A 144,179-nucleotide genomic window follows, 5' to 3' on the forward strand; every position below is an offset into this window, starting at 1 on the left:
AGTGGTAGATCACTATTATCAGCAGTGCTGACTGTACAATAGGGAAACACAGTGGTAGATCACTATTATCAGCGGTGCTGACTGTACAATAGGGAAACACAGTGGTAGATCACCATTATCAGCGGTGCTGACTGTACAATAGGGAAACACAGTGGTAGATCACTATTATCAGCAGTGCTGACTGTACAATAGGGAAACACAGTGGTAGATCACTATTATCAGCGGTGCTGACTGTACAATAGGGAAACACAGTGGTAGATCACCATTATCAGCAGTGCTGACTGTACAATAGGGAAACACAGTGGTAGATCACTATTATCAGCGGTGCTGACTGTACAATAGGGAAACACAGTGGTAGATCACTATTATCAGCAGTGCTGACTGTACAATAGGGAAACACAGTGGTAGATCACTATTATCAGCAGTGCTGACTGTACAATAGGGAAACACAGTGGTAGATCACTATTATCAGCAGTGCTGACTGTACAATAGGGAAACACAGTGGTAGATCACTATTATCAGCGGTGCTGACTGTACAATAGGGAAACACAGTGGTAGATCACCATTATCAGCGGTGCTGACTGTACAATAGGGAAACACAGTGGTAGATCACCATTATCAGCGGTGCTGACTGCACAATAGGGAAACACAGTGGTAGATCACTATTATCAGCGGTGCTGACTGTACAATAGGGAAACACAGTGGTAGATCACCATTATCAGCGGTGCTGACTGTACAATAGGGAAACACAGTGGTAGATCACCATTATCAGCGGTGCTGACTGCACAATAGGGAAACACAGTGGTAGATCACTATTATCAGCGGTGCTGACTGCACAATAGGGAAACACAGTGGTAGATCACTATAATCAGCGGTGCTGACTGTACAATAGGGAAACACAGTGGTAGATCACCATTATCAGCGGTGCTGACTGCACAATAGGGAAACACAGTGGTAGATCACTGTTATCCCCTTGTGGTCTGAACTGGATATTTGTGTCTTTTCGCACAGTGCAGGAGTTGGCGGGGGGGGGGGGGGGGGGGGGGGGGTGGAGGGGGGGGGAGGGGGGGCAAGTGCAGAGGTAAGCGAGGAGGGTCAGCTTTTGGTGTTAGACACGCTATCTGGTAAAACATTTTGAACAGTGCGTGACGTTTCCTTTTTAATTGCATTTTTATCCTCCCTGTGAGATCACAGAGATAAAATGGCATTGAATTACATAGAGCTGCATCACAAAAACTGGCCCTTTGATCCAAAATGTCCTATGATGGCATTCTCAAAAGCAAATGCAGAGATTCTACTGACATGAGCCGTCCATCGTTTGGGGGAAAGAGGCAAAGCAAATGGAAATCTTACCCAGAAATAAGCAGACGGACTCGGACATGCTGCAGAGGAGCATGCTGGGAGCAACGTCCCCCAACACACGGCCAATCTGCTCTTCCCTTTGTTCGCCCGCTTTCCTCTCGTCCCTCTGTGAATTGAAAGGCAGAGTGAGAGTCCTGGAGTGTTCTGTTGGTCAAAACCTGACCGAGGAGTCTTGCTCCAAATTGCTAAGGAGCCACATCTCTGCTTTGGCCATCTCTCGTTTGGCCACACCAGCTGACAGTTAACCCCCTGGCAAGCGTAACCTCTGACCTGTGTCGCAAACCTCTCCATTCTCTCGATTTCATTGATCAGACAGTACTTTGGAACATTCCTCTACTGTTCTGCCTGATGGACTAAACGTTATTCTGCATACCCTGAATGCTCCCTCACTGATTGAACTCAAATCTTAATCTCCATCGAACTTCATTCTTCGATTGGACCTGAAAATTGTCAACTGCTTAATTCCCTTGACACTCCCTTTCTCATACAATCCCCAGGAATTTAAAACTTGATGCCGAAAGGCATTTTGACTGGAGACAGCACTGCTGAGGCTCATAATGGACTTTGTCAAAATGAAGACAGTTTGAAAAAGGACACACACATGCAAAGAAATGAGTCAGGACACGTCACTGAGGTGCTACCCCCCCCCCCCCCCCCCCCCCCCCCCAGACTATTACAACATCAGACACTCTACTTCGACTTTCATGGACACGGGCCTCTTGGAATCACAGAATTATACAGTGCAGAAGAGGCCCTTCGGCCCACCGAGTCTGCACCGATACATGAAAACACCTGACCTGTCTACCTAATCCCATTTGCCAGCACTTAGCCTTGAATGTTATGACGTGTCAAGGGCCAAGTGCTCATCCAGGTACTTTTTAAAGGATGTGAGGCAACCTGCCTCTACCACTCTCCCAGGCAGGGCAATCCAGACCGTCACCACCCTCTGGGTAAAAAAGTTCTTCCTCAAATCCCCTTAAACCTCCCGCCCCTCACCTTCAACTTGTGTCCCCTCGTAACTGACCCTTCAACTAAGGGGAACAGCTGCTCCCTATCCACCCTGTCCATGACCCTCATAATCTTGTACACCTTGATCAGGTCACCCTCAGTCTTCTCTGTTCCAGCGAAAACAACCCAAGCCTATACAGTCTCTCTTCATAGCTTAAATGTTCCATCCCATGGTGCATCCTGGTGAATCGCCTCTGCACCCCCTCCAGTGCAATCACATCCTTCCTATAATGTGGCGACCAGAATTGCACACAGTACTCCAGCTGTGGCCTTACCAAAGTTCTGTACAACTCCAACATGACCTCCCTGCTTTTGTAATCTATGCCTCGATTGATAAAGGTAAGTGTCCCATATGCCTTTTTCACCATCCTATTAACCTGCCCTTCTGTCTTCAGAGATCTATGGACAAACACGCCAAGGTCCTTTTGTTCCTCGGAACTTCCCAGTGTCAGGCCATTCATTTGAAGGAGTAATGTGACACGGAAGTATTCAAAGTGTATCACCTCACACTTTCCAGGGTTAAATTCCATGTGTGTGAATAATTTCTTTCCTGCCTTACCAAGATGCAGATATCACTTCCATTGCTGATATCCTGCTCTCAGCAGAGGGCGGGGCCTTAGGTGCATATGACCATATGCAGGTGGTCTTGCATGGCCAGGGTGGGATTGATAAGGCACTGAAACACAATCAGATGACTCAATCAGAGACTGAATAACCCTTTCTGACCCAGGACCCTTAACATATTAGGTAAAGCCGCGGCCCACAAGGACATTGACCAAGTCCAACTTCCCCGGCTGCTGCAACAGTCACAGGAAGTCATGTAGAAGAATTCGTTCAGGAGACTGACCACCCAGGAACAAGCTCCTGTTGGTAGTTCTGACTAACACCAGCTGCTTATAAGTATATACCATTGCTTAGTGGGTTAATAGAGGTTTTCCACATTGGATTCAATTTCCACTCCGAGTTCATTTCATACCCCCCCTGTTTAAGTATCAAGGATGTCACTTTCCTCTCAGGACTAGAGCTGTACTAAGAGTCTTACAATCTTGTCATGAGCTAACGAATACTTCCCGATTTACAAATAGTCACTCGGTACTATAGAACTTGAGTATTGTTGAAAAAATAAAGTCATTGCAAGCCCGACTGATAATCTTACAACCACTATAATTCTGAGCACACTTGGGAATGTTCAGTAACTGTAAGTGCTGCCCAATCGTGAAATCACATCCAATGTTACGCATTGTGTTCGGAGTTTTGCAACTACCACCCTGGTTGAGTAGAGTCAGTATTCTACCCAGTGCAAACAGCCGAAGGGACGTGCCGTTTGATACGATCCGCCAGTCGTTGCGACGTACACCCTACGTGCCTGACGCTGCACTGCCACTGGAATTCATATTTGTGTGGTAGGCAGAATAAGTAACGTGGTTTGATGGCAGCGTCCTGTTTGTGGAAAATATCACTCGTGTTGCCACTGCACTGTAGCAGTGTGAAACGGCTAGCTTCAACTGTGTCTCACATTTTTGAGATCCCCTACCCTTCCAAGGTAATTTGAGGTAGACTGCAACGTGACTCACTTACACTTGCTAGAAGCTACATATATTCATACACAGGGACCTACCCTCTGCAGGCAAAAGGAAGATGCCCAGACGTTGCGCCTTTTTGGAATTAAGCAAAGCGTGGGGGACAACAGTTTCCTGATGCATTCTCCACGGTGACGCCTGGACCGATCAGAGTTGACTTGCCAACCAATCAGCACCCTTTTATCGTGCAGTATAAATTGTTACTCCCTTTGAAACTTGGCATTCTTGCGTCTGTCCTGATGAGTGCAAGACAAAAAGCTTCGACAGCAGGTCTCTCTTTTCAGCAAGACCTCCTGATTCATTTTGTCTTCCATTTCATTTTTAATTTTGGCCCTGTCTTGTCTGTCGGCTTGCACTTTTTTTTTTAAAGGAAAACACGGTCTGTAAACGCACTTCGTAAATGCAAGTCAGGTCCTGTTTGGCGACATCCTGAGATTGTGAAAGTGTTTTAAGGGTGGTGACTAATGTAATGTAGGAAACGCAGCGACCAGTTTGCTCTCAGCAAGCTCCCCCACAAACAGCAATGTATAATGACCAGATCAGCTGCTTTGGTGATGTCGCTTGAAGGCTAAATATTGGCCGGGACGCCAGGCTCTCCCTTGACATAATGCTACGGGAACTCCATTCGCCGTCTCATCCCAAAGATAGCACCTCCGACAGTGCAGCATTCCCTCATTCCTGCACCGGGGAGCGTCAGCCTCCATTTTGGGTTCAAGTCCCACTCCAGAGGTAAGACTGGTACCCAATGAGACACAGCGGCACTGATCCTGTTGGCTTCTCTGGGCAAAACTGTTTGCATTTTCAGTGAGGTTAATGTATAAGTTACCAAAAGAAAAGACAAACTTATAGAAGTCTGCAGCATCGGTTTGAACCCTGGATCCTTTAACTGACCTGATATTGAAGAACAAGGATGAAGATGTTGTCTGCGCCAATAGCGAGCACCAGGAAGGGAACCACCTCTAGAATGACGAGCGAAGCTGGGACTCCGACATAACAATAGAATCCCATAGCTGAAAGAACAGCGCCCAACACCACTAGAATTCCACCCAGTCCCAGCGTAATCTTTGATTCGATCTGCAGTTCAAAATAGACCAGAAATACACAAGTAACCAAGGCAGGAAAGCCGAGTTGAGGCTACAATCAGATCAGCCACCATCTCATCGAACGGCACAGCAGACTCCAGGGGGCCGAATGACCTACTCCTATTTTGCGACTTATGGTGACAGGGCTGCTTCGTTTTAATTCACTTACAGGATGTTGTCATCAGCAGCAAGGTTATTGCCCATGCAAAGGTAACAGTGAGCTGGCTCAGTGCCTTGCTAAGCCATTTCAGTTTCAGCTGTGGGGTTAGAGTCACATATAGGACCTCGAGCAGATAACAGCAGATTCCCTTCCCTGAAGGACACAGTCATGGAGTCATACAGCACAGAAACTGGCCCTTCGGCCCATCGTGTCTGTGCCGGCCATCAAGCACCGAACTGTTCTAATCCCATTTCCCAGCACTGTAAAAATCAGCCAACCAATCTGCTTTGCTCAATGGTCCAGTATCTTCAAGGCCATCACTACTGATGTTACCTTTTTAACTCCAGATTTATTTTATTCACAATCTGCTTGTAGTGGGATTTGAACTCATGTCACCACATCACAGTGGTCATGTTAGTGGATCAGTCATTTAATGGCCTGGTCTAATGTTACCATACCTGCACTATATGTCAAAAAGGGACAGACTTACACAGTAACTAATGACCGTTTCTCTATCCCTGAACAACAGGCACAAAATAAACCCAAATTATTTTTGAGTGAAAATTGCCCTGTGTTTTTGTTAAACCTGCATTATAGACCTGATTCTTCACCGATTCTATACCTGAATAATTTCATAACTAAGCATGGTCTTAAATGTTGTAATGTCAAAATCACAAGAGACAGTATTTCCTGTGAGCAGCAGGATGAGACTAAGACTGGAACTAATCTCTCGCTCAAGGAATGACAGAAAATAAATGAAACGAAATTAACAGAGAGATGCTCACCATGAAAGTTCTCCAACTTGTATATTCCCCAAGCGCTAAGGCAATGTAGACAAATATAACCAAATAACTGATGGCAAAAATTGGAAGATCTTCTAATGTGGTTCTGCTAATCTCATCTTCAAGAGACCGCTGTGGACACAATTCAAAACAGAATGTTTTACGCTGCACTTATCAATGTACAAACTACAGGCAGAGACTGAGAGCAGGGAAATCAGCTGGGAATAACCGAGTCATACTCCTGCTCGTGAGGCAGAAGGTTTTATGCACAAACACTTAGCCTTCAGCACCAACATATAATCGAGGATGATCTCCCTTTGCAACCCCTCAGATGAGGCAGGAAACCTGGGGGCTCGTTGGGGTGAACCCTCGAGGGACCCTTGCCGCGAGTCAACAACACAGGCACGACGGGCTGAATGGACGTGCTCTGTGCCAGACAATTCTGTGCTGAGCGAAAGCTGCCAGTTCCCCTGCTCCCTGGTCAACCTTCCTCCCTGAGCAGAAGCCAGCGGGATTTGGATGGTCTGCTTCCTTGTGGAGGGCTGTCGGGGGTAGTGAGAAACATGGTCAAACAGCATACCTCAGACATATAGACAAAGCTGAAACTGAAAGAGTTGTTCTCTTTAAACTCCCGCAGCATCTTTAAGTATTCTCGCTCCCACAGCATCACGTATTCATATTTGGGGTCGTCGGTTTCGTAGTTGTTTAAAGAGAATGTCATAATGAAGGCCTCTGATAGAGTGAAATCCTCATCTGCCAGAAAATAAAGAGGTTAAAGTGAAGAGGCAAGTATGGAGTCAAATGCTCGGAGTGAAAGTCATCGACCTCAATCAGTCCTGTCCCAATAAGGAAGCTGCGTTTCCTATATTCCAACAGTGACTACACTACTGCCAATGAAACTCTTTGACAAGTCCTTCGGGACGTATGGAGCTCAGGGAACACGATATAGAGGTGCAAGTCTTTTCCATCAATGTAGTCAATGGGGTGGATTCATTGTAATGAGAAGTTATTGCAATAATCATTGACCGAGACAAAAATCTTCAGCCATCGTTTAGATCAGCTCCCACCTTCTCCTTGCATTCCTTAGCATTTTATCTCTTAAAGCTACGTGTTTCTTGACCATTTTTAATACTCCCTGCTTCAGTGACCACTCGTGGTATTTTTTGCCCACACCTCGATTACCCTTTCAACAGACCGCAGATCTAAACCTCAGTTTCCTACTTGTTAATGTGTTAACCGGTACTAGATTCCTTCAACGCAGTCAACATTGGTGTGCAATCTCCACTTACAAATAAGGAAATGCTGTTTTTCCACCTGGGACGGTGCCTCTCTCTGTCTACCATTGAATTCTCCCAGTCCGGGTGCTTTTCCCATTCTCTGCTATCTCGTTCTGCGACTGCACTTCAGTTCAAAGCTCTCATGCATTGCCAGGCAATCTCTCCAGTGCATCTATGATCAGCCAGTTCAAAGAAAATCCAGGCCTTTACTTCACAAGAACCAATATCTTCAACGGTTTTGATCTGGACTGTATCTGAACTAGATTGGGCCAATACTCAAGAATTGCCTAAGGATTAAGTCCCATGGAAAGATCCAATGAAAATGAGGAGACCGGTAGAGCAAGTAACATCCTTCCTCTATCCACCAGCAAGAAAATGTAATCAATTGTGGAACAGGCTCAAAGAGCCATATGGCTGATCTTCGACATCGACTCCACTTTCACGGCCACCTCCGATATCCCTCAACTCCCTTAGAGTCCAAAAATCTGTCCACTCAGAGGGTTCTGAATCTTGGGCTATTTTCAAAGCTGGTATTGAGGATCACAATGACTGAGCATCCTCGACCCTCAAGGGTTAAAACACTTCTCCTTATTTCAGGTCCAAATGGCCGACCCTTTATCTTGACACCATGCCTGCTCGTTCTAGACTTTCCGACCGAGGATAACAGCCTCTCTGAAACATATTACATCTACCAGGTCAAGCTCTCTCAGAATCCTATGAGGTCACCTCTCGTTCTTCTAAACTCCAAAGAATAGAGTCCATTGTGCTCAATCTTTCCTCATAGGACAAACCTGTGTGCCAATTGGCTGATACTGTTAAAGTTCACACTAATGTATTCCTCTCTGATCTTGCTATTCTTTGCTCATGTAAACTAACCAATTACAACTGCCCATCGGCACAAGTAACCTTTCTAATAGGGTAGTCTGCTTCCTTTGATAACTCGGATTAAATGCCTTACCTGTATATCCGCCGACAGCCAGATATGGAAAGACAGGGGCTCCATAATCTGCCATACAGCTCATTCCCAATTCCGTATTGTCTTTGAAAGACAGAGGAGAGCTGCAGACGGAAACGTATTTTTACTTACTGAATGGCACTTGCAGCCCAATAAGCCACGTGCTAGAGTTAGGAGGACAGAAGATGCACGGACAGTCAGGAAATGAGAAATAGGAGGCCTTCAAAAGAGAAGATAGTTTGGGTGCTGTCTGCACACATCCCCACGAGGAGGAAAGGGAAGAACACACAAAGCGAGAATTCCCAGACTGACTAAAGATAGAGATATTATAAGAAGACTAAATGGAGGCTTATGATAAATGCCAGGGGCTGAATACAGCAGAGAACCGAGCTGAATATCAAAACTCAGGGGTAACACAAACGGGAGGCCAAAAGTATTCTGTGAACATAAATTATACAAGGCTGGTCAAAGGAAAGGTGCGGTTGATTCGGGGCCAAAATGAGACCTTCTTGTGGGTCATGGCTGAGGGGATAAATGAGTATTTGCATCTGTCTTCACTACAGAAGAGGATGCTGCTAATGTAACAGTAAAGGAGGAGATAGGTGGTGTTATTGTATCAATAAAGAGGATGTATGTAAAAGGTTGGCAGTCCACAAAGTCCTCCTTGGATATAGGACTGGAGGATTGCAAATGTTACACTCTTTCTTCGAAAAGACGAGGAATCCGGATACAATTTATTCTCAAGTCAGTACGGATCTGGCAGCGTCTGTGGCGAGAGAAGCAGAGTTAACGTTTCGGGTCAGTGACCCTTCTTCAGACTGGAGGTAATTATACGGCGCTGTGCCCCAGGGGTCAGAATTAGGAGCACTGCTCTTTTGGATATATCCTGGAATTTGGTGTCACCTGAAAACTTTGAACTTGTGGTCTGTGTACTAAACTCGGAAACGTGGTCGATAATGAGGTGGGAAGTAACAGATTTTGGGAGGACAGTGGCAGATTGCTGAACTGGGCAGATGCATGGCAGATGGAATGTAACGCAGAGAAGTGTGATACATTTCTGTAGGAAGAATGAAGAGAGACGTCATAAATTAAATAGTACCATTTCCAAGTGGATGCAGGAACAGAGAGATGTCGGGGTGTATGTTCATCAAACTTTGAAAGTGGCAGGACAAGTTGAGAAGGCGTGCATGATCCTTGGATTTCTGAACAGAGAAGGTTTACCATAACCTCCTTGTTTTTGTACTTCATCAATCGCTGGTTAGGCGATTCTGTTCAATTCAGGGCATCACACAGTTATGTGGAGAGACTGGGAGAATGTGGGGTTGTTCTCCTGAGAGCAGCGAAGGTTAAGGGGACATTTAATCGAGGTGTTCCAAATTATGAGGGTCGATAGGGAGAAGCCGTTTCCAGTGGGAGACGGTTGGCAAACCGAAGAACGCAAAATTAACATGATCGGCAAAAGGACCAAAAGGTCATGTGAGGGGGAAAATAACTCACTGTATAAATTGTTGTGATCTGGAACGCGTTGCCTGAAAGGGATTCAATACCCAATTCCCGTTTGAAAGTGACTAAATACTTGAAGGGAGAAAATGTGCAGGGCTGGGAGGAAAAAGTAAGAAGGTGGGACTAATGGGATAGTTCTTTCAAAGAGCTGGTACTGACACGATGGACCAAATGGCCTTCTGTGCTGTATCATTCTATGACTGTGGGACAACGTGTAGGAGTTACGAAGGCTGACAACATGCAGAGTTCGTGCCCAGTTCTCCAACACTGCCACACACATGCTCTCTCTCTCACACACACACACACGCACACTTACAGTAAAAGCTTTGTTACCTGGCACGTCAAACAATTCTGCTTAATGTACGTGAAACTCCGCAGTGAAACACATCTGACCGCAGAGACTAAGAATCCCATGCTAGCCCAAGGGCAACCGTCACCCGGGCAAGTTCGCTAGCAAGCAAAGTGCCAGATAACAAAGCTTTGAGTGAAATCAAGCTGATCAAAATGAGAAGCACCTACTTGATACAGTAGAGAAAGTGGTCTCTCCAGTCAACGACGCCGGTTTCTCCAGCCACTGTCTGGATGGCAGTCTCCTCAATGTTGTTCCTGTCATTTTGGAAGTATTGGAGCACGCTGTTGACAGCACAGTCTGTGCTGCGGGGATTCTCCGGGTTCAGCGGAGCATAGCAGATGTCTGCAATGGTGATGTTCCTCTGCACGGTTTCCGACCAGACGCTGATATTTTGGAGCCTGCTCTGAAAATCCAGAAGCTCCAGGATGATGTCTTTGGCGAAGATGCCACTGAACGTGTTTGGCCCAAACAGGACGGAGTCGTAGGTGTAATTGGTGCGGTTCGGCACGGTGATTATGATTTGGTTGGTGCGAAAGAAAGGGCCAAAATTGGCATCGTGGAAAGCTTTCTCTTGACGGGCTCGGCTATTGGGGGCGGACCAGAGTTCGACAGGGCTGGTGGTGAGAGTGATGAAGGTCATCCCAGCTGACAGACCGCTCACCACAGCGAAAGAGATGCAGATGACGGTGACTGGGTAACGCGCCACCATGGTGCCCCATCTCCTGAACATCCAGCCCAGGGACTGCTGGGTGGCCCCGCTCAGTTTATGAGACCACTTGACGTCCTCCGGCCTGAGCTGCGGAACGTTCAGGCTGGTGCGGTCTGCTTTCTCGGCACGGCCTGAACAATGGTAACGAACGAGAAAAGCGACAAACAGGACGACCAGAATACAGAACACCACAATACAAATGACAAGGATCCCATCCAATTGACCGATCATCCAGGTCCCAGCTGGGGGGACTGGAGAGGGTATGACGGGGCACGACTCCTCACAGTCCAGGCAGGAGCAAGCCTCTCCATTGGAAACCATGGACTCGTTGCACATCCAGTACTTCCCGTCGTAAGGAACGATCCCATCGCTGACGTTGGTGGCTTTGTCGAGCAGGACAAAGTCAATGTCTAAAGGTGCCAAGCCATTGCTGCTGTCGCCTTGGAAAGCGAGCCAGCGTTCGGTGTTGCAGAGCTGGGAGCCGTACTTGCCACACATGGGGGAGATGGCGAAGCCTCCCGTCGCCGGGATGCGCACGTTCTTGCAGGAATCGTATGTCCCGTCCGCAAACACTTTGTCATAGTAGCACTGGTACTCCAACACGGCCTCGGTGATGGTGCCGGAGAGATTTGCAGGGAAGGTCCTAGTGATATTGATGTGGAGGCTCTGATTCGGGCTGCAGGTGTTTTGACAGTAGAGGTTGACAAAGTTCTCAAGGCAAGAGGGACAGCGGCTCAAGAGGGGTTTGGACATGGACAGGCTGTTGTCCAGCAGCGTCAGCTGCTTCATTGAACAGCAGGCATAGGTATTTTGGTCGCCATTGTAGATCATTGGACAGATGGACTTCAGCAGGGCCAAGTGTTTGCCGTACAGTTTGATGGCAGGTCCATTGTACACGCAAGGAATTCGGGCTGGCAGAAAGCTTCCCGTCACCTCAGGGTTTTTCCCACAGTCTCGATAATAGGAACATACTCCGCTCTGATGAATCCACCGACAGGTCACCTGTCGAGGAGAAAAGTTAAGGCAGCAAATCCTCATCGGAACAAGGCAATTCTGTCTCCCCAAAGCCTGTCCACCATCTACAAGGCACAAGTCAGGAGTGTGATGGAATACTCTCCACTTGCCCTGGATGGGTGCAGCTCCAACAACACTCAAGGAGCTCGACACCCTCCAGGACAAAGCAGTCCACTTGATCGACACCCCATCTACAAACATTCACTCCCTCCACCACCGACGCACAGTGACAGCAGTGTGTACCATCTACAAGATGCACTGCAGCAATGCACCAAGACTCCTTAGACAGCACCTTCCGAACCCACGACCTCTACCACCTAGAAGGGCAAGGACGACAGACGCATCAGAACACCACCACCTGCACAGTCCTCTCCGTCCCACCCACTATCCTGACTTGGGAATATTTTACGGTTCTTTCACTGTCAAAAAACTGAAACTCTCTCCCTAACGGCACTCTGGGTTTACCGACACCACATGGACTGCAGCGGTTCAAGAAGGCAGCTCACCACCACCTTCTCAAGGGCAATTAGGGATGGACAATTAACACTGGCGATGCCCACATCCCATGAACCAATTGAAAATAAAAGAAAAATTCCCAGACGAGAGAAGTTGACTGTTGACGTAGTTCACCCACGACAATCCTGCTCGTGACATGACGCAACGACAATGGAGTTGTTGACCAATCTTAGTGATCGGTCTCACTCAACTAGTCTACAAGAGACCCAGCTTTGAGGTGGGGGGGAATAGCCAGGCGGTGGAGAGTGAAGGGAACCACAGATCCAAATTTACCTGTTCCTCCCAAGCAAGGGTAAAAGAGAGAACCTTGATGAAGAGAATTGGTTGGCTTCTGGTGTTAAAGTGAGGCCTACACACACACACACACACACACACACGCTGATCTCACCATCTTCCATTCCCCTCTTTGGCCAGAATGCTCGCCCTGACAATGGGATGGTCTGGGCACCTTCTCAGGTGCTGCACTTCTCCGAGGACGCTGCTCCTCCTAAACTCCCGCTCATCAGCAACGATGGGGCCTAGTTGAGAAGCTGACGTGAGTATGAAAGCCAACATCGCTGCCTCGCGTTCCATTATCCTCGATTTCTGCCCAGTCAATTTCTGCCCACTCCAAACGCCAACTGCTTTGCCCAGGAAGTTAGAATTAAACAATAAACCTCGGAAATGGGCTTTTCCTGACAATTCAGGAATTATTTAGGTCTATTGGGCTTCAAAGACCATGGGCTGAACCTCAGTACCCACGAACAGACGTCAACCAGGCCTTCTGTGGGCGAGAAGCCCACAATAAAGCAGCCCTGCGGTTAGTTTCTGCAGGGCATTCGGGAAACCCATTCCTTGGGGTTTCCCCAACGCCCGCCATACCCCTTCAAACCGCCAGAAGCCCATTAGTTTGTATCTTCTCCTCCAGAAAGGGGAACTCCTGTCAGATGGGAAGATGGGGTTTGCTCACCAGGCTACACAGTTTGGATGAACTCACTAATGAGATTATCGATAGGGTCTCTCTTTATCCCACGACTTAGATCGAAATTGAAACAAAACAATGGGAGGAACCTCTTTTTCCTTACCAATTCAGTCTCTGGCGTGCATCAGAGTCAAGAAAAACTGTCGGAAGAGCCCAGCCAGTTACAAAAGACTGGAGCTGCCAATGGTGGTGGCACAAGTATGTGAGCTCCAAGAGTTTGATGGGTGCACAACAACAACAAGTTGCACTTCTACTAGCGCCCTCAATGTAGTAACATATCTTGAGATGCTTCCTGTCAAATGAAGTTTCATAACTGTCGCTCCGAAAGGAAATATTAGGACAGGTGACCAAATGCTTGGTCAAAGAGGGTAGTCAGTGAAAAGTGTTGGGAAAGGTCATCAATGACCTCACTGCACTGGAAAATTCTATTTATAATAATACCGCTGAAGGTCAATGTCAGATGACTGCTCATTTAAAGGAGCAAGGACTGGACATTTGCTACATCTTTACATGGAACATCCTCCATTTTATAATATGCCCTGAATATTCCATCACCGTTTTAACCTTTTTCCTCCCAATTTGCCAAAAAAAAGACCTTCGGCCTAAACCTCTCAGCCTTTCTGCCTCTCCCCGTCTCGCCATCTGTCTGCCTCTCTGACTCTCCATCCCTTCGTCTCTCCACCCCTCCTTATTTAATATACTCCTGGAAAGCTCGGAGTAAGACCTGTCCTAATATTTCTTTGTGCGGGAGTATGATCAGATGAAAAATTGACTCGGAGTTGCACAAAGTGCCTTAGGGCATTTCACCATCCTGACTTGGAACTATATCGCCGTTCCTTCACTGTCGCCGGGTCAAAATCCTGGAACTCCCTTCCAAACAGCACTGTGGGGTGTACCGACACCCCAAGGACTGCAGCGGTTCAAGAAGGCAGCTCACCACCACCTTCTCAAGGGCAGTTAGGGATGGACAATAAATGCTGGCCAGGCTAGTGACACCCACATCCCATGAAACGAATTAAAAAACAAAAATAAAGGCACTAAACGAATGCAAGATGTGCAGCCTTCAGTCTGAGCGATTCCATGGAAAGTAATCAGCTCAGTGTGGAACACACAAAATGAGTGTCACGGAGATCACAGCGGTTAACACAAAATTATCTCACAGTTGAAAACGAGTAATGAGTAGTTGACTCTTACCATGGACGAGAGATGATCGAGAAGTAATAGAACAGTGAACACTTTTGACAACATTTTAAATCCTTCCACCAGTGTTTAAGATGGTTAATTCAAATTAACTGGATCAAAATTACTAACAGTTTTCATGGATTTCACAGTAGATCGGAGTGACAGCAGAGAAATGCATCCATGGGTTTCTGAAGCAGCCAATGGGATTTTAATAGACAATCATGTCCTACGTCAACTCTCTTATCATTTATATAGCATGATGAAGGACAGCCAATCTGCGGCTGCAGATACTTATAATTCCCAGGTTATTATTAACTGAGCCTAAAATGAGTAATCACTGCCCAGCCACCAGTCAATTGTTAAAGGGCAAAGGTTCACTGACTCATTTACTTGTGTGTTTCAACAGCTCACTTGTTATCACTCTTGCCTTGAAAGCAATCCAGGACTTGAACACAAAGAATTGAGGCTGACACTCCAGTGCGGCACTGAGGGAGTGTTGCACTGTTGGAGGTGCCATCTTTTGGATGAGCCATTAAACTGAGGCCCCGTCCACCTTCTCCGGTAGATGCAAAAGATCCTGCACTGTCCACCGAACCACACTCAAATGTTAAGCAAGAGCAGGATCGGGGCGCAGCAGTGCTGGCTTCTGTAGTTGAACAGCCTGCCGCCATTTATAGTCTAGGGTCATATATAGAGAACTCCCGCATGGAACAGTGCCAATGCAGTTCTGAGGGAGTGCTGCACTGTTGGGAGGTGTCGTCTTTGGGATGAGCCATAGATCCCGTGGTACTATTTCGACAAAGAGCAAGGGAGTTCTCCCCTGTGTTCTGGCCAATATTTTTTCCCTCAATCAACATCACAAAAATAGATGATCTGGTCAAAGTCTTTAAAGAATTGGAGAAAACTGGATGTAAAGAAAACAATGACAAATAAATAAACACTCTTTTGGCCAAAATAAATAAAGGCATCTGTCTCGCGACAAGGAGGCCAAAGAAGAAGAAGAAGAAGATCTGTTAATCATTTACTTTGCACTGTAATATCACTGAACTTCCAGCAGATTTCATCAGTAAAACAACACACAGTGTGTGTGTGTGTGTGTGTGTGTGTGTGTGTGTGAGCCAGTATCTGAGTGTGAGTGCAAGTGGGTGGGGAGGTGTGTGTGTGCACGAGTGTGTATAAGTATGCGTGTGTGAGTTGTGCTCCAGAACGAGCCGCACCCCTAGCCAAGCTATCCCAGTACAGCTACAAAACTGGCATCTACCAAACAGTGTGGAACATTGCCCAGGTATGGCCTGTCCACACAAAGCAGGACAAATCCGATCCGGCCGATTACCGCCAGGCAATCACCAGCGAACTGATGGATGATGTCGTCGACGGTACCATCAAGTAGCACTTACTCACCAATAACCTGCTCACTGATGCTCAGCTTTGACTGAATTTTTCTGGGTTCTGCCGGGGCATTCAGCTCGAGAGAGGTGATGAGGAACATAGGAAACAGGAGCAGGAGTAGGCCATTCGGCCCATCGAGCCTGCTCCGCCATTCAATCAGATAATAGCTGACTATCTACCTCTACACCACTTTCCCGCACTATCCCCATATCCCTTGATGTCATTCATATCCAGATATCTATCGATTTCTGTCTTGAGCGTGCTCAGTGACTGAGCTTCCACAGCCCTCTGGGGTAGAGAATTCCACAGATTCACCACCCTCTGAGTGAAGAAATTCCTCCTCATCTCAGTCTTAAACGGCCTGCCCCTTATTCTGAGACTGTTGTTCCCTTGTTCTTGAGACACCAGCCAGGGGAAACATCCTGTCTACATCCACCCTGTCACGCCCTGTAGGAATTTTGTAAGTTTCAATGAGTCACCTCTCATTCTTCGAAACTCTAGAGAATACAGACCCAGTTTCTGCAATCTCTCCCTGTAAGACAATCCCCCCATCCCAGGGATTAGTCTGGTGAACCTCCATTGCACTCCCTCTGTGGCAAGTATACCCTTCCTTTGATAAGGAGACAAGAACTGTACACAATACTCCCGGCGCGGTCTCACCAATGCTTTATACAATTGCAGCAACACATCTTTACTCCGGTACTCAAAACCCCTTGCAATGAAGGTCAACATACCATTTGCCTTCTTAATTGGTTGCTGCACCTGCTTATTAGCTTTCAGTGACTCATGAACAAGGACACCCAGGTCCCTTTGGGAAGAGTTGATGTCCAACCTCTCACCATTTAAGAAATACTCCAACTTTCCATTTTTTTTCCCGACCAAAGTAGATCACTTCACACTTATTCACATTATATTCCATCTGCCATCTTCTTGCCCATTCACTTAGCCTGTCCAGGTCCCCTTCAAGCCTCCTTGCATCCTCCTCACAACTTAAAATTAAGTGGCAATGTGTGTCATCTGCAAATCTGGAAATAGGACAATTCGTCCCCAATCAATATCCAAATCATTGATATAGATTGTAAACAGCTATTTCCCAAGCACTGATCCTTGTGGTACCCCACTAATAACACCCTGCCATACTGAGAATGACCCATTTATTCCTACTCTCTGCTTTCTGTCTGTTAATCAATTCTCAATCCATTACAGTACATTATCCCCAATCCCATGTGCTCTAATTTTGTTTACAAGGTCCCTCATGGCAGACTGATACAAAAGGTGAAGTCACACGGGATCAGAGGTGAGCTGGCAAGATGGGTACAGAACTGGCTCTGTCATAGAAGACAGAGGGTATCAGTGGAAGGGTGCTTTTCCGAATGGAGGAATGTGACTAGTGGTGTTCCGCAGGGATCAGTGCTGAGACCTTTGCTGTTTGTAGTATATATAAATGATTTGGAGGAAAATGTAGCTGGTCTGATTAGTAAGTTTGCGGACGACACAGAGGTTGGTGGAGTTGCGGATAGTGATGAGAATTGTCAAAGGATACAGCAGGATATAGATCGGTTGGAGACTAGGGCGGAGAAATGGCAGATGGAGTTTAATTCGGACAAATGTGAGGTCATGCATTTTGGAAGGTCTAATGCAGGTGGGAAGTATACAGTAAATGGCAGAACCCTTAGGAGTATTGACAGGCAGAGAGATCTGGGCGTACAGGTCCACAGGTCACTGAAAGTGGCAACGCAGGTGGATAAGGTAGTCAAGAAGGCATACGGCATGCTTGCCTTCATCGGTCGGGGCATAGAGTATAAAAATAGGCAAGTCATGCTGCAGCTGTACAGAACTTTAGTTAGGCCACACTTAGAATATTGCGTACAATTCTGGTCGCCACACTACCAGAAGGACGTGGAGGCTTTGGAGAGGGTACAGAGGAGGTTTACCAGGATGTTGCCTGGTCTGGAGGGCATTAGCTATGAGGAGAGGTTGGAAAAACACGGATTGTTTTCACTGGAACGACGGAGGTGGAGGGGCGACATGATTGAGGTTTAGAAAGTTATAAGTGGCATGGACAGAGTGGATAGTCAGAAGCTTTTTCCTAGGGTGGAAGAGTCAGTTACTGGGGGATATAAGTTTAAGGTGCGAGGGGCAAAGTTTAGAGGGGATGCGCGAGGCAAGTTTTTTTACACAGAGGGTGGTGAGTGCCTGAACTTGTTACCGGGGGAGGTGGTGGAAGCAGGTACGATAATGATGTTTAAGAGGCATCTTGACAAATATATGAATAGGATGGGAACAGAGGGATACGGTCCCCGGAAGTGCAGAAGGTTTTAGTTTAGGCAGGCATCGAGATCGGCGCAGGCTTGGAGGGCCGAATGGCCTGTTCCTGTGCTGTACTGTTATTTGTTCTTCAACCTCCTGTGTGGGACCTTATCAAAAGCCTTCTGAAAATCCAAATACACCGCCTCCACTGGTTCTCCTTTACCTATGCTACAAGTAACATCCTCAAAAAATTCCTACAGGTTTGTCAAACATGATTGCCCTTTCATAAATCCATGTTGACAGGAGATTATAAAGGATAAGTATCCACAGAGATAACTTCCCAATCATATCATTATTTTCCAACATTTTCCCGACTACTGACGTCAAACTAACAGGTCTGTCGTCCTCCGATTTCTCTCCTGCTCCCTTCTTAAATAGTGGGGTTACATTTGCTACTTTCCAGTCTGCAGGTACTCTTCCAGAATCTATAGAATTTTGAAAGATAACCACCAATGCATCTACTATCTCTACAGACACCTCCTTCAACACTCTGGGATGCAGTTCATCTGGTCCAGGGGATTTATCAACTTTCAATCCAATTAATTTTTCGAGTGCTACCTCTTTATTTCTACTAATTTCTTTCATTTCCTCATTTTGACAAGTCTTTTGGTTCCCGAGTAATTCTGGGAGATTTTCTGTGTCTTCCTCCGCGACGACAGACACAAAGTAATTGTTTAGTCTCTCTGCCATTTCCTCAATCTCCAACACAAACTCTCCTGTCTCCGCCCGCAAAGGTTCTACATTCATCCTTGCTCATCATTTCCTTTTCAAATAACTAACAAAGTTCTTAAATTCCGCCTTTATGTTTCGAGCTGACTTGCATTCATAAACTCTTTTCCCTTGTTTGATCAGTTTCTTGGTCCTCCTTTATTGGATTCTAAATTGCTGCCAGTCTTTGGGTTTTTGTGTCTTCGAGGAATGTATACTGTTTGTAAACTTTTTTGTAAATACTGGCCATTGAGGTGATGCATTTGGGGAGGTCAAGCAAGGCAAAGGAATACACAATAAATGGGAGGATACTGAGAGGTACAGATGAAGTGAATGCCCACAGATCCCTGAATCTAGCAGGATAGGTCGAAAAGATGGTTCAGAAGGTCTATGGAATCCTTTCCTTTATTAGCCCAGGTGTAGAATATAAGAGCAGGGAAGTTATGCTGAAACTATATAAAACATTAGTTAAGCCACAACTTGAGTACTGGGCTGGACTCTGTGCTCGGTTTGAAGGCGGGTTCCATGGCGGGGGTGGGGAAGGGGGTGGGGCCAGAGAATCGGGGCACAGTGGTCGTCCAAGGAACCCGACGCCGGAATGCCAGTCTCCGGTTTTCTCTGAAGTGCAAGCCATGATGGTGATCAGAATACCATTTAAAAGTTGGTATGGCTTGATGTTGCCCTCATCGGGCTCGTGCTGAAGCAGAAATTAACACTAATCTCTGCCCAGACAGGTGACCTTGACCTTTGGAAGGAATCCAAAATTACCAGGAGAATAATGATGAGTATGGTTTACCCTGTTTTCCTGCATCCCCTTGCTGTGATGAGGCATCACTGCCGGAGGTGGCCCAAAGAGACAGGTGCAGCTGAAGAGGAAGCTCTTCGATACCAAACAGCAACAGCCACCAAGGCACAGAGTAGCCCAGATAACACCAGTGAGTCTATAGCACGGATGACGTACCTGCAGATGTCTGAGAGTCAGTGGCAGAGATAACTGTAGATGTCCAGAGAGACTTTTGCACACCTCTACGCACTGAATTTGCGACCAGCGGGTTTTGGTGGTCACCCCTGCACCTGTGGCCCTCAAAATTACCGTGGCTCAAAACTTTTATGCCTCTGGATCATTTCGGGGATCCACCCAGGGACATGTGCTGGAGTCTTGCAATCCACAGTGCGCCACTGGATCAAGGAGCTTACTGATGCTCTGTTCAGGAGGGCCTGTGACTATGTCCACTACAGGTCAGACCCTAAGAGTCAGGGTGCAGAGGAGATTTATGAGGATGTTGTCGGGACTGGAAAAATGCAGCTAGGAGCAAAGATTGGATAGGCTGGGCTTGCTCTCCTTGGAACAGGGAAGGCTGAGAGGAGATCTGTGCAAAATTGTGAGGCGGGGCCTGGATAGAGTAGAGGTGAAGGGTCTGTTTAACTGTATGCCCCCTAATCACCAACCTCTCTGCTAGTGTCAAATGATTGGGTGAAAAAATCTTTCCTCATCTCTCCTCTGGAGAGGGGGTCTGGAACTCACTGCCTGAAAGGGTAGTAGAGGCAGAAAACCTCATCACATTTAAAAGGTGTCTGGATATGCACCTCAAGTGTCCTAACCTGCAGGGCGATGGACAAAGTGCTGACAAGTGGGATTAAGATAGGTGGCTCTTTTCTTTTTCGGCTGGCGCAGACAAGATGGGTCAAGTGCCTCCTTCTGTGCCATAAACTTTCCATGATTCTTGCTCATTACAGACTTGTTCCAAACATGGACAAAAGAGTTGAATACCAGAGGTGAGAGTGACTGTCCTTGACATCATGACAGCACGTGACCGAGTATGGCATCAAGGAGCCCTAGCAAAACTGAGGACAATGGGAATCAGGGGGAAAACCCTCCGCGGGCTAGAGTCATACCTCGCACAAAGGAAGATGGTTGTGGTTGTTGGAGGTCAATCATCTCAGCCCCGGGACATCACAGCAGGAGTTCCTCAGGGCAGTGTCTGACACCCAACCATCTTATGCCCGAGGCAAGTTCATTGGTGAAGCAGCTGAAGGTCAGAAGTGGGGATGTTCGCTGATGATTGCACACGTTTCAGTTCTGTTCGCAACTTCTCAGATAATGAAGCAGTCCGTGCCTGCATGCAGCAAGACCTGGACAGTATTCAGGCTTGAACTGCTAAGCGGCAAGTAACACTCACGCCACACAAGTGCCGGGCAATGACCATCTCCAACGAGAGAGAATCTAACCATCTCCCCATGATATCGCCATCACCTTCGGTGGGCCGAAGGGCCTGTTTCTATGCTGTACGGCTCTATGACTCTATGACATTCAATGGCATTACCATTGCTGAATTCCCCCACCATAAACATCCTGGGGGTTACCATTGACCAGAAACTGAACTGGACCAGCCATATAAATACTGTGGGTATCTGCAGGTCAGAGGCTTGGAATTCTGCAGTGAGTAACTCACCTCCTGACTCCCCAAAGCCTCTCCACCATCTACAAGGCACAAGTCAGGAGTGTGATGGAATACTCTCCACTTGCCTGGATGGGTGCAGCTCCAACAACACTCAAGAAGCTTGATACCATCCAGGACAAAGCAGTCCGCTTGATTGGCAGCCCATCCACCACCTTCAACATTCACTCCCTCCGTCACCAGTGTTCTGTGGCAGCAGTGTGTACCATCTACAAGATGCACTGCGGCAACTCAATGATCCTTCGACAGCACCTTCCAAACCCTTGTGTTGCTTCTCTCACCACTTACCACAGGGTCAGTCTGTGTGACCTTCAGAACACTGACAATAATGGGTGCAACTGAGCCACTCTTGGCGATGCACATCGAAGTCCTCCACCCGGAGCCATTCCGTGCCCTTGCTACCCTCAGGTGTTACTTCGAAGTGGTATTCACCATTTCAGAGTACTGATTCATCAGCTGAGGGAGGGGAGCAGTAGGTGGTAATCGGCAGGAGATTTCCTTGTCCGATGCATGAAGACTTCATGGGGTCTGGAGTCAACGTTAAGGACTTCAAGGGCCTCTCCCTCCCAACTGTACACCACTGTGCCGCCAGCTGTGGTCTGTCTGACCTGCTGGATCTATTGGAGTGCCTAATATATACTGGTTCCTTCTATTTCGGGGTCGCTGTCTTGTGCTTCTCTTGATCATTTGGCAGCTTGGCAGTTAATTATTGTGGCACACACTTACAAAAGTCAGTATGCGAACTCACTGAAGTGAAAGATGTGTTTCCAATATTGAAATGTGCACCAATGTGCTTCGCCAATGTTAGCTGGTATTAATGCTCAGTGTTTTCCAGTCAAATGTTTATCAGTGGACTAATGAATGCTTCAGATTGCCTCACTGACTTTTGCACGAACATAAGTGGCATAGATCCACTGTAGAATGGAAATTTGGTTTTCAAGGGAATCGAGAATCGAGAAGGGAATCTGCTGCCCTTGAAATAAAGAAATAAATAAATAAAAAGAGGGACCTTTAAACACTGATAAGAAAAATAACAAAGCCCCATCACTTTCTGTAATCAGGGAGGTCCTGCTGTTCAAGGCCAAGAAATGGCCCCACATGGATTCAAAGTCCGCTACAAGAGTTCTCGAAATCAGATAGCTCCTTTATCTGCTTCGATGAACAGACGATGGCCTTGGAGTGTACCATGTAACTGAGCATGTCATGTAGGTGTCAATACAACAGACCATAAATCTATTCAACGTACTGTAAACTAGGTGCAGGAGTTAAGTTCTGATAGATGATGGGGTGAGAGAGTTCTGAGGCATGAGTTCATGGAGGGGGTTGTGAGGGGGAGGGGTTTAACTCACCTGGGTTTGGCTGCTGGTGGGGCACAGGGGCTTTAACCTGGGCTTCCTGGAACTCATCACTGGAAGCAAGGCAAGAACACAGCAGCAACTGAGGGCGATAAAGGCAGGAGAGGGAAATGCACCAACAGGTATGGGCAACTCACAGCAACCTTCTTGGCAGCTTGCGTGAAAGGGTGTGCTCACATTATGAGTGGCGAGGGGTATCTCCACACACATTGCAGGTGTCATCTACACTTGGGAGGTCAGTAGTCTGATCCGTACTTTGGAGCTGGATCGATCAGCACGGATGCTGCTCACAGCTGCATGACTTTGGACTTCAGATGCTGCTCACAGACCTGCTGTTCCACAACAGGAGGGATGAGCAGAGAGGCACGGTTAGCAGGAGGCCATACCTGCGACACAGGGTGTACACGTAGACAATAACCTTCCTCAGCCTGTTGGAACGTCAGCGTGTCAATGGCCTCTGTCGGGCTGTCACGCTGTCACTGCCACTGTCACCACTACCCGCAGCCTTTTTTTGTCCTCTGGATCCTTCAAATGCTGTGTGCGAGATCTCCGTGCGCAACTGCGTAAGACAAGAAACTGTTGGCTCGTCTACCCAATTACGCCAACTGCGCCTGTGATAACGCCAGCCAGTATGAGAGGGCGCTCGGGTTTAAAGAGGGAATTCCAGAGCTTAAAGTTGCGACAAACTTCCGGTGCCGCTGTCGGGGAATGCCGGGGCAACGAGGGGGAGGATGGTGTGATCAACCGTGTCAAAGGGTGCAGACAGGGTGGGGAGGACGAGGAGGAGGGATATAAAACAGAAACACAACATTCCAACAATGTGCAACTCACCAATATGCAGCTCCAAATCTTTTACCCTTCCTTTCGTTAGCACTTCAACATGGAGCTACCGCTGTGGTTTCAGCAGAAGTCGAAGCAGGCTGCTAAGATACCTGGGCCATGTGTCACAGAGTTATACAGCACGGAAACAGGCCCTTCGTCCCATCGTGTCCGTGCCGGCCATCAAGCACCTATCTATTCTAATCCCATTTTCTCGCACTTGGCCTGTAGCCTTGTATGCTATGGCGTTTCAAGTGCTCATCTAAATACTTCTTAAATATTGTGAGGGTTCCTGCCTCTACCATCTCTTCAGGCAGTGCGTTCCAGATTCCAACCACCCTCTGGGTGAAATTTTTTTTCCCCTCAAATCACCTCACCTTTAATCTATGCCCCCTGGTTATGTACACCTCCGCTAAGGGAAAAAGTTTCTTCCTATCTAACTTATCAATGCCCCTCATAATTTTGTATACCTCAATCAGGTCACCCCTCAGCCTCCTCTGCTCTAAGGAAAACAACCCTAGCCTATACAGTCTCTCTTCATAGCTGAAATGTTCCAGCCCAGGAAACATCCTGGTGAATCTCCTCTGCACCCTCTCCAATGCAATCACATCCTTCCTATAGTGTGGTGACCAGAACTGTACACAGTACTCCAGCTGTGGCCTAACTAGCGTTTTATACAGCTCCATCATAACCTCCCTACTCTTATATTCTATACCTCGGCTAATAAAGGCAAGTATCCCATATGCCTTCCTAACCACCTTATCTACCTGTTCTGCTGCCTTCAGTGATCTATGGACAAGTACACCAAGGTCCCTCCATACTCCCTAGGGTCCTACCATCCATTGTATATTCCCTTGCCTGGTTAGTCCTCCCAAAATGCATCACCTCACACTTCTCAGGATTAAATTCCATTTGCCACTGCTCCGCCCATCTTACCAGCCCATTTATATCGTCCTGTAATCTAAGGCTTTCCTCCTCACTATTACGACAACACCAATATTTGTGTCAAGTGCGAACTTAGTGATGATACCTCCTATATTCACGTTTAAATCATTAATGTACACAACAAACAGCATGGGTCGCAGTACCGATCCCTGTGGTACACCACTGGTCACAGGCAAAAACAACCCTCGACCATCACCCTCTGCCTCCTGCCACAAAGCCAATTTTGGATCTATTGTGCCAAATTGCCCTGGATCCCTTCTTAACCAATCTCCCATGCGGGATCTTATCAAGAGCCTTACTGAAGTCCATGTAAACTACATCAACTGCTTTACCCTCATCTACACATCTCGTCACCTCCTCAAAAAATTCAATCAAGTTAGTGAGACATGATCTCCCCCTGACAGAGCTATGCTGACTATCCCTGATTAATCCCTCCCTCTGCAAGTGGAGATTAATCCTGTCCCTCAGAGTTTTCTCCAATAGTTTCCCGACCACTGATGTTAGACTCACCGGTCTGTAATTACCTGGTTTATCCCTGCTACCCTTCTTGAATAATGGTACCACATTTGCTGTTCCCCAGTCCTCTGGTACCTCTCCTGTGGCCAGAGAAGATTTGAAAATTTGTGTCAGAGCCCCTGCAATCTTCTCTCTTGCCTCACATAGCAGCCTGGGATACAGCTCATCTGGGCCTGGGGATTTATCCACTTTTAAGCCTGCTAAAATCGCTAATACCTCCTCCCTTTCAATGCTAATTTGTTTGAGTATATCACAATCCCCCTCCTTGATCTCTTACATCTACATCGTCTTTCTCCATAGTGAACACGGATGAAAAGTAATCATGATGTGGTTGTCTGATATTCAAATCTGCCATCAGGTAGCTGGGAGGTCACCGTTTGCCCATCTCTGATGCCCAGACTCTGCCGATTTCCAGTCCCTCCTCCTCTATACTTGTTAGTTATGAGATTTGTGGAAGGCTGCGTCAGGTTCTTCACCTTTCCCTCGTGTTCTGTGCTCTCTTCTGCAAGGAGAGGGACAAAAAAAGTCCTAGTAGCGAGAGTGAGCGTATTAGCATGAACGCTAATGGAGAGCATTTGTTGAGGGTGATTATGAGGGAGAGGCAATGACATTGCGTAAAGGTGAGGGTGGGCATAGAGAGAGAGGGGGATGGTGCACCTCCAAGGTAAGTTGTTGTGAGGAGTGATGCGCAGGAGCAGCCTTGAGAAGGCAGAGTGAGCGAGTTGGGCGTGATATGGTGAACTGCTCTCACCTTTCATGCCCTGCTTAAGACCTTAAACCGTTTCAGCATTGTATTGGCAAACGTGGCACCATCTCCTGCTCCGAATCTGCCAGGACCACTCAGCTCCAGACCTCATTACAGCTTTGCTCCAAACATGGACGAAAGAGCTGAACTCCAGAGGTGAGGTGAGAGTGACTGCCCTTGACATCAAGGCAGCATTAGACCGAGTATGGCATCAAGGAGCCCGAGCAAAATTTTAGTCAATGGGAATCGGGGGGGAAACTCTCCGCTGGTTGGAGTCATACCTAACACAAAGGAAGGTGGCTGTTGGAGGTCAATCATCTCAGTCCCAGGACATCACTGCAGGAGTTCATCAGAGTAGTGTTCTTGGTCCAACCATCTTCAGCTGCTTCATCACTGACTTTCTCTCCATCATAAGGTCCGAAGTCTTCAGTACCATTTGCAACTCCTCAGATACTGAATCAATCTGTGCCTGCATGCATGCATCAAGACCTGGATAACATTCAGACTTGGGCTGATAAGTGGCAAGTAACATTAGCGTCACACAAGTGCCAGGCAATGACTATGTCCAAGAAGAGAGAATCTAACCATCTCCCCTTGACATTCAATGGCATTACCATTGCTGAATCACCCACCATCAACATCCTGGAGGCGACCATTGACCAGAAACTGAACTGGACTAGGCATATAAATACTGTGCCTACAAGAGCAGGTCAGAGGCTGGGAGTCCTGCGGTGAGTAACTCACCTCCTGTCTCCCCAAAGCCTGTTCACCATCTACAAAGCACAAGTCATGAGTGTGATGGAATACTCTCCACTTGCCTGGATGGGTGCGGCTCCAATAACACTGAAAAAGTAGCCCACTTGATTGGCACCCCATCCACCACCTTAAACATTCACTCGTTTCACCACTGACTTACAAACCTGCAACCTCTACCACCAAGAAGGACAAGGGCAGCAGATACATGGGAATGTGGCCACCTGAAAGTTCCCCTCCAAGTCACACACCATCCTGACTTGGAACTATATCGCCGATCCTTCACTGTCACTGGGTCAAAATCCTGCAACTCCCTTCCTAACAGCACTGTGGGTGTACCTACCCCACATGGACAGCAGTTCAAGAAGGCAGCTCACCACCACCTTCTCAAGGACAATTAGGGATGGGCAACAAATGCTGGTTTTGCCAGCGATGCACACAAGTCACGAAACGAATAAATAAAAATTCAAGCACACAAGGCGGCTATTCGGCCCATCGGTTCCAAGTCGGCTCTCTGTTGAGCAACTCAGTCAGTCCCATTCCCCTTCTCGATGCCCGCAGCTTACTTCCCTCGCCATGGCCAGTCATCGGATTGTGGAACGATCTGCCAGAGGGAATTGTTGATGCAGAGAAAATGCCTTTTTTAAGGGAAAAGTGGATAAATATTTTAACACTGGAGTCCGGGAAGAGAGCAGGGCAATGGGCTTAGTTTTGGCTGACTTTAGCAGAGAGGTGGCACAGATGCGATGGGCAAATGATCTGTCCCTGTGCTCTTAGCGTGTATGCACCCAGCACCAGAACACTGAGGAAGATCGGCCTTCTAATTTATTTGAAAGCTGATTTCAAGTCCAAGGGCTAATTTTTGCAGAGTCACAGTAGTTTTTTAAAAAAAATATTATCAATTACACTTATATAGTCTGACAGAACCTTGGCCTTTGGCACAGCCACAACAGCAATTTTAATAGTTATCTGTTCCTGGTTTGGTTTGTGTTGCTTTAAAAATGTATTATCAATTCAGATTTATTGAACAGAATCTAATATCTTGACCAATTTATTGATCAACTGTCTCATTTGGCAGTGCTTGGAACCTTCTCGCCTACGCTTATTTATCACAGCGCCTTTGCACTATCGTCCAACAGTGCTGTTTATTTAGAAGTTGCAAAACAAAGATGCTCCTGTGGTTACGGTTTTTGCACACATTCTGCAAGTGGACTGGTAATCCAGAGACTGCTCAAATCCCACCTTGACACTTTCGGAATATGAATCGAGTTCAAAGATACTCTTGTGCTGAAGCTGATCATAAGGGATGGGGAATAAATGCCAATCTCTCCTGATTTACAAGTTGCAGATGGCATAAGCAGCCACTTCTTGCTTTTCTCCCCCTCCTCTCACCACAACCTTTGTGTTTCTCCTTTCAGACAGCCAAAAACTGCGACCTGGTCGACAACTGGTGTGGGAGCTTGAAGTCCAAGGGAAACAAGAGACTGATCGGGAAGATGCACGGAGTGGCCTGCAGCCCGGGCAGGGGGAAGAGGTAGTGCAGGTGCCAGCTCACCGGGGGGGGGGGGGGCAAGGTTGCACAGGTTCCCCTGCAGAGGACTCAGATGAGGATTGCAGTGGATCGACGTCCTGAAAAAAGGCTGTTGGGTATGCAACATAGAAATGCTAGTGCATTGACAGGCCTGCCAACAAGCATGACGTACAGAGGTGATTAGTTAACCTATGGAGGGAATATTGGAAAGTTTGTTTGATAACATTGATTTGGAAAGTTCGTTTTATGGTGGCATTATCGCAGCATTGTGACCAAGAGGAACAGCGATGGGAAGGTGTAGGACTGTTGTACAACGAGGATTCGGAATTGTGTTCACAGGAATCTCTCTCTCGATCTTTCTCGGTCCCTGCTTCTCTGTCTTGTTCTCACTGTGAGTCTCTATTGACCAATGTATCATAAAAAATTCTCCTAATTCCACCCCCCCCGCCCCTCCCACACCCACTCCCGGTTCTTTTGCCAGTTACTTGAAATGTGTCCGCTGGTTACCAACCCTCCTGCCAGTGGAGAACATTTCTTGTTTTCTACTCTATCAAAACTCTTGCTAATTTTCACCACCTCGATCAAATCTCTCCTTTCACCTTCACTGCTCAAAGGGGAACAACCCCAGTCTCTCCACATAACCCAAGTCCCTCATCCCTGGTTCCATTCTAGTCAATCTCTACTGCACCCTCTCCAAGGCATTGGCATCCTTCTTGAAGGGTTGGTGCCCAGAATTGGTGCCCACGATACTCCAACTGAGGCCTAACCGGTGTTTGATCAAGATTCTGCAATGTAGGCTCCAATATGATGAAGGTTGGGGAAGATCGCCTGGCTACAGACATAGAAACTTTATTTCGATAAACTTGAGAAATGATGAAACGTTGGCACAGCAGAGATAAAACGCAGTGTAGGCTAACCATGTATCCAACACAAACAAAAACTAAGCTCCCACACTTTATCATCAAATTACCATCATAAGCAGTGCCTGTATCATTATTGTGTAAATGAGAGCAGGCAATAAAGAGATAGGGAGATAAGCTAAAATTGTGTCATTGTTTGATGCACTTTCCTCTGAAAATATCCCCGTGGCACGAGTTTGAGGAGAATTCTACTGCTTTTTTTTTTCAATGTCCGAGGCCAATATTTATCCTTCAACCAACATCAGTAAGACAGATTATCTGGTTATTATCACAGTGCTCTTGGTGGGAGCTTGCTGTGGGCAAATTGGCTGCCCCATTTTCTACATTCCAAGAGTATGGGGATAAATTGGTTTACGCCCGATAATGGGCACAGAGATCACAGTGCGCGATTAACCCACACCCCTTCACAGCGATGTGGGCACCGCGTCCAAAACTGTGCAACCCCCTGCTTTACACGATTGCTGTGTGCAGCCGTTGCTGTTGATCAGCTGCATGCATCTGCAAGGGGCCCCGAAATCGTGGGTTAAAGGCAGCCTGCACCTCTTAAAGGGCATTGTGTCTGCAAGAACTGGGAGCAGCCATTTGAAAACGGAATCAGTGTTGTGACACTTGAACGACGGCTAAATATGCGAGAGAGCGTGCACCGAGGTTTTCACATACTGTACTGGGGGCCTTGGTGGATGACGTGGAATGCAAGAGAGACATCATGTCTCTACAGTGGGGACAGCAGTCCCTCCAGACACATGCTGAGGAGGCAGTGGGAAGAAATAATGCCAAAGGTCAGTGTTGATCCAAGAACATAGATGTGGTGCAGGAAGAAGTTCAACGATCTCACATGAGTTGTCGAGGTCAGTCTTCAAATGGCATATGCTACTAACTGTGCCACTAGCCTCACACACTGCTCAGTTCACGACACCCCCATCACTCACCTACCAACAATCTTTGACAATCAGGACTCAAACCGAACATTTAGATGATTCACCTCATCCTCGCAGACTCAGCACAGTTGCAATGCTCAAACCCACAAGTCTCAGCTTTCACACAACTGCAGCTATTCAACCATGACAGCCACATCACCCAAACATATGCATCACCTTCTCCTGGAAGAAACAGGGAAGTGCGTCAGTGAGTGTTGTGAAATAACAGGAGGCAGCAGGAATTAACGGGAGCAGAGAAGAGCACCTGCAGGTTTTAAAACCCATGGAGTAAACAAACAGTGATGGCCATCATGGGAAGGGCATTACCGAGACCGTGGCCACTGGCGGCGCTGAAGTGACTGATAATAAGGTATCCCCATACCTAACCCTCCTTCTGAGATAGTGCAGTTGACAGCTGGGCCTTCGCGGCCCTGAGCTGTTCCACAACATCCTCCAAGGCCTCCTGCAGTCTCCCCCACTGAAAGCCCTTCCTCCCCCCCACCCACTTCCTCCTCCTGCTTCCAGCAGCTTGTCCTGTTCTCCTAGTCCTGTCCAATTCCCAAAGGAAACCCCGCCAGGTCACTCAACGCTGCACACTGTGTATCCACTCTCCATGCCGCCAATGATTGTTTGACATACACGCGCAAACCCCTTTGACGAGATGTCTTCCAGAACACTTTCCATGGAGAGTGTCTGCCCGCAGCCCAGATGCCATTTTCGAGCACCAGTAGGTCGAAAACAAAAAACGAGCGCAAACGGGATTCTGGTAAATCTCTGCACCCTCTCCAAGGCCTTAACTTCCTTCCTAAAGTGTGGTGCCCAGAACTGGACACGATACTCCAGCTGAGACCGAACCAGTGTTTTCGAAAGCTTTTGCGCCTTATTCCTTGATTTATAAAGTCCAGGATACAGTATCCTTGTCTGAACAGCCTCCTTAACTTGTCCAGCACTTACAAAGTCTTGTGTACGTACAACCCCAGGTCTCTGTCCCGAAATCCACTTGATATCTTCTATTCTCTTGTTAAACTAGCAAACCTAAACGTTACAATTTTAATTTACGAGTGTCACAGCAAGGAGGGTGTTACATGTTGTGAGGCATGAATAGCTCCATGTGACTCTAAACCCCTAAAAAGGATAATGTTGCAATCGGGTTTGAATGCACATGGATGCTCTTTGTATTCTCTGGGTTGTTCCAGGGTGAATCAAAGAACAAAGAACAGTACAACACAGGAACAGGCCATTCGGCCCTCCAAGCCTGCGCCAATCATGATGCCTGCCTAAACTAAAACCTTCTGCACTTCCGGGGTCCACATCCCTCTATTCCCATCCTATTCATATATTTGTCAAGATGCCTCTTAAACGTCTCTATCGTACCTGCTTCCACCACCTCCCCCGGCAACAAGTTCCAGACATTCACCACCCTCTGTGTCAAAAACTTGCCTCGCACATCCCCACTAAATTTTTCCCCTCACGCCTTAAACCTATGTCCCCGAGTAACTGGCTTTTCCACCCTGGGAAAAAGCTTCTGACTATCCACTCTGTCCATGCCGCTCATAACTTTGTAAACCTCTATCAAGTCGGCCCTCCACCTCCGTCGTTCCAGTGAAAACAATCCGAGTTTATCCAACCTCTCCTCATAGCTAATGCCCTCCAGACCAGGCAACATCCTGGTAAACCTCCTCTGTACCCTCTCCAAAGCTTCCACGTCCTTCTGGTAGTGTGGCGACCAGAATTGCATGCAATATTCTAAGTGTGGCCTAACTAAGGTTCTGTACAGCTGCAGCATGACTTGCCAATTTTTATACTCTATGCCTTGACCGATGAAGGCAAGCATGCCGTATGCCTTCTTGACTACCTTATCCACCTGCGTTGCCACTTTCAGTGACCTGTGGACCTGTACACCCAGATCTCTCTGCTTGTCAATACTCCTAAGAGTTCTGCCATTTACTGTATACTTCCCACCTGTATTAGACCTTCCAAAATGCATTACCTCACATTTGTCCGGATTAAACTCCATCTGCTATTTCTCCGCCCAAGTCTCCAACCGATCTATATCCTGCTGTATCCTCTGACAATCCTCATCACTATCCGCAACTCCACCAACCTTTGTGTCGTCCGCAAACTTACTAATCAGACCAGCTCCATTTTCCTACAAATCATTTATATATACTACAAACAGCAAAGGTCCCAGCACTGAACCCTGCGGAACACCACTAGTCACATCCCTCCATTCAGAAAAGCACCCTTCCACTGCTACCCTCTGTCCTCTATGACCGAGCCAGTTCTGTATCCATCTTTCCAGCTCACCTCTGACTTCACCCGTGTGACTTCACCTTTTGTACCGGTCTGCCATGAGGGACCTTGTCAAAGGCTTTACTGAAGTCCATGTAGACAACATCCACTGCCCTTCCTTCATCACTCATCTTTGTCACTTCCTCAAAAAACTCAATCAAATTAGTGAGACACGACCTCCCCTTCACAAAACCATGCTGCCTCTTGCTAATAAGTTTGTTTGTTTCCAAATGGGAGTAAATCCTGTCCCGAAGAATCCTCTCTAATAATTTCCCTACCACTGACGTAAGGCTCACCGGCCTATAATTTCCTGGATTATCCTTGCTACCCTTCTTAAACAAAGGAACAACATTGGCTATTCTCCAGTCCTCTGGGACCTCACCTGTAGCCAATGAGGATGCAAAGATTTCTGTCAAGACCCCAGCAATTTCCTCCCTTGCCTCCCTCAGTATTCTGGGGTAGATCCCATCAGGCCCTGGGTCTTATCTACCTTAATGTTTTTCAAGACACCCAACACCTCCTCCTTTTTGATAATGAGATGACTGAGACTATCTGCACTCCCTTCCCTAGACTCATCATCCACCAAGTCCTTCTCTTTGGTGAATACTGATGCAAAGTACTCATTTAGTACCTCGCCCATTTCCTCTGGCTCCACGCATAGATTCCCTCCTCCGTCCTCGAGTGGGCCAACCCTTTCCCTGGTTACCCTCTTGCTCTTTATGTACGTATAAAAAGCCTTGGGATTCTCCTTAATCCTGTTTGCCAATGACTTTTCAGACCCCTTTTAGCCCTCCTGACTCCTTGCTTAAGTTCCTTCCAACTGTCTTTATATTCCTCAAGGGCTGCAGTGCAAATTGATATCAGCAGACATAAATGAGATTTGGTTAATGGTTAGTGAAGGCCATCCACAACAATAAATTGCACATGTAATAGATTCGAGAAAGAAGGGTCACAAACTTGATAAAATGAGATAGTGATACTCATTTAACCTCACATTCTACTATTTGAATAAGCATAGGCTTCAAATGTACTCAGCTGCACAGTTACCTGCTCATTATACATTTTGACCCAGAAATGTGATCACCTCACAAGTTTCTCAGGTTCTAAGTGAGTGCATAAGTGTCCAATATGGCCGACAGGAAGTGCAAGTCCATTCCCAATATCAGGCTTCTCTCTACATGTGCAGAGCACATACCAATGCTATTTAAAGCAATGTATATGTAAAGAAGGGTCCTACACTCAGTACAGGTCACTTTTGTGACATTGGTCTGTCTGAGCAAATGACTCGTCAGGTGCTAAACCTGCCACTGAGACCATCCTCTGCTAATCCCAGACAACCGCCTATATCAGGGTAATGGGTCCAACTATTTGCATCCGAGTGCTCTGCAGCAGAGGCAGGAGGTCATCATGTCCTCTGCCAAGCTGCCCCTTCTGGCATCCGAGCCCCTGCCCTAACTCCTGCCCACTTGTGCCCAGTGGTTCATCGCTTCCTCTAGCCCACTGTCTACAGGACACATGATGCCAAGTCTACGAGTTGGCGTTAGCGAGGGAGAGATTGGGTAACGCTGCATCTTAGGGAAGGGCTGGTCTCTTCCTCCACTGGCAAATCGACCTCTTCGGCACATGAAATGAAGGAGTGTGAGAGGGGTTAGCTTTTAACCTGAAGGTGGAGCAGAGAGACAAGTGTTTGATGAAAGCAGCCTCAATTTGCCAGTGGGTGTGGAGCACAATCCAATGCTGTGTGGCTGATTGAAATTACTCAATGCTTGCTGACCTCGTTTTATATGTTATCAGTGAGTTCCCTCATAAAATACTTCAAGTGCTTAACAATAAATTATTCAACATAATTTCAAACAGTGCAAAACCCAATTTTAGTCTGATATAAAAACGAAATACTGCGGATGCTGGAAATCTGAAATAAAAACAAGAAATGCCGGAAATACTCAGCATCTGGCAGCAGTTCTGAAGAAGGGTCACTGACCCGAAACGTTAACTCTGCTTCTCTTTCCGCAGATGCTGCCAGACCTGCTGAGTGGTTCCAGCATTTCTTGTTTTTATTCCAATTTTAGTCTGATGAGTTTAATCAATGAATAAAGAACTTCTCTGCACAGTGGACTCCAAAGCAGATAGTATGGGTGAGAAATTGGGCTCGGTTGTGCCAGCTTTTGCTGGCGGTGCCAAGTTGGAGCTCAGTGCTCAAACCAGTGCCCTCTCAACCTCGCACAGCTGAACACATGCTCAGCAGCAGGAAGGACGCCCTCCACTCGTGCTATTTAAAACGATCAACCACAGTTTTGTTCTGCTTATTAATTTAACTCTACAAGATTTGCGACTTGAAACAATTGTGGCAAAGTCTGCAGGGAGTGATGTGCCAGCTGCTGAAGGACTCGTCGCTGACTTCAAGGCTTCTGCCCAAACCGACTGCTCCCGGGGCATGGCTGTACTGGTAGCGATGCCCCCTTGGAATGACTTGGAGAATGAACAGAGGCCTTGCAGAGCAGGACAAGATGCTGGAAGACAGAGGAGAGGGAGGAAGGCTCTCAGCAAGAGGCCATACCTGCCCAGGGGTCTTCAGGGAACAAGCCTCCAAACTGAACCTCAGCGAGAAAGAACGTGAGAGGCGTCTACACGTCAGTAACGGCGTCCTCACTGAAATTGACTACCTGCTTCAGCCACAAAGCACTTCCCCTTTAGATAGTGCAGGCCAGCTTGAAGTGGTCGAGCCATTCACGCCATTGGCTTTCTACTTACGCGCCCAGCCAATGAATAGTGCTCATGGAAATGAAGAGAGAGGACTAAGTTGGCCTGCTTCCTGCATTGCGATCAACAGATGAGGTCAATTGTGCATCGCGATCCACACGTCCATTTTCAGGGACTATCTGATATAGCCTCTCCCAAAAGCTATAAACGTTTTGGGGGGATTCAAAGAAATTCAAGGGTCTGGAAATGTTTGGAGGCTCAATCTTTTGCAAATGTTGGAACCTACTGCGGTGGTATTTCTCATCTCCAAGCTGCCCCTTGGCAACATTATCTGAAAACAACGCATCAGTTTCCACACGTACGCTGACGGCATCTAGCTGTACCTCAACAACACCTCCCTCGACCCCTCCACTGTCTCGAAATCATCGCACTGTTTGTCCAGCATCCAGCACTGGATGAGCAGAAATTTCCCCCAGCTAAATATTGGGAAGTCTGAAGCCATTGTCTTCAGTCCCTGCTGCAAACTCCACTCCTGAGCAACCCTGAGGCTGAACCAGTTTGTTCGCAACCTCATATCGACTGTGAGGTGAGTTTCCGACGACACGTGAGTCTTCATGAAGATCACCTATTGCCAAATCAGCAACATTGCTCATCTTCACCCCTGCCTCCGCTCATCTGCTGCTGAAACCCTCGCCCATGCCTTTTTACCTCTCGACTTGACTATTCCAATGCTCTCCTGGCCAACCTCCCACCCTGCATAAACTTGAGCTCATCCAAAACTCTGCTGCCCGTGTTCTAACTCACACCAAGTCCTGTTCGCTGACCTACACTGGCTCCAGATTTGGAAACGCCCTCGATTTTTAAAATTCTCATCCTTGTTTGCAAATCGCTCCATGGCCTCGCCCCCTCCCTATCTCTGTAATCTCCTCCGGCCCCCACAACCCTCTGAGATTGCTGCACCCCTCAGATTCTGGCCTGTCGAGCATCCCCACATGGGCGGCAGGGCCTTCAGCTGCCTGGGCCCTAAGCTGTGGAATTCTCTCCTCCTTTAAGAAGCTCCTTTAAGGAGATATTTGGAACGATGGCCAAAAGCTTTATCAAATGGCTCTGTGTCTAATTGAAGCGCCCGGAGATGTTTTATTATGTTTCCTCCACAAATCCAAGATATTGTTTTGGGAGAGGGACAAAACTATATTGAGTGCAAGATCTGATCACCCATCCTCAATCTCAAATACTACTATCTACCCAACTGGTGAAGATCCCTCTAATATGTCTCAAGAAATACGACATTAGCCTCATCAAAATTCATTTTGCATGGGAAAGCAGGCTTTCATTCATTCAGTCAGGTTCCCAAGCTTGAGGGCAAGTAGCTGATCTGCTGCACCAATCAGTAGACCATAAACAGGTAAAATGGGTTCGCATTTACCATCCCGATTAGTCACTTTCACCTTGAACCAGCTTTGAGTTCACATTGTGTAACAGCCCTCACATGTCACAATAGCTTTCATGTTGACTTCGAGATACACCAGTGAACAAACACTTGCACAGGTGCAATAGTTGGGAGGTAGGTGAACTTTCATGTGGCTCGAGCGCCCAGTGATTTGGGCTGAGCCCGTCACTCCAGCCCACGTCTACCTTGACCTTGACCCCCCCCCCCCCACCACACTATATTAGAAAGCTCACTGAAGAAAGGTCACCCACTGGCTGGCTGGAGAAATAGAACAATGTCAGACTAATGGTGTGCGGTGTGGGATGTACTTGTGAAGACAGATCATTAATCTGCACTTAACAGCAAGCACTCTCACCCAGCATCAACCGTACGACACTTAGACAAAAAATGCGTCATTCTATCAGGTTATGATGGATTATTTGAAGGATTATTTCTTGCTGATATTTACACATCACAGCCTTGAGTTGAAGTGTCGTTTGCTGCCAATTGCAGAAATGTGTACTGCCCGACCATTCAACAACTGGTATTGACATGGCAATTTTAACACACTAAAACATCCCAAGGTACTTCACAGGAGCTTCAATGTAATGTTGAGGAGCATAGTAATCAGGGAAACTGATGACACATTTTGGTAGGAAGAATGAGGAGAGGCAATGATAAACTAACTGGAACAATTTTGAAGAGGGTGCAGGAACCGAGACACCTGGGGTGTATCGGCGCAAACCTCAAGAGGTGGCAGGACAAGTTGAGAAGGCGGTTTAATGAAGCCAGTGACCTTTTCATTATATAGAGCAATAGAGTCCAGAAGGGAAGTTATGCTCAACTCTTAATACAACTCTGTCTAGGCCTCAGTAGAGAAAATGTTTCCAAAACCAGAGGCCATAAATAGAAGATAGTCACGAATAAATCCAACAGAGAATTCAGGAGAAACTTCTTTGCCCAGAGAGTGGGGAGAATGTGGAATACTCTCTTCTCACCCTTGCACTGCCACAAGCTTCACACCCACATCCTCACAGCTTGCACACACTGCGATTCAACCATGACAAGCACATTACTCAGACACAACGTACCCAGACTGCTGCTGCCTATGCTGAGATGCTGCAGTCCAAAGCTGGGACCTCAAAGCCCAGAGGCTGCTTAAGGTTTTCCTGTAAGGCCATCTTCAGTCTCCCTCACTGAAGTCACCAGCCTTCCACCAGCCATGTTGCAGCCACTGGAATAGCACTGTGTAGGAGCACGAGGCCAGGCAAAGGCACACGGGCAATAAGGGAATGCACAAGAGTGATTAGTTGACTTGTTTATGGAATGTTGGATGGCTTTATTGATAAATTGGTTTGGAATGTTTATTTTGTGGTGGTTTTTATTGCAGCACTAAAGGCCAAGAAGATGCTGCGCTAGTCAGTGAGGTGGGATGGTAAGCTGTGGGACTGTTGCTCAATGGGAAATGAGGTTGTGCTCACGGGGACAGTCAGATCACCTGATCGCCGATCAAAATGGGGATTTGTTGATCGCCTTCTCCTTTCCTCCTCCTCCTCCCTCTTCGATCAGCTTGACCTTCTCTGTGTGGCCTCTGCCCATTCTCCCGGTCAGGAAGCAGGCCGAGGGGGATGGAAACTCAAGCAGCCACGACTGGGAGCAGAACCCTCCCTGTAAACTTCAACGACTTTGGTGGTTTGTACCATCACTTAAACACCTCAGGTTAGTTGCTGACTGATTTCTACTGACTGCTGCCGAGAGTGGTTTGTGATCCCTTTAAAAAGGGACTTTTAAAAGCACAGTTAAAATTCCAATGAGTGACTACTTCCCACCACCCCAACCACCCCTTCCCCCGCCCCGATCTCTGGGAGTGGGTCCGGGACCCAGAAGCAGTCCCAGCACCTTTTTTCTGCCGCAGAAACGACAATTCAGCCCCAAGTTTCCCAACATTTGATCAACGATTGTGTTGCAAACATTATTTCAGTGCTAATGCTTCGGCACATCCTGAAGCTGTTAAAAGGTGCTTTATAAATGCAAGTTCTTTTCTTTCATGAGAATACTGTCATACTCATCACCTGCACAGAGAAGGAATCTCCAGCAGCTGCAGACTTATCTCTTTCAAAGACATCTATCAGGTAGGTAGTTAATATTCTACTGGAGCCAATGTACAGTAGTCAGCTGGTACCAAGGTCATACTGAGCATAAAACTTAAAGTAGGGCTGATTATCATTGAGTTGTGCAGATATGGGGAATATTTCATATCTGACAAACCCTAATGCATCACCTTGACGATTAGCATTTGTGCAGTGAAAATTGATATCGATACTCGACAAACTTGACTGCAACACACACCCATTCGGTGTCAAGAATACAAACGGATTGCAACCTGCAACCCCACTGCCCTGCCCCCGCCCCGATTGGACAACTCGTCCAAAGACACAGGCACGATGGGCCAAATGGACTGTAAGATTCTGAGATTTCAGAGCAACCTCATCAAATTCAAGCAGAGTACTATCAATCTGTCAAGTGCCGGAACAATCCCTTTTGCTTACCTGGGTTCGTTCTGCTTAAATATTTGACAGAGCACAACGCTGAGTCGAGATAAAGCTGTTCATTGCTCAGCTCCTGCTTTTCACTTACTGAGTCTCTGGTCCACACTCAAACAAAACATGAACTCAACAATCTTGCTGCCCCCAAGCAGGTGCAGGCCAAAGTGCTCAACCCTAGTCAGCCAGGTACCAATTCCAAACATTTATTACTTCAGCCAAATGTAAATCCTGAACTACTTTTAAACTAACTTTTAAATCCAAATCGATCCTTGACTATTTGTGATTCATTCCTCTGACTGTGATATATTACTTGCATTCAGTGAGTAATGGGAGTGAGCAATTTCCCAGCAGTGACTCATAGATAAGAGTGTGACCAGAGTCAGAAGAATTTCAAAGAAGCGCAAGGGCATTATCCCCGGTGTCTTGGCCGATATTTATACCTCAATCAACATCACGGAAACAAGCTACCTGGTCCTCGTCAGATTGCTGTTTGTGGGATCTTGCTGTGCGCAAATGAGCCACCACGTTTCCTCCATTCCAACAGTGACTATACTTCAAAAGTACTTGATTGGCTGCAAAGCACTTTGAGAGTCTGGTGATTGTGAAAGGCGCTAGACAAGTGCAAGTCTTTCCTTTTTGGACAACTGCCTTTGTCTCAAAGTGAGTGCTGAGACCATCGAGCGCAGTGCCCAAGTTACTCAACGCACACTGTTGAAGATGGCAATTTTGTAGTTGGTGTCCTGTTTTTAATTCAGAACTATTTTTGATCCAGATGGAGTTCACTTCAGGCTGTGTTTGTAACTGTCACCACTCAAGGTCTCATCTGCAACTGAAAATTATGACAATCTAATGCAGCAAGCCACCTCAACACCATTTTCCTGCACTACCTCCATATCCCTTGATATCTTTAATTTCTAGATATTAAATCGACCTCTGTCTTGAACAAACTCAATGACCGAATCTCCACAGCTCTCTAGGGTAGAGAATTCCACAGATTCACCACCCTCTGAGTGAAGAAATCCCATTCCTCTGCTCTGTCCCCGTAGCCCTGCAAATTCTTCCTCACATTCCCTTCCCATCTTGTACCCAACACCTTAAATCTGTGTCCCCTCGTCCTCTGAAATGGCAAACCACTCATGCCAACCAGAGGCAGGGCAGACCCACCAGAGGTAGCGGCACAGGTGATATACAGTCAGGAGTCCTCAACATCGACTCCAGGCCCCATGAAGTCTCATGGCATCAGGTCAAACATGGAGAAGGAAACCTCCTGCTGATTACCATCGACGACCCCCACCCCTCAGCTGATGAATCAGTACTCCTCCATGTTTAACACTACTTGAAAGCATTGAGGGCAATAGAAAGGTACTCTGGGTGGGGGACTTCAAAGCTTGGTAGCACCACCACTGACCAATCTGGCCGAGTCCTGAAGGACATATCTGCCAGACTGGTCCTGCGGCAGGTGGTGAGAGAACCAAGAGAGAGAAAAACCTACTTCAGCTTGTCCTCCCCAATCTACCTGTTGCAGATGGATCTATCCTAGACAGTATTGGTATGACTGACCACCGCATAGCCCTTGTGGAAACCAAGTCCTATCTTCACACTAAGGACACTCTTCATTGTGTTTTTTTTTTGGAACTATTACCCTCTGAAATGGAACAGATTCAGAACAGATCTGGCAGCTCAAAAATCAGGCATCCTTGAAGCGCTGTGGGGCCATCAGTGGAGAAGAATCGTCTTCCATCTCAATGATGGCAATGCTCAGCAAATGCAAAAGACGAAGCTGAAGCATTTGCGCTCATCTTCGACCGGAGGTGCTGAGTGGATGATCCAGCTGAACCTCTTCCCGAGCTCCTCGCTATCACAGACTGGGATCAAGAGATAGCCTTTGCTGTAGCCAGTGCATTGAGCCATGAGCCCTGGCAGCATCCCAGCTATAGTACTGAAGACTTGTGTTCCGGAACTAACCATGCCCCAAACCAAGCTGTTCCAGTGCAGCTACAACACTGGCATCTACCTGACAGTGTGGAAAATTGCCCAGGTATGTCCTGTACACAAAAAGCAGAATAAATCCAATCTGACCAATTGCTGTTCCATCAGTCTACTCTCAACCAACAGCAAAGTGATGGAAGATATCATCGACTATGCTCCCAAGTAATACTTACCAATAACCAGCTCACTGATGCTCAGCTCCAGTCCTCATTACAGCCCTGTTCCAAATATGGACAGAAGAGCTGAATTTCAGAGGTGAGGGGAGAGTGACATAAAGGCAGCATTTGACCGTGTGTGGCATCAAGGAGCCCCAGCCAAACTGAAGTCAATGAGAATCAGAGGTGAAACTCTCCACTGGTTGGAGCCATACTGAGCACAAAGGAAGTTGATTGTCATAATAGGCCAATCATTTCAGCCCCAGGATAACATTGCAGGAGTTCCTCAGGGTAGTGTCCTCGGCCCAACCATCTTCAGCTGCTTCATCAATGACCTTCCCTTCAACATGTCAGAAGTGGGGATGTTCACTGATGATTGCATTCACTTCCATTCACAACTCCTTAGTTGTCGAAGCAGTCTATGCCCGCATGCAGCAAGACCTGAACAACATTCAGGCTTGGGCTGATAAGTAGCAAGTAATATTCGCGCCACACAAATACCAGGCAATGACCACCCCCAACAAGAGAGAATCTAACCATCTCCCCTTGACATTCAATGGTATTACCATCAAACATCAACATCCTGGGGACTACCTATGACTGGAAACTTAATTTGTCCAGGCATATAAAATACTGTGACTACAAGAACAGGTCAGAGGCTGGGAATTCTGCACTAAGTAACTCACCTCCTGACTCCCCGAAGCCTGTCCACCATCTACAAGGCACAAGTCAGGAGTGTGATGGAATACTCTCCACTTGCCTGGATGGGTGCAGCTCCAACAACACTCAAGAAGCTCGACACCATCCAGGACAAAGCAGCCCACTTGATTGGCACCCCATCCACCACCTTCAACATTCACTCCCTCCACGACCAGCACACAGTAACAGCAGTGTGTACCATCTACAAGATGCACTGCAGCAACTCCCCAAGGCTCCTTAGACAGCACCTTCCAAACCCATGACCTCTACCAACTAGAAGGACAAGTACAAGTACAGCAGATGCATGGGAACACCACCACCTGCAAGTTCCCCTCCAAAGTCACACACCATCCTGACTTGGAACTATATCGCCATTCCTTCACGGTCGCTGGGTCAAAATCCTGGAACTCCCTTCCTAACAGCACTGTGGGTATGCCTACCCCACATGGACTGCAGCGGTTCAAGAAGGCAGCTCACCTTCTCAAGGGGAATTTGGAAAGGGTAATAAATGGCCAGTGACGCCCACATACCATGAAAGAATTAAAAAGATAACCTTGATCCCCTTACTCTACACTGACAGCTGAAGACATAGTTAGAACAGGGATGTGGGCAATGGGACTACAGCTCCCTTGGACCCAGGAGGGGCTTCTGCCCCTGACCAGCATCCTTGACGTCAATAAGGAAACTGTTAAGACACCCCAAATATGGGCTGATTGTAAATTTCTACAGGAAGATGGGCTGAATATCTTTTCCATCGTTTGTACTTATCTTTAAATGTCTTTGTGGCACTGCATTTTCTGCTTTTATTTGAGATTGCAACAGTTGCAGTTCCTTCCTGCAGAGTGTAAATATCCTCTGTTTTCACTAAGGGGAGCCATACACCACTCCATTGAATGCGGGCACTCAGTCTCTCCAGTGTGTGAGCAGCAGAGGGCATCCGCACTACATTTGCAGATAAACCATGAACACACTGAGAGTTCCTGCTGGGATGAGAGCAGATCAGTAGACGCAGGGTGAGCAGAGAGCGGACAAGTGACCAAGGATCGTACTCTGCCAATGGCCAGGTCGGGGTTAGGATCCTCCCGGCCGAGATTTGGACCAGATTTTTTTTGAATGAAGAGCGGACAGCTGGCAAGGCTGTCACTGGAATAGTGAAGTCTGGATGAAAGACATTTTCAGTTCAATGCCCAGCTTCAATAGTTCTTTTACCAAAGATTTCCAGATTGCCACTGCCCTTTGTGTGAAGAAGTGATTCCTGACATCACTCCTTAACAGCCTGGCTCTAATTTTAAGGTTATGCCCTTTGTTCTGGACTCCCCCAACGAAAGGAAATAGTTTCTCTCTATCGACCCTATCGTACTCTTTAATCATCTTAAAACACCTCAATTAGATCACCCCTTAATCATTTATATTCAAGCGAATACAAGCCAAGTCTATGCAATCCATCCGTGTAATTTAACCCTTTTAGTCCCAGTAACATTCTGGCCAACATTCCACGAAGCATTTAATTTTTTTTTTTAATATACATGTAGCCCATGCATTTCTCGGCCCCATGATCTGGAATTCCTTCCCTCAATCCTTCCATCTCATCGCCTTGGTCTCCTGCTTTATCATCTCACCTTAAAACCCACCTCTTCATCCAACGTTTTGGTCATCCATCCTAAACTCTCGTTCTTTGGCTCCTTACGCCTCTATGAAGGGCCTTTGGACGTTAAAGGCGCCATATAAATTGAAGAGATAGGGCGTGTGTCTGGGAGATCTCTCGGTTCAACAAGATCAAAAACAGCCCACTTCGATCTGAGGCGTGTTGCTAGCAGCAGGTAGAAAGAAATATAGCAGGTATAAATTTGTTGCTTTCCTTTACATTGGTATTCTTGTGAATTGTCCTGATGAGTGTAAGATGAAAGGCTTCCACAAAATGTCTCGGTTTTAAGCAATACTCAGTTAGAAAGGTAGAATCAGTGGCAGAGTAGCAGAGTGGACGATGGACACCAAAACCACTGGTTTCAATCTCACAGATGTTGAAAGGAAGTGGTGATTTTAAGTCAAAGATAGTCTGATAATACAGAGGAGGTTTGATGTTGAGAGTCATACAACCTAGGAGCAGGAGTAGGCCATTCGGCCCTTTGAGCCTGCTCCGCCATTCATTCTGATCATGGCTGGTCATCCAACTCAGTAACCTGTTCCTGCTTTCCCTCTCATATCCTTTCATTCCCTTTCGACCCAAGAGCTATATCTAACTCCTTCTTGAAAATATACAATGTTTTGACCTCAACTGCTTTCTGTGGTAGCGAATTCCACAGGCACACCACTCTCTGGGTGTAGAAATTTCTCCTCATCTCAGTCCTGAATGGTTTTCCCCGTATCCTTAGACTATGACCCCTGGCTCTGGACTCCCCAACCATCCAGAACATCTTTCCTGCATCTACCCTGTCAAGTCCTGTTAGAATTTTCTAGATCCCCTCTCATTCTTCTGAACTCCAGCGAACAATCCTAAACGACTCAATCTCTCCTCAGACGTCAGTCCCGCCATTCCAGGACTCAGTCTGGTAAACCTTCGCTGCTCTCCCTCTATAGCAAGAACATCTTTCCTCAGATAAGGAGAGCAAAACTGCACGCAATATTCCAGGTGCGGCTTCACCAAGGCCCTGTATAATTGCAGCAAGACATCCCTGCTCCTGTACTCAAATTCTCTCGCTATGAAGGCCAATATACCATTTGCCTTTTTTTCACCGCCTGTTGCACCTTCATGCTTACCTTCAGCGACTGGTGTACGAGAACACCCAGGTCTCGTTGCATATTCCCCTCTCCGTTTATATTCAGATAATAATCTGCCTTCCTTTTTTTGCTACCAAAGTGGATAACCTCACATTTATCCACATTATACTGCATCTGCTATGCATTTGCCCGCTCGCTGAACTTGTCCAAATCACCCTGAAGCCTCTCTGCATCGGTGGGGACCGATTTCTGGCTTCCATCACCGTACATACGAACACTTCGATTTTAATCGCTCCATCATTAACAGCCATGCCTTTTTGTCTGATAACACTCTTTTGAAAGGCTTCGGGATGTTTTACTACTCTAAAGGCACCACATAACTATGAGATGCTGAATGGAGCTGAGAAAGAGGGGGAGGCAAGGACAGATTGGGGACTTTTACTGAGTTCACCTCGAAGGAATTTTGGTTTAATTTCGGTCAGATCCTACAAAGTTTGATTCAGTTCACTTCCAGAGATAAGAGCTACTTAGTGAGTTGGAATACCAGATGAATCAGCTACCAGTGATATGTAATCCCACCGTCAGGCGTAAGACAATGGGAAGCCTTTGAACAACTGCTTGTACTACAACAATGTCTTTTTTTTCATTCAATAGGTTCAGCAGAGGTCAGAGCTAAACAAGGTCATCACCACGGGTTACAAGCCAAGAAAGAGCCAGTGAGGACACAGTCTCTCGTTCAAGGTGCTCAATCCTGATTGGTTTGTGGAACAGCCAATCCTCAGTCGAGAGCTGAGGGAGGGATCAAAGGTCAGCATTTCTCCCTGCACAAGTTAATCTTGGCCCGAGAGATGTCACTTTCTCTCCAACCGGAGAGACTAACCCTTTACCAACCAAACATGTCCTCAGTCAGTTTAGGGACTGCTCATTAGCACATTGATACATTGAAAAATAAACATTATATAACTTACAGAACAGTAGCAGGGCATTCAGCCCACCCAGTCTATGCCAGTGTTTATGCTCCACATGAGGGTCCTCCCAAGCTACTTCATCTTAGCCCATCAGCAAATCCTCTATTCCTTTCTCCCTCATGTTTATCTAGCTTCCCCTTAAATGCATCCATGCAATTGACTGCAACCACTCCCTGTGAGGGTGAGTTCCCCATTCTAATCACCCCCCCCTACTGGATCTATTCGTGACTATCTTACATTTGTGATCCCTAGGTTTGGACGGCTTTATAATTTTAAAGATGTCTTATCATGTCAGTCCACAGCCTTTTCTTTCCTGAAGAACAACACTGGCCTGCTCTGCCTATCTTTACAGTTTTGTAATGTCCCATCTTACAAGGTGTGGTCAGAAATAGATAAAAATATAGAAGCACTCGTAACAAACTTATTTTTCGAGCTGTACATTGGTTTATTTTGGGAAAACTAAAGAAAACTCCATGGATGGGTTTTTACCAGGGTCACCGAGAGGTCTGACTTTGAAAACAAAAAGAGTTACTGGAAGGTACCTGTTTTCAAATAATTACCCAGCAGGGGTTGTTTTTGACTTAGGGAAGATGTTTACAGAGAAGTGACGGGTCAAAATTGATAGGGGCCAGGAGGCTTGACTCATGTGACATTGTTTATGGTTTCACTATGGACAGTTAGTTGGGACATGGACAATGGTTTTAAAAAAACAGTTGGAAAAAACTTGCCAAGAAGAACAAACCATCCCACCTCAGTCTGGTCCAACAGTTTGGAAAAAGCCTGCCAGTTTTCCATCTCTCGAGGAGCTAAAAAGCAAGTTTGAGAAGCAGACTAAAACTGTGGCTGCATTCCTCCTGTCAGGCCCGTGTCTGAAACCTGTGTTGCTGCATTTCCTGGAAGCCTACCCAAACTGATCTTCCATGTCACCCGAAAATAACTTTTCCAGAAAGATCCCAGTGAGAGTCGTCTAAACGCATTTGGGACGTGAAACCAACGCAAAAGACATATTTCCATATCTTCATCAGCCATGATCTTATTGAATGGTGGGGCAGGCTTAAGGGGCTGAATGGCCTACTCCTGCTCCCAGTTCTTATGTTTTTATGTTCTTTTTTTTGTTCAAGAATTCGCAAGTATTTAATCCAAGTATTTTTTGGTCCTTTTTTCTGTAATAGAGCTCTGAAACGCAAGTCCCTTTATTTTTCCGGTTAACCAGTGTGAGTGAGGTGAGTGAGAGTGGGGCTACGGTAAAAAGGGGACTTTTAATATTTCAATCAGTGTGTTTTTGCTTTACTTCATTACTGGTTAAGACTCGTTTTATAATGAGCTGATAAATTTGTTGTTTATGAAAGACACCTGGTTGGTGTGTTTTATTCTGGGATAAACATAGAGTCTATGATGGACTGTATCGGTAAGTGGGAAAAAATTTAAATATATGTGGTGACCCGTGGAGAAGTGGAGCTGGAATAAACAGTGCAGTCCTCCTGCCTCGGTCGTAACATAATTTGTATATTTCATGTAAAATAAACCAGTTTGGTGCAAGTGTTTTTCAGCCTGCTCTGTAGAAGGCTGAAAAACACTTATTGATACTGGGACATTGTAGATTCCAATTCGCACACATCTTGCAGTTAGGATCACTGGTGTGTGCAGTCTCAACCAGACATTTGGCAGCAAAGGGTGCTCGCCAGCTCATTGGGGACACAAGGTGCACTTACAGCAGTGACCAATGATGCTGAATGTAAGAGACTTGGCTCACATGGAACAGCAATTTCCAATAGTGGAGGACCAGAAGTTAGCACTGGGGCTGCGGCGGCTACAGAATAGAGGGCAATATTACCGACTGCTTCAAATGCTGCAGAGGACAAGGAACAGGTATTACACGTGAGTCAGTCAGTCACAGAGGATGTCATTCATAAGTTCAACCAGAATGGAGCAATAAGACCATGTCACTATAGAACTGGGTACTGCAAGTTTTGCCTGCAGCCTCACACAATGCTGTTCAACAGGACTGGATCCAGCTACAAATCTCCACCCCCATTTGCAACATTGCCAACAATATGACTGAACTCATGCACGCACACCATCAACACGATGACAAGACACTAGCCAGCTGCCAACACTCGCTGAATGAGAACCCAGTAGGAGTTTACACCTCTGTGTAAGAGAGACAGAGAGAAAACACAGAGGAAAGGATGGAGATGGGGATGCGCAAAATCATTTGGGAAAAGCGTCAGCATCCTCAAGAGCTTACAAACGACAGAGCACTCCCCGGTCAGAAAAGGAAATCGTTTATTTTCCAAGATTTCGGACACATTCCAAATAGCAGGAAATGTCCATTATTTTACATTCATTCACTGACTGCATAGGTCATAGTGGAGGAAGGGTCACAAGAAAAAAAATCCATGAAATAAAAATTTGCCATTTTCATAACTGTGCAGCTTATATACAGATGAGCTGTATGCTCAACAGGTGACACACAAGGCACTGAATATCCAGCAAAAATTATCCACCCGATTCCCACCAGTCCGAACAATATTGCCCACCTGCCACACACACAGGTCGGTTTCAAATAAATTCGTCATGAATCTATCAATCTGCAGCAGGCTGACGATTACCACTGGTGTCGAACCCATTTCTACAGATGCTCAGTTACAGCTCCTAAAGTGACTTGTATCTTGGGGTCTGCGTCAGTACTCAAATCATGCATTCATCAGAACAGATAGGTTCATCAGAAAAGGGAGCTGATGCAAAGCCAGCGATTTGATCAGAGGTTTGCTCGCATTATAACACATGGGTGGAGTGAAGGGGGACTTTACCCCCCAACCCCTTTCCATTTCCCCAATTATAGACAGATTGCATTCAACGTAGTGCTGGACACTGGTTTTCTATTTGCCAAGCCTCCTTTAAAATAGTGTTCCATCTGGTGAACTAAGGGCGAAACCCAGTCCCTATGGTGTAGCATTCATAGTGAAATAGAAGAGTTCTAGACAGCACAGGCAAGAAAGGACAATAAAAGATGGGGACAAAAAAAAAGATCTTTGCCGACAGTCCAAATGCCAAGAAGCAACCAGAGTATCGGAAGTTACATTATGCATTTCCACAAAAGCTTCTGACATTAATTGAGCAAGTTGCTTCTACCCATGACTGATCACTAATCTAATCACAATACGGTTTTGAAATGCAAGTTGGCATCAGTAATTGTGCATTCAGTAATTCCCTGACCACTTAATAACTAACCCATTACTTTCAGCATCTGAGGAAAACCTAGACATGACCCTGAGTTGTATCTATCACCTTTGACCTGTGGAAGCCCTGCTGACTTGCTGTTCGGTTAATGCCATGGAGCTGAGCGATCTGCTTTTTCACTGGAGATATCCTCAAGCCACTTCCCAGGTTATATTGTCGCTCTCATGCTAAGCTCCTGCAAAGCCTAGCCCATTAATAAATCTGCAATTAAACAAAAATCATACAAGGATTTAAAGTATTAACTTTAAAAAATGTAAACCTTTTGAAGATAGTCTGCTCGTTGCCACTGCTCGGAACATCCCAGTGAGAAGACAGCAATTGCTTACCACATGCATGTTGCAAATACATTCTGTTTCTTTGTACAGCAAGTGTCTTCACAGAAACGTTAAATCAGTTTGATTACAGGAAGCACCTTCACACTAACATTTGGCTCCCCTTCCCTGTGAAAGGACTTGCCCTCAGATTATTGGGAAAGATGGAGGACCACAATTAAACCAACATTTGAAGACGATGAGAAATTGGGAGATCATGGAAGTCTAAAAGTTGCAAAATTTCATGTTCGACACGGTTTCTTCAATCGGAGAAGACATATCTGCAGTCGAGTGGGTGATGGGGACGAATCTCAGCCTGAAGCCAAGCACTGGTTCGGAGGAGCCCAACTAACAGACTCTTTTAGCAAACTTTGCATTGGGCTGAATCAGTCCCTGCTCAAGTAATTTGCACAATGTTCACAAAGACACTCTTTGTTCCCTTGGTGTCAGCCAATTATTGTCCAATTCGAGAGAGAGTTGTACCTTTGGATTTAAGCACCTTTCACATCATGAGGTTGAGTCAAGAGAGAACAAGTTAAAAGATTCACTTGCACATCGAGTGGAAGCTGACTAGTCCAGCCCTTCCCAGCAGGAAAGCTTCACCAAGCCTGTCAAAGCTTAACAGTCTTGAAACTTGGTGTCTCTGTCCAAAACAATCCTCTCTTTTTAAGAAGCTAAAATCATTTAAAAAGCACCCAGCCAGTATTTGCAGAGAATCTGTACGTACATTTAAATTTCAATATATTAAATTATATTAAATAACCTATATGCAAGTTAATATACAACACCAGCCCGAAATGCTGATATTCAGCAGAAATAACCCAAAGAGACAAAAAAAAGTTGGTACAGTCAGGCATAGAGTTAAAAGGCTGATGATCCCACCTGTGCAAATCACAATTTTTGGAAACAAAAAGATATTTTTATTTTCTTTACCTTTATAAAACACACGTCAACACTTTTCCACAGCCCACTCCAAACCAATGCACCATTTAATGCTTCTATCTGGTAACTGGATTAAATTCAAGAACATTTTGCTCAATGCACAGCTGTAAAAGGGACCATTTCTTGTTTGTTGCTCCTAGCTAGGAGCAGTCAGCTGGCTTGCTCTTAAGAATTGATATTTACAACAATTTGCGAGAACAGCAAATCTCAGACTCTGCCGCTGATGGCTGCCACGTTTTGGCCAGACTTTGCGTGCGATGTGTCCGAACTGAAGATCTCTTTTGCATGGCGAGTAGGTGCAAAGAGGGTAGGGAATAACAGTTAGTAAATGAATTCTTATCACCAACAATCCCACCCCACCCCTCAAAATAAAATCAGCACAAAAGATGCATGAAATATCTACCTCTGGTGAATCAGTTCCCATGCTGAGCCAAAGGGATTGTTGGTTTGGGACAAGAGATGGGGGAGGGGTGATCGAACGGGGAGCAAGGAGGCAAGAGAATTGGATTGGAGCAAAACAGAAAAAATACATGCAAGTAAAATTAATCCTCAACCAACCAGCAATCAATATTCACCCATTTTAAAAATTAGACTTAAGAAACTTGTCCAAAAAATATACATAAAATCATTCATAATGTTTTTACACATTGTAATCTGCTCCGCTCCCATCATTCATCAAACCCCAAACTATCCCCATGAGTCAGTTTGCTATCAATAAGCTGTGTTTGGTGATCTTGGACCAAAAAAAAAAGCCTGTCGACTGTCCAAATCTCTCTTGTCAAGGAACAGAGAAGGAGCTTCATTGACCTGTAGTGCTGCTTGGAGCACTGGAGCAAGCTGCCGAAACATGAAACCTCTCCCCACTCTCCGATGAGCAAAATACAAAATCTCAACATTCATTAGCTGATTGTCACAGAGTAACTACTGCTCCACTCGAGAAATCCTAAACTTCAAAAGTAACCCTGGCCGAGTTGGCAATGACCTCTGTCACCCTCACCAATGCCTTTGGTCAAACGTTGGAGGATCTCTGTGCCCCCCTGTGCTTCAGTCTACTGAAATAAAACCATTTGGAATATTACCAGTCTGGGATTCTTCAATTTCAAGCGCAGCGGGTTAGGTTTAGTCCCCTGTGCAACGCAAGGTTGCATCTCAAGCAGGACAGTGATGAAAGAAATGAGCCAATTCCAGAATATGTGTCAATTTTTACATTGCTGGCTGACCAAACAAGGTTCTGCTTTTCAGAATTCAGAAGGAGGTGGTGAAACAGTCGTCAACTCTTGGCAAATGTTGGGAGTTATTCTCCAAACCAGGTCGAGGTACCATCAAACAAAGCAACTCAAACCAATTTGATGGCCATTTGCAGGTTGGTCGAGGAGGCCTCCAGCCCAAGGCAGGAGGGAGAGCCTGATAGGTGGTAGACGGGAATAGTCTCGACACAGAGAACCCTCCTCCCTCAGGAAATCCCCCACCTCCCCCATAGACAGCCCTCCTTCCCTCTGCAGGGAACCCCCGATCGATAACATTGCAATAGCAGGTTAACGTTTCAGTCCAAGTTGCAGGCAAAGGTGTATGACAAAATATTGGTGGCCAACCCTTCCCACTTCATGTACAAAGGCATTAAACAAAGGTTCTTCAGTCCAGTGCTAACGGCAAGATAGCAGACGGCTGATCGAGAGACAATCCTGACCACGCACCAGACGCCAAAACAGCACCTGGCCATTTTGTTGACTGTGTCACCAGGAGTCTCGGAAGACCAGTCTCAAGCAGGGCTCGTGGGTGGTTCGATCGGATTCGCTGCAGTGACCAAAATCATAAGAGGGCATTCAGCGCCAGTTCAGGCTGAGGTGATTATTGAAGGAGTTTCACAAGCAGGGGGGGGCGAGGATTTCAGTTTGGAAAAGAAAGGGGACAAAGCAGATCGAGCTTCACACTCGGCCAGGTAACACGCCGACTCCTCTCACTGCTCATCCAGTGGAGCCCCAGGCCTCACTCACCCACACGGCAAGCCACTGAAACCTGGAAGTGCAGATCAACAGTTTGGGAGTGTCGAGGGCTGTATTCAGACGTGGGTGACTGTTGTGCAACTGAAATCACTTCTTGAATGGCGTCTTGCCACCACTTGAGAGGAGGAAATTCAAAAGGGATTTTATAAAACAAAAAAAATCTCACACATTTAACACAGGATAAGACTCGAGATCAGAAATCTGTTTTCCTAAAGGCAATAAATCAACACTCTCCACCCCTGGCCAGTTACAAAGCACGATCTGTAATCTTTCCAATAGCAGCATGGTTGAAGTCAGCTTCCTCTCCACGGCCTCTCGCCTCAGCGCCACCTCCCCCCCCACCCCCTCCCCCATCACACTCGTTCAGCCTTCCTGTTGGGTTGGTAGGTCACACGCAGGATGTTGGGGGTCTCTTCCATCACCCTGACCAGCAGATTGTCGATGTAGTTCTCCAATTCCCGTACGTGGCAGTCCTTTCGGGAGATGACATCTTTCTGTTTCAGAATCAGCTGAATCAGTTCATCATGAGTGAGCTGTGCGTAAGCAGCCGCAGGATCCGATGGGTCATAGTCCTTAAAAAGGAGGCGAGACAGAGAGAGAGAGAGAGAGAGATAAAGCTTGGAGGTGTATGGATATCAGAGCTCAAATCAAAGCTTTACTTAACATTAAAATGTGTACTTAATGATCAGCATAGTTCAATTTCATTGCAGTACAAGGGGGAAAATGACAGACAAACTTGAAATAAACTGTTTCCACTGAACAGAAAGAAGATTAGCTGCACATTTCTCATGATCAGCAATCACGTGATACTTTCGACACACTTTGGAAGGATTAGATTAGATTAGATTAGAGATACAGCACTGAAACAGGCCCTTCGGCCCACCGAGTCTGTGCCGAACATCAACCACCCATTTATACTAATCCTACACTAATCCCATATTCCTACCAAACATCCCCACCTGTCCCTATATTTCCCTGCCACCTACCTATACTAGTGACAATTTATAATGGCCAATTTACCAATCAACCTGGATGTGAGGATCCTTGAGAGGGTGTAGAGGAGATTTACCAGAACCTTCCTAGGGGTGAGGGATTTAGGTTACAGGGTTAGGTTGGGGAAGCTGGGGGTGGGGATGTGCGGAAGAACTTTTTTTTTTAATGCAGCGAGGGGGTAATGACCTGGAAATCACAGCCTGGGAGGGTGGTGGAAAGGGGAGACAATGGATAATTTCACAAAGGAGATTGGATAGGCACCCGAGGGAAATAAACTTGCAGGGCTACGGGGATAGAGCGAGGGAGTGGGACGGACTCAATTGTTCTACAGAGAGCTGGCATGCACCCGACAGGCCAAACGGCCTCAAATCGGCGTGATGACTCTGCGGCTTCAGGGATAGGAAGAATCTGGCATCAACAATTTTGCTCAATATTTCTGCTCAGTTTGTTGGGCTTCGAGCAGTTGGAGCAATGCTTTTCATGCTGAACTAAGAAACTCGTTGCTTCGCTTCCTCCAATACACAGAAACATTATACTAAGAAGCTTTCTCTTTGCATAATTGTACCCCCAGGGCTCCTGCAGGCATTGTCCCTCACTGGGGAGCAGCTGCGACTTGGGATCTTGCTATTCTTCGTGCAAGAGGCCAGGCTATTGATCTGTGGAAACTGCATCCATTCTCAGATAACACCCATGCAAGTTGAGCGGTCAATGGCAGGGCAGGTGTCACTGAAAGGTGATCAGCAGAAGCAGCTCTGACCAATGTTGCCCTTTAGCCAACTCGAACCTCAGCAAAACAGTTGAAGCTGACAGTGTGTGGAGGAGGAATAAAACAGGAAGCCAAGTGCATACTCCTCCATCCAAGCTGCAAAATTAAATTCAATGCAAAGCATCAGACCCCATTAACACGGTTGGAAATTCATTATCTCCACAGGTACTGACAGCAACTACTGGGTACTTGGGATTTAGCCTGGTTCCGTGAATATAACAGAACGACAAACTTAAAGATAGTAAACCAGGCTACCGTTCACTTTCATAAACAAATGCCAACCATGGGCACGTGGGAATTGTATGCGACCGGGTTGGGAAATCAGTCTGAACTTGCAATTTCCAACCACTTATGGGGCCTCGACTGGCTTCTAAATTCCTAGGCATTTAAATGCCAGGAACACAAAAGCATGGAACTTGATCCTTAATTATAAATGGTTTGCAACAAAATGCATTAATAGCTAACATGACTGATCAAGAAGCTTAGTTCACCAGGTGGCATCCCACGAACAGTCACCACTCAATAGTCTTTTGGGAGTTCAGTGCAGTCGCTGTTGGAATTTTGAGATGAGCGAGCAAAGAAAAAAAGCATGAATCTGCCAAATTCCCGGTGAAGCCTTTAGCTTCTTGCCAGTGTGTCAAATGCATGACTTCACCACACAGTGAGAAAGTAGTTCACATTTCGAGCACTGCATCCACACACCCTCCCCCCCCAACCCCGCACAGCTCTGCATAGTCAATACATTTAATTATTTAACGTAAATCATGCAAAGATTCCAGCCATATTTGAAAACTTGCAGCCCAGGATGAAGGCAGCCTCACCATTAGCGACCTGAGGTTTTTTTTTTCTGCTCGTGCTCTTGCCAGACTGCCAGACGTCCCCACCCCACCTCCGTGCGCCTACACTCATCTCACACCACGTCCAAGTCAGGCCGAAGAAGGAGCCTCTAAATTTCACAATCTGTTATTTACTGGACTTCGAATTATTGCAGGCGATGCGAATGCTAACACAGGGAATAAATGTCCAACTCCACCCACCTTTAGAAAGGTTTGACTTTCGTTGAGGGCTAACAAGTGTCCGGTTGAAGATTTGGTTGCCGTCACATCCAAAGTCTTGATCCTGGGTTTCAGATTTTCCTCCGGGGTTACTTCGTGCATCTTTGTCCCGGCAGCACTCATGGGCTTAACAAGGTGAGGTCTGAGGAAAATAATTCAACCGCATAGAATTTACTCACGTTACAAAGAAACAGACATTTCATTGTACATAGACATGATGTTGTAAAGATCATTCTCTCAAATCCTCCTGCAGCTCCCTAACTAGAAGCTCTCTCCGTTCCATTTGTTTTTTTTGGGGGGGGGGGGGGGGCGCGACCACTCACTGCAGTACTGAGGGAGTGCTGCACTGTCAGGAGGTGCCATCTTTCACATGAGATGTTAAACTGAGACCTTGTCTGCCCTCTCAGGTGAGTAGCTATCCTCTGTGTGTCCTGGCCAACATCACCAAAACACATTATCTGCTCATGATCACATTGCTGTTTGCGAGAGCTTGCCGCGCGCAAATTGGTTGCCGCGATTCTTGCAAGTGACGACACTTCAAAACTACCTCATTGGCTTTAAGGCATGTGGGCACGCCCTGTGGTCGTGAAAGGTGCTATACAAATGCAAACTTGCTTTTCTTCAAGAGGAGGGTGGGCGGAGACTTAAAAATATTCTCATTTTGGAAATCAAAACCTTCTGGCTCCACACACTCACATCTAGGGATGTCACACTCGACAGAGCTTCCCTGCCCCTCCCCGACTCTCAGACAAATCTGACCGTGAAATAACGTGCACAGCTTTGAAATGAAACATTTACATTTTTCCCTGTCCACCCACTCCAAATCCCAATTTAGGTTAAAACTGCAAGAGATATCCTGAAAAACTCAGCTTAGCTTGGGGGGCGGGGGGCGGGGTGGGGGGGGAAGGGTTACAACTTCTCCCAATCACTGTCTGGGTAAGTGAGGTTTTGAAAGGTGATATATGCCCAGGGAACTATAAAAAACAGTAAACATGCAAATTTGAGCACTTTTTCAACCCTCCTTGTACTATGTATCAAGCTAGAACTGTACACTGTCCAGTCTTGTGCTGTCTAAAAAAAAAAGTGTCCCTGATGAGAGTATTTAATCAAACATTTGCTTATGGGATGTGGGCGTCACTGGCCAGGCCAATATTTATTACCCATCCCTAATCGCCCTTGAGAAGGTGGTGGTGAGCTGCCTTCTTGAACCGCTGCAGTCCGTGTGGGGTAGGTACACCAACAGTGCTGTTAGGAAGGGAGTTCCAGGATTTTGACTCAGTGACAGTGAAGGAACGGCGATATAGTTCCAAGTCAGGATGGTGTGTGACTTGAGTCATTTTGGCATATGAACAGAGGCATCGAGTGCAAAACCAGGGAAATTAAGATGATGTGTTGCCATCTTCAAAGATCGATGCACGTGCATCCCCAGGTCCCTCGGTTCCTGCACACTCTTTAGAACCGTGCCATTAAATCTATATTGGCTCTCCCGATTCCTTCTGCCAAAATGCATCACCTCACACTTGTCAGTATGAAATTGCATCTTGCAGGGGACAGTGCAAGTGGTGGTGTTCCCATGTGCCTGCTGCCCTTGTCCTTCTCGATCGTAGTGTTCCTCATTTAAGAAGGTACTGTTGAAGGAAGCTTGGTGAGTTGCTGCAGTACATCTTGTAGATGGAACACACTGTGCTAATGTTAAAGTAATAAATGTTTAAGCTGATGGACGGGATGCCAATTGAGGGGGTTGTTTTGTCCTGGATGGTGTTGAGTTTCTCGTGTTGTTGGAGCCGCACCCATCCAAGCAAGTGGAGAGTATTCCATCACACTCCTGACTTGTGCCTTTTAGATGGTGGACAGGCTTTGGGGAATTTGGAAGTGAGTTACTCGGTGCAGAATTCCCAACCTCTGACCTGCTGTTGCAGCCTCTGTATTTATATGACTAGTCCAGTCAGTTGCTAGTCAATGGTAATCCCACCACCACCCAGGATGCTGAGAGTGGGGGATTCAGTGATGGTAGTGCTGTTGAAAGTCAAGGGGAGAGGGTTAGATTCTCTCTTGCTGGAGATGGTCATTGCCTGGCACTTGTGTAACAATACCCGCTGCTGAGGTCTTGACGCATGAGGAAATAGACTGCTTAATTATCTGAGGAGTTGCAAATGGAGCTGAACACTGCACAGTGAATGTCCCAACTTCTGACCTTATGGTGGAGGGAAGTTCATTGATGAAGCACCTGAAGGTGGTTCGGCCTGGGACACTATCCTGAGCAACAAAAGAACAAAGAACAAAGAAAATTACAGCACAGGAACAGGCCCTTCGGCCCTCCAAGCCTGCGCCGATCCAGATCCTCTATCTAAACATGTCGCCTATTTTCTAAGGGTCTGTATCTCTTTGCTTCCTGCCCATTCATGTATCTGTCCAGATACATCTTAAAAGACGCTATCGTGCCCGCGTCTACCACCTCCGCTGGCAACGTGTTCCAGGCACCCACCACCCTCTGCGTAAAGAACTTTCCACGCATATCCCCCCTAAACTTTTCCCCTCTCACTTTGAACTCATGACCCCTAGTAATTGAATCCCCCACTCTGGGAAAAAGCTTCTTGCTATCCACCCTGTCTATACCTCTCATGATTTTGTACACCTCTGCAGCGATGCTCTGGAGCGGAGATGATTGACCTCCAACAACCACAACCATGGTCCTTTGTGCTCAGTACAATTCCAGGCGGTGGAGAGTTTTATCTGAATTCCCACTGACTTCAATTTTTCACTCGGGCTCCTCGATGCCACACTTGGTCAAATGCTATCTTGACATTGAGGGCAGTCGATCTCACTGCACCCCTGGAATTCAGCTCTTTTGTCCACGTTTGAACCAATGAGGCCTGGAGCTGAATGGTCTTAGTGGAACTGAAACTGAGCGTCGGAGAGCAGATTATTGGTAAGTAAGTGCTGCTTGATAGCACTGTTGATGGCAGCTTCCATCACTTTACTGAATGTCTGGATTGGATTTGTCCTGCATTTTGTGGACAGGACATCCCCAGGCAATTTTCCAAATGGATGAGGATTTTAAAATCAGTTGTCAAGTCCTGCCTTGTCCTCATCACCCTCCACCGCCAACCCCCCCCCACCCCCCCCACCCCCATTCTGGCCTCTTGAACATCTCTTGATTTTAATCACTCCACCAATGGCATAGGTGCCTTCAGTTGCCGAGGCCTCAAGCTCTAGATTTTCCTCCCCAAACCTCTCCGCTTTGCAACCTCTCTTTCCTCTTTTAAGACCCTCCTCAAAACCTACCTCTTAGACCCAGCTTTTGGCCATCAGCCCTAATATCGCTTTATGTGGCTGGATGTCAAATTTTGTTTGAGAACGCTCCTGTGAAGCTTCCGCTATTTAACGTGCATGTAGTCCTGTATTGTAGTTTCATCAGGTTTGCACCTCATTTTTAGGTACTTGAAAGGAACAAATTTGATGGGCTAATGGAGGAGAGAAAAAAACAAAACAAGAAAGTGGAACTAATTGGAAAAGGTCCTTCAAATAGCCAGCACAAGCACAATAGGCCAAATGTCTTCCTTCATTCCGATACTATTACTATTCCAGCAAGCCTGAAAGACTTCCTCCTCGTAGTTACGCCTGACACTTTCAATTAATAATAAGCACCACCCCAACTAATGGGATGAAAACATTTTTCCACCCCACCCCCCCCCAAGTTAGCTCAAGTTTGAACTCTCTGCAAATATTGTGTATTAAAGGTCTCAGTGTAGAAATTAACCCTGCCCGCTCCCAAACACAATCCCACCAGTCATCTGGTCCACGATCCTCTGCAAGTTGAACACAGAAAATATAAATTCAAGCCAAATAAATGTGGGCTTAATTAGTGAACCAACAAAATGATAGATGTGAAGGCAGTGATTGAAACCCCCCCACCACCAATAGAGCTTGAGGATATTTTCAAACCCAGCTCACACTATATAAACCTCAGCTAACTAAACCTCACCTGCGTCTGGAGGGCACTGCCGATGCACTGCTCTGTGACTGAATTGGCTGTGTCTCCGTGGGCGAAACCTGGGCCTGAAGCAGCCTCTTCTGGCCAGAGTGTTCCACTTCAAGAGAACTCCCTGCTGGTGGCTTTATCAAGTCAGTGTCATCAGACACAGGTGATGTGGACTGGGACAAAGGAGGTGGAGACAAAGATCGAGGCAGAGGAGAAACTGAGAACGGAGGGGAAGCTTCAGCTCCTTTGGTGGAACTGGGAGGAAGTGCAAGTGAACTTTTGGAAGTCTCCAGTTTGCACTCACCGAAGGATTCTTCACTTGATTTCTGCAAAGACTGCCATGTACTGAAGCTCACCTCTGAAGACTCCAGTTTGGTCACAGTTTCTGCTGGTATCAGCTTATCAGAGCCACGCTGATAATTGCTGCTCATTGGTGAACCTTCCCTTTTGTTGCCAGGCGTTGGGTTCTGATCAGCAGATTTTCTCTTTCCATCATGGTCCATTTTATGCCCACTGACTGATGGCTCCTGCGGGCCAGAATCCCTCCCCTTGCTCTTTTCCACCTTGACCAGTTGCAAAGTAGACAGATGTTCCAAGTTAGTCGTGAGGTTTATGGTGAGATCCGATTTTGTTTCGGGAATGCAATCTTGTGCCACTGCAACCGGAATTACAACAGCCGGTGGAACGAGAGGCACTGGAGATTTTGGCCGACTTGCGGCCTGGGTTGTGTGCGCCGTGTTGCTGCCTTCCGTGGAATGTTCCATCTTTTCAGGGATGACCGGCACGTCAGCAGGACCCGCCACGGGATGGCTTGCCCTTTTCATCATGACTGGATAATCATCAGCTTCGCCCTCGTGCGACCTATGTACTGAAATTGCCAAAGGTTTTTCTTCAATTCCAGTTAATTCCTTTTGGCTACTGGTGGCAAAGTCCTCGTCAGGTTTCCCCACTCCCAAAGTGAGGTCAGGATCTGCGACCTTGGAAAACTCTATTAATAGTTCTGCACTGCACTCAGCGTCCCTCTGAAAAGACAGTCGGTCCTCACTCGGTCTGTCCTCAGGGGAGTGCAGTGTGTCATCATTAGTTATAGCTCGATTCACATTTCTTGGTGCTGGAATGGGTGGAACCTTCTGTGTCTCAGCAAACGATGGTTCCAGATTCAACTTGACCTCTGAACCAGGCAAGCTGCTTCTTGGTGGCACTTTGGGTGGATCTCTGGGAAGCTTAGTTTCTGATGCGGGGAACGAAATCAGGTCGAGCAAAGGTTGAGCTTCCACGGACACCTTGTCTCGTGAATCGGCAGGGCCAGGCTTCTCATACGGGGCCCGAAGTTCACTAGACACCTTCTCATATTCTTCATTGCTTTCAAGCTTACATTTTGGGTTGGCTTCAAGTCCATTGTCTTCAGATGAGCCTTGGTATCTCTTAATCTCGGACGCAGAGGCTTTCTCTCCGCCGAGCGATGACCACTGGTTGCCATTTACAGTAGAATTCTTTCCAGTCAGTTCTTGAAACAAAGCTCGAGCAGATGTCTTGCTGCTCTCTCTTTTCGGTGTTCTCGTTTCCCAAGATTTTCCCTCGACGAGCTCAGTAGCGGAAAGGCTGCTTGTATCAGAGTCTGAAAGCTGTAAAGAGGATGAAGAGGAGCTGGCACTCGGAAGAGGGGGCAATGAATCCAACAACTCATTGTTTGCATTTACTGACGAAAGCGGAGACTGGGCTTCCAGAAAAGTGGCAGGTGGACTGTAGGCCACATGGAGACTGGCAAAGTTAGAGTTCCTTGACCCTTCAGTTCCCACCGCTATCGGAGGAGCTGAGCTAAAGGGATCGGTTAAAGCAGAAAAGAGGGGAGGAAAGGGAGGAACTGAAGGTAAAGAAGGTGACAAAGGTTCAGCTTTGGTTTCAGCCTTCGGAGACACCTCCAATCTGCAAAAAGGACAAAACACCGGTCAGTGGCCTTTGCAGCTGGGAGAAGCATCACTGTCTCGAGGATATTGTTTTAAAGGAGGGGACACAAAAAAGAATTCTCTCAGTGACACCGAACTTGACAATTACACAAAATGCTCTACTCCTTCCTTCCACTAACATGCTCCAAAAATCTCTCTAAGGTCCCAGTCGCCCACTGGCAAGAAGGAAAATGGAGAATCCTCCAGGAGACCATGCACGTTCATAAAATGAAAATTCTCCAGATCCCCTTCTGTTCAATATGCATGTGGAATGAGTTGACATATTGCTGTTCGAGTTACTGCTCAATTCACCCACTACACTCCTTTCCCCCCGTCACTGCCCCACCCCACTTCCAACAGGGATCAAAGATTAAACATTGGTGGCCCCTTTCAACCAACCACAAGAAATAGGAGCAGGAGTAGACTATATGGCCCATCGAGCCTGCTCCGTCATTCAAAACCATCATGGCTGATCTGAGGCTTCAATCCCACTTTCCCGTCCGCTTGCCATATCCCTCGATTCCCTGAGAGACCAAAATTCTATCTATTCCAGTCTCAAATGTATTCAACAGTAGAGCATCCGCAGCTTTCTGGGGTAGAGAATTCCTAAGATTCACAAGCCTTTGAGTGTAGTAATTTCTCCTGATCTCAGTCCTGAATGATCGACCTCCTCTTATCCTGTGACTGTGCCCCCGTGTTTTAGATTCCCCGACCAGCGGAAATAATCTTTCAGTATCTACCCTATCCAGCCCCTTTAGAATCTTGTGTTTCAATAAGATCACCTCTCATTCTTCTGAACTCCAGAGAATACAGACCCAATTTACTTAACCTCTCATCATTGGACAATACCCTCATTCCAGGGACCAATCTAGTGGGTTCAAGCAATAGAAAACATCAGCTTTCAGCAGAGTTTCTCCTCAAAATAAGTTTGTGTTTTGAAGACAGGCACAAGTTAAAAACAAATTACATGACGAACTGCAATGAATATACATCAATAACTAAAATTAAACACATTTCAACAGAGGACAGGAAAGCAGAAAGCATGAAATGCCATTATTTAAAGAAAAAATATCAATCCATGCTATACTGAAGTCAAATGTTACACCAATGTGTTTTGTTGAATGATAATTTCATTTAATCCACTGACTGGATATTTAAATTTTTTTTTTAAAAGACAAACTGCCAGCAAAGTCATCCTTTCAGCTGAAGATTACCACCTAGTTTGCTGCACTGTATCCTACACTGCAAATGCTTGTGGTGACAGAGAGACAAAATAACTGCTAAGTCCCCTGCAAGAACCAAGACCCAGGAAGTTTAAAGGAACTACCTGTTCTTTACCATAAGCAGAGAAATACTGCTAACTGCTATGTTTGAATCACTGAGTGACTGTCATGTGACAAGTCCCTCCCCATCCGTGGATTTAAGCAGAGAAGCAACTGGACTCTGACACGTGCAGACTTAAGTGGGGGACCCTCTCTCTCTCTCCATTCCAGCTTGAAAGCTTTCAAATCCTGCTGTTGACTGACCATCTTTGCATACTCCAGTTCCAATCGCAAAACCCTGTTGGAGGAAATCATTTGCATCACTATCTCCAAGAGACTCACCGAACCAGTTATCGACCTCTTCAAACTAAAAGTCTCAGGACCACCGAATTCAACTAGAAGCCAGCCGAATCACCAATCTGCACAGACTGTATACTTTTTTTTAATAATGGACTCTAACTCAACCAATCTACCTTTCCCTACTCTATAACCTATTTGTGAGTGTGTAAACCTCTAGTGCGTGTATGAGAGTGAAAGTTGGCACGTTGTTTATTGTTTTAATTCAGTTTAGGTACAACAAAGTTAACCTCTTTGTTAACTCAAGAAAACTTGTACAACTGGTTCCTGTTATGAGCAACAAAGTGATGAAACACCAACTGAATTGGCTAGTACATCCACTTTAAGAAAGAAATAAATCTGTTGTGGTCAAACAAGGAGAGGGGAAAGAGGGAAGCCCTTCGTCCCCTCCTCACTTGACCGAAACACCAAGAATAAAGTTAATATTCTGGAAGTTTCGATTATCTTTGCACAGAAATTTTATCTGAGGTTAATCCTGTCTGGCAGTTAATGTTTTAAACGAGAGCTGAATAAAACGCCGAGTGCCTAGTTAGTGATTCAGCTCCCTACATCACTCGAATACACTGGTACTCAATTTTACTGCAATGGAACAGTTCTCGATGCATGATTTAACTTACTGAATGAGGATTAGGCTGACATTTAATTGCTTCTGGTGCAGTTTATGACTGAAGAGGTAATAACTTTATTCAAATAGCCATTGCGGCATTAACGCAAGAAATAGCAGGAGAAAATAGCAGGCTTTGGTCGAAAAAGCAGAAAAATCCCAGAAAGACAGAGTATTTCTTAAATGGTGAGAGGTTGGGAAGTGTTGATGATGTCTAAAGAGACCTGGGTGTCCTTGTTTATGAGTCAATAAAAGCTGTTACGCAGGTGCAGCAAGCAATTAGGATGGTAAATGGTAAGTTGGCCTTATCTGCAAGGGGTTTTGAGTACAGGAGTAAAGCCATGATCTAAAGACATGGTGGAGCAGGCCTGATGGGCTGAATGGCCCATTCTCGCTCCGCTGTGGAGGCCATTTGGCCCTTCGAACCCTCTCCGCCATTCAACAAGATCATGGCTTCCTGAACTCTCCTCGTATCCATGAATACCCAAAATACTCTGAATGCTCTGGTTTGGCTGCAAGTCAGAGTTCAAATCAAAGCAGAGGAAAATGACAGCAGGACCCAGCACCAATGGAAGGCACGAGCGGACAAACAAGTGGAACCAGGCACCAAAGGACACACAAAAATGACACCAGAAACTAGGCACTCGTGGAAAAGTACCAACAAACAGACAAAACGTGGAGCAGGAGTCACCATGAAAAATCACATCAGCAGCCTGCTGTTAAGTAACCAGGAACTCCAACTCGAGACTGGGGAAGATCGGTAGTAACGAGATAAGCTCGGGAGATCCCAGGTATGATCCCTGGCGGTTGTGCCAAGTCTGGTGACCTCAGAATGCCAGAGTGGGCTGCCTCAGCAGTCTTGGGATTGCGAGCGGAGGGGCTCTCCCATTCTGAAGCAGGGGTATACAGGAAGGGGCAAGCAAAGGTTCAGACTTGGCAGCGAGGCCACTTCAGTCGAAGATGCCATGACACACAAATGCATCTTGGGTCGCCATATCAACATAGAGGAAGGATGAAAATTGGGCAAAGGGAGAAAAAAGAAAAATGATACCGTTGCATTCCTCACAGTTTTGAGATGATAATAAACTTCCTCCCACCCATTGGTCCGCTAGGTACCCAACAGGAAATGGTCTCCGCTCGCAAATCCTCCCGAGGAACGACTTGCGACACAAACCTATTCCAGCTCAACCCACATGAAGTCAATTGTACCAAAAGCCAGGTTGCTCTCTTCTTCCCCACAATCAAACTCCATTTAATTGCCATGGACTCAATCTTGAACTCCCGCCACTGTTGGGACAGTTTCAAGGTGCAGCGGCGATGGCAATTGTTCTTAATACTCCCTGAAGCCATGAAGCCACTGGGGTGCAAGACTCAACTGCGTAGAGTGGGAGTGGAGTCACATGTAGGGGCGGAGGGACTGTGGGGAAGTGGTGGTCAGAGCGGGTGGGGCAGGATTGGAGTTACATGTAGGCCAGACAGCTAAGGGTGGTGGGTATGCTTCTCTTGTACAACAATCTGGCAGCTTTCATTGAGGGTAATGCCCACTTTTCCAATGGGTGTTCCACTGGCCAATGAAAGATGGAAAAGGCCTTCGAAAGAGGACAGAGGTGGATTACCAGGATGGTTCCACGGATGAGGGACTTCATTCTAAGGAAAGGTTGGAAAAGTTAGGACTGTTCTCCTTGGAACAGAGAAGGTTAAGAGGCGGCTAAATAGAGGTTTTCAAGATGATGTGAGGTTTTGATAGAAAAAAAAGACTATTCCCTCTGCCAGGTGGGTCAATAACCAGAGGTCAAAAATTCAAAATCATTGGCAAAAGATGAGGAGAAATGTTTTCACTCAGAGTTTTTGGGATGTTGAACACTCTACCTGAAAAAAGGTGGTAGAAACTCATTATATGAATAATTTTTAAAAAGGAGTTAGACGGGTACCTGAGGATGAGGAATTTCGGGGGTTACGGGCAAAAAGCGAGTAGGTGTAGGACTAAGCGCAACAGCTCTTTCAAAGAGCCAATGCAGACACCGTGGGCTGAATGGGCTCCTTCTGTGCTGCAAGTTTCTTCGACTCCGTAACCAATTGATAATCAACTCCATCGCATGACTGACAAGTGGTGAAAAGCACAACCCAGGATCATTCTCATTGCCTGGTGCCCCTTCACACTGCCAGGTTATTGGTTTCAATTTCACCACAAGCTATGCTCAGATCTGAATTCATGACCTCTGGGTTACTAACCAGCTAACCCAACCACCGCATTACCATGTCCGATTTACAGACAGTGCTTGCTGAGGTGGTTTCAGGTTTGCAAATGGCTGATCTCATGACGGCCTGTAGCTCTGTCAATCAAAGCATGAGACCTGAACTGCAGATTTATTGGACTGCGCACCTCAGTCCAAAGGTAAAACCTGGCCTAGTTCCACCTGGCGAGACAGACGGCACACACTTGAAAAGTCACAGAACATTTAACATGAAAAATGTTGGGGAAAGGAGAGAGAAGACCAATATTGCAGCAAAGCTTTTACTTCTCCCCACCCAGAAGCTATTGAACAGCTCTTGCAAAGAACCAGCACAAGCACATAACATAAAAAAATCAGGAGTAGACCATATCGCCTCTTCAGTCTGTTCCACCATTCAATACGAACATGACTAATCTTCTGCCTCAACTCCACTCTCCTGCCCGCTCCCCATATTCCTCGATTCCCTGAAAGACCAAAAATCTACCTATCCCAGTCTTGAATATACTCAACCACAACCCTCTGGGCTCGGAATTCAAAGATTCACAAAACTCAGTGAAGACATTTCTCCTCATCGCTCTCCTAAATGATTGGCCCCATATCCTGAGGTTGTGCTCCCCCCGTGTTTCTAGATTCCTCAGGCAAGGGAAACAACCTCTCAGTGTCTAACCTGTCCAGCCCCTTCAGAATCTTCTATCAATGAGATCACCTCTCATTCTTCTAAACTCCAGAGACTACAAGCACGATGGCCTCCTTCTGTGCCATATCAATCTATGAAGTATGACTGCAGCAGCACTAAGGCCCAAAAGCAGGCTCCACTCTGCAATGACCACAGCAGTGCCTCAAATCACAGGGTCAACGTTTCCCCACTAGTACTGCTAGATTAAGTTTGAACTATTCCCAGCTGGAAAAGGCAAGGGAAACCAAATTAAAAGGTGCAACTGCTGGAAGGCACTGACCATGACATTTCCACCAGGTTCAATACTGTTACTCACTGCAATGAGAGATTAGAGACCATTTGACAATGCATTAGGAAGCTTACTTGGGTTTGATAGCTGCTGTCCGGCTCGACCACACCGAAGAACTCGCTGGTTTCTTCACCTCTTCCGTGCTGTCTTCAAAGGGGTTGCGTGATTCCTTCGGCTCAGGAGCTTTGACTGGTTCAGATTTCCTAGGGAATAAAGACATTAATCCTCCTCTCTTGGTCTCCTCTTTTTTGCTCATTGCCTCTACTTTCAACACCTCGGTCTTCTGCGCAGGCTTTGCGATTGGAGCTTTCGTTTCCTCTTCCTCCTTGTCATCTTCAAAGGGGTTGAGTGACTTGGTGCCAGCTCCAGATGCGCTGACTGTTGCAGGCTTTTTACCCACCTCTTTCTTCCCAACACTCAAGGCCAACGTGGCTCCTTGCTTGCCTTCTTGCTCCTCCTTCAGGCCGTCTAATTTTTGGGCTTCCGACAAGTCACTTGCGCTCCCCGACATTTTGGCGGCTGCCAAAGTTGTCTGCTCGCTGGAACGAGGTTCCGATTTGGAAGGAGAAAGCGGGTTGGTGGTCTCAAGCGTGCCGGTGGAAAACCTGAAGGTCAAATCCTCGGCAGAGGAGTAAAAGGGACTACTGTGCAGTGACTTGGAATCGCTCTTTGGTTTCCCGTGCGTGGCTTGGTTTGGCTCTTCCGTGTAAACGTGACTGCCGTTGATGCAGAGATTAGACTGGGACACGGGGTCACTCTTTGGCTTCAGACCCCCAAACAGTGACAGGGGGTCCTTCTTCACATTCCCACCCGACAAAAAGTTCAGCTGTTTGGTGTCTGCACTTGCAGCCCTTTTGTGGCTCATAATCTTTGGTATGTACAAGGTCTTGCTGGAACTTTCCTCTGCAAAGGCAAAACGTCCACAAAATTAATCTCTCAAGGCCACGAATGAATGCTTTTTTTTTTTAGGACCATGACCTCTTCCAGACTGACCCACTGATATTCTAAAGCATCCCTTGGTGGTCTCGTGGTTAGGACTCTGTGCTTTCACTGCCATGACCTAGGTTCAATTCTGAGTCAGGGAAGAAAATTTTTGTTGGGCAAGGGCATTGAGAAGAATAAATCCACGATCCCAGTGAATGGCGCAACAGGCTAGAGGGGCCAAATGGCCTCCTCTCGTTCCGATGTTACTTTTTTCTGTACCCAGGGTGGTTATAATACGTGAAGCAGTGTACAGTTGTTGGTGGAGGGGGTTGATGTGGGGGGGCGGGGAGGGAAGGTGCCTGTAACTGCCCTCAGCGCATCTGAACAAAAGAGAAAAAAAAAACAAACCGAGTGCTTTGGGTTGGACATGTGAAAATCAGCAGTGATGCACCCCTTGGTTCAATAACCTGTTGACGCTCACTGCCTAGATTTGAAATGGAAGCAGCCCAACTTGGGGGAGATTCTGAAGAGATGTGGAACAGCTAGTCAAGAGGAAGAAGGAAGCTTACTTAATGTTGAGGAAGCAAGGATCAGACAGGGCTCTAGAGGGTTACAAGGTAGCCAGGAAGGAACTGAAGAATGGACTTAGGAGAGCTAGAAGGGGACATGAAAAAGTCTTGGCGGGTAGGATTAAGGAAAATCCCAAGGCGTTCTACACTTACGTGAGGAACAAGAGGATGGCCAGAGTGAGGGTAGGGCCGATCAGGGATAGTGGAGGGAACTTGTGCCTGGAGTCGGAGGAGGTAGGGGAGGTCCTAAATGAATACTTTGCTTCATTATTCACTAGTGAGAGGGACCTGGTCGTTTGTGAGGACAGTGTGAAACAGGCTGATATGCTCGAACAGGTTGATGTTAAGAAGGAGGATGTGCTGGAAATTTTGAAAGACATGAGGATAGATAAGTCCCCGGGGCCAGACGGGATATACCCAAGGTTATTACGGGAAGCGAGGGAAGAGATTGCCACGCCTTTGGCGATGATCTTTGCGTCCTCACTGTCCACTGGAGTAGTACCAGATGATTGGAGGGTGGCAAATGTTATTCCCTTGTTCAAGAAAGGGAATAGGGACAACCCTGGGAATTACAGACCAGTCAATCTTACGTCGGTGGTGGGCAAATTATTGGAGACGATTCTGAGGGACAGGATTTATGATTATTTGGAAAAGCATAGTTTGATTAGAGGTAGTCAGCATGGCTTTGTGAGGGGCAGGTCATGCCTCACAAGCCTTATTGAATTCTTTGAGGATGTGACAAAACACATTGATGAAGGAAGAGCAGTGGATGTGGTGTATATGGATTTTAGCAAGGCGTTTGATAAGGTTCCCTATGGTAGGCTCATTCAGAAAGTAAGGAGGCATGGGATACAGGGAAATTTGGCTGTCTGGATACAGAATTGGCTGGCCCATAGGAGACAGAGGGTGGTAGTAGATGGAAAGTATTCAGCATGGAGCACGGTGACCAGTGGTGTTCTGCAGGGATCTGTTCTGGGACCTCTGCTCTTTGTGATTTTTATAAATGACTTGGATGAGGAAGTGGAAGGCTGGGTTAGGAAATTTGCCGATGACACAAAGGTTGCTGGAGTTGTAGATAGTGTGGAAGGCTTTTGCAGGTTGCAACGGGACATTGACAGGATGCAGAGCTGGGCTGAGAAGTGGCAGATGGAGTTCAACCTGGAAAAGTGTGAAGTGATTCATTTTGGAAGGTCGAATTTGAATGCAGAATACAGGCTTAAAGACAGGATTCTTGGCAGTGTGGAGGAACAGAGGGATCTTGGGGTCCACGTCCATAGATCCCTCAAAGTTGCCACCCAAGTTGATAGGGTTGTTAAGAAGGCGTATGGGGTGTTGGCTTTCATTAACAGGGGGATTGAGTTTAAGAGCCGCGAGGTTATGCTGCAGCTCTATAAAGCCCTGGTTAGACCACACTTGGAATATTGTGTTCAGTTCTGGTCGCCTCATTATAGAAAAGGATGTGGAAGCTTTAGAGAGGGTGCAGAGGAGATTTACCAGGATTCTGCCTGGACTGGAGGGCATGTCTTATGAAGAAAGGTTGAGGGAGCTAGGGCTTTTCTCATTGGAGCGAAGAAGGATGAGAGGTGACTTTATAGAGGTGTACAAGATGATGAGAGGCATAGATAGAGTGGATAGCCAGAGACTTTTTCCCCAGGGCGGAAAGGGCTATCACCAGGGGGCATAATTTTAAGGTGATTGGAGGAAGGTTTCGGGGAGATGTCAGAGGTAGGTTCTTTACACAGAGAGTGGTGGGTGCGTGGAATGCACTGCCAGCGGTGGTAGTAGAAGCAGATACATTAGGGACATTTAAGCGACTCTTGGATAGGTACATGGATGATAGTAGAATGAAGGGTAGGTAGGTAGTTTGATCTTGGAGTAGGTTAAACGGTCGGCACAATATCGTGGGCCGAAGGGCTTGTACTGTTCTATGTATCGGTCACCAAACCCAAATGAGGAAGGCAAGAGTGTAAAATAGTGCACTTTTGAAAAGATTGAGATCATCTGTCCACTGTAAAACGAACACCGTTTTTGCCACTACCAAAAACCCGCACGCAAAGGCACATACAAAATTATCCAGCAGAAAAGTACTTGCACTTTAGCAGAATCTTATGTGATCAAAGCAGGTCAACGCACTTTGTGCACTGTTCTGTTCAGTGACTGAGTAACGAGATGTGCTCCCTTCCCCTGGTGCATTCCGGTTTATTGAGCGTGACCTTTTGTCTTCTCGTTTACAACAGTGGGTCATCCACTCATTCGTCAAAGCCACATAACAAAAGCCTCTGAATAGTGTTTACCCTGTATTCGCACAAAGCAATCATCAGCTGTTGTCCTACCTTGCTACACTGCGCAAGGGTTTATATCTCTGATTTACCTCTCCCCCTCCCAGTCAGTCAGTCAGTCAGTCATCGGAGAGAAATATTGGTTACGTTATGTTGGTGCTAGGAAGAAGCCCGTTTCACAATAACATTAATGAATCCTTTCAGAGTTATACATGGCGGAGACTGGAAATTCATCCCAGCTCCTTGCCTCCTCATTGGTTATAGAATGAGGCCATTCAGCCCATTGTGTCTGCGCTGTCTCTTTGAAAGAGCGACCCAATTCGTCCCACTCCCCTGCTGTCGACTTCCATAATGCATTTCCCACTTCCAACATCGACTTTCTCCACCTGCCCTCAGCTTTCTCCCGAGTGTGCCGAGATTATTTTGTGATTCTTGTGCTCAGCTCCCAATATCTTGGTCTCCACCCTTTTAACTCAGTTTATCTATCCCAGACTCGACTATTCCAATGCACCCCTGGCCAGCCTCCCACATTCCACCCTCTTGTGCTCATCCAAAACTCTGCTGCCCGGGTCCTCACTCGCTCTGTTCACCCATCACTCCTGGGCTCGCTGACCTGAACCGAGTTCAGGGTCCACGCAAGACCTCCATTTTAAAATTCCCATCCTATGTTCAAATCCCTCCACGGCCTCCGCGCATGCGCCTTGGGACGTTTTACCACATGAAAAGGCGCTTTGCAAATACAAGTTGTAGAAATAACAAATACTGTTCTACCTTCTGCAGAGTCGTGCAGTTGTATCTCAGTGAAGTCTTCAGTGGCAAAGTTCTTTGCTTTCTTAGCGATAGTTGGCGAGGCTGGAGCGGTGGGTATAACAGACATAGATTGAGAGAGTGAGGTACGCTGCAGGTTCGATTTCGGAAACAACATCCTCAGTTTGGATTTCTTTTTCTTCTCAGCAATCGCCGCATCATCGTCGCTGTCGCCCGTGCTGCTGATGCTGGGGATGATTTCCGACACCGAATCAGACAACGCATCCTTTTTTTTCCCCTTGAGTTTGTCCTTCAGCTTCCCTAAAGTCGATCGAGACTTGTCCTTCACCGAGAGGTCAAACATGCTGGCCGTCATACTGTTCCGTACAAACTGGATGTCTGCCTCGATCTCCCCTCGTTCTTTCTCCTTCTTCCCAGTCTTCGACTGCAGTTTATACCACCTTGCAGAGGAGAAGAAATCCATTAGAATAAACTCCTCCTCAAGAAATCATCAACATGCATTGACACGGCACCGGGCCACATTTTAGAAACGGGTCACAGACCACGAACATATACAAGAAATAATAAAACGGAAGGGTCAGTTAATCTGGTTTTGGTGATGGTCGTTGAGAAACAAACAAACAGTCAGGACACCAAGCACACCTCCTGCTCTCTGTACAGAACAATGAGACCTTTAACATCCCAGCCGAACCCACGGAGCCTCGACCAAAGCGCAGCACCTCAGACAGTGCAGCACTCCCTCGGTCAGGTCAGCCTGGATTATGTGAAGTCTCTGAAGTGGGCGATGAGCCCACAACTTGTGATTCAGATATGGGAGCTAGACCAACTAAGCCAAACTGGCACAAACACTGACCTTTTATATCGTATAAAAATGACAAAGCGACTCCTGAAAATGCAGCGGCCCAATGACGTCCTCAGAGCGCTCCAAGCTGCGCACGTGCGCAGCCGACGTCTTGCCAAGAGTAACTGGTGCATGCGCAGGAAAACGGTCTCCACTCCCAAGCACCCCTGCCGCCGCCCCCCCACAGACAGTGACGTTTCAGTGGAACAGACTGCATTTGCGCATGTGCCAGTACAGTGCCACCTAGTGGTTGCGTTGTCAGCAAACGCAGCCTAAAAGTTAACTGAGCCAGAAATTGATTCCATTTAACCAACTCAATGCAACAGTTATCACAAACTTAGCATTTTCTCTCCCTCACGCCCAAACACAGGAGCAACAATTTGCATTTATATAACACCTTTAATGGAGTAAAATAACTCAACGTAACATAAAAAGGTGCTGCACAGGAAAGTTACCAAACAAAATTTGACACTGAGCCACATAAGGATATATTAGCACAGAGGACAAAAGTTTTGGTCAAACAGAGGTTTTAAGGAGCATCTTAAAAAGGAGGACAGAGAGACAGGTAGCGATTTAGGGAGGGAATTCCAGAGCTGAGTACTGAGGCAGCTGAAAGCACAGCTACCAAAGGGTGATGAGAATTGGGGATGCACAAAAAGGAGGTTAAAAGGAAGATAATTTTGATGGGTTGTGTAATCCAGAAGTCCACCTGCTGTGGACCCTCACCTCCTGTGCAGTTTATAGCCCGGTGGGACAGTGACACCACAGCTAGTAAAAAGTCCGAGCTCAAATACAACAAGCTGAAAGGTCAGTGTAGTGTCCAGGCATCACAGGGCCTGAGACACTGTGTTTGATCACAGTCAAAGGATTATTAATCAAGCCCAATTTGGTCACCACACATCCATTCAGGCCAAGTGACATCCATGCTACTGACCAAATGCACAATCAGGGACAAATTACATTCGAAAAATATTCATTAAAAAAAAATCACCTAGTAACAAGGAAAGCAATACCAATTATTCATGTCTCTCCCGAGCAATTGCAAATCCCAATAGCTTCTTGCTTCTGCATTACTAGTTTGAACCACGCATGGATGAAATAAAATATCTGGTGCAACATTCCGACAGGGGATATGTCCTTTGAATTCTTCACAATCAACTCAGTGATTATTCCTTGGAGCAGAATTTCACAGCAACATTTTTTTTTTTTAATCTCCACCTAGACTGGGACAGTTAGATCATGAAAAAGAGGTGAATAAACATGGCCTAACCCACAAGAATAGAAAAGAATTCAAGGACGAGCATTACAGATATGCAGCTTCAAGAAAATAAACCAATAAAAAGTTGGCCTTTAATATCAATTTAGACTACTTAGCAGATTTCAATTGTAAATGACTGCTTTGCTGGGAATCACAGGAATGCTGTCAATTCACGCATGATGAATAAAATCTAGGACAGGAAGTAGAGCACTAATGTGAGAGAGAAAAGCAATCTGCGATGCTAGTCAAAGAAACCAAATGAGTTAACCATTCGTAGGCTTTCTATTTATTCATGTTTAGTTAGGTGGTGGTGTAAGATGGTGAAGCCTATTGAATTCATTTTGCCATTAATGAATGTTTTGCTATGTGAGAGAGAGAGAGAGAGAGAGAGAGAGAGAGAGAGATTACTTTCAAAGTTATGTTAAAAAAAAAAGGGATTTTGGTTCGATGTAGCACTGCAACATTTTGTAGAAGCTTCACTTGAAGAGAAACAAGAGTTGCACTAATATAGTGCCTTTCACAACCCAAAGTATTTTATAGCCAATGAAGTGTAGTCACTCTTGTAACCAGGAAATGCAGCAACCAATTTGCACACAGCAAGCTCCCATACACAACAATGTGATAATGACCAAGTAATTTGTTTTAGTGAAGTGGATTGAGAGATAAATATGAGCCCAGGCACTGTGGATAGGTTCCCCACTCTTGTTCGAAATAGTGCCATGGGATCTTTTCTGTCTCCCGAGAGGACGGGGCCTCGGTTTAACATCTCATCCAAAGGAAAGCCCTCTGCAGTGTCAGCCTAGATTTCCTTGTGTGGGACTCAAACCCAAAGCCTTGTAACTCAGAGGCCACACTGAGCCACAGCTGATGCATGGAAGAAAGAGCACAACTTTGCTGAGACTACGTTTAATGGACTAGTTAGTTTACTCCAAGTCGGGTAATTGTTAATCCTTGAAGCACACAACTCCGCAACGGTAGATTATCAGCAGTTTTGTAGTTTCTTTTTTAAATAAGAGAAAATGGAGGACAATGTCTAGAGACACACAGATGACAAGGTCATCGAGAGAGTCACCAAGACGATATCACTGACGAGAAGGCTTTAGTTATCAATAAAGACTAAAGAAACTGAAGCTCCTTTCAGTAGAACATAGGAGAGCTGTTAAAAGTGTTGAGCTCAGAAGGATTTAAGAGGTAAATAGGGTCAAATTATTCACACTGGCCCAGTGAATTGGAAACTAGAGTTCAGAAATTTCAGACGACCACAGTAGTAGAAACAGAATCCTTAAATAGTTTATGAAAAGGCAGCAGATACATAACTGAAAAGGGGGGAGAAAAAAAAAAGTATGGGTAAAAAAACTTAATGGAGAGGCAGTTCAGAAAGTAAACACAGGCATGACAGGCCAAATAGTCATCTTCTGTGCTTTGAAATTCTGTTCTTCATATTAACATCTAGTAACGAGTGACGTTTCACAGCAGAACGCAAGACTGATCAAATGTTGTGTGGTTGGTTGCACTTCATACTTCACTGGTTGGGAAAGAGAGGCCTGTCTTCATTTGAGATTCAAACCCTCTTGGATTGATCAATTACCATTCTTGTAAACAAGGCTCGATTTAAAGGTATGGGGAGAAAATGTGCAGCCAAATTAACAGCACCCATCACTGAAAAATGCTCTCAGGAATCAGGTTGAGCCTGTGGCTGACACACATTCCTAAGATGTTTTCATGAAAATGTGGGCACCGCCTGACATTAAAATGTCTTATCTCTTGACAACTAATGCAGCCAGGGCTCCACCTCATGTCAGTTGATGTCAATCTTGCTTCTTACAAGCGCCAGGAAAGGTCAGGGTACATGTCAAAGTGCCGAGTCGAGAATAAGACTCCTAATAATGTTGGCGTTACCTGCAACACAAAGATCTCCAAATAAGTCAGTCAGCAGGACTGAGCCTGAAAATGAGCTTCATTAAACTCCAAGCAGGTGGAAAATCATTTCTCTCGATGCCAGTGTGCCAGGTACCAGAGAATACAACCGTGCATGAGCAGTTGATGTATCTCCAGCTTTTGGTGCTGGGAAAGAGAGCAAAAGGGATCAACCCACGTCCAACAAAAAAAAAGGGTTTGGAGAAAGCACAACTCACGGCTGATCTTCGATCTCAACTCCACCTTCCCACACTATCGCCCTTTTCCCTTGAATTTTTGGCTTCTATCAGCCTCGCGTCTTGAAAATACTCAATGACTGAGCATCTGCAGCTCTCTGAGGTAGAGAATTCCACAGATTCACAACCCTTTGAGTGAAGAAATTTCTCCCACTCTCAGCCCTGAATAGCCAACCTCTTATTCTGAGACTGCGTGTTGTCGACTCCCAGGCGGGGGAAACATTTTCTCAGCTTGTACCTGGTCAAGCCTCGAAAGAATTTTCTATGCTTCAATGAAATCACCTCTCATTCTTCTAAACTCCAGTGTAATGTAGTCCTCGCCCTCTCAATCTTTCCTCATAGGACAATCCCCTCATCCCAGGAACCAGTGTAGTGAGCCTTCATTGCACTCTCTGGGGCAAGTACGTCCTTCCTTAGATAAGGAGACCAAAACTGTGCAGTGCTCCAGGTGTGACCTCACCTATGTCCTGTATAACCGTAGTAAGAGTTCTTGACTCTTGTACTCCAATCCCTTTGTAACAAAAGCTAACATACCATATAGTATACACCAAGTCCAATATGAAATTCAGGAGAAACCTCATTACCCAGAGAGGGGCTCAAATATGGAACTTGCTATCACAGGGAGTGATCATGACGCATAGCATTTAGAAAGAAGTACATGAGGGAGAAAGGAACAGAAGGATGTGCTGATGGGATGAGACGAAGTAGAGTGGGAGGAGACTCAAACACCAAAAATCTTTGGGGTCCTATATCCCGCTCCTGTGCTGCACATGCCATGCAATTCTCGTGTACTTCTGTCTGAGAAAGAATGTCCTTTCACTGGTCACTGAAGCTAACATGCAGGTGCAGCAAGAAATTAGGAAGGCTAATGGTTTGTTAGCCTTTATCGCAAGAGGATTTGAGTACAGGAGGAGTGAAGTCTGGCTTCAATTGTATCGAACCTTGGTTAGACTGCACCTGGAATAAGGTGAGCAATTTTGGTCCCCTTACCTTAGGAAGGATATTATTGTCATAGAGGGAGTGCAACGAAGATTCACCAGACTTGTTCCCAGGATGGCGGGACTGTCCTATGAAGAGAGATTGGGGAAACTGGGCCTGTATTCTCTATAGTTTCGAAGAATGAGAGGTGATCTTATTGAAATCTACAAAATACTTAAAGGGATAGACAGGGTAGATGCAGCTAAGATGTTTCCCTGGTTGGAGAGTCTAGAACCAGGGGACATAATTTCAAAATAAGGGGGAAGCCACTTAGGACAGAGCTGAGGAGAAATTTCTTTACTCAGAGGGTAGTGAATCTTTGGAATTCTCTACCCCAGAGGGCTGTGGAAGCTCAGTCATTGAGTATGTTTAAAGCAGAGATTGACAGATTTCTGAATACAAATGACATAAAGGGATATGAGGATAGTGTGGGGGGGAAAAAGGCATTGAAGTGGATGATCAGCCATGATCATACTGAAAGGCTCGATGGGCTGAATGGCCTACTCCCGCTATGTTCCCGTGTTCCTGAACAGTCTGGCTCCAATTTTAAAGTTTTGTCCCCTTGTTCTTGACTTCCACTACCAGAGGAAATAATTTCTCTCTATCGACCCTATCAAATCCTTCAGTCATCTTAAACACCGTAATTAGGTCACCTCTTAAATCTTCTATACACAATAAAAAATAATCCTCATCTAAACAGCCTCAATTCTCATAGTGCAACCCTTTTCAGGGAGAACATTCCAGATCTCGGCAACTCGGTGAAACTTTTTTTCCTCGTCTCCCTTTTAGATCTACCGGTTAGTGCGATGACCTCTGCTTGCATCTTGCAGATCAGTCTTTGCTGCCTTCAATATCTTCAGCTTCCTCAGCGACTAATTCACCCGACTCCCCAATGCCTGTCCACCATCGACAAGGTGCAAGTCAGGAGCGTGACGGAATACTCTCCGCTCGCCTGAAGGAGCACAGCTCCAACAACACTCACGAAACTCAACACCATCCAGGACAAAAGCAGCCCGCTTGATCCGCACCACATCCACCACCAACATTCATTCCCTCCATCACCAGCGCAAAATGGCAGCAGTGTGAATCATCCACAAGATGCACTGCCTTTAACAGCACCTTCCAAACCCTCGACCTCTACCACCTAGAAAAACAAAAAGGCAGCAGACGAATGGGAACTCCATCAGCTGCAAGTCACACATCATCCTGACTTGGAACTATATCACCGTTCCTTCATTGTCGCTGGGTCGAAATCCTGGACTCCCCTTTCCGTCAGCACTGTGGGTGTACCTGCACCCCAAGGACTGCGGCGGTTCAAGAAGGAAGCTCACCACCGCCTTCTCAAGGGCAATTAGGGACAGGGCAACAAATGCTGACCTTGCCAGCGATGCTCACATCCCATGAACGCAGAAAAAGGAAGGATCAGAAAAGAGAATAGCTGGCAGGTGCAGATAGGAGACCACACGGTCTTCAAATATAACGGCTTTCTTCACCTGTTCCTGTCCCAGGTCAGCCTCCAGCACAGCTCAATGGCAAGAGGGTCATTCTGGAGAGGTGGCCAAGGTGCATCCAGAATTGCCTATACTATTGGAGAGCCGGTAGTTCCTCTGGCTTTAGTTGCAAGTCCATCTCACAATACTATATACACATACACAGGTGACATCACATTCTGCGATCTCTCCTCTCCACTCTCCATTGCGTACCTGGGAACAGTTCAGGTGGCACATGTTTATCAGCAAACAACCTTTGAGAAACTTGCACTGCTTACAGTACAAATCAAGCCACTTGCACAAAAATACCGGCTGGTTATGCAACTAGTGAATTTCAAACTTCCGTATAACCAGGATTTGCAAGCCAGTTTCATCGCAACAGCGAGGTACTCAGTTATCTCTGCTGCCTCTCACCTCCTCTCCTAAGCTTCAGCCAGCATATCAACAAGCGGTAGGGAAGCCCAGCATGGGGAACGACCACTGCCGAAGGCCCTCCGTCATATTATATCAAGGGGCTGGAACGCCTGCGACACCCCTATTACTATCAGCACCAGAGAACATTTGACACGGAATGTAAATGGACATTGTAAATGTAATCTGTAACGGCAAGTGTCAGGAGGCATCTCATGTACTGTATTGAAAGCAACTGATCTGTATTGTACTTTATATAATGTTAAATTTGAACTATTCATGTACTTTTACAATTTTATGAATAAAGTTTACTTTTGGGGGGGGGAAAATAAAATCAGAGATTGATCTCTACCAGATGGTGAGCCAAATAAAAACAAAGCTTTGCATTTATATAGTGCCTTCCACAACCACCGTACATCCCAAAGTGCTTTCAGCCAATTAAGTACTTTTTGAAGTGCAGTCACTAGAATAATGCAGGAAACACAGCAGCCAATTTGCACACAGCAAGCTCCCACAAACAGCAATGTGATAATGACCAGATCATCTTTTATTTTTTGGCGATGTTGATTGAGGGATCAATATTGGCTAGGACACTGGGAGAACTCTCCTGCCATTCTTTGACGTATCGCTATGGGATCTTTTACATCCACCAAGGGAGCAGACAGGGCCTCGGTTTAATGTCTCATCCGAAAGACGGCACCTCTGACAGTGCAGCACTCCTTCAGCACTGGAAGCGATAGCCTTGATTTTTTGGCTCAAGTTTCTGGAGCGGGTCTTGAACCCACAAACATCTTACTGAGGAGGCGGGACTGCTACCTACTGAGCGACGGCTAACACAGAGCTAGGAAGAGGAGACGCAAGGCCAGAAAGGGCATCTCAGGGAATTACGGGTGGAAAGAGCGAATGGATGAAAACAGTCAATACTGCCTGAACAGTGTTCAATAGGACATTAAACTTGAAACCCATCCATTGCATCCCCAGGTTTTGCCCCAACCACAGCAGAGGTGCGAGCCACAAATCCAAAATGGACCAAGTACTGGGCTTCACACTGACTGCAGTAAAACCGCTCCAATAGATTCGGTCAATCACATTCATGCTTTCAACAGGATTAGTGGCCGGTCGAGATTAAACGTGTTACTGCCATTTGCTTCCCAGTGACGAGAGTTCTACAACAAACAGTGGGTCTCACTTTCTCATGCATGGAAGGAGCCGTGATGAAATAAACAATTAAATGGAGGAATTATGAAGTTAAAGAGTCAATTATTAAAAATAGTCATAAGAACTTGAACCGCAGTCAAAACGGAGTCGCGGCCACGTGACCCCTCAGTACTGGAAATAAACAAACTTGGCTGCAAAGATGCAACCTCGTCTGAAATAACGCAGAGGAGGCCCCCTTTGAAATTGAAAGGAGAACTATCGCATCTGACATGAATGGATTAACAAAAGGATGCTGGAGATAGTCTAACTCACAGACAAAACCAGGATGAATGGGTGTGAAGGAGAATCATAACAGAATAGTACCCAAACATTAATTGATAGCCATGGTTATCATATCCTGTCCCATTCTGTGGTCACAACAGGGGAGAGGGCCACGTGTCTCTGAACAGAAACTCCAGCAAGAGATTTTTACCTTAAAAAAGGTGGTTGGGGGGGGAGGGGGAAAGAGGGGAAAGAGAGAGAAAGAGAAAATAAGAGTATGAGAATATTCAGGGAATTGTTTAAAAATAAGTAGTTACCTTTTTTGTAACCCATGAGTTTGTTTATTCGACCCTAAAGACACATAGGCTAATGCATCAATTTAACAAAACATAAATGCCATAATTTGGGAGGTGAACAGTGGGAACCGACACCCCTTAACACCTGCCCGTAACACACTTCTCTCTCAACAACCGCCTCCCCATGAGCAGGCAGTGCTGCTGCCTTGCACTACTCTCAAGGCAGGTTTGTGTACTGAGCAAATCTGCTTTGGATGGGTGAATGTACAATTAGAGTTTATATAATGCCCTCAAACAGCAGGAAAACATCCCAAGACATGTGCGTAATGAAACAAAATTTGACACCAAGCCAAAAGGAGGTGGCATTAGGACAAGTGACCAACTGCTTGGTGTTATGAAGGTGCTTCTGTTTTTCCTGTCAAAATATTTTTTGAGGAATTCATAGTCAAACTGAGGAAATGTTGAACCAGTTTTTTTTCCCCCAAGAGGGTCATCAAGCGGACACTGAAAGAACTGGTTTGGCAACAATGTTTACTGGTTGTCACATGACTCAAGTTAAAAATAGAACAGAAACCCTGGTAACAGGGGAAGATGTGGGCAGAGAAGTGACAGGTGCCCCTTGATAGGACGAGCCCGGGAACAGCAGCTCGCACCTGAGAGCAGAAAACATGCAATCTTTTGCTTTTAGTGTCAGTGTGTTTTACTTTCTGGAATGAGATGAAGTTAGCCTGCTGTTGAAGAAGTGTCAAGGAGGGAAAGAAGACCACAACCCAGGTCGTTTTCCAGCAACTCGATAAAAGACCCCGAGAGGTCCATTGTGTCAATTCACCTCGTCTCCTGTCTTTGAAGAAAAGCCTGCTAAATTAATTCTCAAACGCCGCCTGACAAGAACTGTTCTAAAAGATCTCAGTGACCCAGCTATGTGGACTCGGAAGTTTGACTGTATGCCAGTTCTGGAACACAATATATCTCATCTGCTGTTTTCTTCAAAAGTGAGCAAGTATTCAGCCCAAGTGTTTTTTTGTCTGTAACAGAGCTCTGAAGCAAAAAAACCCTTTTTATTTTTCCAGTTAACGTGAGAGAGAGAGAGAGAGAGAGAGAGAGAGACCTGTGGAAAAGTGGGACTAGAATAAACAGTGCACTCCTCCCCCTTCAGTCGGAACATTGGTCAGAGAGGTAGGTTTTAAAGGAGGGTCTTATAAGGAGGAGTGGGAGGTAGAGAGATTTAGACGAGACAGATAACCCAAGTTCACAAAAGCACTGAAGCTTAAAAGCCTAGTCAGGAGGCCATCACACTGCAACAAGGCTGCATTAATACAAAATACCAGATGATGTGGCTTTTTGCCCTGAAGGGAAAATGCTGCGACCCTGTACCCAGTATTTAACCCCAGATACTTCTAGTTTTCCCAGATTTTTCTATTTACCCTTGCAAGCAGACTGTTTGTTGGGAGGTCAGAAATCATGTCTTTGGGTATTGAAGAGTCGATGTCCAAAATGGTAACTAGAAACACCTTTTTGTTAAAAATTAAACAGTTTGCAGCCCAGCTCCAACAACACAGCTTAAATACAAGATCTCAAGGTAGGGAATAAACATGGGCTGTGTATATTGCCTCGTCTGGCTTGTCGCCTGGCAGTCTTCCCAGACAGGCAGATTTTCCATCAATAGCTGCACAATCTTGACATGTTACACTTTCCAGATGAAGCACTGCACCCACACACACCTCTCTACAAAAGGCACTGATACAAAATGTGATTCTATTTGAATATAGACATCACAAATCGAACCACACACAGGAGATAGAAGTCACCCAAGACAAACTGCTACCTCTGGCATGAAGGTTTAAGACTTGCATTTAACAGCAGCTTTCTCCACCTCGAGACGGCTCTCCGCTCTTAACAGCCAATGAAAGACTTTCGCAGTGTTGTCACTTGTTGTAATGTAGGCAACGTAGCAGTCAATTTGAACACAGCAAGATCCCTCAAACAGCAATGTAATAATGACCAGAAAATCTGGGGTTTTTTTTTTACATTGGTTGAGGTATAAATATTGGCCACAACAACAGGGAGAACTCCCCTACTCTTCCTTAAATACTGACGATGGAATCTTTTTACTTTCACCCGAGTGGGCAGATGGGGCCTTAGTTTGACACCTCATCTGAATGACAGTGCATCTGACAGTGTCGCACTCCCCCAACCTCCCCGACAGTGCAGCACTCCCCCAAGCAGTCGATGAAACCGAGATGGTTTATTACGTGTGTTGTTTGGTATGCAAGCCTCCTGTTCACCGACGCACGATGCTGTATTTGTTTACACAGCAAGGCTTCACACAGTTTTCCACTGAACAAAACACAAGAGGTAGCTGCATCACTGGGTGGGAACACTGTCAAACAGAGTAACAGGGATTACAGCAGTCAGGAAGAATTCCTGCCATGTACTGAGTAGACTGGTTTGTGCAAGTTTGGAACAGTGCTGTCTTGTCTCCCTCGTCCCTTTCCCTTTCGGGGTCATTTCTTCACTTCCAGCACACACACACACACAGTCATCTGCTTTTCTGACACAGCCTGTAGTCCAACGTCCACTAAATCAGTGAGAACAAGTTACTCAGAACTATAAAAGCCAGGTCATAAGGGAAGGAAGCAGTACACTGCACAACGTACCAAACCGAGTTACTACTCATTACTCAACTGATGACCTTTAAATTCCAGCGAGACACCCACTTTATCTCAGTTTGACTGCAAAGCCGAGATTATGTGCTTAGAATTGCACAGAATCTACAGCACAAAGAATCAGGCCATTCAGCCCAAATGGTCTATACTCCCCACAAGCCTCCTCCTCCTCCTCCTCAGCACATCCTGTAAGCATTATCTTTCAGTTCCTTTCTCCACCACGCGTTTAACCTAGGTTCCCCTTGAATGCATCTCTGCTATTCACTCCCTGTGGTAGCGACTTCCACTTACTCACCACTCTCTGGGTAAAGAAGTTTCTCTGGACTTCCTCATTGGATTTAGGAGTATTTATGTTTATATTTATGGTCGCTAGTTTTGGTCTCAGCAACAAGTAGAAAACTTTGTACCCACGTCTACCCTAATAATCTTAAAGACCTCCAGCAAGTCACTTTAACATGGGACCGGCATACATACTACAGCATGAATGCACAAGTTTTTTCAAATACTTTTATTTTTAACTATACTCATCGCAACAGTTGAATATGTGTCGCACTTGGCAATCAGTCACATATTGAACACTGGTTCACAACCAAAGCTGGGTTTAAAAGGGGCCTTTCAACAAAACTTTAGTGTTATTTCACTGGCAGCTAATAGAACAGCAAGTAGTTAGGAAAGCTAATAGAATATTATTGTTTATTGTGAGGGGAATTGAATGTATAAGTAGGGAGGTTATGCTTCAGTTATACAGGGCATTGGTGAGACCACATCTGGAGTAGTGTGTACAGTATTTAAGGAAGGATGTAAATGTGTTGGAAGCAGTTCAGAGAAGGTTTACTCGACTATTACCTGGAATGGGCGGGTTGTCTTTTGAGGAAAGGTTGGACAGGCTAGGCTTGTGTCCACTGGAATTTAGAAGAGTAAGAGGCGACTTGATTGAAACATAAGGTTCTGAGGGATCTCGAGGAAAGTCTGCTTCCTCTTGGGGAAGAATCTAGAACTGGGGAGGGGGGGGGGGTCACTGTTTAAACATAAGGGGTCACCAACTTAAGACAGACATGGGACAGCGCAGTGGTTAGCACCACAGCCTCACAGCTCCAGCGACCCGGGTTCAGTTCTGGGTACTGCCTGTGCTGAGTTTGCAAGTTCTCCCTGTGACCGCATGGGTTTCTGCCGGGTGCTCCGGTTTCCTCCCACATGCCAAAGACTTTCAGGTTGATAGGTAAATTGGCCATTGTAAATTGTCCCTAGTGTAGGTCGGTGGTAGGAGAATTGAGGGAAGGTGGGGACGTGAGAAGGAATATGGGATTAATGTAGGATTAGCATAAATGGGTGGTTGACGGTCAGCGCGGACTCGGTGGGCCGAATGGCCTACTCCTGCTCCTAATGTTGTATGTTCATATGTTCATACCCTCCAGTGTCTCAATCAAGTCCTAATCTTAAAATCCGGTGATGTTCAGGTCAATTGCAGCATATTTAATTGACTGAGCTAAGCAAAGGCTGGGATTTTCCTGCTCTGTGGCACTTTGGGCAGTGCTCTATCAGGAAAGCCAAGTTACTGTCACCCAAATCCCGTCCTTCCGAGCTCCAGATTCCCTGCTCCTCAGCACAAGAACTCCCAAGGGCGGCCTCCTTTTGAAATCCCCCCTGCAGCCTTGCCCCGCCCCCCCGCCGTAAACAAGCGATCTCATCAACCCAGACAGCACTCGATTCCTGATCCTGATTTGTGCCTCAGAGCAAGGCCATTTCAGAGGGCAGTTAAGAGACAACCACACTGCCGTGGGTCTGGAGTCACATGTAGGCCAGACCAGGTAAGGATGGCAGATTTCCTTGCCTCATGAACCAGCTCGGATTTTGTGACAATCCTGTAGCTTCATGGTCTCCAATGTCTATAATTACATAAATCTAGAATAGAATGTAACTGAATTTAAATTCTCGGCAGCAGTGGTGGGATTTTAACTCATGCCTCTAGATCATTAGTCCAAGGCAGTGGGTGACCAGTCCACTAACATAACAACTGTGCTTCTGGTACGTTCTTTGTGATGCCCTTCCAAAAACCATGTCAACTTTCAACTTTTTTTTTTAAAACCTTCCTTCAGAAATCCCTCAAAAACATGAAGACGAAAGTTTCCAAATTTCTCCTTTGCCTGCTCAGAATTCCTTACGTTCCCTGTCCTGCAAGAGGTTGTCCCATTTGAGCAACCACCCTGAAATACAAGTCACTCTGCAAATCAGATTCTACTGGTTGTTATGGATACTATTTACAACAGTACACACTGAGGCAAGGTACAGTCTGAGGGAGAAAGTCCTCTCTCTAACTGATAAAAAAACAAACTCAAATTTGACGTGGTTTAGTCAGGAGGACTAATTTCTTTCACAAACACAAATGCTATCTTAGGTCAGTTAGTACCATCGTTCCCTCATTTAGCCCCAGCCCAAGCTCATCCATCAGCACATAACCTGTTCCGATGAGTACTGTGGCTCGGTGGCAAATTTTGTCTCATCACGCTCCTTGAAGCACCTTGAGGCGTTTGATGTTAAAAGACACTATATAAATTGAAGTTGTTGTTGGGTCAGTGATTAGTTTGCGGTTTGTGAAACCTTGCTGGGTGAAAGTTGTCTGCTGCACCAACAGAAGTAACTGTACTTCAAAAATGTAATTGCTTGTAAAATTTTTCTGGACTGTTCCGAGGAAATGGTACAAGTAGGTTTTTGTTTTCCCACACTGCATCAGAGAAACATTTCATCAGCACGTGTATCAATTCACATTGTGCACGGGCTGAGTGTTCATTAGAAATTCCATGATCTGTTTGTCTTTCGGGGAGGTTCCTATTTACAGCTTTTCAGCAAACACACATTTTAAACTCAGCATGGAATGTTTCCATAATAAAAGCATACCACCCATACTGATCCTCAGTACACCCTTTACACAGTGTGTGCAAACAGCCTTGGTAAAACACATCCTGTTGCAAAATATTGTCATTGAAACTGCCCAGAAAGGTTCAAAGATATGCAAAGAATGAGCACCCTTTCTTTCTCAAGCTCTCTCGACCATGTCTCGACAAAATTCATTTACGTTAAACTTTCTCCCTGCTATCCAACAAGTGTGGAATGCCTGTTAGCCAAACCCAGGATCCTTTGTGCTCACTCATTCTGGGAACTGACGATTTGGTAATTTGTCCTTTTAGCTCACACCCACTTAAATTGAATTCCATTTGGCACACATTCCATAGAAGATCCCAACAGCCAACAGACTTCCATCCCACTGGGTTGGACCCCAACACAAGCCTCGCACACAAAATATCATTCCCACAATCCTGGGAGGACACAATCTACAATGTTCACCCAATACTGGATGAGCAGAAACCACCAACTAAATACTGGGAAGACTGAAGCCATTGTCTTCAGTCCTCGTCATAAACTCCATTCCCTTAACCCCTCTTTCCTCCTTTAAGACACTCCTTAAAACTGAACTCTTTGACCAAGCTTTTGGTCATCTGCCCAAATATCTCAGTTGATCTGAGAACGAGATCTCATATCTGTCCCATCAACACCCTCCCTTTTGTTATCTCTTGCCCCACCCCCGCTTTACTTGCTTAAAACCCATTACATTTCTAACCTTTGCTAGTTCTGATGAAAGGTCACTGACCTGAAAGGTCACTAACTCTGCTTCTCTCTCCACCGATGCTGCCAGACCTGCTGAGTATTTCCAGCACTATTTGTTTTTATTTCAATTCGCTCAGTTCTATTTTTAAGCCTTCTCAAGACCCCGAAAAGCCCTTGTTCTGATAAAAATCAGCAGGCTTGACATGACTGTGAATATTCTGAACAGCCCCAAAAAGCCTGGCCTTCCTGGAACATTGTTATCAGCTCATCGACACCCTTCATGTTCTCAACATTGCTGATGTTATACACTACTCGCCTTTGAGCAAGGGTTCTCCATTTTAACAAAAAGTAGGTCAACCATCATGCTCTGCGGTCTTTCAGATACATGTCCTTTCGAAAATACAGTGATCAGAACTGGCTGAAGCATTCCTAAAAATAAAAGCACATCAACAAGTGCAGCCTTTGCAACTTCCTGTGTCAAGTATGCATTTACTGCCTTTTGTGCAACTATTAGCTGCACGAGTGACCGGCTTCGGGTTTTGCAAATGTGGAATAGTGGCTTTCCAAGGCTCATTGATAAACTCAGGCTGTTAAATTTTGGTCTAACAGAATTGCAAGATGTGCAAGTGTTATCATGATGTCTCACGCCAGCAGATTTTACAGGTGCAGAAAATTGGGCAGATTGCACAGTACAGTTTGGCTGCTGAGCTGTGCCCAGACCAGACCAGACCAGACCAGACTGGCACGCTATGTTCAACCAAGAATCTGTAAAATTCATCAACCATATGACTGAACTGGTATTCACGCAGGACAGTGAAATGCACAGGATATCCTAGAGAGCCAATTGTTATACTTACACTAGCTAGTCCTTACACTAGTACACCCAATATCAGAATAATTATTAAAAATGATATGATACAGAGGATCAACATAACTACACAGAACTCACACAGTCCCCACAATTGCCCCCAGCAAACGCTAGCACTGGAGGAGGACATTAATTTATATTTTTGGGCACCCAAGGGGGCTGATTTTGGGAAGCCTCACTCCAAGCAAGAGCCACACAAGCAAATTCAAGTACGTTCTCAAATTCCAGTCCATTCGAACGCAGGAGCAAAGATCGAAACGCCCGTTTAAAGTCAAAGATGTGACGTACCCCACTTTGTTCCTGGTTTTCCTTTCGTACAGCTCGCTCAGGTTGATGGTCGCCTGGCCCAGGAACTTGTCCAGGCCCACCAGGGCTCGGTGCATGACAATCAGGTAGAGGGTGCACTTCTCCGGGTTGCGCTGCAGGAGCACGGGCAGCTCGAACTCGGCCTCCTCCCTCCACAGCGGCTGGCCACTCTTCTCCGCCACCGAGCTGGAGTACTTCTCCTTGCCCAGTTGCATGATGGCATAGGCATCGTTGGTGCCGTCCTTGCCCTTGCTCCGCAGCCCCCGGGCCTGGATCACCACCACCTTGACGTGGGTCGGGTACCACTTCTGACTCTGTGCCAACAAAGACATGCCGGATCCCTCAGAGCAAAATAAAAATGCTGCAACCCAAAAACAGAACAAAAAGTTTAGACTTATTTGACAGCAAAAAAACCCCCACAAAAACAGAAGAGAACAAAATTATAACCTTAACTAAATTTTTTGGTCTCAAAACAATTGTGAGACCAAAACATAATGGTAGAATTATTTGAGACTCTAAAATAATGTTTTTCCTGTCTCAAATAATTCTAAGATTGTGTTTTTTTTTCTATTATGAGGCAGAAAAAGCCTGATTTTACAAATATTTTAGACAGAAAAATCATTTTCGTATTGTTTGAGACAGATAAAAAATATTTTAGTATTATTTGAGCAACAAAATGCAACAAGAAAAGTGTCCGGCAACAAGATGTTAAACTGGACATATGCCAACCACAGCCCCGACTCCATTCACTTTGAACCGACTCCCCAGCAACTTATAGCAACCAACCCGCCCGCCCGCCGACCTGCTCACCCTCACCCCTTTCAAAATTCCGTTTTCGGCGAGAAGGGCGCCCAAACTCACTGACCGCCTGCTCCCCGCTGCCGGCCTCGCCGCCGGAGCCGCCCCGCTGTTGCGACTTTCCCACCTCGCTACATTGATTCCACCTGACTTCACATAAAGGGCAGGCACGAGCGACCGCCTCCCCTCCGACCCTACTGGCCCGCTGGCCTGCCAGTCAGCGCCTTCCCGCGCTCCGATTGGCGCGTCGCCATGCCAGTCAAATGACGCTAGCCCCGCCCGCCCGCAAAAATCTGGGTAAGGGGCGGGGCCACTTTGGGCCCTGTTGGATAGCAACAAGGGTGATGTCATGGGTAAGTACAATGATCCAATTCAGAGGGTTGGGTTTTTTTTTTCCAAACACATTGGGAGTTTGTCAGGAAGCTTTATTTTACAGCACAGCAAGCTAACTATTTCCAGCAACAGCTTGACACAACTTCACCGCAATGCAAATGTTTGATGTTATTTATTAGGTGGTGTACTCTCGGAGGCCAAGCTCATTGCCACGTCTGAATTCTCGTCCCAGTACACCGACTTCTGACCCTGCTACAAATGCTTTTCAGCAATTCTTTCATGGGATGTGGGCAAAACCAGAGTTTGTTGCCCATTCCCAATTGCCCTTGAACTGACTGGCTTGCTCGGCCATTTCTGGCTGTGGGTCTGGAGTCACGTGTAGGCCAGACCAGGTAAGGACGGGCAGATTGCCTTCCCTAAAAGGACATTAGTGAACCGGATGGGTTTTTAGCAACATCAATGATGGTAGAATGAAACTATTACGGAGACTAGCTTTCAATTCCAGATTTTTTAATTAATTTAAATAAATTCCACCAGTTGCCATGGTGGGATTTGAACCCACGTCCCCAAGGCATTAGGCCTAAGCATCTGGATTCCTAGTCCAGTGACAATACCACTGCACCACCATCTCCCCCACCCCCAGCATATGGTCCAGCCAGGTTTAAGGTGAGAGGGGCAAAGTGTAGAGGGGATGTGCGAGGCAAGTTCTTTACACGGAGGGTGGCGAGTGCCTGGAACTTGCTGCCGGGGGAGGTGGTGGTGGAAGCAGGTACGATAATGACGTTTAAGAGGCATCTTGACAAATACATGAATAGGATGGGAATAGAGGGATACGGACCCCGGAAGTGCAGAAGGTTTTAGTTTAGGCAGGCATCAAGATCGGCGCAGGCTTGGAGGGCCGAATGGCCTGTTCCTGTGCTGTACTGTTCTTTGTAGTCTTTTTGTACAGTTCTAGCATAACCTCCCTGCTCTTATATTCTATGCCTCGGCCAATAAGGGAAAGTATTGCATATGCCATCTTGACCACCTTATCTACCTGTCCTGCTACCTTCAGGGACTGTGGACATGCACGCCAAGGTCCCTCTGTTCCTCTACACTTCTTCTAATCCTACTATTTATTGTCTATTCCCTTGCCTTGTTTTTCCTCCCAAATGCATTACCTCACACTTCTCTGGATGTAATTCCATTTGCCATTTTTTTGCCCACCTGACTAGTCCACCACCTGTAGTGTACAGCTTTCTTCCTCACGCAGCCACTCAGCTCCTGACCTCATTACAGCCTTGATCCAAACATGGACAAAAGAGCTGAACTGAAGAGGCGAGGTGAGAGTGACTGCCCCTGACATTAAGGCAGCATTTGACAGAGTGTGGCATCAAGGAGCCCTCGCAAACCTGGAGTCATTGGGAATTCGGGGGAAAACGCTTCACTGGTTGTACCTAGTACAAAGGAAGATGGTTGTGGTTGTTGGAGGTCAATCATCTCAGTCCCAGGACATCACTGCAGGAGTTCCTCAGCATAGTGTCCTAGGTCCAAACATCTTCAGCTGCTTCATCAATGACCTTCCCTCCACCTTAAGGTCAGAATTCGGGATGTTTGCTGATGATTGCACAATATTCCGCTCCATTCGCGATGGCTCAGATACTGAAGTGGTCTGTGTCCATATGCAGAAAGACATGGACAACATTCAGGCTTGAGCTGATAAGTGGCAAGTTACATTCACGCCGTACAAGTGCCAGGCATTGACCATCTCCAATAAAAGAGAATCCAACCAGCTTCCCTTGATAATCAATGGCATTACCATCGCTGAATCCCCCACCATCAATACTCTGGGGGTTACCAATGACCAAAAATTGAACTGAATCAGCCACATAAGTATGTGGCTACAAGAGCAGGTCAGAGGCTGGGAATTCTGCAGTGAGTAACTCACCTCCTGACCCCCCAAAGCCTGTCCACCATCTACAAGGCACAAGTCAGGGGTGTGATGGAATACTCTCCACTTGCCTGGATGGGTGCAGCTCCAACAACACTCAAGAAGCTCGACACCATCCAGGACAAAGCAGCCCGCTTGATTGGCACCCCATCCACCACCTTCAACATTCACTCCCTCTACCACTGATGCACAGTGGCATCGGTGTGTACCATCCACAATATGCACTGCAGCAACTCACCAAGACTCCTTCGACAGCACCTTCCAAACATGTGACTTCTAGCACCTAGAAGGACAAGGGCAGCAGACGCATGGAAACACCACCATCCAACCAGCAAGTTCCGCTCCAAGCCACACACCATCTGGACTTGGAACTATATCGCTGTTCCTTCATCACTGGGTCAAAATCCTGGAACTCTCTCACTAACAGCACTGTGGGTGTAGATACACCACATTGACTGCAGCGGTTCAAGAAGGCAGCTCACTGCCACCTTCTGAAGGGTAATTAAGGATGGGCAATAAATGCTGGTCCAACCAGCGACACCCACATCTCACGAAAGAATAAATAAAAGTATCAACCACAGGACCAACTTTTGTATCATCTGCAAACTTTTTTATTGTGTCCCCTACATGCAATTTGCAATCAATGATATATGCCACAAATAGCCAAGCACTCAGTACTGAGTCTCCCTTCCATTCACAAAAAGACCCGTCAACCAGAACCCTTTGCTTCCTGCCACTGAGCCAATTTTCAATCCAACTTGTCACTTTTCCTTGGATCCCATGGGCTTTTCATTTTCTTACCAGTCTGCCATGTGGGACCTTGCCAAAAGCCTGGCTAAAATCCATGTAGACTCATCAAACCTCCTTGTAACTTCCTCAAAAAATTAAATCCCGTTAGCCACACACCATTATCCTGAACAAATCTGCTGACTGCCCTCGATTAACCCCCGAGCCTTTCGAGATGATGATTTATATGGTCAGCATTTTCTTCTGATAATTTTCCCATCACGGAGATTAGGCTGACTGGCCTGTAATTACTCGGTCTATCCCTTTCTCCCTTTTTAAACAATGGTACAACGTTAGCAGTCCTCCAGTTCTCTGGCACCGTTCCTGTAGCCAGAGAGGATTGGAAAATGTTGGTCAGATCTTCCGCCATTTCTTCTCTTGCTTCCCTTAGAACTTGGGATGCTTTTCATCTGGTGATGTATTTACTTGCAAGGATGCTAAACCCTTTAATATTTCCCCCCTTACTATGCACGTCCCATCCAATATTTCACACTCCTCCTCCTTAACTACAATATCTGCTTCAACCCTCTCTTATGTGAAGACAAATGCAAAGTATTCATTAAGAACCATGCCCACTCTATTGCATTCCAGCATTAAAAAGGGAATGGAATCAATTCTCAAATGAAAGTGTGGCTTCAAAAGAAAATGATTGCAAAAGAAATGCCCGGATCGGGTCTTGGAAAGGATGTAGAAAGTAGAAGCGTCTTCTGATAAACATTAAAGAAAAACTAAAATATAAATAAAATACTGATGAAAGGTCACAGACCTGAAACGTGAACTCTGTTTCTCTCTCCACAGATGCTGCCAGACCTGCTGAGTATTTCCAGCACTCTCTGTTTTTGGAAAAGAAAGACTTGCATTTATAAAGCACCTCTCATATCCTCAGGACATCGCAAAGAGTTGGAACGGGGCTGTGAACTCTCTGACTCAGAGTCATAGAAACATTTATGGCACAGAAGGAGGCCATTTGGTCCATCGTAGAGTGCCATTACTAAGCCAAGTGTCAGCTGTGGGTAGCAATCTTGTCTCTTAGTCAGAAATTTGTGGGTTCAAGTCCCACTCCAGAACTTGAGAAGAAAAATCAAGGCTGACACTCCAGTGCAGTACTGAGGGAGTGCTGCACTGTTGGAGGTGCAGTCTTTCACATAAAATGTTTCACCGAGGCCCTCTCAGGTGGTCGGAAAAGATCCAATGGCACTATCTCAAAACAGAGCAGTGGCGTTATCCCCGGTGTCTTGGCCAATGGCGATCTCTCAATCGACGTCACAAAAATCATGATCTCATTGTTGTTTGTGGGATCTTGCTGTGCACACACTGGCTGTTGCGTTTCCGACATCACAACAGCAACTACACTTCAAAAGTAGCTCATGACTTCTGCAAGAGCTCAGCTCTTCCAGGAGCTCTTAAATCAATCATTCTGATTGAATGTCCGGTCATCCAGTCCAGTGAATATTGATCTCATTTTCTCTTGTTATCATTACAAGTTCAGGGAGCTTCAAAAGCTCGTGAACCACCACCTTGCCAAGGGCAATTAGGCACAGGCAATAAATGCTGGCCTAGCCAGTGATGCCCACATCCTGAGAATGAATACACATTAAAAAATCCGAATGTGAGTTTCGAAAGAAGGAAATGATTTTTCTCAGATGGTGACAGAGCTCAAGGGTCATAAGAAGAAAAAGTGTGAGCAAGATAGCTTGATTCTTGGATACAGTTGTCTAAATTCATCACGATTGTTACAGAAATTGTCGAAATTGAAAGCAGTAACTTTCAGTTGTAATTACAGAGTGAAGATTCTTGCCTCAAAACCTTAAGACGCTTGGGGGGAAAAAATGACAATAATTTGAATTCTCACTGGCATTTTCAACATCCAAGAGCCAGGGCTGTGACAATCAGACAAAGCAAATGTTATTTCCGCACTGTCTCTTTAATCCCTCTCGCCATCTTCAATAATGTGGAAACAACATGAACACTCCCCAGCCTCTCTGCTGGAATGATAATCTGCCTTTAAAGCTCCTTCTGGACCTCAAACTTAAATCCCTCGCATGCCTGCGTGAGAGGAGGACAATAACTCAGCTTTGTGCCCTGACACTCTCGATTATGTTTTGCTGACTCACTTTGCCGTGTGTTTACCGAGAAGCTCGAATTGAGAGTTGCTAAGTTCTGAGCATCAGGAGTTATGTTTGAACTTTATCATCTTAACCCTTGGAGAGAGGGACAGGAAGAGGATCAGTTTCCACATTGGCACTTGTTTGTCAGGTTCTGATTCAGGTAGACCACCGTCTGTATACTGACTCCTGGAGTTTACTCTGCTAAACGCGGCCCTCTTAGCCCAGTGGAAGCTCCAGTTTTTGGTGCTGGACAGTCCCAGAATCTGACTGAAGCAAAACAGTCCAATATTTTTCAGACAGCAGTTGCTGGAAGTTATTCTGCAGTGGTCATTTCCACCTCCTCTAGACCCATCCTTTGTTTCTTTACTTGTCCCCCATTACCATCTCCTTTTGCCTTCCACCATCATCCCTTTTGTCATTTAATCTCTCCTGCCTTCCATCCTATCGCAGACCTTCTTTCCTCCCCCCCATTCCCTGCCTCTGTATCTGCTTAAAACCTGTTACACCTTTTGTCCCAGTTCTGATGAAAGGTCACGGACCTGAAACGTTAACTGTGTTTCTCTCTCCACAGATGCTGCCTGACCTGCTGAATGTTTCCAGTATTTTCTCTTTCTATGACAGAATCGTGTCTGCACCAGCTCTCTGAGTGAGCAACCCACTTGGTGCCTTCTCCCCGTAACCCTGCACATTCTTCCTTCAGAGGACATATAGGATGGGAGGAGGTTGTGGCTATTGCAAAGGGTGAGTTCGTGCAGGAACTTATATTAAAGAGTTGCGGAGATGGATCGGGCTCCAATCTATTTCAGTAAGCATGGGGACAATGAGCTCTCTATGAGGAGCAGAATATTGGACAAGCCTGAGTTAATGAGCAGCAGAGGATGAGAAGCTGACAAAGGAGTGCGTGAGGGTAATCGAGTCTGGAGGTTATACAGTCAAGTATGAGAGCTGATGGGCTGTGGTCAGGTTGGAAGCTGCAGCACCTTAACTGGTCAGGGGCCAGAGTCAAAATTGCAGTTCAAGCCCAGTCATCTCATTGGACCCCAATTTGCACATTTACAAAACTCAAGCCTTGCCCTGCTCCAATCCAATTCCCTGTTTGGTTTTGGATGCGGTAAAAGATGACAAGGTACAGGGTCATCAACAGCTGACCATGGAAACTGAATTCATAGCTCACCTGCAATTTTAGCAGAAGCCCCATTTCCCTGAAACATGCTCCATTTCCAAAGGCTGTGAGGGAGGCAGTGGTAACTATAATATTAATGGCCTTGTCAGTATCAGTTCCTCCTTCGATTTCTCAATACCAGCTGAGTCACCGTGCCGTTTCCAAACTGGTTTTGCCTGAAACCTGAGCACAGGCACAAACCAGTCCCAGAGGACCAAATCGCACACCCTTTGAGTGCTGGAATGCAGAGGCTGCGCCTTCACATTAACTGGTTCATCGGACAAAACAAAAAGGAAAAGGGAAGAAAGATTTGCATTTTACAGCCAATGAAGTACTTTCAAAGTGGAGTTGCTGTTGTAATGCAAGAAACGCAGCAGCCAATTTGCGCACAGCAAGCTCCCACAAACAACAGATGACCAGATAATCTGGTTTTTGTGGTGTTAGCTGAGGGATAAATATTGGCCAGGATATTCTTCAAAATAAAGTGACGGGATATTTTATATCTACCCGAGAGGACAGCTAGGGCTGTGGTTAACATCTCATCGGAAAGACGGCACCTCGAACAGTGCAACATTCCTTCATTTTTGGACTCAAGTTCCACAACCTTCTGACTCAGAGGCAAGAGTATGACCAAAAGCTTGGTCAAAGAGGTAGGTTTTTAGGATCATCTTAAAGGAAGAGAGGGGTTTGGGAAGATCCTTCCAGAGTTTCGGGCCTCAGCAGCTGAAGGCAAGGTGACAAATAGTGGAGCAAAGTAAGTGTGGGATGAGCAAGACGTCAGAATTGGAGGATTACAGCGATCTAAAAGGAATGCAGGGCTGGAGGAGGTTACAGCACATGGGAGGTGAAAGTCCCTGCAGGGATTTGAATAAAAACATGACAATTTTAAAATCTCTCATTAAAAGAATTGACCAGGGAGGATCCATTGAAGGTCTTGGATATGGCATTTTCATCCGTTGGGAATCAGACAAGTTAATCTTTGGGCAGGTTGTCCCAAAATAAAAATTCCCCACAGAGATTGGACCTGAAAAAACAAACCTGATGCTGCAATGTGGCACCGGGTCCGGGTGCGGCACCGAGTCTGGGTGCGGCACCGAGTCCGGGTGCGGCAGTGAGTCTGGGTTTAGCACGGAGTCTCAGCGTGACGCTGAGTCTGGGTGTGGCAGTAAGTGCAGGTCAGGGATGCAGGGCTGTGAGGGAGAGTTTTACAAATCTTTGCTTGCAACGTGCAACTTGCTGGGGCTAAGATCTGAAGCAGGTCATGCCCGCTTGGGCTGATGTGTGGCACAAATGTTACTTGCCACTTAAGTGCCAGGCAATGACCATATCCAACAAGAGAGAATCTAACCATCTCCCCTTGACATTCAATGGCATTACCATCGCTGAATCCCCCACTATCAACATCCTAGGGGCTACCATTGACCAGAAACTGAACTGGAGTAGCCATATAAATACCTTGGCTACAAGAGCAGGTCAGAGGCTAGAAATCCTGTGGCGAGTAACTCACCTCCTGACTCCCCAAAGCCTGTCCACCATCTACAAGGCACAAGTCAGGAGTGTGATGGAATACTCACCACTTGCCTGGATGGGTGCAGCTCCAACAACACTCAAGAAGCTCGACACCATCCAGGACAAAGCAGCCCGCTCGATTGGCACCCCATCTACAAACATTCACTCCCTCCACCAGCAACGCACAGTGGCAGCAGTGTGTACCATCTACAAGATGCACTGCAGCAATGCACCAAGGCTCCTTCGACAACACCTTCCAAACCCACGAACTCTACCACCTGGAAGGACAAGGGCAGCAGATGCATGGGAACACCACCACCTGCAAGTTCCCATCCAAGTCACACACCATCCTGACTTGGAACTATATCGCCGTTCCTTCACTGTCGCTAGGTGAAAATCCTGGAACTCCCTTCCTAACAGCACTGTGGGTGTACCTACCCCACACGGACTGCAGCGGTTCAAGGCGGCAGCTCACCACCACCTTCTCAAGGGCAATTAGGGATGGGCAATAAATGCTGGCCTGGCCAGCGACGCCCACATCCCATGTGTTAGTAAAAATAGAAGGCCCAAGATATACTCGTGGGGGCAAGAGAACCATTCCTCACTTACAAGGAACCTTTAAAGAGTTTCCTGCCCTTCATGTGGCCGAGCATTTGCCTGTGGAATTTTCCTGCCGGGTCATAGATTGCAAGGTGTCGTTTGGGAACGCAGCATGGACCTGCCACCCGCTCAACATCTTAATTCCCCACCCAATCCGATCCCACAGGCAATGTGGGATCAATTACCCCCATTTCAATGCACCAGGTCTCCCAGTTTAGGAGCTGATTGTGTCCCACTGCCTCTGAGCTCTCCCACAACCCTAATCAAAACAGAAAGAGCTGGAAACAATTCAGCATTCAGCGAACATCTGCAGAGAGAGGGGAGGGGAGCGGTAATGCCCCAGGGAGAGGTAATGCCCCAGGGAGAGGTAATGCCCCAGCGAGGGGTAATGCCCCAGCGAGGGGTAACGCTCCTGGGAGGGGTAACGCCCCTGGGAGGGGGAATGCACCAGAGAGGGGTAACGCACCAGGGAGGGGTAACGCTCCAGGGAGGGGTAACGCTCCAGGGAGTGGTAATACCCCAGGGAGGGGTAACGCTCCAGGGAGGGGGAATGCCCCAGCGAGGGGTAACGCTCCAGGGAGGGGGAATGCCCCAGCGAGGGGTAACGCTCCAGGGAGCGGTAATGCCCCAGCGAGGGGTAATGCCCCAGTGAGGGGTAACGCCCCAGGGAGAGGTAATGCCCCAGGGAGGGGTAACGCCCCAGGGAGCGGTAATGCCCCAGCGAGGGGTAATGCCCCAGTGAGGGGTAACGCCCCAGGGAGAGGTAATGCCCCAGTGAGGGGTAACGCCCCAGGGAGAGGTAATGCTCCAGCGAGCGGTAATGCTCCAGCGAGGGGTAACGCCCCAGCCAGGGGTAACGTTCCAGGGAGCGGTAATGCCCCAGCAAGGGGGAACGCCCCAGCGAGGGGTAACGCCCCAGGTTTTAGGAATTCCTGTGACCCCCCCCACCTGCTGCTGAAATGCAATTGTTAAACAGAGGTTATTGCAGCTGGAATTGCTGTATCCTCCATTTGGGCGTTTACTCAATGAGAACTCAGATCATTTGTCCACACTGTATCTCAAACCCCATTCTCAACTCAGCCTCCTGACTGACTGCAGGTATCTCAAACATGGGATGGAGCCTGTGTCTGACTGAGGGCAGTGTCACAGTGATTCTGGCTGAGGGCTGTGCCATAGTGTCTGACTGAGGGCAGTGCCACACTGTGTCTGACTGAGGGCAGTGCCACAGTGATTCTGGCTGAGGGCTGTGCCATAGTGTCTGACTGAGGGCAGTGCCACACTGTGTCTGACTGAGGGCTGTGCCACACTGTGTGGCTGAGGGCAGTGCCACACTGTATCTGGCTGAGGCCAGTGCCACACTGTGTGGCTGAGGTCTGTGCCATTGTGTGTCTGGCTGAGGTCTGTGCCATTGTGTGTCTGGGCTGAGGGCAGTGCCATGATCTGTCTGGATGAGGGCAGTGCCACGCTGTATCTGGCTGAGGCCAGTGCCACACTGTGTGGCTGAAGGTCTGTGCCATTGTGTGTCTGGCTGAGGTCTGTGCCATTGTGTGTCTGGGCTGAGGGCAGTGCCATGATCTGTCTGGGCTGAGGGCAGTGCCACGCTGTGTCTGGCTGAGGGCAGTGCCACACTGGGTGGCTGAAGTCTGTGCCACACTGTGTCTGGGCTGCTCCTTAAGGATTTCACTCCATCATCAGCTAGAAGCACTTGATGCAAACTTTGACTCGGAGCAGTTTCGATCAACTCTTATTCACTTGGTGCGTATTATGATGGCCATCATGACAGAATTATAGACCAGTATTGCACTGAAGGAGGCCATTTGGCCCATCAAGTCTGTGTTGGCTCCTTTAAAGAGCAATCCAGTTAGTCCCCCCTCCCCTACTCCTTCCCCATATAGTTCTAATTTATTCACCTTCATGTACTTATCCAATTCCCTTTTGAAGGCTACTATTCAAATCTGTTTTCACCACCCTTTCAGGCAATGCATTCCAAATCCGAACTATGTGTTGCATAAAAAAATGTTCCTCTCGTCTCCTGTGGTTCTTTTGTCAAACCCCTTAAATCTGTGCTCTCTGGTGATCGACCCTGCAGCCATTGGAAACCGTCTCTCTTTATTTACTCTATTTAAACCCATCATGATTTTAAATACCTATCACAAATCTCCTTTTAGCCTTCTCTGCTCCAAATAACGCTGGGTATTTAATGGTTTTGTAACCTGTCGCGCCCGTCTTTTTTGTCCCAAATGCATGTCGACTGTTCACCAAGAACCGCCCGTGCAACTGAACACTCAAAGTTCAGACGGACTTCACACGGCTGCTTCTCTGACTGGTCCGGGTTCGAGCCTCACCACTGAAACAAGCGTCAGCTGAACAACGTTCAAACAGTCTCCTGGTACAGCTCCTCCAGCACTTACAGAACCACTTCTTATTACAGAGCACTCTGGCTGACAAATCATAGTGCAAAAAAGACAATAACCAGGCCATTTAAAAATACACATTCTTTTTCAATTTTATTTCAGCAAAACTAAGTTCTCTCTGATATGCCACATCTAGCCACAGAGACTGTGAAAATCGACAATTTTTTCCTTAATAGTGCATTTATATCAAGAAAATTCATGCAGAATGCCTGTGTCGATGTTAAAAACAAAATTCAATGTTTGATTTAAGCGTTAACTGAACTGTAAATGTCCTGATTCCTGGGTCCCCTCTCTCCAACATCAGGTTATTCTTTAGAATACATACAGAAATACTTTTCAAACAACACAGAACTTGGGTGTGAGTCACTTGCAAGTTTGCACTGTGATTCATACTGATTGCAAGTACCTTTCAAGTACCTGTCTGAAAAACGCTAAAATGGACTATTTCTCACCATACTTTAAAAACACTTTCAAACAGCATCAAGCAGCAATTACATATCCCCCAAAAGCCATTAGCATTATTCAAGGTAGCTGACATCTCAAGTGTTCCTGACACAAAGCAGGCATTAGAACTCCAGTGAGTTCTTGAGAGCTTAAAAAGTACCTTCGAGAAAATGATTCCACTTGAGGGAAGGTCCAAAACTGGAGGCCGCAAATATAAGTTAGTTACAAAGAAATCCAATAGGGGAATTCAGGCGAGACTTCTTCACCCAGAGAGCGGTTCTGAGTTTGTTGTCCATCTCCTGGTGAGAATGTGGTACTCGCTGTTGTGGTATTGCTTTAAGGGGCACGTCCCAAAAAGGACTGTGAATCCCACCCTGTTTTGGTGATGGACAGCCGTTTGGGATACGCCCCTTAAAGCAATACTGCAGCTTTTAAATAAATACACACACCTGAATGATCTGTGTTCTGACATGAAAAATGTCACACTCGACACCACAGAGCGAATCACATCGATGCATTTAAGGGGAAGCTAGATAAACACATGAGGGAGGAAGGAATGATTATGGCTGATCATCCAACCTGTTCCCACTTCCCCCCCCCCCCAATATCCTTCGATCCCTTTCGCCCCAAGAGCTATATCTATAGAAATAATATAACACTCACTTGAGAAACAGGCATAGTGCGGGGTGTCCAGCACCTCAAAGAGCTTGCATTACCTACAACTCCAGCGTGTCAGCACCCACCAGACCAGCCAGTGTAAACACTTCTGCCGGGTACAGGGGACTCTGATCTGACTTTTGACTGGCTGCAGGGGAGCAGTAGCATTCCGAACAGCAGCTTCAAGACAACACAATAACGTCCACCGATGCAGTGACAGCCTGATAGTCCCTGCTTGCTGTTGAAGACATGTCATGAGTTGTAGAATGATATCGAAGGAGGCCATTCAACCCATCATGTGCATGCTTTATGTCTCTCTGCCACCTTAGCACAGTCGCGAACCCATCGATATTAATCGGAGTTGAAGATCCCAGTTTTTCCACCCATGGGTCGCATGCTTTTATTATTAGCATTGTTTCTTGTTGGGTTTTTAATCTGGAATTTATTATCTTTTCTCTATCTGTGCTGGGTTCCCATTCCTCTCCTCCCATTCCCTACAAGTGATTTCTGAAATGATTCATCATCGTGTGATGCTCAGAGAGGATGTGATATATTCATTTTTCATTCCTTTCACCCAGGGCCGCAGTTGCCATTGTGAATGGGGCATGTCATTGACCCATCACACAGCAATGGAATAATGAATCGCACTAAATCCCTGTGCATTCAGTGAGTTGGAATCAACACCTCGTCATTGACAAATGGTGTGCTCAGCCTCTGCTCTCAAACTCCCCAAAACTTGGAAGGGAGTGACTTTGATATTTCCAACACAACGAAGGCCCACCAACAATGGGCTGCGGGAGAGCAGTTTGGAGTTCGGCTGCTGCGTTATAGCACAACATTCACGGCGATGCAGTTGCTTGTCGGGACGATTTTCTTCTTGCACATGAACATTTTTTTCAGCTCCGCCCTGAAGCGGTCATGCAGCCAGGCGTAGAGGAAAGGGTTGCAGCAAGCGGAGGTCATGGCGAAACAGTGGCACAGCAGCTGGATCAGGTTGAAGTAGTCCTTGTTGATGAGGCTGATGTCGATGTCTCGGATGATATTGAAGACATGCAGAGGGAGCCAACAGGCACCAAACGCAGCCACCACCAGCACTAGCAGCCTGAAAATCTTCTTGCGCTTCACCTTCTCCCACCTCTCTTGGCTGTGGGTGGCGTTGCCGGGGACCACCCGGTTCTTGAGCTTGAGGGTGATGCGGAGGTAGGACAAGGAGACAGCAGAAAGCGGCAAAATGTAGGTGATGATGAGGGTGCTGTAGGCATAAGCCAGATGTTCCTTCTCCATTCTCATCCAGAATTCCTCACAGATGGTCAGGTCCTGGTCCTGGAACTCGATGTGGTACGTGTGAGCAAGCGCAGGAGCTGCCAGTGCACTGGATATGAGCCAGATACCTGCCAAGATATACGTGCAGGTCCCAATGGAGATACGCTTCTTCAGTGGATGCACTGTGGCATAATATCTAATGGAACAAGGGAGAGGCAGCATTCAATAATCAAAATAACACACCTTCTCATCACATTAAACCTCAGTCAATCCATACACTGACAGACCACAATTACCTCCTTTTAATTGGGTTTCATGTTGTCACAGCAGGCAGGAAAAATTACTTATTCACTGGCAACATAATTATACACTAACAATCATCCGTGTGCAGGGAAGGTACAAGAATCATTAGTCACATCAAAAATAACTGCAGCTTGCGATTGGAGCCGTTAATCTGTCTCTGCATCTGTGTGGAGGTGAAATTTCCTCCAATTTAAATGTATTTAATGGATGATGCTGTAATTCAGTCAAAACAACTGTTGAAAATCCAGCTAGAAATCTACATTTTGAATGTAGCACTTATAGCCCAGGCCAAGGACACAGTGGGATCCTTCAGGGAGAAGTGGTCAGGCTGCATTTGTTGCCCTTCTGCAGCTGTCCTGCGAAGGAAGTTATGATAAACCTTGTTAAAACATTGGTTCGGCCTAAATTGGAGTATTGTGTCAATTCTGGGCAGCACACCTTCGGAAGGTGGTGAAGGCTTTCGAGAGGGTGCAGAAAAGATTTACGGGAATGGTTTCAGGGTCTTCAGTTACGTGGATAGATTGGAAAAGCTGGGATTGCTCTCCTTAAAGAAGGTGGAGAGGGGATTTGATGCAGGTGTTCAAAATCATGGAGGGGTTCGGACAGAGTAGATAGGGAGAAACTGTTCCCATTGGCGGAAGGATCTAGAACCATAGCACACTGATATAATGTGTCAAGTAAATCCCTAATGCCAAATGAGAAATATTAATTTCATCAGTTGGAAACTTACATTCGACTTTTAATGGGAAAAAAATCCTACAGTTAACTTTTTAAAAACTAGCAGCCAAAGTGGCCACTGCAATTTGCATCTGAAACATCAGGCGACTGAACTGGAGACAAAAGTCTAACCAGAAAGTCCAGGCAGAACAAAGCTTTGGCCAGCTGAGTGGAATATGCAGATCATCCTCGTTAGCGGAACAGTCAAAACTATCTTGAGGCATTCATAAGTGGGGACGTCCCTCCAGCGGGTAAACACCAACAACCCCACCGAAGAGAGGTTTTGAATTTTAGACTTCGGACCTGATTAAAAACAAAGGGGATTGAGAGAACCTTGTGACCATCTGCCCATCTCTGAAAAAACTAGGAGCTTTGTTACATTCACTGAAGACAAGCAGTGACTGAGACTGCAGCAGCAGGGAACGCTGTGGGCCTCCCTTACATACTCTCTCCCCAGAAAACATCAAGTTTGAAAACCGTCCTTGACTGTGGACCCTCCAAGCCTACAGACTGCTCCAGCCAGAGACCAGGGGAAGAGACCCAACTACAATTCTGCCTTCAGGAAAACCCCGAGCAAAGCAGGCCAACCAGAAAGTGCACTTTGACCAGCCAAGACTTCAAGAATACAAATCCAGCCGGAAGATCAGCAAATCATCCAGCCTCCGACTGTGTATTTAAACTTTTATTTATTCTGGACTTGAATTCAGCCACCAAATCAGTTTTTCCCTCTGTAATGTATCATTGTGTGTGTGATTCTCATGTGAATGTGTAGCGTAATTTTTTTATTATTTTTTAAATCGGGGTTAGAGTGTTGAGTTTAAACAAGAAAAAGGTGAGTTTATTATGCTTAAGAAAACCTGTCCCATTGGTTCTTTCAAGATCACAGTAAAGGAAAAGGGTAAAACATTTTGGTTGTGCTTACCACCTCTCTGTTTAAAAGGAATAAAACCTGTTGTGGTCAAATAAGAGGAAGGGCAAGAGGGGAGCCCGAGATTCCCTCCTTACCTGGCTGGAACAAATGGCAAAAGAACCAAAGGAGACACGAGGAAAAACATTTTTTTGCAGCGAATGGTTAGGCTGCGGAATGCACTGCCCGAGAGTGTGGTGGAGGCAGATTCAATCCTGGCTTTCAAAAGGGAATTGGATAATTATCTGAAGAGAAAGAATTTGCACGGCTATGGGGAAAAAGCAGGGAAGCGGGGGGACTCAGTGAGATGCTGTTGCACAGACATGATGGGCCAAATGGCCTCCTTTTGCGCTGTAACCATTCTGTGATTCATTGAAGCACTGCAGACAAACAGATGAATTTATCTGTTGTTTTGTACTGTTGGCCAGTCTTCAAAACTGAACTGCAATGTCAGGCTAGATTCTGTGTCTCAATCGGTCATGAAACCATGATCTGCTGACTCAGTGGCTTCAGCTCTGCCAGCTGAACTGAGCTGACTAAAGAGGAGACCGGACAGGAGATATCAGATGGAGATTCGATCGAATCATGAAGGGTTTTAATAAGGAGAAACTGTTTCCACTGGCAGAAGGGTCTGGTAACCAGAGGACACGGATTGAAATTAATTGTCATAAAGAACAGAGGTGCAGATGAGGAGAATTTTTTTTTATGCAGTGAGTTGTTGTGAGCTGGAACGCGCTGCTTTAAGTAGATTCAATTCTAACTTTCAAAAGGGAATTGGATAAATACTTAAACGGGGGAAATTTGCAGGGGCTACAGCAAAAGGGCAGGGGTGTGGGACCAATTGGATAGCTCTTCCCAAGAGCCAGCACAGGGACGATGGGCAGAATGGCCTCCTTCTGTGCTGTATCATTCTACAATTCCAGGTGGGGATGGTAAGATGAGCTACTATCTCAATTACTGATGTACTTCTATTGTAACAGCTAGATATCCCAATTACATCCCTTTCTCTATTCTGTGGGAAATTATCTTTCCTCCTTCGCAGTTGTAGCTCGCACAGAGCACCCTTTATCTTCATCTGAAACATTGGATACCAGCTCCTTAAAAAAAAACACCACACAAAAGGATTTTGAGAGTGTGACAAGAAGTTGAGAAGCAGGCTGCTCATCATGGCGAAGAGAGCGATGTCTGGGGAATTCATAAAAAAATAGGAGCAGGGAGAGACTAACATTCCATAAAGCACTGCAGCATTTTAATATAAACTCCATACAAAACTCAATGATGTGCCTTCCTTTTAAATTAAACAGGGTAGATGCTGCCAGACGGTTACTCCAGGCTGGAGACGCTAGAACTCGGGGGTATAGTCTCAGAATAAAAGGGGTCGTCCATTTGGGAGCGAGATGAGGAGAAATGTCTTCACTCAGAGGGTTGTGAATGTTTGGAATTCTTAACCCCAGAGAGCTGTAGATACTCAGTCATCGAGTATGTTCAAGGTAGAAATCAATAGCTTTTTGGACTCAAAGGGATTCCAAGGATTATGGGGATGAGGCAGGAAAGGGGAGTTGAAACAAAAGATCAGCTATGATCTTATTGAATAGCAGAGCAGGCTTGAGGGACTCTATGGTCTACTCCCACTCCTATCCCTTATATTGTTATATTCTTAAAACAGCCATGGATGGCAAAAGGAAGAGACATAAAACTAAATTGGATACCAGCTCATTAAAAAAAAAATCACACAAAGGATGATGGAGAAGGACGATGTAGGTGTAGAGATCAGGGAGGGGGATTGTGATATACTTGAACATATTAGCATTGAAAGGGAGTAAGTATTAGCTGTTTTAGCGGGCTTAAAAGTGGATAAATCCCCAGGCCCAGATGAGCTGTATCCCAGGCTGTTATGTGAGGCAAGGGAGGAGATAGCAGGGGCTCTGACACAAATTTTCAAATCCTCTCTGGCCACAGGAGAGATACCAGAGGACTGGAGGACAGCGAATGTGGTACCATTATTCAAGGTAATTACAAGCCGGTGAGTCTAATATCAGTGGTAGGGAAAATATTGGAAAAAATTCTGAGGGACAGGATTAATCTCCACTTGGAGAGGCAGGGATGAATCAGGGATAGTCAACATGGCTTTGTCAGGGGGAGATCATGTCTAACTAACTTGATTGAATTTTTCAAGGCGGTGAATTGATGTGTAGATGAGGGTAAAGCAGTTGATGCAGTCTACATGGACTTCAGTAAGGCTTTTGATAAGGTCCCGCATGGGAGATTGGTTAAGAAGGTGAGAGCCCATGGGATCCAGGGAAATTTGGCAAATTGGATCCAAAATTGGCTTAGTGACAGGAGGTAGAGGGTGATGGCCGTGGGTTGTTTTTATATGAGTGGAAGCCTGTGTCCAGTGGTGTACTGCAGGGATCGGTGCTGGGACCCTTGCTGTTTGTAGTGTACATTAATGATTTAGACGTGAATATAGGAGGTATCATCACTAAGTTCGCACTTGACACAAATATTGGTGGTGTCGTAAATAGTGAGAAGCCTTAGATTACAGGACAGTTATAGATGGGCGAAGCAGTGGCAAATGGAATTTAATCCTGGGAAGTGTGAGGTGATGCATTTTGGGAGGACAAACAAGGCAAGGGAATATACATTGGATGATAGGACCCTAGGAAGTACAGAGGGTCAGAGGGATCTTGGTGTAATTGTCTACAGATCACTGAAGGCAGCAGCACAGGTAGATAAGGTGATTAGGAAGGCAAACGGGATACTTGCCTTTATCAGCCGAGGCATAGAATATAAGAGCAGGGAGGATATGATGGAGCTGTATAAAACACTAGTTAGTCCACAGCTGGAGTATTGTGTACAGTTCTGGGCACCACACTATAGGAAGGATGTGATTGCACTGAAGAGGGTGCAGAGGAGATTCACCAGGATGTTGCCTGGGCTGGAACATTTCAGCTATGAAGAGAGACTGAAAAGGCTAGGGTTGTTTTCCTTACAGCAGAGAAGGCTGAGGGGGGACCTGATTGAGGAATACAAAATTATGAGGGGCATTGATAGGGAAAAAATTTCTTCCTATCTAACCTTAGTGGAGGGGTCAATAACCAGGGGGCACAGATTTAAGTAAGGGGCAGGAGGTTTAGAGGGGATTTGAGTAAAAATGTTTTCACTCAGAGGGTGATTGCAATCTGGAATGCACTGCCTTAAGAGGTGGTAGAGGCAGGAACCCTCACAACATTTAAGAAGTATTTAGATGAGCACTTGAAACACTGTCGCATACAAGGCTACAGGCCAAGTGCTGTAAGGAAATTAACAGTCATGAGAGTGACAAATCTCCAGGACCAGATGGTTTGTATCCCAGGATTTTAAAGGAAGTAGGTGAGAACATTGCAGATGGCCGAACTATAATCTGTCGAAGTTCTCTCACTTCCAAAACCACTCCTTTAGACGGGAAAATTTCACATGCCACACTGCACTCATCCAGCCAAGTGGAGAGTATTCCATTACATTCCTGACTTGTGCCTTGTAGATGGTGGACAGGCTTTGGGGAGTCAAGAGGTGAGTTACTCACCGCAGAATTCCCAGCCTCTGACCTGCTCTTGTGGTAACAGTATTTATATGGCTGGTCAAGTTAAGCTGGTCAATGGTGACCCCAGGATGTTGATGGTGGGGAATTCAGCATTGGTAGTGCATTGAATGTCAAGGGGAGATGATTAGATTCTCCGTTGTTGGAGATGGTCATTGCCTGGTACTTGTGTGGCATGAATGTTACCTGCCACTTATCAGCCCAAGCCTGAAATGTTGACCGGGTCTTGCTGCATGCAGGCACAGACTGCTTCATTATCTGAGGATTACACAGTGTTCAGTACCGTTCATAACTCATCAGCAAACGTCCTCACTTCTGACCTTATAATGAAGGAAAGGACATTAATGAAGCAGCCGGAGATGGTTGGGCCTCGGACACTGCCCTGAGGAACTCCTGCAGCGATGTCCTGGGGCTAAGATGATTGGGCTCCAAAGACAATCATCTTCCTTTGTGCTAAGTATGACTCCAACCAGCGGAGAGCTTTCCCCCTAATTCCCACTGACTTCAATCTTGCAAGGGCGCCTTGATACTGCAGTCAGTCACCTCTGGAATTCAGCTCTTTTGTCCATGTTTGGACCAAGGCTGGAATGAGAGGTCTGGAGCCGAGTGGCCCTGGCGGAACGAGGTTATTGGTGACTAAGTGTTGATGTCAGCAACACCTTCTATCACATTGATTGAGAGTAAATTGATGGGGTCGTAATCGGCTGGATTGGATTTTTCCTACATTTTGTGGACAGGACAGACCCGGACAATTTTAAAACATGGTCGGGTAGTATTTTATAAATGGTAAAAAGCTAGAAAACAGAGGAGGTTCAAAGAGACTGGGGGTCCAGGTACATAGATTATTCACTGTACTTGTCCATGACATTTTAATGATCAAAAAAGCTAATGGAATACTGGACTTGTATTCTATTCCTCAAGATATAAAGTGGGTAGAAGTTATACTTTCACGATACAAAGCCTGCTTCTCTCACACGTGGAGTAATGTTGAGCAGTTCTGGGCACCACACCTTAGGAAGGATAGATTAGCCTTGGAGAAAGTGCAGTGTAGCTTTTCCAGAATGAGACTTGGACTCCAAGGGTTAAAACACGAGGAGAGATTAAACAAACCAGGGTTACATTCCCCGGAATTTAGAAGGTTAAGGGGTGATTTGATCCAAGTTTTCAAGATATTAAAGGAGAATAAGATAGGTGGAGAAAAACTATTTCTGTTGATTGGAGAGACTAGGACGAGGGGGAATAGTCTAAAAATTAGAGTCAGACTTTTCAGGAGTGAAATTCGGAAACACTTCTACACACAAATGGTGGTAGAGGTTTGGAACTCTCTTCCACAAATGGAAATTGTTAATCAATTGTTAATTTTAAATTTGAGATTGATAGATTTCTGTTTTCCAAAAGTATTAAGAAATATGGGGCAAAGGCTCGTATATGGGGTTTGCTCACAGATCAGCCATGATCTCATTGAATGGTGCAACAGGCTCAAGGGGCTGAATGGCCTACTCCTGTTCCTATAAAAACACAAGGTTTTTCCTTTCTGGTCATGGTTGAATAGCCTGAGAAAAGATACAATTGCACCCCTGTCGCAGTTTGCTGGAATGCCTGTGGAACTGTACCCGAGGAGAACGAGATTATTCGACGGGCGACATATTTTTTCAGAAAAGTCAGCAAAGCCGGTCAGAATTTATCGGAGATTGCAAGGCTTGCGACATAAACAACGGAAGCCGGTGATATTATACCCTTGCCTCCATCTTTATCAATGCCCAGGGAAAGAAAACGATTGAAGCCTTACCTGTCGACTGCGATCGCCGTCAGGGTAAAGACGGACACGTAAACCGTAACCGGCTGCATCAGGAACACAAAGTAGCACATGAACTTGCCGAAGATCCAGCCTCGTGGGTGGAAGGCGTAGGCCAGTGTAAAGGGCACGCAGGTGGCACACATCAGCATGTCCGAGAAGGCCAGGTTGCCGATGAAGAAATTGGTGACGTTGTGCATCTTTTTGGTCTTGCAGATGACGTAGAGGAGCAGATAGTTTCCGACGATGCCGATGAAGACCACCAGCACATAGCAAGGAATGATGAGAGGCTTGAAGGACTGAATCAACTCAACTCCAGTGAACTGCGAGGAGCTGTTGGCATTGTCCAGGAGTCCAATCTGATAGGTGGTGGTGTTTGCTGGATACAAGCTCCAGCTTTCAGTTGACAGAGACAACATTCTTCTCCTCAGCCTGTCACCCACACCTAACTAGATTGAGCTCACGACAAACTTCTGTGCTCTTCACAAGAATCGGCCTTCTATTTAACCTGCCTTTTCTTCTGTAATAAGTAATTCATAGTTCTGTTGCCTCAGATGAATGGTCTTTTGAATATTTTAAATCTGATCAGTCTTAATATTTTGGCTTTTGTTTTTTCTTCTCGGCCTCCTTAATGATAACTGTCCTTCTTTGCAATTTTTCAACAGTTTGGCAGTTCAAACAGAATATTCAACAATGTCAAATCTCGCCCCTACGAATCAGCCGCTTCTGCAGACTTTTCTGCTGCTCTCTGGAAATCCTCTGACTGCCTCTCTCCTCCCCTGTACTGATGGCTTTCTTCCTTTGCTACGTCTCTCTCTCTCTCTCTCGCTATCTATCCATCTCCTGCCTTTATTTGGAGGAAATGATTTTAAAAAAAGACAATTCCTTTCAGGCTCCTGCAGAAACAAAAAGAGAAGAAATAGCCTTTCAGAGTTAGAGGGAGGGTCATTTTCTGATGGGTTAAAACGTTATCAGAAAGGTCGAGCAGCTGGGGTCTTACATTTAACACTGAAACCAGTTAACTTTACACAGTCTGTAATTCATTTTGATGTGTGACTGGAGGACAAGCCCTTTGTTACCTGAAGCAAAGTCTTTTGTTCAATGAGACGATCACTGAATATTTATACTGTGCCACTTTCATCGACATTGATAATCTTTTCTTCTTTTATTAAATTTCAACCCACACCCACACTTCCCAAAGAAAGACAATTTCAACAAAAGCTGTCACTTTTAATTTGAATAGATGAAAAAAAAATGCCTTGATTGGAAAACAATCTCTCAGCTCATTAAAATTCATCAGAACATAAATATATAATTTTTCACATTGTTCCAAAAAATAACACTTTCAAATATTTTTGCCACTGGGCAACTGAACATTAATCATTCATAAATACTGTAAATATTGACTAAATAGGATTTTCTGCATTTTGTCATTTACATTATCAATCGTGAACTTTAAAATATTTTACACAGCCTGAAGGGAAATCAAATTAAATTAAATCCATCGCTTGGATGTAAGAATGCCTCAGAATGCTTTCGTAACAGAAATAAATATTTGCCTCTGTGCTGTTAAATATTCATGCAGCTGTGTTGTTACACTGGAATATTTCAGTGTGAATGAACATATTCACAATAAATTAAATAACTATATATGAAATTCCTGGACTTACAAACAAAACGCTTTTCCCTCGCAGATCAGACCGTGCTTTTGCAAGAGCTCCTGGTTCTGCTGCTTGTTTCTCTCCCCTCTCTCCACAGCTGACGGAGCTGGCTGGAGAAGCTTTCAACCCTGCCTGGTGTGTTCAGGGTTGCCTCTGCTCTCTCTAGCTTTTGGAACTCTGCTCTCGATCACCAATAAATAGGGAGGGACCAGCCCCCTCTCTTGGTCACCAAGGGAACAGCACAGCCATCTCTTCACCCCCTTTTCCTTGCACAATCATGGTGCACTCACCTGTGATTGGATAATGCACTGCTGCCAACTGCTCTGCACCCCACACACTGCAAACCCTCAGAAGGATTTGATGTCTATTTACTTCCATCTGCTGAACACTAACACACAACCTTGATCCTTGTTCCCTCTCACTCTGCGTTTGGAATTCCAGCTATCATTCTTTAAAACAGTGTGTGAGTGAGACAAGTCATGACTTTGCCGGCCAGCACCTTTCAATCATAAAGAGAAGGTCATGGATTTTTTAAAGATTGATTCTCTGTTGCATGAGCATCCTCCAACCTGCTGACTTTCGATTCCGCAAAAACCCAACTCTACATTCCTATCCCGCATTCCAGTCGAATTGATTCCCGAAAAGCTACAGTTTAGAAATGAGAATAAACACTGTATTAAAACAAAAATTCTCCTGTTTGCCGAGAAACAACACCCACTTGCACTTATACAGCTCCTTTAGAACGGTCCCGAGGAGCCTCACAGGACTGCAATCAGACAAAATATAATGCAGAGTCGCATAAGAAGATATTTGAACAGATGAGCAAATGCTTGGTCAAAGAGGTAGGTTTTAAGGAATGTCTGAAAGGAGGAAAGAGGGGTGGAGAGGTTTAAGGAGGGAATTCTAGAGCTTAGGGCCCAGGCAGCCGAAGGCACGGCCGTTAATGGGGGATTGTGTTGGAGGTGCGCAGATATCTCTGAGGGTTGTGGGGCTGGAGTAGATTACAGAGATAGGGAATGGGGAGGCCATGGAGAGATTTGCAAACAAGTAAAAGAATTTTTATAGCACCTTTCACAACATCAGGACACTCCAAAAGTATTTCCCTGGCTGCAAAGCACTTTAAAGTGTAGTCACTGTTTTAATTCAGGAAACGCGGCAGCTGATTTGCTGTTTGTGGGAGCTTGCTGTGCGCAAAGTGAAAAATGACCAGACCATCTTGCCCGAGGGATAAATAATGGGCAGAACAGTGAGGAGACATCCCCTGCTCTTCAAAATAGTTCCAAGGGATCTTTTACATCCACCTGAGACAGCAGATGGGGCCAAGGTTTAACATCTCCTCCAAAAGACTGCACTTCAAACAGTGTAGCACTCCCTCGATGTTGCACTGAAGTTTGTACTTGTGCCACAACCTCCTGGCTCAGAGGCAAAAGAGAGCCACCAGGGAGCTCCAGCTGACACCTTCTGAATTGAGACCAATCCTGAACAGGTTTTAATCCAAAGTAATAAAGATCTACCATTGTATACTGGGTTCCTATGTCAGGGAGCTGTAATCATTGAGAATTGTACAAGGCTGACAGTGTGACATAAGTAATATATTTGGGGAAATATTGCCTTCTTAATTGGGGCTTTGCTACAATGAGGGAAATTAGCTTGTGCTGGTTTGCATTAAAATAAAAACATACGAAAGAAAAAGTGAAGCTCAGATAACAACTTAGAGAAGATGTTTCCACATGTGGAGGAGACCAAAACTAGGGGCCAAACATTAAATCACCAATAAATCTGAACTGGAATTCAGGGGAAACTCCTCTCCACATAAAGTGGTGGGAATGTCGAACTCGCTATCACAAGGAGTGGTTCAGGTGAATCGTATAGATGCAGTTAAGGGGAAAGGAGATAACACATGAGGGAGAAAGAAATTGAAGGATAGACAGGATGGTGAAATGGGCAGATGGATTTCAATGTGGGGAATTGTGAAGTGATGTACTTTGGAAGGACAGGATAGTATTAATGACACAATTGTGCAAAGCGTAAATGAGCAGATGGACCTTGGTGTTCTTAAGTGTCAGGGCAAGTTGATAAATTGGTTGAAAAAGAATAAAAGTTACTTTGGTATATAAATAGAAAAATAGAATATAAAAGCAAATAGATTATGCTGGAACTTAATAAATCACTGGTACGGCTTCAGCTGGAATATTGTGAACAACTCTGGGTGCCACACTTCAGGAAAGATGTAAAGGCTTTAGAAAGGGGACAGAGGAGGTTTACCAGGATGGTCCCAGGATTACGGACAAGAACAGTGATGTGGGACTGAGCAATGACAGCGCAGACATGATGGACTGACTTGCTACCTTCTGTGCTGTACGTTTCTGTGATTCTATTATATGTTCATGAAGGAGATGAGATGAAGGAGGGTAGAAGCATAAACACTGACAAACACCTGTTGGGCCAAAGGACCTGTTTTTTGTGAGGTAAATACCAGGTAATTCTATAAAGAAAGGGAGTTATACTGATCTTGTTAGCCTGATAGAAAAAGAACATTAGAATAAGTAAACCAGTTTGTTAACTGAGGTATTGTAAAGACATACGTCCCAATTTGTTTCTCCCTATAGGGTTTTAACTTTTGGTAGAAATTGTTAATACAGAAATCTGTTAATTGTTACGCAAGTCGAGGTACCAGAAATATAGAGAAAGTGGCAGACTGCAATGAGTATTTGGATCTTAAATTGGTGAACTGGCTGGCTATTTCCTAACAATCTGGAATCAGTGTGTGTACATACTGATTGATGTTCACACATGGACCAGGGGTCTTTGTGGTTCCACTCATTGTCTGTGCTACATTGTCATCCAGGCCAGTCTGTCATTAGCAGCCCTCAGACCACAGTCCAGGAACGCTTGGGGCAGGATTTTGGGTTTTGCGTCAGGGTCACCGACATCAGGGTCAAATGGTTAGCCAGGCAGGTGGAGTAGGCCTAAAAGCCTGCCTCGAGGGCTGGCCCCACCCCACCCCACCCCACTGGTCTGTTGCCTGGTCGAGTTCCCAACACCGCGGGCGGCCTACAAGCGAACTGGAAAATTCTAGTCGGCCTCTGACACTCGGCCTTAATAGGCCATTTCACCACCTTAATTGGCTACCCGCTTCTAGTGATGGCAAACTGGCACTCCGGTTGACTGAGCAAATGTTTGCACCCTCTCACTGCCCGCCACCAATCTGTCTGGAGGCTAAAATCCTTGGTTTCAGTCTGTGTGCAGGTTTCGGGTGAGTGTGGGAATTAGCATGCTATCCCACTCTGTTCTCTCAGTCAAACCATCTGCCTTGGCTCCTAAAGGATGGGGAAATGTCAGAGAGGTGTGACCTCACATCCTTCTGGAGGAGGGAGAATTCTATTTTTCTCTCCTAAACACAAAGGTAGACCGCACTGAGTCTTTGAATGTTTTATGCAGCAGTACGTCAGCTGGTTACCAACGTCAAATAAACAAGTCTGAGCAATGGGGGGCGGGGGTCGGTGCTTGTGATCTCTCAGAAATCACACAGGTCTTGACAGCGGCTGAGTTTAAATTCTCACGGTCTGTAGGATACATTATCAGTGCAGCTGGCTGCATGTAATTGAGAACGTTGGTGTAGATCAATGGTAGATTGCAACCCATTCAGCAAAAGCTTGACTTTCTTGTTACATTAGACAGTTTAACTTGCAGAGACTGGATTTAAACATAAGAACGTGAGAAACAGATACTGGAGGAGGCCATTCAGCCCCTTGAGCCTGCTGCACCATTCAACAAGATCATGATTGATCTTCCACCTCAGTCACACCTTCCCCCACTATCCCCATATCCCTCAATTCCCTTGGAATCCAAACAAAGCTATTGACCTCTGTCTTGAACCTACTCAGCAACAAAGATTCACAATCCTTTGAGTGAAGAAATTTCTCCTGTTCTCAGGCCGAAATGGCTGAACCCTTATCCTAACACTGTGACTTTTCTCTCTATTTCCCCTTCTCCCAAAAGGCAACAACTCATTGCTGGGAAATCTGGTAACTGGGGTACAGTTCCAAGGATTTCAGACTCCCCCAGTATCTATAGGATACAGTCCCAGGAATTTCAGGTGCCCTGCAGTACCCGCCCAAGTGACGATTATGGGTTTGTGAAGAGTCACAGGGCTAATTTACAAACCCACAAACATACTCAACGAGGGCCAAGTCAAGGCATCAAGACCAATTTTAACTCCATCTAAATGAAAGTGAGTTAAAATCGGGCTCAATGTGTCTCACCAAAGCCTTCCCATCCAGACTGGATGCATGTATGGCATTTGACCTCTGCCTCACCCATTGCACAATCCAAGACCAAAGGATTTTTAAACAAAACCGAGGCTAATGTTGGAAAATCCCAGGGAGTTTGCTTTCCGACTCCAGGGGCTGATGCTAATCCATTGATAGTAATCTCAGCTAATCCTCAATTTGCCCCCCTACAACTGGATGTGCCCCCTCGCTCAGGGACAGAAACAGCTACGGTTTGAAAGAACGTGAAAAGGAGCACTTGCTGGGATCCAACCCAGCTCTTGGAGCACACAGTATTTTCAATAAAATCCATGGGTTTTCTCCACAGGTCCCCATGTCCTTCCATCCTTGTCGAACTTGCATCACCTAACCAAGTGAACTGGATTGAATCCCTCTTGAGAATGTTCCACTGAGCCTCTTCCCTCTGAGCTTCTGTATCTCTAACAAAAATAGCCCCAGTTCCTCGGAACACAGGAAGAGGGGAGGCCAGTCAGTACATGAGGTCCGTTCCGTCATTCAGTTAGATCGTGGCTGATCCGGATCTCTATTCCCTTGACCCACCCAAGCTCCATATCACTTCATACCCCTGCCAAACAACGATTATCAATCTCAGTTTTGACATTTTCAATCCATCCTCAGTCTCAAACGGCTTTTTGAGGGGCAAGCGTCCTCGATTGCCACTACCCTTTTGTGTGAAGAAATGCTTCCTGACATCACTCCTGAACGGCCTGACTCTAATTTTAAGGTTATGCCCCCTTGTTCTGGACTCTGCCCACCAAAGGAAATAGTTTCTCTCTATCCACCCGATCAAATCCTTTAAATCAACTTAACACTTCAATTAGATCACCACTTAATCTCCTGCACACGAGGGTTTGCAAGCCTCGTCTGTGCAACCTGTCCTCCTAATTTAACCCTTTTAGCCCCAGTATCATTCTGCTGAATCTACACTGCACCCTCTCCAAGGTCAATGCATCCTTCCTGAGGTGGGGCCTATCTTTATGAGAAATGGGCAGGTTATTCCTTTGCAAGGTGGGAAGACACAGCTTAACTAGTTCCGATCCTCACTCCGTGTCCTCCCACACATTTTCCAGGCTGAGTCATTGAGTAGTGAGCACCAAGTATCATTTTGCACCAAGTATCATTTGAAAGGTGTGATAAACCAATAGCGACAGAATGAATGATAATGTCATAACATTTCTGATTCTGTAGACTGCAATCTTTAATTAAATTTCACATTGTGAAATCCTGCCTGGTATTTCATCCTTTGGGTTATTAAACAAAGATTAATTTCTTTCGATGATCTTGTTGGTTCACAAAGCAAGCTCGTGTGTCAAATTGTCGCAGATCATAAAGTTTAGAGAACACTGATTTAGAAATTATGCAGGGCAATTTCTCAGCTGGCAACAGCTTGAACGATTATTAGATCTAAGTACAGCACTTCAGGTCTAAATGTGTAGCACAATGGGATTTGAAGTTAGCAGTACATCTTCACAGAACAAGCAAAGCAACTGGGTATCCCCTGATCCAAGGAAATGGAAGAATCATTAATGACTATCGCAGAGCGTGCTGAAGGGCAATTTGGGATGGACAATAAATGCCAGCCTTGCCAGTGATGCCCACGTCCCCTGAATGAGTTAATAAAAAGTCTGAAACAGCAACTATCATTCAGAATATTCAATTCAATATCAAATCAGGTAGAGAAAGCAAAATAAGGAGCAGGAAAGAAAGGTGGGATTAAGAGAGTGAGAAATAAAATGGACAGAAAGAAAAAATAATTAAAATAGTACTTAAATGCTTTTGTAAAAAAAAATGCTCCAACAATAATTTTATGAAGGAATGAGACACCACATTTGTTAAAGTTAATTTTCAGTGCCAGAGGTGTTTTTTGACAGTAATTAAGGCTCATCATAATGTTAAAAAGGTACTTAGACTGGAATGGATAAACTATAATTTCTAGTGGTAAGTTTAGTGCCTATCTTCCAAGCAACTTCCCAGCGCACATGGGTAAGTATCACTGCTTCACCTCACTCCCCACAACTGATCTAATAGTGCCATTAGGGCAAATTGTTTACTAGAAAATAAAAAGCGTGTCCACAGTGACCTCCTGTCTCCTCACCCCACCTAAGCACTTACCATGTCACTATCCAATTCAAACCATTCAGATTGTGGTTCAGGAATATTCATAGATCAGGTGCAGAGGCAGAAATGTACAGACACAGGAATAATACAATCCTCAAATCTATTCAAGGTGTATTCTGCAGAGTCCAACTTGATTAACATTTAATGCTCTGTGCATTTACACTGAACACACTTGTGACGAGTTCCTCGAGGCACAATTTCACAGCAGCCGTCAATCCTTGGGATCATGATCTCATTAAACTGCCGCATTCAGACATTTGATGCAAACATGCTAACCGCTCTAAAATAGCACACCGAGGGAACGCGAGTCTAGTATGATCCAGTGTTTCGCACAGTGGAGTCGATATATTCTCACAACCCATACCTAACGATATTGATTTTTCGTCGGTGAAGTGGGAAAGGCAGTGGAACCAGATGAGTGAGGTTAATGTACAAATGCTCAGCAACTGTGTAAAAGAAACATAGGAAGGCAGCACGAGCATGGGAATCATTAAGATAGGAACTGCAGCAATTCGGGCTCACAGGGTGGAATAGTTTGTCTGCAGTGTCAGTCTTCCCAAACAGACGTAGTGTTTTGAGAGTGTTTTGAAATTGCATTGTACATATTGTTCACTTGAGGCTACCATCTACATATGAGCCAGCAGAGGGAGCTGAAAGAGAAAGTGAAAGTAAAACAGAATAAAGAGTGCAATATGTTCAACTGCAAGCTGCCTCTGTCTCAGTCTCTGCCTCGTATTTCTTAATAAACTCAGTTAAACCTCACTCTAGACCTGAGAGCATCACAATAGAGTGCTTTGCAGTAAAACAGATGGTGAGAAACGTGGCTGTTTTGGAAAGACTAACTAAAATCTTCTTGATGTTTTTAAGACTCTCAAACAATACAGTGTGAATTGATTTAAGTGACACTCGGTCCACTGGATTCACTTATTACTCACAGGGACAACGGAATTACAAGTCAGATAATGACTAGTGTAGGTAGGTGGTAGGAGAATGGTGGGGACGTGACTATAACTATGACTAAATCACCTTCTACTGTCCTGATAGTCACGTGATAGTGATTTAAGAAAAGACTTGCATTTATATAGCACCTTCCATCACCTCAGGACATGCTGAAGCTCTTTACTGTGTCAGCCAGGTATCAGTAGGTAGCGCTTCACCTCTGAGTCAGAAGCTTGGGGTTCACATCTCACTCCAGAGTCTTGAGCATGATAATCTAGGCTTACACTCCCAGTGCAGTACTGAGGGAATGCCGCTTTGTTAGAGGTGCCGCCTTTTTTAATGAGACATTAAACCAAGGCCATGTCAGATGGGTCCCACTGCACTATTTCGAAGAAGAGCAGGGGATTTATCCTTTGGGTCCTGGCCAAGAGATTATCTGGTCATTATTGCATTGCTGTGTGTGTGGGAGCTTGCTGTGTGCAAATTGGCTGCCATATTTCCGACATTATAACAGTGACTATATGTACAAAGTAACTAATTGGCTGTAAAGCACTTTGGAATGTCCTGAGGTTGTGAAAAGTGCGATAGAAATGTAAATCTAACTATCTTAACAGCCGATTACACTTCAAAAAGTACTTTGTCACTGTTGTAACGAAGGATAATAGTACTGATGTCTCGCAATGCACTCTCGCATCACCTCCCTTCTCTCGCTGAACACATTCAGCAGACAACTTGTGGCATGGAGCAGAAAGTGAATCAGACATTCAAATAAAATGTACACTTAATGCACATTACTTGCTGAGATCACCCTTGGAAAAAAATGCACCAAAGAACTCTCCTGATTGCTTTTATTTTCCTCTCATCCGCACTCTCACTAAATGTATCTCCATTACTCTGCAATCCACAGCTGTCCTCATGCAATGTGCTGACTGTATTTCTGTTATCGAGTTCCTTTTGGAGTTGTTAATCTAATACTTTTTCAGAGAACCATAGAAAAATTACGACACAAAAGGGGGCCATTCAGCCCATCGTATCCATGCCAGCCGGAAAAAAAACTAGCCGCCCAATCTAATCCCACCTTGGTCCATAGCCTTGCAGGTTAGAGCACTTCAGGTGCATGTCCAGTTCGATTTTTGTCCTCATCAATTTTTACTCTCCACTGCCTTTTGGATAAGCCGTTAAACCGAGGACCCTCTCGAGTGGTTGAAAAGATCCCACACACCATTTCGAAGAGCAGGGGAGTTCTCCCCCCGTACCCTGGTCAACATTTATCCCTAAATCAACATCACAAAAAGAGATTACTTGGTCATCATCACATTGCTGTTTGTGGGAGCTTGCTGTGCCCAAGTTGGTTGCTGTGTTTCCTACATGACAACAGTTTCAGCTTCCCTCTGATACGTTGCCCAAATCTCTCCCCAAATCCTTGAATATTTCTTGACGTCTGATGTTCATGCAATTTTCACTTACTACTTCCTGTGGCAGAATAGCTTTCGGCTGAAAGAAGCTTCTTGTAACCCCTCTCATGGCTTTTTTAGTGGCAAACTTACACCGATGACACCTAATTCCCGACTTGCCAAGCAGTGGAATCAGTCCTTTGCCTTTCAAAAGTGATGTTATTTAACTGTGCAGAACCTCACAGCCAAGGTATCCACAGGCATGCACTTTTAGCTGGAGTCGCTGAAGTGTGTGCAGGAGTGGGAAGACACACTAACCCTGGGGAACCAATGGTAGCATCTCAGCTGCCACCTCGACTGGAATTAACACACTCAACACAGACTGTGGATCAAATTTGGACTGTAGGCTTCTCCCGTTTTTGAGCCCTGAGACACGCAGACCCAGGGTGCGATTCAATTCAAAGAGGGCGGAATTTTGAGCTTAAGCGAGTTACACGTGTAACCGCTATAAACAGCAGGTCTGGCAGCATCTGTGGAGAGAGACGCAGAGCTAACGTTTCAGGTCATTGACCCTTCTTCAGAACCAAAACCAAGCCAGTAACTTAGTTCAGGTGCAGGATTGGAGGCAAAAATAACTGGCACTCAGCTCGTTCCTCTTCACATTTCTACCCGTCTCTTTTGTTGTTCCTCTCTTGCTGCCTTTCCTATCACTGAAGCCACTGATAAAAGTCTTAAGGTGATACATTAAACTGAGTTCCCGTCTGCCCTCTCGGGTAAAAGGATCCCACGGTACTATTTCGAAGAACAGCAGGGGAGTGCTCCCCGGTTTTCTGGGCCAATATTTATCCCTCAACCAACATTACACAAAAACAGGTTATCTGGTCATTATCACATTGCTGTGGGTGGGAGCTTGCTGTGCACATATTCACAACCGCGTTTTCAGCATTATAACAGTGACTACACTTCAAAATACTCCATTGGCTGTTAAGTGCTTTCAGATGACACAAAACTGGGTGGGAGGGTGAGTTGTGAGGAGGAGGAGGATGCAGAGAGGCTTCAGGGTGATTTGGACAAGTTGAGTGAGTGGGCAAATGCATGGCAGATGCAGTATAGAGGGAGTGCAGCGAAGGTTTATATTCGCTGAAGTTCAGAAGAGTGAGGGGGGATCTCATAGAAACCTATAAAATTCTAACAGGACTTGACAGGGTAGATGCAGGAAGGATGTTCCCGATGGTGGGGGAATCCAGAACCAGGGGTCATCGTTTAAGGATACAGGGTAAACCTTTCAGGACTGAGATGAGGAGAAATTTCTTCACCCAGAGAGTGGTGAGCCTGTGGAATTCGCAACCACAGAAAGCAGTTGAGGCCAAAACATTGTATGTTTTCAAGAAGGAGTTAGATAGAGCTCTTGGGGCGAAAAGGATCAAAGGGCATGGGGCGAAAGCGGGAACAGGTTACTGAGTTGGATGATCAGCTATGCGGTCATGAAAGGCGCTATAAAAATGAAAGTCTTGCGTTTTTAAATAGCTTGTCGATGAAACTGGTAATGAGCGTTGTTGAAAGTCGCAGTTTCTTGGGAAGGTGCTTCTGTTGGGCTCCTGTTAACTAGCAAGATGAACAGGCCCCTCCCACATACCCCTTCTTGTATATAACATGCCCCAGGCACAGTCTGCGCAGGAGTTAGTAAGCAGCATTTATAATGGAAACGGAGACGCAATAGAAATAAAAAATGTCTTGTGTAATTGCATTAGCTCGAGTGATCGAGTATCTATACAGGAAATGGTTTGTGAGAAACAGCTCCTCTCGTGCTGAAAACCCACACAGCTAAACAGAGATTGTTTCGAAACTTTACCAACTGGGGTGGAACTCTGCCTGTCAGGAATTCCAGGTCCCACAGGATTAGAATTAGCAAGTCCAAATTTCCAGGTGTAACACTGTGGGCTGCCAGAATAAGATATCCTGAAAAACATCGTAGTCCCAAGCTCTGGAATTCCCTCCCTACACATCTCCACCTCACTTTCCTCCTTTAAGACACTCCCTCATGCCTCTCTCTTTGACCAAGCTTTCAGTCACCTGACCCAATATCGCCTTTTGTAGCTCGGTGTCATACTTTGTTTTCTAATCCTCCTGTGAAGCACCTTGGGACATTTTATTACATTAAAAGGTGCTATATATTTTAAGTTGTTGGTGTTGTGATGGCAGCTAAGTGGTTTAGCCATTCATCACCCAGATCCGACTGGGCCAAGTCCAGCCTTCTCGGGGCCTGAGACCGTCCAATCAGCTGCCCTCGACCTTACCCTAAACTTGCATTCATCTCCCCTCATGCCCTCTCCAAGCTCATCTTGTGCAGGAGACCCACCTCCCGATCTCTCGATCCAATTCCCACTAACTGGTCCCCATATTGGCTGATATTGTTAACCGTTCGCTCACTTGGGGTACTATCCCCTTCAAATCGGTCGTCATCACCCATCTCCTAAAGAAAACAACCCTGACCCTTTCTAACACAGCCCTTTCGCCAGCTTCCCTTTCCTTTCCAAAGCCCTTTGAACATGTTGTCGCCTCCAAATCCACCCTCGCTCCTGCCCAAGTTGGCTGAGGCCCTAACAGCAATGACTGACAAGATTGCTGCCTGCACCCTCTGCTGGCTACAGCTGCAATTGCCCAGCTGTCCCAATCTGCAGATCCCCGACACCCGAGGCATGAACTTCCTCTGAAGTCTGCTGGATCGTTGTTGCAGCTACTGTATAAGCAGACGGTGCAGCAGCAGACCACCCGAGGAAATGCAGGGCCGTGCATTTTGTTGTTGTTGTTGTGTAGCATGGACATGTTCAGGCAGAGACAGCGAGAGAAACAGCATGGTCCAGACAGAGAGGGGAGAATTTTGGAGTGAGAGAATTAGAGAGAGAGAAAATCAAGGGGAGAGAAAATTAGAGGGGCAGTTCGAAAGTCAGAGACACACATACAACAATCAGAAAGCTTCAGAGAGCCTTTCCTATGTTGATAGAGAATTACAGAAAAGACTCTTCAGAGAGATAGAGAGAGACACACACATAAAGCTTCAGATATAGAAATGGAGAGATGCAGGACCTCAGAGATAGAGACACACACACAGAAACAGTAAGTATCAGAGATAGAGAAAAAGGCAGAAAGCTTCTCTCTCTCACAGACCTCCACACAGACAACACACTTACAAACACACAAATGCAGATCCAGAGGCAGATAGGAATGTTGCTTTGTTATTTATTGACTGGTTTGAGAGGTAAACAAGTAAGGCTGCTTCTGGTATTGCACAACCTTCTGCAGTCCCATGCCCTAGACTATTTCCATCTGTTCATCCCAGTGAACCTCTTCCAAAATTACTTTGCTATTTTGCTCTCTACTGTGGGAAGAGTCCATAAGATTAACATGAAGAAAATTTACCAGAATGCTTCCAGGTGTGGGGGATTTTTATCTACAAAGGTTTGAAAAACTGGAGTTGTTCTCCCTGGAGATTGGGAGGAGATTTGATAGAGGTTTACAAGATTATGACGGGTTTAGATAAGTTAGGCAAGTAAAATCTGTTCCGATTAACTGACGGTACTAGGACTGCAGTGGGTGGTAATGACCTGGAACTCGCCCATGAGGGTGGTGGAAACATGAATGATCAATGACTTCAAAAAGGAAATTGGAAGGGCACTCGAGGGAAATAAACTTGCAGAAATACGGGGATCGAGCGGGGGAGTGGGACTAACTGGATTGCTCTGTGGAGGGCTGGCATGAACTCAATAAGCCGAATGGCCTCCTTCTATGTTGTAAATGACTCTATGACTGTCTTTTTTTACTATGACTTTGGCCCCCTATTGCTCTTTTTAACAGCCTCAAAAGCCGTTAAGTCGAGGGGGGAAGATTGGAAGAGCAGGTGCAACTGTGGAGCACTGACTTGGCATCACGGAGACTGTCAGCAATCCATGGAATTGCTGTCGCACCAAGCACTAGGGATGTTCAACAGCAAACATTAATTCTGTTCCCTCTGAGGCGAAAAAGAATCGTTAAGTGCACAGTGCCATTTTTATGTTGCCATGGTGCCGCCTAAGTGTGGCCATGCATAGCCATTGAACAGCTGCTTCTTATATTCAGCCTTGGTGAAAGCCTGGGTGTTCTGAAATCGCACTTTGGGTTTCCCGATGATTCTGGTCTCCACAAACACTGAAACTCGTACCATTGACATTGGGAATTAACTTGGAGCCTCTCGACACCAAACATGCATTGGATCCAGACAGACCTGCTCCATTAGGGGTTAATACTCCATCCCAGAACATCTCAAGAGGCTGCCCAAGCTCCCTTATCCCTGTAAGAAAGCTTGTTGTCTCAAACAATTGTTTTCTCATCTCCAGTTCCGATCTCTCGCTGGCACTCTTTTTTTCTCCCCCATCTACTTGTACCACCACGATCATTGATCCTCGGAGGAATATTGTCACATGTCTGCTCAGCGCCATAGCGTTTGTTGGAGGAGCTGGGACCGTTCTCCTTCGTGAAGGTTGAGAGGAGAGTTGATAGAGGTGTTCAAAATCATGAGGCGTCTGGACAGAGTAGATAGAGAGAAACTGTTCCCATTGGAGGAAGGGTCAAGAACCATTTGAGGTGATTGGCAAAAGAAACAAAGGTGACATGAGAATCGTTTTTACGCAGCAAGTGATTAGGGTCCAGAATGCACTGCCTGAAAGCATGGTGGAAGCAGATTCAATCATGGCTTTCAAAAGCGAATCGGATAACTATCTGAAGAGAAAACGTTTGCAGGGCTACGGGGAAAGGGTTGGGAAGTGGGACTAGCTGAGTTGCTCTTGCAGAGAGCCGGCACAGACTCGACGGGCCGAATGGCCTCCTTCTGTGTTATAACCATGCCAGGATTCTATTTATCGCTCCCCATCACCAGCAGTTTGGAAGAGGTGGGAATCCGCATCCACATCAGGAGAAAGGGATTCTGAGAATGAAGGCAGTCAAGGAAGACACTTCAGGAGATGAGAATGGCCCCTCGGTACAGAATGTAGTGACAATGCTACCTCTGTGCCAACGCAGGGATCATGAGCTCAAGTTCCATATATAATAAGTTACAAAAGTGAAGTGAATTTAATAAAACCTTCTTCTGTATGGGCTGCTGCTAGGCTGCTCTCAGGGACTGTCTATAAAATGAAGGAAAAATGGGGACAGCAGCTCGGGAGAGGCGAAGAAGGGGTCGGGGCACTGGCAGAAAGGACAGCTCCCTGAGCTGTGGACAGGGAAAGTGACAATGTCACCACACACGGGTGCAAACCAGTACTGGCACCAGTAAATGGGTGCACACCAATGATGTCAGCGGTGGGTGATCTCGTATCATGTACATAATCTACCCAGCAATTCCTTAAGCATCATCACAGGATGTGATGTCATGAGTCTGTACCTCCTGCTACTCCGTGGTCATGTAGATACCGTAGTGGGAAGACTCCTGTTACTTTGACCCAAAGTCAACTATTCTTGTTCTATACTAATACTCCCTGACAATATAGTACAGACAAAACTGCACATAGTGGATGCAGTGCAAGTCGAGTGCGCATGTGCAAAGATGCCTGGCCCATTGGCGTTAGGAATTACAGTGTAAAAAAAAATGTATATCAGTTGTCGACTCTTAATCGAGCACTAAGTTGCTCAATGTTGCTGCTGTCCTGAGAACAAATTTAAAATCCAATCAATCACTTAGCAGGTGGTTCTCAATAATAGCTCCACTTTTCAATGATTTTGATGTTTTCGTCATTTAGGTTTCTCCATCAGTAAAATTCCCACCTTACATCGCTCACTAATTTCAACTGTGGTGGAGCCCTCTGACCCCTCCCTGTCCCATTTTGCCTTCAGTTCTCCATCTTCTTTAAAAATCAGCTCCAATTTTCAAAGGAAAACTCATCGACTCCCGTTCTGCGGCCACCTCCTTTTGATCGATAAAAGCCATAGCGACAACCAGATCAGTGAAAGGCTTTTGAAAGAAGGCTTTCCACATTCAGTTAAAGCCTCCCTCTATTGCACAGCAAGCTCTGCATTATCAACTACCTTTCACTCAAAGTCAGAAAGGACTGAATAATTGAGCTCGGTGGAGATTATATCCCCGAGCGTAATCTTGAAGGCACACTTAAAAACATTTACAAACTGTGCCATTTGGCTTCATTCAGTTTATTTTGCAAGATGCTGCACTGATGAAAACTGGGGCGAAAGCCGACAATTTATAGAAGATCTCTGATGGAGAATTGGACAAGAGAACGGAAATTGCAAGGGCCTGAGCACTAAGCGGTTTGAACTTTTTAAACTATCGCTTTGTTGGATGAGAGAAAGGAAAGAATAGCTTCTCCTGTGATGAGGGATCCGAAGACTGGGTCCAGATCCATGGTGGTCCTTAAAGAGCAGTTAACAAATCGGGCAGCATTGAAACCCTTACCCTGATGGTTGATGAAAGGAAGATGCTGGGGAGAGAAAGAACGAGGGAATGAATAAAGAAAGACTAGTTCTTATATGGGACCTTCCATAGTCCCAGGACAAAGCATTTTACAGCCAATGAAGTACTTTTGAAATGTTCCAATGTGGAAACGTGGAGACCAATTTGTGCACAGCAAGCTCCCATAAACAGTGATGAGTTAGTAGACCAGATAATCTGATTTTGTGATGTTGATTGAGTGATAAATATTGGCCAGGTCTCCGGGCAGAACTTCCCTGCTCTTCTTCTGATATGTGGCAGGAGCTTTTGTGTTTACCTGAGAAGGTTGAACATCTCATCTGAAAGATGGCACCTCTGACAATACAGCACTCCCTCAGTACTGCCTGGCAGTGCCAGCCTAGATTATGTGCCCAAGTCTCTGGACTCTGCTGGCCCAGGATGAGCAAATGCTTTCCACTGTGCACCTGCTCCTTCAGGTTGCAACATGCCAGGACCACTACACAGTTGGCACGACAAGATGGCATATAATACAAAAGTAACAGACATTAATTAGAGGAGAGCTCAGAAATTGGAAGCCCTTGGATAAGGCCAGCTTGAAGGACAGCCTGTCTAAAAGAAAGTTGAAGGGGTAAAGATGGTCAACGAGAAAGGTTTTGGGCTGGACTTCGTTCCCTGTCCATGGAGGGGATTTGGACGGGGGTGGGGGAGGGGTGGTCTGGAAAGTCAGAGGGGCAGCAGCCTGCCATGGAACCCGATGCTGGGATTGCCGGGTCTGATCTTCTCGGCGGTGGGGAGCTATGAAATAACATAAGGCAAAATAACACTGGTGTTGGAAGTTTATAGGCTCTTTAACAGTAATCACAGAATTTAAGTCAAGAAAATAGAAGAGCATGTAACAAGGGTATAATTTTGGGGAATTTAATCTTCATGTGGACTGGGCAAACCAAATTGGCTAAAGTAGCTTGAGAGATGAGTTCATGGAATGCATTCAAAACATTCTAGAACAATATGTTGAGGAACCAACTCAGGAACAGACTATTTTAGATCTAGTATTGTGTAATGAGACAGGGTTAATTACTAAAAGATCATTAAAGGATCATCTGGGGAAGAGTGATCATAATAGCAAATTCTGACAGTGAAGTGGTTAAGTCTGAAACTAGGATCTTAAATTTAAACAAAGCCAATTTTGTAGGTTTGAGGAACAAGTTGGCTCAGATAGATTGGGAAGTTAGATGAAAAAAATTATGGTACATTAAATGTTAAGCATTGAGTGAAAATTATAAATTATTTCTTAAGCAATATATATTCCCTTCAGAAATAAAAGCTCCACTGGAAAAGTAATACAACTGTGGCTAACTAGAGAAGCTAGGGATAGTATTAGATTTAAAGAGGCTTACAATGTTGCCTAAAAGAGCAGTAATTCTGAAGATTGGGAGGATGTTAGAATCCAGAAAAGTTTGACCAAGAGATTGATAATGATGGAGAAAACAGAATGAGAGCATAAACTAGCAAGAAATATAAAAAGAAATTGTAAGAAGTCTTACCAGAATGTAAAAAGGAAGTGATTAGCGAAAGTAACTCAGCACCCTTTAGAAGCTGAGGCAGCAGAAGTTCGAATTGGGAACAAGGAAATGGCAGGGATGCTAAACAAATATTTTGTCTGTCTTCATATCAGACCCTTGGTTCCCCACAATTTCCGATATGTTCTTTGTCTCTTCAAATGAGCATGAGGAACTTAAAATCCTCTTTATGGAGAACAGTTGCTATTTGGAGAACTCGTAATTTAGGTGTAAATTGTAATCTGGGTCCATTTTGAAGTAAAAATGTATTACTAACCTCAAAGGGTTAAACCTGTTCAAATTGGTTGCATCTCAATTTGCACATTAGATGCTTTTTAGCTTGAAACCACTTGTCACTTTTTTTTATTCATGGAATGGTACTTAAACCCATCAAAGGCTTTTTACATATTTCCTCTAATGTATTCTCTGAATAAATACTGTCCGAGAGCTAGGAAGAGGCAAATTGCCTGAGGAAAATGCCTATCTTGAAAGCTCTTGTTCCTGAAACTGCCAGCACAATCAGCAGCAGCCTTTTCCGCTGCTGTTTTTATCACTATCTTTGTTTTTCTACTTTATGACCTACTTTTTCCCTCTTATTCCCACCACCTGCCTTTTTCTGAAGGTCTTAATTGAATCTCTCCATCGTGGACCCTATTCCACACTCCTACGCTTGACTGGATTGGCCTTCCCTCAGATATTGAGTGTGGGGCAGGCTATTCCACCATGCTGGAGGAATCACTGCCAAGATTGAAGGGCCACTATCACCATTTTTCCCATCCAAGGGGAAGCATAGGCAAGGAGGAATTGCAGCAGTGTCAGGAGAAAGTGCTGCCATGCAACTTACTGGACCTGTCCAAAAAGGGGAAATTAAAAGAGCAAAGTTGTATGCAAATAAGAATTGACCTTTCGTTCCCCAGACAGTATAATAATATATATTAACAAAGTGCTAGGAACGAATTAGTTAGGAACTAAGTGTGATGTGCAAGTATTCTAGGGGGCCACATTCACAGCTGCACGAGAGAGTCATGTGACATGTAACAGGACACTGGCCGAACGCAGTCCTATACCCGGCAGCATGGAAGCTGAACGAAGAAGCAAAGGACCCCAGCCTTTCCAAGTCTAAAGTGTGATTATTTCGAACATGTGGGAACTAGAAGACAACCAAGAGATGTCATAGTTAACCTCGTGCATCAGTCCCACGGCTGCACGGTCGGACTAAAAAGCGAGCATTCTGGGCAAGTCACCAGAGGGGGTGCAATCAATAACTGGGAGATATTCCAACCTTGGGAGAAGTAGATAATACAGACAGTGGAATCTCTGACTGAGAGAAACAGGGAAAACGGCCAACTCCTGAGATGTGGTATCGACATAGTCATGGCCAAACAATAGAGAGGAGCAGAAGGGTGACAGTGGCCTGGAAATGTAGAGTGTCGACAAGGAGCAGGAACCAAACTGCAGGTCTACCTCAATACAGTCAGCTAGCTGGGATCGTGAAAGACAAAGATTTGCATTTCTATAGCACCTCTCACGACCTCGGGAGCTTGACAGGCAATGAAGTATTTTTGAAGTGTCGTCTCAGTTCTAATGTCGGAAACACAACAGCCAATCTGCACACAGCAAGCTCCCACAAACAGCAATATGGGAATGACCCAGATCATCTGTTTTTTTAAGTGATGTTGATAGAGGGATAAATGTTGGTCAGGACATCAGGGAGAACTCCACTGATGTTCTCTGTAATAGTGTCGTGGGATCTTGTACAACCACCTGAAAGGGCAAATGGCACTAAAGTTTAGGTCCCATCCAGAATGAGGCACCTCGAAGAGTGCAGTGCTCTCTGCAACCAAGATGGATTCTGGGCTGGCAGCTCCCAAGAGAACTCCTTGGCTCTGCAACTCAATTCTTGGCCAACCTTTACCCTTTCTCCCTCAATCTCCTCTTATCCAATGTTTAAGTTCCCCTGCGACTAATAGTGGTGCATTTTCGCCCTAACTATAAGTTAGCTTTGAGTTTAACGTTCTGGTTAGGCTACAGCTAGGGTATTGCATTCAGTTCTAGTCACCACACTTTAGCAAGGATGAGAGGGTCCTTGTTAACGTGCAGAGGAAATTTACCGGAATGGTCCAAGGGATGGGGGATTTTAGCTACAAGGTTATGTTGAAGAAACTGAGGTTGCTCTCCTTGCTAAAAAAGGAGACGGAGGAGAGATTTGATAGAGGTGCACTGTCAGAGGATCAGTACTGAGAGAGCGCTGCACTGTCAGAGGATCAGTACTGAGGGAGCGCTGCACTGTCAGAGGATCAGTACTGAGAGAGCGCTGCACTGTCAGAGGATCAGTACTGAGGGAGCGCTGCACTGTCAGAGGATCAGTACTGAGAGAGTGCTGCACTGTCAGAGGATCAGTACTGAGGGAGCGCTGCACTGTCAGAGGATCAGTACTGAGGGAGCGCTGCACTGTCAGAGGATCAGTACTGAGGGAGCGCTGCACTGTCAGAGGATCAGTACTGAGGGAGCGCTGCACTGTCAGAGGATCAGTACTGAGGGAGCGCTGCACTGTCAGAGGGATCAGTACTGAGGGAGCGCTGCACTGTCAGAGGGATCAGTACTGAGGGAGCGCTGCACTGTCAGAGGGATCAGTACTGAGGGAGCGCTGCACTGTCAGAGGGATCAGTACTGAGGGAGCGCTGCACTGTCAGAGGGATCAGTACTGAGGGAGCGCTGCACTGTCAGAGGGATCAGTACTGAGGGAGCGCTGCACTGTCAGAGGGATCAGTACTGAGGGAGCGCTGCACTGTCAGAGGGATCAGTACTGAGGGAGCGCTGCACTGTCAGAGGGATCAGTACTGAGGGAGCGCTGCACTGTCAGAGGGATCAGTACTGAGGGAGCGCTGCACTGTCAGAGGGATCAGTACTGAGGGAGCGCTGCACTGTCAGAGGGATCAGTACTGAGGGAGCGCTGCACTGTCAGAGGGATCAGTACTGAGGGAGCGCTGCACTGTCAGAGGGATCAGTACTGAGGGAGCGCTGCACTGTCAGAGGGATCAGTACTGAGGGAGCGCTGCACTGTCAGAGGGATCAGTACTGAGGGAGCTCTGCACTGTCAGAGGGATCAGTACTGAGGGAGCGCTGCACTGTCAGAGGGGTCAGTACTGAGGGAGCGCTGCACTGTCAGAGGGATCAGTACTGAGGGAGCGCTGCACTGTCAGAGGGATCAGTACTGAGGGAGCGCTGCACTGTCAGAGGGTCAGTACTGAGGGAGCGCTGCACTGTCGAATGGTCAGTACTGAGGGAGCTCTGCACTGTCAGAGGTGCTATTGTTTGGATGAAACGCTAAACTGAAGCCCCCATTTACCCTCGAAGGTGGATGTAAAAGATTCCATGGCACTGTTTTGAAGAGGAGCAGGGGAGTTCTCCTCAGGTGTCCTGGCCAATATTTATCCCTCAATAAACATCACATAAACAGATTTATTAGTCATCATCACATTGCTGTTTGTAGGAGCTTGCTGGGCACAAATTGGCTGCAAAACACTTTGAGACCTCCTGAGTCTGTGAAATGCATGTCTTTCTTTCTTTATAATAGAGAAAACATGATCGCTGTCATTTATGTGGGAAAAGGAGGGGGAACAAGTATGTTTTGCATTGAGGGAGTTTTGCAACAATTGTGGAATTGCCAAAAAAAGTTCAGGCATGACACAACTGCAGTGAGATTGCTCCGAACGTCAGTCAAATTGATTTTATTTTGAGGCTGTGATGGATTTTCAGCATCAGGGGAAAGAGACAAACTCTAATAAGATGATTTCAGAGCACACTGCAAATGAACAGTAATCGTTCTTCAACAACATCAGTGTAACTGTCTAACAACTAAAATGGACATTGTGCAAAAATGTCAAGATTTGCAATTAATTTTCAATAACCATTGGCTCCTCACAGTCTTTTCTAAAACGGATTCTTTTTTCTTAGTGGAGTTTAATCAAGGTAAATTATGTGATTGCAAGGGAAATTGAATGCTTTCGATCTTAGGCACTTGCGTCAGCGTGAAGTAGTCCCAAGATAGCAAAAGCTAAGGAGATTTTTTAAATGGAGATTTAAATTACCCTCACTTCACTCCAGTCTGAAAAAAACACCCTGAATATAAAGTTGCTCATTCTTTCCCTATCTCTGACCAGTCAGTCCAGAAAAATAGGAACAGGAGCCTGTTCTGCCGTTCAGTGAGATCATGGCTGATCTTTTCGTGGACTCAGATCCACTTACCCACGTTCTCACCGTATCCCTTAATTCCTTTATTGTTCAAAAAGATATCTACCTTAGCTTTAAAAACGCTTACTGAAGAAGCGTCAACTACTTCACTGGGCAAGGAATTCCTTAGATTAACAACCCTCTGGGTGAAGAAGTTCCTTCTTAATTCATTCCTAAATCTGCTCCCTCTAATCTTGAGGTTATGTCCTCTTGTCCTAGCTTCACCTGCCAGTGGAAACATCCTCTCCACTTGTATCTTATCTATTCCTTTCATGATTTTATATGTTTCTATAAGATCCCCCCTCATTCTTCTGAATTCCAATGAATATAATCCCAATCTACTCAGTCTCTCCTCATAAGCCAACCCCTTCAACTCCGGAATCAACCTAGTGAACCTCCTCTGCACCCTCTCCAGTGCCAGTACATCCTTTCTCAAGTAAGGAGACCAAAACTGCACACAGTACTCCAGGTGTGGCCTCACCAGTACCTTATACAGCTGCAACATAACCTCTCTGCTTTTAAACTCAATCCCTTTAGCAATGAAGGACAAAATTCCATTTGCCTTCCAAATTACTTGCTGTACATGCAGACCAACCTTCTGCGATTCATGCACAAGGACACCCAGGTCCCTCTGCATAGCAGCATGCTGCAACTTTTTACCATTCAAGTAATAATCCTTTTTACTGTTACTCCTACCGAAATGAATGACTTCACATTTATGAACATTGTATTCCATCTGCCAGACCTTTGCCCACTCACTCAATGTATCGATGTTCCTCTGCAAAGTTTCACAGTCATCTGCACACTTTGCTCTGCCACTCATCTTAGTGTCACCTGCAAACTTTGACACCCTACACGTGGTCCCCAACTCCAAATCATCTAAAATGTCGAGTATACAGCACAGAAGCAGGCCATTTGGCCCAACCACTTCATGCCAGCATTTATGCTTCACTCAAGCCTCCTCATCCAACTCAGTCAGCATAACCCTCTATTCCCTTCTTTCTCATGTGTTTATCCAACTTCCCCTGAAGTGCAACTTTACTATTCACCTCAACCACTCCCTGTGGTAGCAAGTTCCACATTCTCTTCACTCTCCGGCTGAAGAAGTTTCTTCTGAATTCCCTATTGGATTTCTTAGTGATGAGCTTATATTGATGGCTTCTAGTTATACTCTTGCCCACAAGTGGAAACACTCTTCTGTATCGACTCCATCAAAATCGTTTCCAGTTTTCAAGATCTCTATTAGGTCACCCCTCAGCCTTCTCTTTTCCAAAGAAATGTGTCCCAGCCTTTTCATCCTTTCAGGATAGGTCTCACCTCACAATTTTGATATCATTCTCGGAAATCTTTTTTGCACTTTCTCCAGTGCCTCTATATCCTCTTTATAGTCTGGTTCACAGTACTCCAAGTTTGGTCGAACCAAAATCACTACAAATTTAGCTTCATTTCTCTACTTTTCAATTCCATACCTCTAGAAATGAACTCCAATGTTTGGTTTGCTTTTTTTTTTATTAATGGATTTATTAACCGGTGTCTCTACTTTGTGATGTCCTTTTGCTACTCTACCTCATTTAGATTCTTATTTTCCAGGTAATAGGGGAGTTTATTTATCTGAGCAAAATGTAATACCACACACTTATCTAAACTGAAGGGGATTCCTTTGAATTGCAGTGGGAGGAGGGTGGTGCTGGTTGAGAATGTCTTGGGCTGGAGAGGCCATAGATCCTTGAGGGGGTTAAAAGCCAGGCCTGGATTGCTCCAACTCTAACCTTCCAAGCTCCACCCTACTTAGAACTCTGCACCAGTTACAGTTTCTTTCCCCGTATCATGCCCCTTACTAAGTACTACTCACCGATAACAACAAACCTTTTTGATCTCTATTAGCACTCACCGCCCCCCAACCCCACCAGTCTCCCAGCTACTCATCTGCAAAGTTCCTCCCTTCCCCACTGACAACTGCCCGAGTTGGTAGATTGCCAATTCTACGGTGGGCCAGCATTCGGATGACTCCGTCTTGAAGCCACTGCAAAATGCCACTTTTATTCTTTGTTCGTGGGACTTGCATGACACTGGCAAGGCAGTATTTATTCCTGTCATCTACATTGTGCATGACTAGATTCACCTGCAACTCAGACCGGGTAGGAATGTCAGGTTTCCTACCATGTAGGACATGAGTGAACCAGATGGAGTTTCTCCAAGCAATCCGGCAGCTTCATGATCATTCCTGGTGCCAGCCCAAACCTTATCAAATTGATTGAATTCAACTGCACAACTTGTTATGACATGATGGAGAGGTCACAATCTCTGGGGTTGCCCATCCAATACCATAACCTCCTTCTTCTTCTTTGGCCTCCTTATCTCTAGAGACAATGGGTAAGCGCCTGGAGGAGGTCAGTGGTTTGTGGAGCAGCGCCTGGAGTGGCTATAAAGGCCAATTCTAGAGTGACAGACTCTTCCACAGGCGCTGCAGATAAAATTGGTTGTCGGGGCTGTTACACAGTTGGCTATCCCCTTGCGCTTCTGTCTTTTTTCCTGCCAGCTGCTAAGTCTCTTCGACTCGCCACGCTTTAGCCCCGCCTTTATGGCTGCCCACCAGCTCTGGCGATCGCTGGCAACTGACTCCCACAACTCGTGATCAATGTCACAGGACTTCATGTCGCGTTTGCAGACGTCTTTAAAGCAGAGACATGGACGGCCGGTGGGTCTGATACCAGTGACGAGCTCGCTGTACAATGTGTCTTTGGGGATCCTGCCATCTTCCATGCGGCTCACATGGCCAAGCCACCTCAAGCGCCGCTGGCTCAACCACTCACCAACCAAATCCTATTAGAACAGGCCAATAATGTTGTAAATTAGATAGTATTTGGTGTTGGTTTTCACTTAGAGCTGAGCTCGGCTCAATATTTTGGGAAACACTAAGACGGTCAACATTAGAAGTATCAACGGCACTGTGTGTACGCTGGAAGGTTACCAAACGAAACGTAGAAAGTTTTTGCATTTAATTACAAAGCAGAAGACTGTTGTGTTGCATGCTCCTGTATTTATTGCTTCTCAATGGAAGTACACATCCTTTTACCAGTCAAGATATATGCAATTGGATCTATTAAATCATGAATTACTCTGCTCATATAAAACCTTTTATCTGTATTTTTTGCAGCTGGGATGCATCATCCTTGACCCATGCAAAGTGCTTTATCCTCACTCCCTCAAAAAAGCACCCTTTATCAAAGAGTCTCATGCTCCAGGTTTCTGACAATCGTCCATTAGCTTCAAGGATAATTACAGTCGGCCTCAAAAGTAGCACCGAGCAAGTAGCTGAAAATAAAAACAAAATTGCACTAACTGCTTTGTGAAGATAAATGTCCTGATAAAAATGCAGAGTGCTCTCAAAGTTCTCTGAAATTACAGTAATTCCGATTGACGCAAGTATTGATCATAATGAGGGTTAAAGGATAAAGGTAGAGATGTGCCTACGCAGTTGCTGCGAGACAGCTCTCCAAACACAACCGGGATTTAGATGTATATTTTTAACAAGTTTTGAGTCTGTGCCATAAGGTGGAGTTCTGGGCTCCGTTATGCCTCTCGAGTATACATCAAACTGAGGCCCTGTCTCAGCTGAATGTGAATGATCCCACGGTCACTATTTCAATGAGGAGCAGTCCTGGCCAATATTTATCCCTCAACCAACATCACCAAATCAGATGATCAGGTCATTTGTATTAGTGACTATATATAGGGTGAGCAGATGCTGGCCCCCAAGAACCCAGAGACTGAGAGAGGAGGGATCAGAACAGCAACATCCCAAAGCAGAATACTAGCATTTGCTGCAGAATTATGAGGATGAATTGCAGAGTACGGCAATTCTGAATCTGGGCATGGCCTGAGTCAGAGTCATTTACGGCACAGAAGGAGGCCATTCTGCCCATTAAGTCCATGACAAGTTGGCATGGACCTTCTCAATAGCCTCATGCAGCAGACACCAACAGGGGTCTCCAACAGGGTAGAAATGCGAAAGGGTCAACAGGGTCATTCCTTTAGTGGACGTGTGCATGTGTGTCGCATCCTCCAGTCTGCAGTGCTGCACAGAGAAGACCCTAAGCAAGATTTTACACTTGGTCATCCAGTTTGCACGGTAGCACAAGAACTTGTTCCCCCGTGTCTCTTGTCTTCTGTCGATGGTTGCCTTCTCCGAAGGATTCCAAAGAAGAATTATGAAGAATTCAGTGTGTGGATGTGTTCTCTTCTCGAACCACTGCAGAGCTTCAAGACACAACTGAGCTACGTGCCAGGCCCTGGTCACAGGGCAGTTGAGAGTCAACCAGGCAGCCAAATATCGGCCAAACCGGGTAAGGATGGAAGATTTCCTTCCCTAAAGGGCGTTGGAAAACCATCAGCCTCATGCTCACTTCTACGGATACCAGCTTTTAATTTCAAATTCTCCATGGTGGGATTTGAACTCACATTGACTAGAATGAAGAAACATGACATACCAACCCATTACATTTCCACTGCTAATCAGTCATAAGGCCAGAAGACTATCAGTGATATTCATGAATTAACTGCTAATTTGTTCATATCACATATCACAGACTCCAAACCAATCAAATGAAACAAATGCCTGCTCACAAACAGCAGACACAGGATGTCACATTTAACTCTAGGCTGAAAGGACTCGAATAGGGGGAAATCTTAATTTTGTGCAGAGTGAGTCAGCAGTTTTACAGATCTTCCGATTTTTATTTCCAGCATTAGCTTCAATGGAGATGAAAGTGGGAACAGATGTAAATCAGGTTGTCAACTTGCTACCGTTTGTTTTACACTAGTCTTAACTGGAGTAGTGTGTCCAATTCTGGGCACCGCACTTTAGTAAGGAGGTGAAAGCAGAGGAGAGGGTGCAGAAAAGATTGACAAGAATGGTCACAGGGATGAATGACTTCGGTTACATGAATAACCAGGAGCAGCTGGGACTGTTCTCTTTCGAGAAGGGACGATTAAGTGAAGATTTGATAGAGGTGTTCAAAATCAGATGAAGTATGGACAGAGAAGATAGGGAAAAACTGTTCCAATTGGTAGACAGACCAAGAACCAGAGGACACCAATTTAAAGTGATTGGTGAAAGAACCTGTTATGTTTATGCCAGATTGCTGAATATGCTATGTACATCTGATTTATCTCAGTGCAGTGCAGATTTCATACTTATAGTTTAATGTACTGTAAATACCCCAGTTGGTGATTTAATACAACAGTTCTTACACAATTGCAGCACATGTCTTCGCATTGCAGTCAGTGTGTCTTCTGTAAGGATCCCAGCTGTGTGTTTTAGTTTCACTTTTAACTCTTCAGCTCCACCCATCGGCTTAAGCAATCAAACACAGTGAACACAGATAAGTGGACGGACTGATAGAATCAGGGCGGCACAGTGGCGCAGTGGTTAGCACCGCAGCCTCACAGCTCCAGCGACCCGGGTTCAATTCTGGGTACTGCCTGTGTGGAGATTGCAAGTTCTCCCTGTGTCTGCGTGGGTTTCCTCCGGGTGCTCCGGTTTCCTCCCACATGCCAAAGACTTGCTGGTTGATAGGTTAATTGGCCATTATAAATTGCCCCTAGTATAGGTAGGTGGTAGGGAAATGTGGGGACAGGTAGGAATATGGGATTAGTGTAGGATGAGTATAAATGGGTGGTTGATGGTCGGCACAGACTCGGTGGGCCTAAGGGCCTGTTTCAGTGCTGTATCTTTTAACTAAACTAAATCAAACCCAGATCAAACACTACAGAACCAGAGGCAACATGGGAAAAAGCTTTATTCCGCAGCGTGCGGTTAGGACCTTGAATGCACTGCCTGAAAGTGTGGTGGAGGCAGGTTCAATCGAAGCCTTCAGAAAAGAATTGGATAATTATCTGCAGAGATAAGATCTGCAGGGCTACGGGAAAAGGCGGGGGAGTGGCACTGGCTGTGTTGCTCTTGCAGAGAGCTGGCACGGACACGACTAGCTGAATGGCCTCCTCCTATGCTGTAACCATTCTATGATTCTATATTATCACACCAAGTCAAGATCTACCCGCTATGTCCCAGAAATAGGGCAAATCAGGGCGGAAAACCCCCCAGAAAATTTGCCAGCTTGATTCAATTATTCTCAAGATCTAAGGATTTTCCACAAGGTTAATGGAAACTCAATGGAGATTTCCTGACCTGATTTCACTTTAATAAGCATTGATCATTGACAATTCTCAGAGATCAATACAAGACTTATCTTAACTGAATCCAAGGGCAGCTGCCAAGTCCACCACTCTCACAGTTTCAACATTCATACAAGATGATTCAACTTTAATTGCATCAAAAGCTCGGTGATCTTTAATTTGGAGAAAGTGGTGACTTTGCTATGAAGTGATCTCATTTTGAACTGGAGGCACAACAGAGTTGTCTCACTGTGATGTAGTGATTCAGGGATCAGTGAGTGGTGGTAGAAAGGACAACCACCTATGTCTCTAATTTCACTTTCTATTCAAGGCGAGGCATTTAGTCAGGTGGGCCTCCCGAGTACAGAGAAATTCACTTTCATATTTATTCCCCAATTCCACAGTGGTTGTAGTTAAGGGGAACTGCAAGATTCATGCATCATAATACTCTTTGAATATCAAATCGTTTCTCAAGCTCAACATTTATATTCCTTTCAATTCACTAAACAACTCAGAAACCTTTTACACAAATAATGATTCAAGATTATTTATTTTCAATTTTCTCTCCTTTGCTGAAAACACTGAATCATCTTGGGGCATTGTTCCACAGACACGACGCAGCTACGACACTTCATCAGAGAGGCTATTTATTGTTGGTGGATGAGCCCAAAGGCTATTCAACCATGGAATGAATCACAGTTTAAGCCCGATTCTCTAAATTCATGGTTTCAAGTCACACTCCTGAGACTTGAGCACAGAACATGGACTGCCAATCCCCAATGCCAGTACTGAGGGAGTGCTGCACTGTCGGAGGCACTGCCTTTCAGATGAAACGTTAAACCGAGGCCCCATCTATTCTCTCAGGTAGACGTAAAAAGATCCCATGATACAATTTTGAAGAAAAGGTGGTGAGAGTTATCCCCAGCGTCCTGGTCGACATTTATCCCTGAACCAATATCCCTATAACAGTTCCGAAGAAGGGTCACTGACCCGAAACGTTAACTCTGCTTCTCTTTCCACAGATGCTGCCAGACCTGCTGAGTGAATCCAGCATTTCTTGTTTTTGTTCCCTATAACAGATTATCTGGCCATTATCACGTTGTTGGTTGTGGGATCTTGCTGTGCACAAATTGGCTGCCACGCTTCCTACATTATAACAGTGACTTCACTTCATTGGCTGTCAAGCACTTTGGGATGTTATGAAGGGCACCAGAGGAATGCAAGTCTTTTATTCCTTTATCGGATTACAAAACACCAGCTAAACATCAAGTAGATGATTTCAAGCGAGTTCTTTGGCAATATCTCCTAGCAAAAGAGGTGAGAATGGTGTTACGGCCACGTGGTGCGACGTGGGTGGTTCCCACTGTCCAACTCCCCATCTGACTGCAGCAAGTTTATTTGTATTAAGGTTTTAGCCCCTCGGTGTTTTATTTTTCAAATAACCAGGACAGCAACAGGTTTTCTTGGAGGTTTTAACAGAAAGTCAATTGGTTATTGATCAATAAGCCTTATCCCGAAAATGTCACACACACACACACACATATGATCAACCTGTTGAATTCTCTTCAGGCTCAAGTTCTAGATGGTTGCAGGCCTGAAATGATTGTAGATTTCTCTCCTGTTTGAAGGCTCTGTTGAAGATGGTGGGTCACTTCCAGCTCTCTCTGCTGTCTGATATAGATGTCAGATTTTTTTCCAGCAGGGCACGTGCTTTATGTTAGATTGTCTGCTGTTACAAGTAGCTTCGCCTTCTTGGTCGGTCAGTTTCTCTCTCTCTCTGTGGCTGTCTTTGTTTTAAAGTAAAACTGTGTCACCTGTTAGGAGGCTTTCTGTTTTTCTTCCCCCCCCCCCCACCACCCCGTGGTGATCACACAATGACCCCTTCGTGCTATTTCGCATCTCCTGTTTTCAGAAAAAGGCATTCAATTCTGGAGTGTTTTTAGGACAGTTGCGAAATGAATTTCATTAACATCTTTTGGCTTTCAAAGATTTGTCCTTTGTCCTTTGTCAGACACAAAAGGCTAATCTTTTTCTTTGGTTGCCATTTTGGGCTTTTTAAAGTAAGATTTCATAACAGAACAAAAAGAGAAAATGATGGAGATGTGCAGCATTCGAAAGGGAAGCTATGTTAACATTTTGATTCGAGATCCTTTGTAAGAGCATTGAAGGAAATCAGGACATTATGTTCCCGGGACTGACCAGAGCAGAGGTGGGCAGGACAACAGGTGAAAGAAGTAGCGCAGACATTCTTTCAGTATGACAAAGAGCTTGTGCATTCAACAGCCTGTATTCAAACCTTCTTTTCAGCAGTCATTTCAAGTCCCAAGATGACTCAGCACCTTTAGCAAAGAAGGAGGGAAAAAAAGGGAAAAAATAATAATTTTGAAGCGATGATATGGAAAATATTTGTGATGCTTTTTGAACTGAGAGGAATGTGAGTGTTGATCACACTTCATGTGATCACTGAAGCTCCCATGCTCGGGCAGTAAATCTGAAACTCAAGTGCCAAGCTTTCTATTTATAGTTATGCCTGTCTTTTTGTGGGATATGTCGAGCATTCTTTGTTCCAGTCCTACTCAGGCCCCCTCCCCCAACTCTTTTTCCGGTACATTGATGACTGTATCGGTGCCGTTTCCTGCTCCCGCCCCGAACTCGAAAACTTAATCAACTTTGCTTCCAATTTCCACCCTTCTCTCACCTTTGCATGGTCCATCTCTGACACTTCCCTTCCCTTCCTCGACTTCTCTGTCTCCATCTCTGGGGATAGGTTGTCTACCAATATCCATAATAAGCCCACTGACTCCCACAGCTACCTCGACTACACTTCTTCACACCCTGCCTCCTGTAAGGACTCCATTCCATTCTCCCAGTTTCTCCGTCTCCGACGCATCTGCTCTGATGATGCTACCTTCCATGACGGTGCTTCTGATATGACCTTTTTCCTCAACCGAGAATTCCTCCCCACTGTGGTTGACAGGGCCCTCAACCATGTCCGGCCCATTTCCCGCACCTTTACCCTCACCCCTTCCCCTCCCTCCCAGAACCGTGACAGGGTTCCCCCTTGTCCTCACTTTTCACCCCACCAGCCTCCATATCCAAAGGATCATTTTCTGCCACCTCCAGCATGATGCCACTACCAAACGCATCTTCCCCTCCCTTCCCCTGTCAGCATTCCGAAGGGATCGTTCCCTCCGCGACACCCTGGTCCACTCCTCCATTACCTCCACCACCTCGTCCCCGTCCCATGGCACCTTCCCCTGCAATCGCAGGAGGTGTAATACCTGCCCATTTACCTCCTGTATCCCAGGCCCCAAACACTCCTTTCAGGTGAAGCAGCGATTTACTTGTACTTCTTTCAATGTCGTATACTGTATTCGCTGCTCACAATGTGGTCTCCTCTACATTGGGGAGACCAAACGGAGACTGAGTGACTGCTTTATGGAACACCTCCGCTCAGTCCGCAAGCAGGACCTTGAGCTTCCGGTTGCTGGCCATTTCAACACACCCCCCTGCTCTGATGCTCACATCTCCGTCCTGTGCTTGCTGCAGTGTTCCTGTGAACATCAACGCAAGCTCAAGGAACAGCATCTCATTTACCAATTAGGCACACTACAGCCTGCCGGACTGAACATTGAGTTCAATCATTTCAGAGTATGACGGGCCCCCCATTTTACTTTTATTTTTAGTTATTTTTTTTCTTTTTTACATTTTTTTCTATTTTTTTTGTATGTTTATTTCATTTCATCTTAGTTTGTTCAGTTTGCTTACCCACAGTTTCTTTTTCATGTTTGTACTTGCTGCTGCTTAATCTTCAGTCCGTTAACACCGTATCTGTACTAATGCTTTGTCTTTCAACACACCATTAACATATTGTTTGCCTTTGCTCCGTGACCTTTTGGTCAGCTATGTGGCCTTGTCCAATCTACACCTTCTCCTTTGTTATCTCTTGCCCCACCCCCGCCTCACTTGCTTATAACCTTTGACATTTCCAATATTTGCCACTTCCGAAGAAGGGTCACTGACCCGAAACGTTAACTCGGCTTCTCTTTCCACAGATGCTGCCAGACCTACTGAGTGGTTCCAGCATTTCTTATTTTTACTTCTATTTATCCAAGCATAGAAGGAGGCCATTCGGCCCATTGTGTCCATGCCAGCTCTCAGCAAGAGCAGCTCACCAATTCCTACTGCCCTGCCTTTCCTGGTAGCCCTGTAATTTTCTTTTCTTTTCAGATAATTACCCAATTCTCTTTCAAAAACCATGATTGAATCTGCCTCCACCACACTCTCAGGCAGTGCATTCCAGATCCTAACCACTCACTGCGTAAAAAAAGTTTTTCCTCAGTTCGCTTCTGTTACTTTTGCCAAATATCTTAAATCGGTGCCCTCTTGCTCTTGACTTTTACCCCCAGTGTGAACAGTTTCTCCCTATCTACTCTGTCCAGACCTCTCAAGATTTTGAGCACCTCGATCAAATCTCCTCCCAACCTTCTCTTCCCTAAAATAAAAAGAGCCCCAGCTTCTCCAACCTATCTATGGAAGACAAAGAAATGACTAAAGTTTCATTAGAATGGGTTTATCGCTTCTGAGAAAGGAATTTTCTCCAAGTAGATGACTGTTGTGGAAGTATAAACAGAATGAAAGCTTACAGCAACAACAACTTGCCTTTTTATAGCTTCTTTAGCATAGTCAAACATCCCAAGGCGCTTTCAAACTAAATTTGACAGTGAACCACATGAGAAGAGATTGGGACAGACACAGTTAATTCTTTAGAAAAAGGAAACTGCAAAGGGATATTAACAAGACAGGAGTATGGGCTAAAAAGTAGCAGATGCATTTTGGCAAAAGTAAACAGCAGTAATTATAAATGGAGGAGGTTTGGTGCTGTGAGATTCAGGGGAACCGATTCGTAGGACAGTGAAGGCAGCACCTTAGAGTGATAAGTGGAGAAGACTGGCCAACAGACTACCACAGGGGTCACTGCTAGCCCCAACACTGTTCAACATATATACAAATGACCTGCCACAACCACATCTCACAAGTTCATCTATGCTGATGACATCTGTTATGCCACCAAAGTTCCATCCTTCTGCACCCTGGACTAGACCCTTAACGAAGACGTTACTAATTTGATGGACCACTGCAGCACACGGCATCTCCGAGCGAATCCCTCGAAAACCATATCCAGTGTATTCCACCTCCACAATGCCAGTGACAAAAAGGAATTGCTCATCTCCATGGATGGTCAGAGACCAAAGCAATGATCCCAACCCAAAGTACTTGGGAGTGACTCTGGAGAGGACTTGGCTGCTGTTTTCTTCAAACGCTCCCAGAAGGACAAAGGTCAAAACCAGACACTGCTGCCACAACACTCCAGACCTGTGCACTTGCCCCATCATACTCAGTAGCAGAGTACTATGAACCTGTCTGGCATGGGTCATCACACACACACACACACACACACACACACACACACACACACACACACACACACACACACACACACACACACACACACACACACACACACACACACACACACACACACACACACACACACCTTGTTGATACTCAATTGTATGCAATAATGCGAATCATAACTTGAACCCTCCACTCAACACCTCTCCTCTGGCACCCTAATTGCCCTAGAGAAGGTGGTGGTGAGTTGGCTTCATGAATCGCTGCAGGCCATTTGGTATTGGTACACCCACGGTGCTGTTCGGGAGGGAGTTCCAGGACTTTGACCCAGTGACAATATAGAATACAGTACAGAATACTAAGAGACAATGACGAGTCTATATAAAGCTTAATGAGACCTGTTCCAGTCATGTGTGCATGGATTCCAGTGCAGGAAGAATATTACATTCTCGAGAGGGTACAGCACAGAATCACTGTGATACTGCCTGGTATGATGAAACATAAATACAAGGAAAGGCTTGTCTTTTATTAGAAGAATGAGATATGATAGGAGTTTAAAATGATGAAGGGATGGGACGCGGTAGCTAGAAGCAGACCGTTTCAACCAGGCGAAGGGTCTTGGATCGAAGAGATTTAGAACAGAAGGAAAGAAACACTTCTCGACACAGTGTTATGAAGCTGTGGGATTCACTTCCAAGCTTTCTGCTGAAGCAGAAGCAATTTTCAAAATTAGAGTGATAGATGAATGAAGGAAAAGTGGTTGAAAGGAACTGGGAGGTAAAAGTGAGGAGTCTTCAAGAGTCATAATAGCACAGAAGGAGCCCATTGAGTCCATGCTGGCTCTCTGGACAGCAATCCAGTCAGTCCCATTCCCCCATTCTATTCCCACAAGTTTATTTCCCTCAAGTGCCCATCCAGTTTCCTTTTGACATCATTCATTGTCTCCCACTTCCACCACCCACATAGTGAGTGGTAATGACCTGGAACTTGCTGCCTATGTAAAAAAAAGTTCTTCCTCACATCCCCCACTGCATCTCTTGCCCAAAACCTTCAATCTGTGTCTCTTCGTCCAAAGCAAGGGTTTTACCACTGGTGCACATCACTAAAATGAAACAATGTTGATGAACCCTTTTGAGTACTGAATGTCTTTTGGAACTTCCACCAAACTGCTAAAGATGATCTTTCTTACATGCTGTTCATGTCCTGGAATGTCTATGTATTTCTGTGTAGGATGCACAAACTATGGCAAGCATTGGTATCTTCACATGCGAAAGGAAGGCAAACAAAACGAGCTGCACGTTACATTACCCTGCAGCATCGGAGGAATGCTCAGGTAACATGGATAGATGCCAGGGGATTGCGTCAGGGACCCAGGTCTCTATAAAATGTTTGTCTGGTACGCTGCCACCTTATTACGCTTAGTTAGTCTAGCTTAGAGAGATTCCTTAGTCTGGAGTAATCAGACCATTAACCTTTATTACATTACAACTATGTCCAGCCTCACACCAGTCTGTGTGACTCCTCCGAAGCCATGCTGCATCTATCTTCAAGTCTCTCCCACATGTGATCTATTACATCATGGTAGGAGGTATTCTCTCCACTCTCAACATTGACCCTTTCAGACTCTTATACTACAGTCTCCTGTACGTTTGCCAGGCATGGAACGGATGATTAGCGAGTCAGAGCAGTGAATCCAGCTCAGGGTACTGAGAAACCAGCAGCCCTCACCGCCAGTTTCAGCTTCATTCTCCACCATCGGGGTGTTCTGGTTGGGATCACAGCAGTAAACCCAGCCCTCAGCATTCTACACGGCCTCCTGAAGTTCGAAAATGGTGTCCGCGCATAGGAAGT

At 45.8% G+C, this 144,179-nt stretch overlaps 3 protein-coding genes across 7 annotated transcripts in view; all 3 read right to left on the reverse strand.

Moving 5' to 3' along the window:
* The window catches only part of npc1l1 (NPC1-like 1), a 38,915-nt gene extending 24,271 nt beyond the window's left edge, over nucleotides 1-14,644 (reverse strand). Inside the window, 7 exon segments of the mRNA XM_068023295.1 lie at nucleotides 1,354-1,468; nucleotides 4,842-5,024; nucleotides 5,978-6,106; nucleotides 6,555-6,727; nucleotides 8,210-8,310; nucleotides 10,229-11,772; nucleotides 14,456-14,644. Of these exon segments, the coding sequence (XP_067879396.1) occupies nucleotides 1,354-1,468; nucleotides 4,842-5,024; nucleotides 5,978-6,106; nucleotides 6,555-6,727; nucleotides 8,210-8,310; nucleotides 10,229-11,772; nucleotides 14,456-14,509 (2,299 nt within the window). The 5' untranslated portion in view covers nucleotides 14,510-14,644.
* A 32,931-nt stretch (nucleotides 14,645-47,575) lies between these two features.
* Nucleotides 47,576-99,205, reverse strand: LOC137357150 (rab11 family-interacting protein 1-like). 5 transcript variants are annotated; one of them, XM_068023248.1, is made up of 7 exons: nucleotides 99,043-99,205; nucleotides 86,781-87,159; nucleotides 70,513-70,949; nucleotides 66,044-66,872; nucleotides 58,605-60,527; nucleotides 54,602-54,761; nucleotides 47,576-52,377 (listed from the first exon to the last, which is right to left on the reverse strand). In XM_068023248.1, the coding sequence occupies exons 2-7, from the start codon at nucleotides 87,128-87,130 to the stop codon at nucleotides 52,159-52,161; spliced, it is 3,918 nt and encodes a 1,305-aa protein (XP_067879349.1). In that variant the 5' UTR covers nucleotides 87,131-87,159; nucleotides 99,043-99,205; the 3' UTR covers nucleotides 47,576-52,158. The 5 variants fall into 5 exon arrangements, with proteins under 5 accessions (XP_067879349.1, XP_067879347.1, XP_067879346.1 ...); XM_068023246.1 differs by lacking the exon at nucleotides 99,043-99,205 and adding an exon at nucleotides 87,664-87,756; XM_068023245.1 differs by lacking the exon at nucleotides 99,043-99,205 and adding an exon at nucleotides 87,615-87,756.
* A 919-nt stretch (nucleotides 99,206-100,124) lies between these two features.
* Nucleotides 100,125-108,714, reverse strand: LOC137357024 (prolactin-releasing peptide receptor-like). The gene is made up of 2 exons (XM_068022956.1): nucleotides 108,099-108,714; nucleotides 100,125-100,998 (listed from the first exon to the last, which is right to left on the reverse strand). The coding sequence occupies exons 1-2, from the start codon at nucleotides 108,521-108,523 to the stop codon at nucleotides 100,365-100,367; spliced, it is 1,059 nt and encodes a 352-aa protein (XP_067879057.1). The 5' UTR covers nucleotides 108,524-108,714; the 3' UTR covers nucleotides 100,125-100,364.
* Between the last annotated feature and the right edge of the window lie 35,465 nt (nucleotides 108,715-144,179).

This window comes from Heterodontus francisci, chromosome 47 (assembly GCF_036365525.1).
Source record: "Heterodontus francisci isolate sHetFra1 chromosome 47, sHetFra1.hap1, whole genome shotgun sequence".
Classification (NCBI taxonomy): domain Eukaryota; kingdom Metazoa; phylum Chordata; class Chondrichthyes; order Heterodontiformes; family Heterodontidae; genus Heterodontus; species Heterodontus francisci.

Coding starts and splice junctions, on each gene's coding strand:
- LOC137357150 (XM_068023248.1), bottom strand. CDS start 87,130: ATGTCTTTGTTGGCACAGAGTCAGAAGTGGTACCCGACCCACGTCAAG. Junction 70,950..86,780: donor AAAACCAGGAACAAAGTGGG/GTACGTCACATC, acceptor CTCCTCTGCAAG/GTGGTATAAACTGCAGTCGA. Junction 54,762..58,604: donor GCAGTGCCCTCCAGACGCAG/GTGAGGTTTAGT, acceptor TATTTTCCTCAG/ACCTCACCTTGTTAAGCCCA.
- LOC137357024 (XM_068022956.1), bottom strand. CDS start 108,523: ATGTTGTCTCTGTCAACTGAAAGCTGGAGCTTGTATCCAGCAAACACC. Junction 100,999..108,098: donor ACGGCGATCGCAGTCGACAG/GTAAGGCTTCAA, acceptor TTGTTCCATTAG/ATATTATGCCACAGTGCATC.